The 138,895-nt window shown below is 45.1% G+C and overlaps 13 protein-coding genes across 22 annotated transcripts in view; 4 read left to right on the forward strand and 9 right to left on the reverse strand.

Annotated features, from left to right (window-relative positions):
- Positions 1-12,388: 12,388 nt before the first annotated feature.
- Positions 12,389-17,660, reverse strand: zgc:193726 (uncharacterized protein LOC561161 homolog). 7 transcript variants are annotated; one of them, XM_038977706.1, is made up of 8 exons: positions 17,447-17,645; positions 17,280-17,336; positions 17,132-17,188; positions 16,729-16,764; positions 16,523-16,543; positions 15,037-15,093; positions 14,878-14,928; positions 12,415-12,637 (listed from the first exon to the last, which is right to left on the reverse strand). In XM_038977706.1, the coding sequence occupies exons 1-8, from the start codon at positions 17,524-17,526 to the stop codon at positions 12,634-12,636; spliced, it is 363 nt and encodes a 120-aa protein (XP_038833634.1). In that variant the 5' UTR covers positions 17,527-17,645; the 3' UTR covers positions 12,415-12,633. The 7 variants fall into 7 exon arrangements, with proteins under 7 accessions (XP_038833627.1, XP_038833634.1, XP_038833630.1 ...); XM_038977702.1 differs by lacking the exon at positions 12,415-12,637 and adding an exon at positions 14,244-14,649 and having other exon boundaries at positions 17,447-17,647; XM_038977700.1 differs by lacking the exon at positions 12,415-12,637 and adding an exon at positions 14,244-14,728 and having other exon boundaries at positions 17,447-17,631.
- Positions 17,661-18,354: 694 nt separating this feature from the next.
- Positions 18,355-20,110, reverse strand: LOC120031976 (V-type proton ATPase subunit F-like). The gene is made up of 2 exons (XM_038977866.1): positions 19,865-20,110; positions 18,355-19,407 (listed from the first exon to the last, which is right to left on the reverse strand). Exons 1-2 carry the CDS (start codon positions 20,020-20,022, stop codon positions 19,206-19,208), a joined length of 360 nt encoding a protein of 119 aa, XP_038833794.1. The 5' UTR covers positions 20,023-20,110; the 3' UTR covers positions 18,355-19,205.
- A 199-nt stretch (positions 20,111-20,309) lies between these two features.
- LOC120032190 (ragulator complex protein LAMTOR4) lies at positions 20,310-21,555 on the forward strand. The gene is made up of 4 exons (XM_038978171.1): positions 20,310-20,430; positions 20,758-20,841; positions 20,973-21,090; positions 21,211-21,555. The coding sequence occupies exons 1-4, from the start codon at positions 20,359-20,361 to the stop codon at positions 21,306-21,308; spliced, it is 372 nt and encodes a 123-aa protein (XP_038834099.1). The 5' UTR covers positions 20,310-20,358; the 3' UTR covers positions 21,309-21,555.
- Positions 21,556-23,680: 2,125 nt separating this feature from the next.
- Positions 23,681-27,263, reverse strand: LOC120032230 (ADP-ribosylation factor 4). Its single transcript, XM_038978221.1, has 6 exons — positions 27,062-27,263; positions 26,224-26,304; positions 25,288-25,397; positions 25,004-25,075; positions 24,553-24,678; positions 23,681-24,364 (listed from the first exon to the last, which is right to left on the reverse strand). Exons 1-6 carry the CDS (start codon positions 27,126-27,128, stop codon positions 24,278-24,280), a joined length of 543 nt encoding a protein of 180 aa, XP_038834149.1. The 5' UTR covers positions 27,129-27,263; the 3' UTR covers positions 23,681-24,277.
- A 58-nt stretch (positions 27,264-27,321) lies between these two features.
- LOC120032229 (GRIP and coiled-coil domain-containing protein 1-like) lies at positions 27,322-35,756 on the forward strand. The gene is made up of 3 exons (XM_038978220.1): positions 27,322-27,580; positions 29,054-30,240; positions 32,881-35,756. Exons 2-3 carry the CDS (start codon positions 29,134-29,136, stop codon positions 34,252-34,254), a joined length of 2,481 nt encoding a protein of 826 aa, XP_038834148.1. The 5' UTR covers positions 27,322-27,580; positions 29,054-29,133; the 3' UTR covers positions 34,255-35,756.
- Positions 35,757-37,830: 2,074 nt separating this feature from the next.
- Positions 37,831-43,109, reverse strand: LOC120031910 (protein DENND6B-like). 4 transcript variants are annotated; one of them, XM_038977752.1, is made up of 17 exons: positions 42,684-43,109; positions 42,406-42,444; positions 42,252-42,294; positions 41,565-41,677; positions 41,083-41,163; positions 40,861-40,921; positions 40,570-40,712; positions 40,376-40,431; positions 40,082-40,204; positions 39,872-39,967; positions 39,623-39,783; positions 39,385-39,539; positions 39,227-39,280; positions 39,031-39,140; positions 38,812-38,914; positions 38,553-38,627; positions 37,831-38,412 (listed from the first exon to the last, which is right to left on the reverse strand). In XM_038977752.1, exons 1-17 carry the CDS (start codon positions 42,834-42,836, stop codon positions 38,290-38,292), a joined length of 1,689 nt encoding a protein of 562 aa, XP_038833680.1. In that variant the 5' UTR covers positions 42,837-43,109; the 3' UTR covers positions 37,831-38,289. The 4 variants fall into 4 exon arrangements, with proteins under 4 accessions (XP_038833680.1, XP_038833679.1, XP_038833682.1 ...); XM_038977751.1 differs by having other exon boundaries at positions 40,861-40,966; XM_038977754.1 differs by lacking the exon at positions 40,861-40,921 and having other exon boundaries at positions 42,684-42,718.
- A 214-nt stretch (positions 43,110-43,323) lies between these two features.
- LOC120031909 (leukotriene A-4 hydrolase-like) lies at positions 43,324-50,739 on the forward strand. The gene is made up of 18 exons (XM_038977750.1): positions 43,324-43,479; positions 44,097-44,227; positions 44,485-44,605; positions 45,412-45,585; positions 45,917-45,969; positions 46,118-46,190; positions 46,303-46,443; positions 46,534-46,557; positions 46,655-46,725; positions 46,914-47,025; positions 47,850-47,994; positions 48,133-48,236; positions 48,344-48,414; positions 48,594-48,648; positions 48,760-48,855; positions 48,967-49,049; positions 49,137-49,241; positions 49,427-50,739. Exons 1-18 carry the CDS (start codon positions 43,324-43,326, stop codon positions 49,557-49,559), a joined length of 1,848 nt encoding a protein of 615 aa, XP_038833678.1. The 3' UTR covers positions 49,560-50,739.
- Positions 50,740-52,459: 1,720 nt separating this feature from the next.
- Positions 52,460-76,831, reverse strand: LOC120031783 (protein-methionine sulfoxide oxidase mical3a-like). Its single transcript, XM_038977603.1, has 30 exons — positions 76,487-76,831; positions 75,852-76,059; positions 75,578-75,694; positions 75,361-75,462; positions 74,918-75,174; positions 74,063-74,320; positions 73,795-73,910; positions 73,408-73,534; positions 73,238-73,331; positions 72,979-73,126; positions 71,983-72,179; positions 71,615-71,715; positions 71,408-71,512; positions 71,095-71,229; positions 63,810-63,996; positions 62,329-62,459; positions 62,018-62,090; positions 61,479-61,722; positions 60,987-61,080; positions 60,735-60,825; positions 59,890-59,957; positions 58,977-59,700; positions 58,739-58,839; positions 58,396-58,500; positions 57,180-57,446; positions 56,610-56,703; positions 54,853-54,903; positions 53,322-53,421; positions 53,072-53,145; positions 52,460-52,976 (listed from the first exon to the last, which is right to left on the reverse strand). The coding sequence occupies exons 1-30, from the start codon at positions 76,829-76,831 to the stop codon at positions 52,789-52,791; spliced, it is 4,902 nt and encodes a 1,633-aa protein (XP_038833531.1). The 3' UTR covers positions 52,460-52,788.
- Positions 76,832-79,279: 2,448 nt separating this feature from the next.
- On the reverse strand, positions 79,280-87,578 carry svopl (SVOP-like). The gene is made up of 16 exons (XM_038977604.1): positions 87,495-87,578; positions 87,383-87,437; positions 87,181-87,272; positions 86,967-87,065; positions 86,790-86,861; positions 86,538-86,662; positions 86,327-86,390; positions 86,120-86,245; positions 85,786-85,914; positions 85,633-85,706; positions 85,190-85,389; positions 80,067-80,178; positions 79,850-79,931; positions 79,640-79,729; positions 79,399-79,512; positions 79,280-79,291 (listed from the first exon to the last, which is right to left on the reverse strand). The coding sequence occupies exons 1-16, from the start codon at positions 87,576-87,578 to the stop codon at positions 79,280-79,282; spliced, it is 1,530 nt and encodes a 509-aa protein (XP_038833532.1).
- Positions 87,579-91,970: 4,392 nt separating this feature from the next.
- Positions 91,971-102,911, reverse strand: si:dkeyp-27e10.3 (UPF0606 protein KIAA1549). Its single transcript, XM_038977606.1, has 21 exons — positions 102,812-102,911; positions 100,102-100,730; positions 99,426-99,765; positions 99,070-99,155; positions 98,677-98,845; positions 97,591-97,721; positions 97,262-97,448; positions 96,939-96,998; positions 96,619-96,773; positions 96,315-96,492; positions 95,916-96,100; positions 95,481-95,686; positions 95,275-95,405; positions 94,360-94,601; positions 94,008-94,252; positions 93,541-93,688; positions 93,086-93,382; positions 92,861-92,913; positions 92,645-92,772; positions 92,387-92,541; positions 91,971-92,198 (listed from the first exon to the last, which is right to left on the reverse strand). The coding sequence occupies exons 1-21, from the start codon at positions 102,909-102,911 to the stop codon at positions 91,971-91,973; spliced, it is 4,053 nt and encodes a 1,350-aa protein (XP_038833534.1).
- A 1,517-nt stretch (positions 102,912-104,428) lies between these two features.
- On the reverse strand, positions 104,429-114,633 carry LOC120032304 (protein mono-ADP-ribosyltransferase PARP12-like). The gene is made up of 8 exons (XM_038978335.1): positions 114,291-114,633; positions 113,744-113,879; positions 112,300-112,564; positions 112,111-112,206; positions 109,987-110,113; positions 105,777-105,945; positions 105,305-105,425; positions 104,429-105,078 (listed from the first exon to the last, which is right to left on the reverse strand). The coding sequence occupies exons 1-8, from the start codon at positions 114,617-114,619 to the stop codon at positions 104,978-104,980; spliced, it is 1,344 nt and encodes a 447-aa protein (XP_038834263.1). The 5' UTR covers positions 114,620-114,633; the 3' UTR covers positions 104,429-104,977.
- Positions 114,634-115,589: 956 nt separating this feature from the next.
- On the forward strand, positions 115,590-125,136 carry LOC120031767 (KICSTOR complex protein C12orf66 homolog). The gene is made up of 3 exons (XM_038977571.1): positions 115,590-116,111; positions 120,914-121,202; positions 121,861-125,136. Exons 1-3 carry the CDS (start codon positions 115,871-115,873, stop codon positions 122,678-122,680), a joined length of 1,350 nt encoding a protein of 449 aa, XP_038833499.1. The 5' UTR covers positions 115,590-115,870; the 3' UTR covers positions 122,681-125,136.
- Positions 125,137-125,240: 104 nt separating this feature from the next.
- Positions 125,241-138,895, reverse strand: part of LOC120031786 (SLIT-ROBO Rho GTPase-activating protein 1-like) — a 27,109-nt gene continuing 13,454 nt past the window's right edge. The window contains exons 11-23 of the mRNA XM_038977607.1: positions 138,852-138,895; positions 138,547-138,574; positions 138,391-138,424; positions 138,251-138,311; positions 138,013-138,090; positions 137,804-137,938; positions 137,029-137,134; positions 134,698-134,919; positions 134,410-134,483; positions 133,830-134,040; positions 133,355-133,450; positions 127,357-127,678; positions 125,241-125,663 (exon numbers count right to left, since the gene is read on the reverse strand). The exon at positions 138,852-138,895 is cut by the window's right edge and continues 41 nt beyond it. Coding sequence (XP_038833535.1) covers positions 125,241-125,663; positions 127,357-127,678; positions 133,355-133,450; positions 133,830-134,040; positions 134,410-134,483; positions 134,698-134,919; positions 137,029-137,134; positions 137,804-137,938; positions 138,013-138,090; positions 138,251-138,311; positions 138,391-138,424; positions 138,547-138,574; positions 138,852-138,895 — 1,834 coding nt within the window. The remainder of the gene's footprint in view (positions 125,664-127,356; positions 127,679-133,354; positions 133,451-133,829; positions 134,041-134,409; positions 134,484-134,697; positions 134,920-137,028; positions 137,135-137,803; positions 137,939-138,012; positions 138,091-138,250; positions 138,312-138,390; positions 138,425-138,546; positions 138,575-138,851) is intronic.

Here is a 138,895-nt window from a genome sequence, read left to right on the forward strand (position 1 = left end):
AATTAGGCACTGATTGCCTTATTACCCAGCATTATGGGAAATAGAGGAGCCAAGCGAGAGGCGAGAATGGCTGTCAGCCTATACTGAGAGAGAGAGAGAGAGAGAGAGAGAGAGAGAGAGAGAGAGAGAGAGAGAGAGAGAGAGAGAGAGAGAGAGAGAGAGAGAGAGAGAGAGAGAGAGAGAGAGAGAGAGAGAGAGAGAGAGAGAGAGAGAGAGAGAGAGAGAGAGAGAGAGAGAGAGAGAGAGAGAGAGAGAGAGAGAGAGAGAGAGAGAGAGAGAGAGAGATGCTACAGAGCAAGTCTTCTTTTTAAAAACATTTGAACCTTTATTTAATTAGGCAAGTCTTCTTTGCGCATATAGACTACATGACCAAAAGTATGTGGACAACTGCTCGTCGGACATCTCATTACAAAATCATCGCCATTAATTTGGAGTTAGTCCCCCCTTTGCTACTATAACAGCCTCCACTCTTCTGGGAAGGCTTTATACTAGATGTTGGAACATTGCTGCAGGGACTTGCTTCCATTCAGCCACAAGAGCATTAGTAAGATTGGGCACTGTTGGGCTATTAGGCCTGGTTTGATGGGGTTGAGGGGCCTTCCCCAAACTGTTGCCACAAAGTTGGAAGCACAGAATCGCCTATAATGCCATTGTATGCTGTAGCGTTAAGGTTTTCCCTTCACTGGAATTAAGGGGCCTAGCCCAAACCCTTAAAAACAGCACCAGACCATTATTCCTCCTCCACCAAACTTCACAGTTGGCGCAAGTAGCGTTCGTTCTCCTGGCATCCACTAAACCAGATTCATCCGTCGGACTGCCAGATGGTGAAGCGTGATTCATCACTCCAGAGAACACGTTTCCACTGCTCCTGAGTCCAAGGGCAGCGAGCTTTCCACCACTCCAGCCGACGATTGGCATTGCACATGGCCAAGCAGCCGCACACGAGCTGCCATGGAAACCCATTTGATGCCAGTGCCACGTTGAAAGTCACTGAGCTCTTCAGTAAGGCCATTCTACTGACAATGTTTGTCTATGGAGAGTGCATGGCTATGTGCTCGATTTTATACACCTGTCAGCAACTGGTGTGGCTGAAATAGTCGAATCCAATCATTTGAAGGGGTGTCCACATACTTTTGTATATATAGTGTATGTTTGTAAGTGGTTGGGTGTGCTTAACAGGAGGTTGGTGGCACCTTAATTGTGGAGGACAGGCTCGTGGTAATGGCTGCAGTGGAATAAGCGGAATGGTATCAAATATATCAAACATAAGGTTTCCATCTGTTTGATGACATTCTGTTCGCTCTATTCCAGCTATTATTATGAGCCGTCCTCCCCTCAGCAGCCACCACTGGTGTGCATGTATGTGCGCGTCTTCAGCACGTGTGTGTCTGTGGATGGGTGTGATTGTGCTGTGTCTCCTTGTTAATGTGATTACATGGACTGTTCTGTTCTAGACAATAGATCCTTCATGGATCAGTTGAAAATGAGTTTTATGAGGGCCATGACTGTGGCCACTTCCTTTAACTGCGTATTTTAGGAGGCTATTAGCCCCTCTCCCTCCCATTCCTGCTTCCTCTGAGTGGATGGCTGAGCCGGATGTCTCCCACTCTGACATTGTCTGCTCCAAAACACTTATGTGTGCTCTCTTTATATCCCCCGTAAAAGATACAGGGAACAAATATGCTCGAGACACCTTCCCTTTTCCTCTTACCATTAACCATCTCTTACCATCAAGTGTGTGTGTGTGTGTGTGTGTGTGTGTGTGTGTGTGTGTGTGTGTGTGTGTGTGTGTGTGTGTGTGTGTGTGTGTGTGTGTGTGTGTGTGTGTGTGTGTGTTTATGCATCAGAGTGTGACTGTTCATATTAAAAAGGTATGGGTGTCACGTACGTCGTAGTGAGGAGACCAAGGTATGGGTGTCACGTGATGTGAATACATTCTTTTTTAATTAACGAATGAACCACTAAACAAACTAACAAAACGAACGTGAAGCTATAAATAACAGAGTGCTGACATGCAACTACACATAGACAACTACCCACCCAGACAGGTGGGAAAAGGCTACCTAAGTATGGTTGTCAATCAGAGACAACGATAACCACACCCGGCCAAACACACAGAAATACAAATCATAGAAAAAAGAACATAGAATGCCCACCCAAATCACACCCTGACCAAACCAAAATAGAGACATAAAAAGCTCTCTACGGTCAGGGCGTGACAATGGGGGGATTGAGGACATAGATCCCCCCCTCCTTCTCTATCCTCCTTTCTCATAGCTTCCTTTAATTGCAACGTTCTTGCTTTTTTCTTCCCCATCCTTACATCTTCCTCTACCTTCACCCTTTCTCCAACCCTCATCTCTCCCTCCTCCTTTATCACCATTCCCTTGTCCTCTCCTTCTGTTCTCCCCACCATATTCCACTACAACATCGTCCTCTCTTTCCTACTCTTCTATTCTCTTTCACCTTCACCAACCATCTCTCCTTTCCTTCCCTCCTCACCCGCCTCCTCCTTTCCACAGGTGGTCAAATAGGGACTTCTCTCTCTGGTGGATCAGAGCCAGCTGAACCCACTAACGTGCCCCTGCCTCCCCCCAGACCCCATCTCCCCTGCTGGGCTGAGTGCTGGCTGGCCTGTCTTTAATCCCCTGACTGCCCCAAGTCTGCTCTCACCTGTCCCATGTGTGTTGTGCTGATGGCCTGCTTCCCCCTGATACCTGATAGGAACATCACTCATCAGCACCAGAAGGGATTTCAAACAGGCTACTCCTTCAAAGGCTTTAACACACCTTTAAGTAAACAGTAAAGGGCTCAGGTGTGGATATAAGGTTAAGACTAGAACAATCCGTTTTAGATGTAATTTAGTCATTCATTTTGCGCTCTACAAGTAAACACCTGCCACCAGCTCAAGCGTTCAAACGACACCTCAGTAGAAACAGTTGCAATACGGCTACAATATAAAAAAAACATTGTTTTTTTAAGGATGAGATATCACAGAAATCTTCCGTATTGTCATCCTGTGTGCCTTTCTTGTAGTCGTTTTACTGTCTCAGCATAAATGTCCGTCACCCGACTGAAAGGAAATCAGGCCTGTGTGTGCTCCATCATTCTCTGCCGAAGGGCCCCCTGAAGAACATCAAACCCGTTCAGAGAAACACTGTAGAAAAGATCCAGGAGGGATTCTTACCATAACATGACCATCATCATCCTAATTGCTGTTGTCTTTGTTGTAAAGCACTGGGAGATCTGTACGCACACTGAGAGTGCTCACCGTTTGAAAGCAAAGCAGTTTAGATAAGCAAGGAGCTTTTCCGAGTGAATGTCATGTCTAATGCTGTTATGCACTGAATGTCTGAATGTTTCTCAGATGTGGAAAAACAGCTCCAATTTAGAGAGAGGGTGGGTGCATGTAAAAGTTGTGTGTGTGTGTGTGTGTGTGTGTGTGTGTGTGTGTGTGCGTGCGTGCGTGCGTGCGTGCGTGCGTGCGTGCGTGCGTGCGTGCGTGCGTGCGTGTGACCTTTTATAAATCATCCCCTTTATAGGGTTATTTATTCTGTCTGAGATGATTGACTTGGTGAGAAGTGAGCTTGACAGGTTAAACGCAGTCTATCCACCTACTCCTCTCTCTCTCTCTCGCTCTCTTTCTCCTTCTTTATTTTCAGTCTGCTCTTAGTCGGCTCATATTAGGAGAGCCATTGTGTGAAGATCAAAACTCTCACCAAGGAGCTTTATATTTAATCAAAACTTTTACCAGACACTATTGGCAGGAACAATGACAAATGGCAGCCTATTGTAAACAGCATGATTCTCTCCATCTGAGCAGTGTGCGGTCCTCACTTGACTTCACTTTACAGTCTAGACTAAAGTAACTCCTTATTATACCACCACTGCACTTCACGTAAGTGATGTAACACTTCCTGACATGAGTGCGAGGAGATGTTTGTGAAGGGGGGAGAGAAATACAGGAACAGAGAGGGAGATAAAGAGTGGGGCAGAGGGAAGGATGAAAGAGGGGAAGAAATAGGGGAGAGAGGGGGACCAAAAGAGGGGTGACATAGAAATAGTTTGAGAGAGAGAGAGACAGCGAGAGAGAGACAGCAAGAGAGAGAGACAGCGAGAGAGAGACAGTGAGAAAGAGAGACAGCGAGGGAGGGAGTGTGATATAGGGAGGGGTATAGAGAGAGATGAGCAGGCAGGCTAACAGAGGGCTATGGTATCAGCAGAGTGCCTGACAGTCCTTAGCTTTAATTAAAGAGGAATTACATTAATAAGCCTGGCTCTGGCCTGTCACTGGAGGAATTCATTACATTTAGACTGTTTGCAAATACCACCTGATCTAACATCTGTTAAAAGAGGACAGGCTGTCCCCAACCAGCTCTAGGCCTATAAACACTCACTAAAGAGTTCGCTACCAATCACAAATGCTGCATAGCTGTGCTCCGGATAAATTAACAGTCAATCTACTGCAATAGCCCTCCTAGCTGGAGTCTACCAGCAGCATACCACCCTGCATCCCAATGCTGTCTTGTCTCTGAAGCTAAGCTAATCTTTATATATTTAGATATAAGGCTCTAGGGCAGTCGTTCTCTTACTAAGCCTTCATCGCCCATCAAGAAGTGTTGATGTTCCTCTTGTGTAACTTCCAGGTCAAGCCTGCATCCCACATGGCACCCTGTTCCCTATATAGTGCACTGCTTTTGGTCAAAAGTAGTGCACTACATAGGGAATAGGGGGCCATTTGGGAATCCGCCAAGGTCTAAGCCTCCATTGACCTCAGTGACCCATGACTTCATTACAACAACTAGATCACTTCTGTGCAGATGACCCTCTCCTTGAATGCAGTGTTTTTTTAGGTTTTTAAGTCAAGGTGAAAGGAGTTGATTTAACCGGTTTTGTAATTGCTTCTTGGTGGCTAGCCTAGAGGCCTGGCATGTGAGTCTAGGGTATGTACTGCAGGGGTACTCAAATCCGAGCCCCAAATACTTATGATTTTATTTTCTCTCTGGAAGTTAATAAGTGATTGATGGACATCACTGATTAGCCAGTGAGTAGTGCTGAGCGATTATTGCTTTTTTAGTTCGGTTCGGTTTCGGTTAGATTATTTAAAAAATTATCACTGAGCTTCTATAATTAAACAAATTATGACATTACAATGATTATAGAGCTTTTTAATGGAAATTCCAAAGCCCAAAATAGTAAACATTAAATTGCCAAAACCTTTTTTTTAAATGGTCTCTGTCCGGTCCACATTGGGTAGACATCAATAGGAAATTACTTTGAAATAATACAATATTTCAGTTGTATACATTACTTCGTTTTATTTGATGACTTTATTATGTTTCATTCCTTAAAGTCATCATCTCATCTCTGTTCAGGCAGTAGCAGTCAGCCAGCCAGTTGTCTATGTTCTACCCATACTGTACTGTCTGTAGTCATCCTATTTAGCTAGCCTGCCTAAGTATGCTGCAGAGCTGTCTGACAAAATCATTGTACTAGTTCTTCAAAATAGATAAGGTGTACTTTCACAAATTGTCTCTGTCTGTGTCGTTCACAAATTGTCTCTGTCCGTGTCGTCGTTGTGTGGTGTAGGCTACATTTTCTCTCTCTCCGGGTGTATGTAACCTAACGTACTGTATCAGGCGTAAAAGTGTATCCGTCCAGAGATCTGAATATAATGACGAGATGTTCATGTCTCCACCCTAACAATAGATGTCGTTTTCACAAAGGCTGGGAGGAAGATGACACACTTAGGTCCAACAATAAACCCGTAGAAAAGGGGGTTATTTTGGACAGATTTTGGGAGAGTGAAACCTCTTTCTTCGTCCTCATTCTGTCTGAGACAGAAAAAAACAGGTGCAATGGATTATGGACATTGTAGTTAATAAACATGTTTCTGAGCTGAACTAGGTTGAATATTTGCTTAATGAAAACTCCCTTCAGCCCAGCGTCCCACATAGTTCTTGACTTGATTTCTCTCCTGTCATGAATTATTTGATTTCTCTCGAGAGAAATTGCGTGTTGGGTTCCCAAAAAATCGAACTTAAATGGAACCGACTTCCGTCAATTAGTTGTTTAATAATTTTTTTTTTTTTAAATGTATGTCCCGCTTAGTACTACCAGACAGTCCACTCACCGGGTGTCACTTGACTGAATCAGCTTCTGATTAGAGAAGAAGAATGAAAATCAGAACTATTTCTCACCTCGAGGACCGGATTTCAGAAAAGGGGGTGTAATATACTGTATTTGTGCAATAGTGCAACTCCTTACCCTACCACAGAGGGTAGGGTATCGGCCGGGACAGTATAAGATACATCTCCTATATATGTAACTATGTACAGTCGTGGCCAAAAGTTTTGAGAATGACACAAATATGAATTTCCACAAAGTTTGCTGCTTCAGTGTCTTTAGATATTTTTGTCAGATGTTACTATGGAATACTGAAGTATAAATACAAGCATTTCATAAGTGTCAAAGGCTTTTATTGACAATTACATGAAGTTGATGCAAAGAGTCAATATTTGCAGTTTTGACCCTTCTTTTTTAAGACCTCTGCAATCTGCCCTGGCATGCTGTCAATTAACTTCTGTGCCACATGGCAGCCCATTCTTGCATAATCAATGCTTGGAGTTTGTCAGAATTTGTGGGTTTTTGAATTTGTGGGTTTTTGTTTGCCTCTTGAAGTGTGACCACAAGTTCTCAATGGGATTAAGGTCTGGGGAGTTTCCTGGCCATGGACCCAAAATATTGATGTTTTGTTCCCCGAGCCACTTAGTTATTACTTTTGCCTTATGGCAAGGTGCTCTATCATGCTGGAAAAGGCATTGTTCGTCACCAAACTGTTCCTGGATGGTTGAGTGAAGTTGCTCTCGGAGGATGTGTTGGTACCATTCTTTATTCATGGCTGTGTTCTTAGGCAAAATTGTGAGTGAGCCCACTCCCTTGGCTGAGAAGCAACCCCACGCATGAATGGTCTCAGGATGCTTTACTGTTGGCATGACACAGGACTGACGGTAGCGCTCACCTTGTCTTCTCCGGACAAGCTTTTTTTCCATGTGCCCCAAAAAATTGGAAAGGGGATTCATCAGAGAAAATGACTTTACCCCAGTCCTCAGCAGTCCAATCCCTGTACCTTTTGCAGAATATCAATCTGTCCCTGTTGTTTTTCCTGGAGAGAAGTGGCTTCTTTGCTGCCCTTCTTGACACCGGGCCATCCTCCAAAAGTCTTTGCCTCACTGTGCGTGCAGATGCACTCACACCTGCCTGCTGCCATTCCCGAGCAAGCCCTGTACTGGTGGTGCCCCGATCCCGCAGCTGAATCAACTTTAGGAGACGGTCCTGGCGCTTGCTGGACTTTCTTGCTGGACTTTCTTGGGCGCCCTGAAGCCTTCTTCACAACAATTGAACCGCTCTCCTTGAAGTTCTTGATGTTCCGATAAATGGTTGATTTAGGTGCAATCTTACTGGCAGCAATATCCTTGCCTGTGAAGCCCTTTTCGTGCAAAGCAATGATGACAGCACGTGTTTCCTTGCAGGTAACCATGGGTGACAGAGGAAGAACAATGATTCCAAGCACCACCCTCCTTTTGAAGCTTCCAGTCTGTTATTCAAACTCAATCAGCATGACAGAGGGATCTCCAGCCTTGTCCTTGTCAACACTCACACCTGTGTTAACGAGAGAAGCACTGACATGATGTCAGCTGGTCCTTTTGTGGCAGGGCTGGAATGCAGTGGAAATGTTTTTGGGGGATTCAGTTCATTTGCATGGCAAAGAGGGACTTTGCAATTACTTGCAATTCATCTAATCACTCTTCATAACATTCTGGCGTATTTGCAAATTGCCATCATACAAACTGAGGCAGCAGACTTTGTGAAAAATAATATTTGTGTCATTCTCAAAACTTTTGGCCACGACTGTATATATCATGGAGTAGTGATTTCCATGGTCCATTTAGGGCAGCCTGTAACCATCCCCCGCCCCGCCTGTTCTGTCCATTAGCCCTCTTCCAAACAGTTGTAATATTGACAAACACATAAAGAGGTGCTTGTGCTTGTCAATCGCTCTCCCAGGCCAATCCATTTAGCTGTGAGTGATGTGAACGTACAAGCAACCCCCCCCCATCGTGGCAGCCATTGAAACTGATCAGGTTCGACAGCACACTAACAAAATGGCCCGATGTTTGTGTGTTTGTGTGCGTGTGTGCCACAGCAGATCGGTGGCACAATAATTGGGGAGAATGGGCTCATGGTAGGGTGTTTGATGCCATTCCATTTGCTCCGTTTCGGCCATTATTATAATTCGTTCTCCCCTCAGCAGCCTCCGCTGGTGTGTGCACGTGCATGTGTCATGACTTGTGTGTGTGCTTAATGCTTACTGTGTGCTATTATGAGTGGGTGTGTGTTTGTGTTCGTGGCAGCCTACATGCTGGTATTATATGAAAAAGTTGAAGCGCTGTCCCCCGCGCACCACTGAGTCGCCAGTTGGACAGGATCCCCTGGAACAGAAGGCCACTCTCTCTCTGCCTCTCTCTCTCTCTGCCTCTCTCTCTCTGCATCTCTCTTTATGTCTCTCTGCGTCACTCTCTCCTCCCCGGGCTTTTGTTTCTGTATTCCATCCATGTGTTCACACTGCATCAGCCACACATGCCTAGACAAAGAGCTGTGACACACACCTGCTCCTGTGTCTCTCCCTGCCATGTTTGATTGCTCAAAGAGCAGCCCAGCCTACGATATAATCATCTAATCAGCTAGTAGCAGTGTGGTGTGATTGCGTTCCCAATCAGTTAACCCTCTCTCTCTCTGATGCACTGATAAGTATACGACCAACACGAGAAATGGAATGTGATGTCATGGATTGTGTTTTCTTGTCTCCGGGATTGGATTGGTATTTTTACTGATATAATTACTAAAGTAAACAGGGGATATAGGGGTTAAGAACACAGACAGAAAAACATGTTCTGTTATCTCTGCGAGACTTGGAATGGGATGGGATCATGTTTGGACCACTTGGTTTCACGCACCAAGTGGTACTGTTGGACGGTTATGACTTTGGGGAAATAAACTGTTGGCAGGATTGATATCTGCAGGTAAAATGGCAGGTGTTGTTTTTACTCCAAAATAGAAGTAAAAATATGCTCCCCCAACACTGGCACAGAGATCACAGTCATCCTCATACATCAGAGAGAGAGAGAGAGGAAACAAAAACCAAGAGGGACAGCTGGAAACGGTTCGAAGAGCGAGAGACAGAGAGAGAGAGAGATGAAGCACTGAAAACTAACCTTTTCAGCAAACTTGGTAGTGACAACCTCATCTCTTTGAGACTGAACCAGAATGAAGTATGGACAAAAAAAAGAAAGCGAGAGGGAATGAAGACTTAACCATGCGTGTCCTGTCTAGCCATGCAGCGTTCACGGCATGTAAGCATGAGTAATTCATCTGCCTATAGTTTAAACAGAGTCAGGTACTTAGCCAAAACTCAAGGACAGAAGGGTTGCTGGGGGAAAGGGTCATAAGCAACGTTTTCAGCAGACCGAGGTTAGCTAACCTTTGGCGTTTTATTCAGAATCACTCATACGTGTGAGAGATTATTCCTCGCCATTAAACACTGGCGGACGCTGAGTAGGTTGCAAGTGGTCTCTCATTAAAACCCACTTCATATGAAGAATGAAGGCTGGAGGTCCGATACGTAACCATTAACTAAACATCTTTACAGTCTACTCTGACTGATTAAACTCTGTTAGCCATGCCACTGATCTATGGGTCCGTGGCAAATCTTCCATCTTCGTTTTCTGCCCAATTGGAGACCAGTATAAAGCCTGTATGGACATAATCTGTCCAATGGTGAAAAGGCAGGTGATAACGGTCATAGATGGAGGTGTGAATTGTTTAACCGTGCCAGAGATCAGTTCTGCCTGGGTTAGGACGACAAGAACTTCCATCACTCAATTGACAAGTGTGCAGTTTGTCTCTATTGCAACACACTCATTAAAAACAAATGTGTGATGTGCCAGAGGTGGGTGGGAGAAGCGTAGCAGGGTTGACCCCCTGTTATAGATGAAGATGGCAGCAGTGAGTCACAGGATAGGATGAAAGAACTAGTCTGCAGATCAGCGCAACACACGAACAGACACACACACACACACCATGAGTCATGATAGAGAGGATTAACAGAGGCGCTGGTGTACAGGACATTGGCAATGTTTCAGGCTTCTTAGAAGCTGATTATTGTTCCAATCAGTGAGTGATGCAGCTTGTCGTTTTCGATGAATAGAGCTCCTTGCCAATCAACTTAAATAACCAATATCTTCCTGGTCGATGGCCTATTACTTGATTTTCAAAATTGGTCCTGGATTATTTTGGATTGTTTCATAGATAAGACATTCACATCTCTAGTTCCTCCTGGAACACTTCCACAGCACAACAGCACTAATGAAAAAATAAAACCATCGCTTTGAGACTCCAAAGGGATATTTACACAAGTTTCAACCACCCACTTCTATCAATAGGGATGCATATATGCCATTCAAAATAGTTAGTAGTTAGGCACTTTGACCATTCTAGTAATGATATACTAAACAAATTGCAACATGCAACAATTTCATTTTTTTTACTGAGTTACAGTTCATATAAGGAAATCAGTCAATTCACGACTGGGAAAGGGCGCAGCCATGGGTGGGCCTGGGAGGGCTATGGCCCACCCACTTGGGAGCTAGGCCCAGCCAATCAGAATGGATTTTTCTCCACAAAAGGGCTTTATTACAGACAGAAATACACCTCAGCACCCCCTCAGACGATCCCACAGGTGAAGAAGCTGGATGTGGAGTTCCTGGGCTGGCGTGGTTACACGTGGTCTGTGGTTGTGAGGCGTATTCTCACAATTCTCTAAAACGATTTTGGAGGCGGCAAAGAAACGGTAGAGAAACGAACATTCAAATTCTGGCAACAGCTCTGGTGGACATTCCTGCAGTCAGCATGCCAATTGAACGCTCCCTCAAAACATCTGTGGTATTGTGTTTTGTGACAAAACTGCACATTTTACAGTGGCCTTGTATTGTCCCCAACACAAGTTGCACCTGTGTAATGATCATGCTGTTTAATCAGCTTCTTGATATGCCACACCTGTCAGGTGGTTGGATTATCTTTTTGTTTAGTGTATTTCTATTCTCACTGCTCCCATCACAGTGCTTCAGAATCTGGCTGTGGTGACATTTGGCTGCCTGTGCTAATGCTGTCTCTATGGGAGTGTCTGGGTGGGTAATGAGAGCTATTTATCTGACAGAGCACAGCCTGCTGTCCTGATGGGGCCCTGTGATGAGAGAGCATCATCAGACTAGGAATAAGAGGAGCCTGTAATTTCCTATTTGTTTGATAGCTAAAGTGCCAATGCAGTGAATTGCCATCGCACGTCTCACTTTTTTTTTAAACAATATTTCCTCTAATGCTCTCTGTTACAATAGAGTATTGGCATTGATCTGTCTATGAAAAAACAGTGGCACTCTCTGGAGGTCATTCTCCCCTGTGTTGTCTGGTGGTCAACGCTGTGATTCAAGTAGAATCTTTGACTGACATAAGTAGGTAATAAATTGGCGTAGTTACATTTCACATAAATGCCAGCCTTTGTCCCTTGGGTTACAGTACATTGCTTTGAATGACCATTCATGTAATTTCAGAGAGCCTTTCGACCAAGCTGCCATATCACGGTGTCATGCTCACTGCTCTGTCTATTGTGAGGTGTGGGCTCCCCCTTGTGGTGACTGTACAAATAGACTCACAGCAGAGCTTTACTGGGTCTCTCTGCATTAGGGGTATTTGAACAGGCAGAAATAGAATTCTGTAAGGAAAAGATAAAACTAATTGTTATGTTGTATGTTAGACACATCAGAATAGTCTGTCTTTAATAGGCTACTACCTATAAAACTGTGGTGAGGGGATATACTTACCTCCCTCTAATTAGAGAGAGGGGAGGTAAGGGGGCTGGTTGGCATGCCTCTTTCCCTACACATTCAGGGCCTGTGTCTGGCCATCAATCCCTCTCCCTGTTACCAGAGTAGCCAACTGTAACAGAATCCACTCTATTCTCTGGGCTCAGCGTTGGTTCACTCATCCCTGACTGCAGACCAACTCTCCTTGCCCACCTGTGGCAGCCAGGTGAAAGTAAACTGATCTGCCCACTTGTGAAAAGTAGGACTTAATACGATATTAATCCAGCAGGTGAATGATTCATGACATTAGGCCATAGCCTCATAGCCAACAGGGACAAAGGTCTGAGTGTCTGGTGGATTACTTCACATTGATCATTTAGTTACTTATAATTTAGACAGTGTGTGTTGAAAGGGGGGAGGGGCACTTAGGCCAACATGGCAATATCCATCTCAAACTCCAGTGGTACAAGTTTCCAGAACCATGCTTTTATTTTACACATTCTATTTATCAGCTTAATGATGAACGATTTTCGTCTTCACAAAACCAGTGCAGGTGTTGGGTCTGTATTGTCAGTTGAGTCCTGTGCGATCCGGTAGGCACCATCACGCCACGGTGTCTGAGGTGGCGGTGTGAGGGAAGACGCCGTTCTTGCGGAAAAAGCTCTCTTTCACAATGGCGTTGAGTGCGTACATCGGGACGTAGGCCTTGTTCATGTCACCTGCATTCAGAAGGGGTGCAGCAGGGACAGTTACCATGACAACTGGAGATAAGACATGGAATTAGTAGAGCTAAAAGCTGGTCAGGACCATGATGTCACCCCCTGAATAGTTTTTCTACTGTATGCCCCCCCATTGCATGTGATGTTCTAGTTAATTTTGGCTATTTATACGTTTAAACATTTCAAATCCATGAGTGGTTTTACCATGTTGATAGAATGCCTGTTTAATTGGTTAATCAACAATTAAGCTTAATAATTTAAAAGAAAAAAAAGTGTTGTTTTTTACCCAGACCCCATCCATACTGCCAGTTGCTGGTTATAGGGTAGAGGTACTTGACCTCAGGATCCTTTCGCTTCCTGAGGAGGAGGTATTTGTAGCGTCCAGTCTCCTCTTCCGAAAAGCCATCATACAGCACATCCCGAGTCTCTCCCGAAACCGGCCGCATCACATCGATAATGACCTTCTCATCTCTACTTTTGACCTGCGCCCCTTCTCTGGTCAGCGTTTTCACCGGTTTAGCTTCACGTTGAGGTTCGTTGATTTGTGGCAGTTTCATCCCTCGTTTTTCACCCACCTTTTTGACGAGTTTAGGTTTGATCCAGTTATCTCGAAACCAATTTAGTCTGACAATTTTTTCTTTCAAAATAGCCTCCTTCCAAAACTCCTGTTTTTGAGAATCCATGTCCGCTGCTCTTCCCAAAAGTCAGCTAGTCTTCTTGCGGGTTGAGGTTATGCACAACTGTCACCCAAAGCAATTAAATATTTGGAAATATCCTTTTATTATCTGGATACGTTCAGCACCAATACAATCTACATCACATTAAATGTGCAAGAGAAATTGCACGAGATGTAGGGTTGAATGTTCCATCACCAAAATGTGTGCGGGTATCATGGCGCGCTCGTGAAACCTCTCCAAACATTTGCGTAACAATAGGTTTATGTCGTCACACCAGGGCCGGTTCCCCTTTTGGGGGCCCTAAGCGAGATTTGATTGGCCAAGCGGTCAATATTTTTTTGTTCCCCCCCTCTTGACATTGGAGACAAAAAATGTACGTTTTAAAGTGAAATTCCTGCAATTATACACATTTTGCCATAGGGTGTTGGGAAAATATTGCAGTTTTAAAGCAAGTTGTCTGCAGTTGTACACATTTTGCCATGGGGCGGAGAGAATATTTTGCAATTTTAGAATACATTTCATGCAATTCTACTCATTTTGTCATGGGCCAGAGAGAAATATGGTAAGCTATATGCTGTTTTAAAGCTACATTTCTGCAATTCTACACATTTTGCCCTGACTTATGCCATGCTAATGATATCTGAGTGAGAGTGACTAACAAAATCAATGGTGTCCCCCTGGAGTACAGGCCCCTGGCCACGTGCCCTGTGTGCAAGGTTGCTATTCGGACATGATTACTACAAGTTTAGATACCTGGCTAGACTAATTTACCAATCTAAAAATTGTTCGCTGACATGGCTAATTGAGTGACTGCACAATCACATTTCAAACTTGCATCTTGTGTATTCTAATATTCTAACTCTCAACAGTTGAGAACCCGGGCGGGGATAACCGCTTATGTCAAGCAGGCCCTGTGTCACACAATGACACAAATTTGATAATTTTCTTTATTAAAAGTGGATAATCTCAAATTAATTAAGAAGATAATTATTAATCTGTCTTTAATAAATAGCAACTTTTTAGGTTTACCACACACAAATTACACCCTCTGTACAACTCCTCTCCTATTGTCTCCTCTCCTCCATCACCAAGTGCTGCACATAAGCAATAGGCCGGTGGAGTGACTACAATATTTCCACATTTCTCTCAATCCTCTTATCTTTCCAGATCAGTGGTGACAAAAGTAATAGTTTAAGACAAATAGAGCACAGCCAGCAGCTCCTGTATGAGGCCCAACATCACACTTCTTCTCATCTTCCTCCACTGCTCTTCCGCTCATCTCTTGCCGTTGCCATGTGGGTCTCTGGTTGCCCCGCCTGCACTCTCGTCCCCGCCCTGGTTCAGTGCATGGCCCAGGTTAATCAGGGCACAGAGACTCACCACGCAGCCTGGAGAAGCTACTACATATTCTAGTCTAAAAAGAGTTGCCAAGAAGGACAGAGGAAACATTGATTTCACTTCAACGATGTACAGTTTTGTAATGCTTTTTGTCTTCCCTCCTTTAGAGTTAAAGCGCCACCTACTGATAAAATGTATGAAGACTGACTGAAAACACATACTTACACCAAAGGTTTTCTTTCCCATTTATTCATAAGGGAAGGAGGACCGTTGTACCTGTGTTTGTGTGCAGTAGAGGGGAAAGAAATGATTAATGGCATATTGGAACATGTGCACAACTAAAGGGTAGTTGCCTGTTTATAATAATAGAATAAGAGAACTCACGTAGTTAATGTTGAGTTGCTATCTGTCTCGTTCTGACTCTGCATCAACTCCTCAGGCCTGTTGGCAAAAGAGCAACAACAGAGTGCGAGTTGAATTGTAACAGTATATATTTTCTATAGCATACCCACAACCCTTTCCACCAATGATCCTCCTCACGTTGAGCCATACTCTGTTTCAGTGCTGTTCCAAGGAATACAGAGCCTGCGTGGATAGAGGGGATATCAGTAGTGAGTTAAACTACTCTGTCACTTGTTTTCGTTTGTTCTACTGTATTATTGACTATGTTTTGTTTATTCCATGTGTAACTCTGTGTTGTTGTATGTGTCGAATTGCTATGCTTTATCTTGGCCAGGTCGCAATTGCAAATGAGAACTTGTTCTCAACTAGCCTACCTGGTTAAATAAAGGTGAAATAAAATGTAAAAAAATAAAATAAATAAAACTTCAAGTTATAGAACATTTCTTGTTTACTCAGCTGGGTTTCATCGCCTACATACAGTAAACATATAAAAAAAACACACACAGGTCATGGACTAACATCAAGGCCTTTAGATTCAACAGAAGAGTATCACTTTATCAGTTACTCTGTCTGTACTTTGTATCCCTTTGTGTTATTCTGCTCAACTAGATATTCATGGTTGAGTAAGGCCTATAATTTTTTATGAACCAGAGTGAGTGTGGATTGAATCAAGAAAAGTGCAGACAGACATTTATGATTATATTTTTATGTGAAAAGCAGGCATTTATTGCATCACTCCTGGTTTGTAAAAAGCTTTTACTTGCATACAAAAGAAGTGAGGTATATTTGGTTTAGTCACTTTACACAAAACAAGTAAGTATTTGACATAAAGTACTCAACATATTGAATGTAAGTTATGAACTATTATAATAGTTCATCTACTTTAAAACGCACCCTAGCATTAGTTTCCTTTTCATGCTCCCAATTTACTTCAACTCTGGTGCAGTACATTTCAGAGATAGTTGTAGTGCTGTTTTTTTGTTAGAGAGCCACAAAACCTATTACCAAAGTCATGCTGCAACCAATGTGATAACACGTGTTATTAAAAAACTTTGTGCCAATTTAAGCTGTCCTGTGTCAGTGTCATTTTCTGCCTATCCCATGGGGGTCATTGGTGGAGGCGCCCGCTATCTCGTCCCCTTTCTGCAGGGCTGACCCCAGATTAGCGTTCATACAGGTGGGAAGGTAGCAGAGAGACACGCTGCCTCTGGATTGAAAGGAGGGGAGTATCAGGTTAGAGGTCTGGAGTGTGTCCTGCTGGGTGGTGAGACATGCAGCAATGACCGTGTCACTGCTGCTAAAGAAACAGTTAAGGTTATGTATTTGCACTATTACTTTAACAATAGTGCAGTTGGACACACACACAACAGTTGGACACATACACAACAGTTGGACACACACACAGGCTTGTGTGCTCAGTCAAAATGATTCAATCGCATTGTACTTGCGTACATTTAGGGAGACTTACGGTATTGCATGGTCGTAATCCCTGAAGGAGAAAGAAAAAAATACGAGATATTTTTGAAAAATGTGTGTGAATCCATAAAACTTGTTCTTTCACATCTGGCAAAACAAGATTGAAAAGAGTCAATCGTGAGTCAATAGTGTTTACACACGCTAAAGTACATGTGTTTGGCCCTCAGGGGCCGTGCTGAGTTTGAAGAGCTGACTTACAATAATGGACTCATATTCTCCATAGGAAGTATAATTCTGTAACGATAGAACAAGGTAGAACAACTTTGTTGGTCAATTGCACACAAGGTCCAACCGAAATTGTACTTCCACTTTAAACCCAACCCCTCCAAAAAGACACACATGATTTTGGAGAGGTACGAGGGGCTGCCACACTGTGCGTCCAGGGAGATGTTGTTGTGGGGGGTTAAGTCCCTTGCTCAAGGGCATACCGGTAGGCAATGGCATCTAGGATTTGAGACCCGGGATTCAAACTGGCTCGCCTCTCTAAGCGCTAGGCTACTTGCCGCCCAACATGAGATGCAATGTGCGTGTTCTTTCTTCTAAATGGCTTACAACATTTGGATTCAACAAAATACAAATATAAACCCATAAATATACTCACTGAAAGGGGAAGGGAATCTCTGTTTCATTGGACTCTGTGTCATTCGACATGAAGGGTCTGAAAGAGCAAAGCAGTATGTTGGTCTCACTATTCTCACATTTAGTCAAACTCATCCTTGTTTTTAGAAGTATTAGAACCCAAAACTCACTGTGTAGTGTTTCTCACTGTGTCGTTGAGTTGAGGAAGAGTCTCATATTCATATTGTCTACAGAGGAAATAAAATGCACATGCCTCACAGGTTACAACTCTATCCATCTTGTCCGCCATCCATACAACCTCTAATCTCCTATTTTCACAGGTAGATAGATGTCTTACCTCTGAGTGCTGTTGAAGGGGACTGGGAATCCAAAGACGTAGCCCAGGAGGAGGACACCGAGAGACCAGGCAGGGATCATCTGTTCTCCGGAAGGGCCGTCAGGTCCGTGAAAAAATCCCCAGTGTTCAGGTACAGGTTCATTCTGGGAGGACCTCTTATATAGCTTACTGAGCACCTATTGGCCAACCTTCCATATCTTTATAAGTAGAACAGAGCTGTGTTTGTGTATTGGTGTTTGTCCCTGGTTCACTGAAGAACATGAAAGAATTGAAGGACTCACACGTCCAGCAAGATAAATGATGAGGCCCGTCACAAGGTTGTTCAAATATTTGCCAGTTGGTTCACAGCATCCGTGTGTGCAGGCCCCCACATACTGTAATACATCAGGTTCAGTCTCAGGGTCGGGCTTTAATCATGGGAACCACTCTAAATCAGATTTATTGTCAGGGATAATATACTGGGCTTTAAGGTTTTTTGAAAAAGAATTCTGTGATTGAAGCTTGTCCTCCGCCACTGGCACAGAGATGCTGGGAAGTACTTCACTTCTGCCTAAACTATGCAGTGAGATGTTAAACAAACTTTGACTGCAAGTCACATCATTAGGAAAGCTTGTATCTCTTTTACAGACAGGGTTGGAGAGGCATAGTTGGTAGTGGGATTTCATTATGACTGACATGTAACATTCTTGTCCTACTTCAGGCTACTAGCGCTATAAGGCTTTAGAATCAGCATGGAGGATTGCTGGTTCTAATTTCAAGATTTTGTACAGTATGAAATAATGAAGTCTTCCAAACTAACATACAGGGAATTGTTTAAGGCTTTTGTGAGATTGTGGATAGTGTGATTGTCTTCTAATATCAAACATTTAAGACAGTTGTGCTGGTCTTGACATTATTATTAATAACTTACACAGCACAGGTTGGTATAGAATAATTATTATTTTTAAACATTTTTTTTATTTTTATACAGGTATAAGTTAAAACTGTCACAACTGCAATACATTACGACATTTTGCAGTGCTAAACACTGTTTTTTCAAGCTGTGCAATTCTTTTGTGTGGATTTTCTGTTGATGAGATGTACAGTATTATTCCCCAATCCACAGGGTACATGTCACCAGATGATGAAATGCTACTTTACAGTTTAAGATACATAGAGAATGTTTCCATAAATTACAAATGTGAAGTTAAAACAGACACAGTCATGGTCACATGCATGATCTGACAAATGTTACACTCCCTGAATTGCAGATGACTATCTACAATTCTTTGCTGAGATGTCTTATGCAAGCATACTCTCCCCAAGGTTATGACAAAATGAAGCAAGCATTTGAAAATCAGACTAGATGAGACCACAAGATACAGTACCTGCGTAAGATTTCATACAACAACATGAATAACCCGGAAAGGTATACTGCAAAACAATTCAACCATCAATGTGGTCAATGAACAGTAATACCATAATGTTCCAGGCAAAGGAATGAAAAACTAAACTATTACATCAAACAATTCAACATTGGGTCTGGCGAAAATGCATTGCCAGGTGGATGGAGCAGGACCATGGCAAGAGATAAGAGTGGGACTGTAGGTACCACATATGGCCTCAGTCAATATGGATAACACATGAAACTGCCATCAGGCCAATTCATACTTTACAGCTTTCATGGTATTACACAAGATAACTCATTTAGGATCACGACAGTCTCCAAAGTCCCCCTCTTCCACCTCTGTCCCTGCATCTTTGGGTACGTGTTGTGTGTTTATCGGAAGTCCTCAGCAGAGAACATGCCCTTGGCCCTGCGTAGGATGGAGTCCTTGGAGGCGTCATATGGGTGCTCCTTGGAGGGTATCTCCAGCACGGCAGGGATGGACTCCATGTGCTGGTCGATGGCGTGACGGATCATCTCTGCTATGAACTGGTTGATCAGGATGATGCCGATGTCATTGCGGGTCAGGAAACTCCTAGGGGGGAGCATAACAGAAGTAAGTAAATTAGAGAGACGATGACTGTGAACATTACAGTGCAGGTCTTTAAACACCAAAAAACAAGGTATGTTGTCCAGCAGTAACTTATATGGATTGAAAGAGATACTAGTAGTATTTCAAGGTGATATAATTAATCAAATCACACAACTAGGCCTAATGGAATACAGATATCATGATACCACCTAAGTACAGATTGTAGCACCAGATAATGTTATTTACCCCCCCCCCAGAAAAATTGTATCCATTATACTGGGAGTTACAGGATAGGTACTGTTAGGTGTAGCACAGATAATTTTCGATGTTACCAATGCAATTACAAACATAATATAGCATCAACTGTGTTCACCCTGTGTGCAAACAAGCTCACAGTTTGTCTGCTTTTAGCTATTTTTCTTCGATCTCAAAATTTGGTAGATAGCTAGCTATAACTTACTTGAAGGTCTCCTCTATCTCTGCGATGCTTGTCTCCTTCTCGACCACCAAGAAATTCGGGCTACGATTTTTATTCAGCTCGCCAATGCCACCGAGTAGGAACCCGGTACACGTGTCTTCATCACCAATAACGGCAATTAATTTACCTCGCCCAGCCATTATTCAATTCTACAAGATAAAACTGCAAAAACAAGCAATGACTGAACTGTTTCTCCTTCTCTGAATCACGAAACTGTCAGCTGACCAGTACTTCCGCTTTTGGTGAGCTCTTTGGAGATGTCAGCTGTCACAAAACGCAGATAACGCCATCTACTGGTCTATATAATTTTCCATATCATGAAATGGCGAGCAGGACAAAATGACTGTCTATCAATGACAATGCAATACATTGAATAGCTTTAAATTGTTTTGTAAACGAAGTAGTGGTTTTGGGTTTATGCCTCATCAAAGGATAAAATCCTTCTATATCGGAATAACGTGACGTCACATCAGCTGATGAAGTCACGTGAAAAAAAGAGAGGAAACGCATCAGATGGGCTTCCTCATCGGGCAAAACAAGTGAAAATGGTATAAACTCTTATATTCTGCTTTACTGGTAGTCTGTGACTTTGTATTGTGTAAAAGCAACGTAATTCAGTGGTTCATACTGTTGTATCAGCTACATTGTAGCCTATTTTGTGTGTACTGTAGTGCGCGTGATAGTTTTCTGGCTCCGATGTCTCGCTAACTAGCTGTAAACACTGATTCTTTGTGGCCACTTTTACTATTGACAAAGCAGATTTGATGCAAAGTTAATCTCCTTTGAGCTTTGAAAACAGTGTTTGGTGGCAGGTAATTGTACCTCTCCCACAGATCCTAACATGTGTCCATGTATGTCATTTGTTTGTGTTTTAGACTACTAGCGCTCTGACACAGGGTCTGGAGAGGATCCCTGATCAACTGGGGTATTTGGTGATCAGTGAGGATGGCGTATTGGCAGTATGTTCACACAAATATGCGTACATGTATGTCCTGCCCTGGTAACAGCTTAGATAAAGCCCAGGTTGCAGCACGCCTATCCTCCACTCCATCTCATTTCCAACTGACTCCCTGTTACCCCCCTCTCTCAGTCTGCGGGGGAGCTGGAGAATGATGAGCACACAGCTGGGGTCATAATGCAGATGGTGCGGACAGCATGTCGCTTCAGACTGCAGGGTGCTGCTGAGCCACCATTCAAACGCATGTCAGGTAAGTCTGACAACACACACCTGGGACCTAGGGTCACTCACTCGAACGCACATACACACAGTATTGCTGTTGCCAACATGCCGCTCTAACCAGACCTCCCTGTGTTCTATTTCTTCACAGTCATGCTAGAGGACTATGTGTACACAGTGACCGTGTCTGGTCAGAAGGTGTTTGTGGTGAAACGTCAGAACAACAAGAGGGAACCTGTAGTGGTGTAGAACCATGCAGTGAAGATGGGTTGGGAGGACGAAGGACATCACTCCAATCAACTCACACAGGACAGGGACTCTGTAATCCACTGAACTGTTTTGTTCCATTCCTCGTTATATAAGGTTTTAGAACAACAGAAGAAAGCACATATGAAGTTACACTGAACAAAAATATTAATACAACATGTAACAATTTCAAAGATTTTACTGAGTTGAAGTTCATAGAAGGAAATCAGTCAATTTAAATAAATTAATTAGGCCCTAATCTATGGATTTCACATGAGTGGGCAGTGGTGTGGCCTGGGAGGGCATAGGCCCACACACTGGGGAGCCAGGCCCAGCCAATCAGAATGAGTTTTCCCCCCAAAATGGCATTATTACAGACATAAATACTCCTCAGCACCCCCCATTCCCCTACTCAGATGATCCCGCAGTTTAAGAAGCTGGATGTGGAGGTCCTGGGCTGGCGTGGTTACACGTGTTCTGCAGTTGTGAGGCCGGTTGGATGTACTGCCAAAATCTCTAAAATGGTGTTTGAGGTGGCTTATTGTAGAGAAATGAACATTACATTATCTGGCAACAGCTCTGTTGGACATTCCTGCAGTCAGCATGCCAATTGCAGGCTCCCTCAACTTGAGACATCTGTGGCATCGTGTTGTGTGACAACTCCACATTTTAGAGAGGCCTTTTATTGTCCCCCAGCACAAGGTGCACCTGTGTAATCACGCTATTTAATACACTTCTTGATATGCCACACCTGTCAGGTGGATGGCTTATCTTGGCAAAGGAGAAATGCTCATTAACATGGATGTAAACAAATTTGTGCACAAAGTTTGAGAGAAATAAGCTTGTGTGTAAAGAATTTCTGGGATCTTTTATTTCAGCTCATGAAACATGAGACCAACACTTTACATGTTAAGTTTATATTTTTGTTCAGTATAGATATTGAAGAATTCACATTGAATGGGCCAAAATAGGCATGTCAAACTGCATGTAATCTTAATTGGTAACTTTGTAATGAGAAATGGAACAGAATAGTGCCGTGGTGTATTAGTCCCTACAGTATGTGATAATGAATTGTTGGTTTGTGTGTGGCAGGTAGACTGGAATTCAATCTATTCAGTTTATAGTATCTGTGCACTTGCTATTTAGTTTGAATGCTCCCTAATAACCCAGCAGGGTTTTGTTTAACATACTGAATGTTGCAGATAGAAATACCATGGATAGAGCTGACATCTTTTAAATACCTCTGAGGTATGTCTGTTATACTTAATACATTTCTATGTATTAATGTTGTGCCCTATGGAATGTGGCTTGATGGAAATTGATATTTTTAGGGTGACTTAGTTTTTTTCTAACCTGAACTGAGTATCACGTGTGCAATGTTTATATGTAATTGCTATCAGTACTAATGTGTGTATATACACATGCAATGACTGTTTTATCGTGAGCTATTGTCTTTGCATGTTAAATTGTCTGGAAGATTTAGGGTCCTTCTCTAAATGAAATATCTTGGTTTTACTATTTTGATTACCTCAAATAAAGCTTTGCTTATAAATATCCACATGCTTTGAACTTGTTTATAAATGCCTTTTTAAAGTTGCACTATGCTGAAATTGCTCCGCCATTTCCTGGTTGCTAAAATTCTAATAGTTTGCCTAATTTCAGTTTGTGACGAAAACCAGTAAGCATAGTGTGGAGAATCATTGTAGCATTTAAACTTTAAATATTTTCTCCATAACCAAAAATATATTTTCAGCTGTTTGAAGCTGTTGTACAAAAGTAAAAGATGCAAAAACTAAATGGAGGGTGAGGCATAGAAATTTTACAAATCTACTGCGTCCAAGCTGTATCACATCCGGCCGCGACTGAGTCCCAAAGGCAGGCGCACAATTGAACCAGCGTCGGCCGTGGTAGGCCGTCATTGTAAGTAATTTGTTCTTAACCTGCCTAGTTAAAAAGACTTGCTGTCAATGAATTACATATCTTTAACTTAAATTTGTGAATTTGGTCAGGTTGCCCAAAAAGTTCCATATTGCAGCTTTAAAGCTGCGTGCTTTAAAGCTGCATAATGAAAATATCTAAGTAGGATTTTAATCTGAAAATTAAGAGGGAAATGTAAATGGGCATGGAACTGTTTTTATAAGCACTTTAAAGCAGTTTACTTTCCCAACTACACAATTTACTTTTCAAAGTATCAGAGTTGTTGATAAACCTAGGAGAATCTGCTCTCTTTGCTTAAAACGTACAAACTAAAACTGAACAGGTTGTTTAGGCTAAAGTTAAGAAACATTCCAAACTATTTGAACCAGGGCCACATCTCACGATCCTCCATGACCAACTATGTCCGACCTCGCACTCAGAAGACAATGTTTCAACAGTTGAGAAAAGAAAACATTTTATTGCATCATAATGGCCTTTGAAATGACTGAAGGTCCTGCTCTCTTCACATTGTTTAGGAATGGAACTGGCCTTCAGGTTCAGCTCTCTGGAATGACTCAGTCAGGGAAGGCCAGAGGGGTTTTGCACCCAAAACCCCGCCGCTGCCCTCCCCCATATACTGTTTCCAACAAACTCCCGGTATCCAAATACCCCCCCCCCCCCCCCAACAAAACCTAGTGGCCCACCCTTCCATTCCTCAACATCAGCACACAACCATCATGTGAATCTGTTTTTTTAAAACATGCAACTTAAAACAATTTTACTGTTGAGGAAGTTGGGTGGCATAAAGGAAGAAACAGTCTATGAAACATCTGCAGGTTTGACAATAATGGGAATAAAAGGGAAGAATGATGAAAAAAGGTTTCAGAACAGGAACTGATTGCAAAGTCCATAACTGCAAGTTCTACCACAGACACACTGATCATTTAAAAAGTTGCAGTTTTTTTTCTTCCATTGATGAAATGCTCAGCCTGCGCCCCTTCTCTTGCTTGTGTGTTCAGATCTCTTTCGCGCCGGTCCTGCGATTTCTCCATTCTTTAGCGTTTCGACAGCTCGTTGGAAAGCCAGTCCAGTCCTTCGTATAGCCCAGTGCCCTGGGTAGCACAGGTAGCCTGGACATGCCACTGGAAGGAGAGAGACAATGAGTTGCTGTACATAAAATCCAGTAATGTCATACATATGAATAACTCTGCATAGCCACAGTGTATACTACATGGACCACATCTTTATCTGGTCAGAAATACATTTTACTGTACAACTCTTTGGAAGAACTGTTCAAGTGTGTGTGTGTGTATGAGAGAGATATGCTCACAACTCTGCTGCGCAAGCTCTGCAGGCCCAGTTTGTCTGTGAGGTCGCTCACTGCCATAGCGTTGGGCAGGTCCTGTTTGTTTGCAAACACCAGCAACACTGCCTCCCTCAACTCATCCTCCTGCAGCTGTAGAGAGAGAAATAAATTTGAAAATTGGTAGGGAGAACAAGGGGAGGGAAAACATTTATGGAGGCGGCCATTGTCAATGGGAAACCATTGGCCACAGAAGGCTGTGTGTGTCAACACGGATGATGAATGATCAGTCACAATGGCAACTATATAAATAACACCATTATTTACCACTGAATTACTGTTTATTTTCCCATGTCAACCATGAGCTCAGTTTTAGGTTCCTTTTCAAAGAAATATGGTAAATGCCAACACAAAATGCATACTGTTCCTTGACCAAAAACAACAGTAGCTTATAAATAGACATGTGTGCAACACGTACCATTTTAGACAGCTCCTCTGCCGACTCTGCTACTCTCTCTCTGTCGTTGCTGTCCACTACGAAGATAAGGCCCTGTGAAGTCAAGGTTCAAAAGTCAGGCTACTGTTATGTATTTTGTCTACTCTACATATTCACCTAGCTTTTGAGATAAACAAGGGTTATTTTGACAGGGTCCATTCTGACACATTGATTCTGGCACTATTTGTATAGTTGAATTAAGATATCAAATATATGCAATGATGACATCACTGATGTATGTCACTGCTGTCACAGGTGTGTCATACCTGTGTGTTCTGGAAGTAGTGCCTCCAGAGGGGGCGGATCTTGTCCTGACCGCCCACATCCCACACGGTGAAACAAATGTTCTTGTACTCAACAGTCTCCACGTTAAAACCTGCTCGGTCACCGAAGAGCGAGAGAGAGCATCAGCAACAGGAATTCACAGAGACTAGATGCAGAGTCACCAGTCTGACACTTTCAGCATAAACAGCTCCAATCTAGATCACTATGGTAGAAATACGTTTCTGTATAAAATAAGCTAATTAAAACCAATTTGCAATAGGAGTAAACTATTACTTGTAGCTCAAATTGAAAAACGATGGAATGGTGACCCAGTTCTGTCTATCTGATCTCAGGTGGGACAAACCATTATTTTCTTCCCTACTTATTTTGTCTAGGAGTTTAGACACTTATCGACCAATCTGCTCCATAAAAAGAGCCCCCTCACCCAGCAAGCCCCAACAGCTCTAGAGCATGGAGGCAGTATAGCCATCTACTGTTCTTTGTTCCAGAATGCAAGGCTTAAAACCATTCAGCTCCAGTTCTATACCTCACTGTCGTGTCCCAAATTTTTTTTTTGCTGAAATTTGACAGACTGAATTGTTGAGTGCACAGCTCTGTGTGGACCTTATTGACCATTTCCATGAACATTAAACAAGGTAGGCCTACATTCCTGAACAATTGGACTTGATTACCATGGCGACACATCAAAGATTTGGCTCAGTGTGTGTCATGCTACATCAGTCACCAGGACAAGACATCAAAAGAAATCTGCCCACAAGCTCCATGAGAAAGCAAGTCACCCATTTAAATCAGATTACTGAAGAGATGTTTTTAAAGACAGTCTGCCAGGAGCTGAGAGGGCCCATGTTTTGCATATGGTTGTGTATGCTAGAGATCTATCCATCTTTGGCTCTGGTCATAGCCAGAGATTTTCTTACCAATGGTTGGAATTGTGGTTACAATCTCCCCCAGCTTCAGTTTGTAGAGAATAGTGGTCTTTCCAGCAGCGTCCAAACCAACTACAGAAGAAAAGAGTGATGTCAAACTTCTCAATCATAATAAACCCATATCGATTTTTTTTGTATGGAAAATAAGTAACCTAACAACAAAAAAACAAGCAAGACAAACGTATTGTACTGCAACTTCATGAAATAGATAGGTATCCATTACAAAACAGGTCTGTCTCCGTGTCAAATGAAATCCCTCTGACAGCTGACAGAGGGGGTGCCTAGTTTCCCATCAGCTGTCAAACTGCAATGATTTGGACAACGTATATAAATATATATAGGTTAGCATCTGAGCCTTTAGCTCAAATTAGGAGCAGCATCCACAACCCCGAAATATAGGCTGTCCAACACATAGGTGTAGAAGTTATGGTAAGAGGGATGGACATGATTCTAGATGCGTCGTATTGAAAACTATAGACCCATTAAAAAAAGTTCACTATATCTACCAACTTGTATAGACATGAGATATGACGTAGCTAAGCCATTTGTTGCTATTAAGTGAACAAACTACAAGTAATTATTGTGCAATAGCTAGCAATTTTCCGTCTAAGCCTGAGTGTTATCCTAGCTAGTCTGTGTTTTTACCCCGATTGCTCTCAAACGAGTAATGTTTACGTTACAAGACATGTGAACAGGTAGTTTACTATAACTGTAATATTTCACAAAAATCAAAGTACATCCCTGATATGGCAACCCCCTCCCACTAGCTAGCTAACGTTAGCTAGCAGCCAGCTAGTTCCTTGGCCAGGTTGATAAGAGGATTGCTCACCCATAAGTATCCTCATCTGTTTTTTGCCAAAAAGCCTGGAAAATATCGACGAAATTGTTAGCCCCATGTTGTGAAAGAGCTCCACTTGACGATAATAAAATAGAAAACCAAAGCTGTTTATTGTAACCAGACAGAGAGTGGGTGCAGCTTCTCTTTCGCAGTCTTCTCAGATGCCACGTCCAGGCCAACGCGAAATATATGACGTCAGGGCTTTCACATAACTTTATTCACAGACTCTCTCCTTCATTTAGAACCATGTAGCTGTCGTTTATTGAGCTTTTCATTGTACAATGCATATAGTGTATAGTATCAAAATATGCACAGAAGTCGTTCATTGAGAATGTTGAATACAGAGAATATTCTCTGTATTTGACAGATAACGGATTATTTCGACCTTTGCAAAATGGCCGCTTTTACAGACTGCTTCTAGTACATTTATTTAACGTAAAAAAATCATACTGTGAAGAACAGGAAGTAGCTTGGATAACCGTACGTTGGTTGACACGTCGTATTCCGAATGTGAGTTTACTTTAAAGTTGTGATATTGCACATCCTGTTTATATTAGTGTAATTTTGATTATACATTGGGGTATCGAACTGTTTGTTGCTAATTGTATGCTGTCGAAGAGGGCGAGAGAGAGGTCTTTCGCGAAGACCATTCCAGATTGTTGTGTAGTTTAGCATAGCTAATGTTAGCTGTCGAATAATACATTATTTTTATTTGCAACTAGTCTGCCCATGTCGGTTGAAATATGTCTTGTAAAGTAAACAGACCAGTAGACAACACGAACACAGATACAGTGCTTCAGAAAGTATTCATACCCATTGACTTATTACACATTTGTTACAGCCTGAATTCAAAATGTATTAAATAAAAATAATTGTCACCCATGTTTTTAGAAAATTTGAGCACATTTATTGAAAATGAAATATAGAAATCTATCATTTACATAAGTCATTACACCCCTTTGCTAAGACACTCCAAATTGACATCAGGTGCATCCAATTACCTTTGAACATCCTTGAGATGTCGCTGCAACTTGATTGGAGACCACCTGTGGCCAATTCAATTGTTTGGATATGATTTAGAAAGAAACACACCTGCCTAATATAAGGCCCCACAGTTGACATTGCATGTCAGAGCAGAAACTATACCATGAAGTCCAAGGAACTGTCTGTAGATCTCAGAGAGAGAATTGTCATGAGGCATATATCTGGGGAAGGGTATAGAACAATTTCTAGAGTGTTGAAAGTTTCTAAGAGCACAGGGATCTCCATCATTGGGGAAATGGACAAGAATATGGAACAACCCAGACTGCCTAGAGCTGGCCGTGCAACAAAACTGAGCAACCGGGCAAGAAAGACCATGATCTAGGTCTAAGAGGTGACCAAGTACCCAATGACCACTCTGACAGAACTACATAGTTCCTTGGCTGAGATGGGAGAACCTGCCAGAAGGACAACAGTCTCTGCAGCACTTCACCAATTGGGCGTTGGGCCAGACGGAAGCCACTCCTGAGAAAAAGGCACATGACATAGTTAACTCTTTGGCCTGAATGCAAAGTGCTATGTCTGGAGAGAACCAGTCACAGCTCATCACCTGTCTAACACCATACCTACCTAACGTGTAGCATGGTGGTGGCAGCATCATGCTATGGGGATGCTTTTCAGCAGCAGGGACTGGGAGATTGATAAGGATAGAGGGAACAATTAATTGAGCCAAATACAGGCAAATCCTTGAAGAGAACCTGCTTCAGAATGCAAGTGACATTAGATTGGGGGAGAATTACGTTCCAACAGGAAAATGACGGCAAGTATACAATAATGTGAAAGTCCTCGATTAATCGATTTTAAATTCGTTACAACAAAATGTGGAATAAGTCAAGGGGTATGAATACTTTCTGAATCCAATGTATCTTTGGCACTAGCGTTAGCTTGCTACTGTTTTATGATGCTGTCCAACAATGGTTCCTCTTACTATGTTCCATGCAGGGTTTTTGTTTGAAGCCAGCAATCATGGATCCCAGCTGGAAGTCAAGCAACTGAAAATAAAACCAAAAACCCACTGAGCCATGGAGAAGTTTGGGATGAGCTTTGGGGGTGGCCCCAGCAAGAAGGAGCTTGTGGACACCATAGAGACTCAGAGAAAGCAGATGGTCCAGTATCAAACACGCTTCAAGGATGTGGTCAGGGCCTACAAGAGCCTGCTGAAGGAGAAGGAGGCTCTGGAGGCTAGTCTGAAGGTACTGACTGTCTCCCAGGAGGTCGACCTCAGCCAGCGTGGAGATGACGGCTCTGCCAGTGGCAGCCATTTGACCTCTGAATTACAAGATGATCACTGCTCCATGCACAGCGAGGACAGTCTGGACACAGCAGCCTCCGCCGACACTGCTACCAGCATTACCAGTGGGAGCACCAAGGGCGACCAGGCTGAAGAGGAGCAGGGTAGTAGCCCAGGAGAGATGGGAGCGACCGGGCCTGGAGGCCCCTCAGTGTCCCAGAGGTCTGAGGAGGCTAATGGGTCAGAGAGCGGTATCAGCTCCAGCAGTAGTGGAGGGTCTGAGGTTCAGCAGCACCTTACACCCCCACCCACCTCTTCTATGGAGGTTGACCGGAGGGTTCTCCAGCTGAAGACCCAGCTGACCACCCTGACCAACTCCCTGGCCACGGTCACGCAGGAAAAGTCCAGGATGGAGGCCAACTTCCAGGCCGACAAGCGGAAGATCAAGCAGGACATGGATGAGCTCCAGGGGAGGCTGGAGGAGTCCAGGAGGCAGCATGAAGCAGAGATCCATGCCCTGCATGAGCAGCTGGCGGAGAGCAAGGCTCGGGTTATCACCCAGCAACATGAGAGAGAGCAGGAGCAGGGTGACCACGCCCACATGCTCAGAGAGCTCCAGAAATTGCTGCAGGAGGAGAGAGGCCAGAGACAGGATGCCGAGCTTCGGCTGGAGGACGCCAGGGAGGTCCTGCTGGAAGTCACACAGGCCGCAGATCGGGGGCACGATTATGAGGCCCGGCTAAAAGAGGTGACCCAGCAGAGGGAGGAGATGAGGAGGAGCCTGCAGACTGCGGAGGCGGAGAGGAACAAGCCAGACCCCCGGGTGGAGGAGCTGCAGCGGGAGCTGTCGGCACTCAAGAACCACTTTCAGCAGCAGATGCATCATGAGATCAGAAGGGTATGGTAATGATTAGGAAAGACTGTACAGTAAATCCATTTGAATTCAATCACATTTTAACAGTATTTAAACAACACTTTCCATGTATGTTTCCTCATGGAGTAGTTAGTGGTCAAAGTGACTTTTTGGACCTAAATGCCAAAACATTCAGGAGATAAAGGTACTCAAAGTTGACCCATTTTTCATACAGGCATTTCCATGGTAACGGAATTACGCTATGACTCTGATTTTTCACTTTAAAATGTATACCAAACAAGACGTTAATTTCAAAGTTTAACATTCCATACAACTCGATGCACAAGGACTACTTTGAACAATTTACACAGAATTTCACAAAAACACATTGACTGGAAGAACTGTGCAAAGTTTGGTAACAGAATTACAGTAAAATCTCCCAGTTTTCATTTGTTTTATGCGACAACATTTTTCAAACACTTAAATATCTGCTCTGAATTAAGATTCAAAGATGTCTGCAGAAAGAATGGGGTGTCAGCTATGATATGACACCTTAGTTTAACAAAAAAAATACTTTGGTTATTGAACTACAGTAGGTGAAGTGGATTTACACCCGGTAATGGAATTACAACACAGGTCCCTGATCTGTACAATCCAGAAATGCATAATTATGGCTATGAATATCCTTATTTTCCTGGTGATGTATCCTGAATAGATACACAAAGGTGAACATGCATAATATCTTTCTTTTGCACATTTGGGTATTTTACACACTGGCTATTATTATAATGAGCTCTGCCCCCAAACAAGACCGCATTTGGTTGGTCTTTACCAGACCAAATCTGAACCATTCATAGTCTTATGTTTCATCAGTTTGGACATCACAATAGAGTACAGTACAATGAAGTACATAATACTGTTCTTTACTGTACTGTGTGCTCTGCTGTACTGTCCAAACTTGTGAAACATAATAAGTCTATGATTGGTTCAGATTTGGTCCGGCCAGGGCGGACTGACGAAATTTCAACAACTTTTCAACGTCCGTGGACATCTGGTGCTCAGTGGGCGAGGATGCTTTTTACAGTAAATGGAAAGGGGGTAGGTGTCGAGTTGGGAGATTGTAGTCAATTCAATTGCAGTAATTCTGATACAGATTTTTCAGTAATTCCATTACCGATTTGGTAAAAGGATAACGAGTTTGAATCACTTAATAATTCATTAACAAACTTGATATCAGTAAAAACACTAACTAATTGGTAGGTCTACCTTGTTAGTTCTGTAAACTTTCATTATCCTCCTTCATGAGGGAGAGACATTAGAAAATATCTTAAAATGTGGGGTTTTAGTGACAGAACTACAATGCACAAGGCAATGTTTATTAAATTTACAGAAGGCAATGTTTATTAAATTTACAGACGGCAAATTTATCCAAAATTAAATGTTTATATTAATTGGCAGCGGTCTTTACGTCAACATTATTGTGTTTTGATGTATTTATGATACCTTTTTTAAGGCTTTTTCTAGTAGATGTGGTCTAAGACTCCTTTTCCATTTGTTTGACCAGATATCAAAGCCTTTGCTTATTCCTAATTTGTAGGATGGAAAATGGTTGAAAAATGTAATTTCACAGAAATATAGACTCTTAACTCTCATTTGATATCCTCTTTTTATTTTCTTTACCCTTATTCTCTTTTACAGCAACGACCTGGGGAAGAGTTACAGGGGGGAGGAATGAGCCAGTTGGAAGCTGGGGATGATTAGGTGGCCATGATGGTATGAGGGCCAGATGGGGCATTTGGCCACGACACCGGGGTTAACACCCCTACTATTATGATAAGTGCCGATGTGTGGACCTCCAACCATCTTTGGGGTATCATTTGAAAGTTTACATTTCAATTTTATTACCATTTTAGTACATTTATCAGCCAAAACTTGACACCCACCCTGTATTAAGGAGCATGTTGTCTCAACCGATGGCGGGCAAAACACAAAAACCTTAGATTATGTAAATGTGGGTCTAAGCTACAGCATATGCAAATATGAAAAAATATCTGAGTTTATGCATATTTATATAATTAACGTTTCAGGTTAAAAAAAAATAAAAAAAAATTGTATTAAAATAAATAAAAATCCTCCCAAGAAATTATGAAATAGTTTGACAACCCTGTTTTTAAGCTTTTAAATGATATCAATCTCAACAGTTTATTTTCCAGTGATGAAAACATGGATGTCTCGCAAAATAGGTTAACTTTGAGCAACTATATCAACTATATCTCTTGAATGTTTTGGCATTCAGTATCAAAACTTCACTTTCTGGGCACTTTTATAATGGGTAAATATGTATGAAGTGTTTCGTTCAAATCAAAAGGGGTGCTGTCAGAAAGTGATTGAGTTCAAATGGATTCACCCTGCACTGATTTTACAAATGTATCCTGTATTAAGGTGAATGACTTGAACATATAAAATATTTGATGACCTGAATTTGACCAATGTATTCAACAACCCTTGACCTCTTGTATTAGAAATATCTTGATAAAAAATAAATTCCATGGCAGAGAATAACATGACATTATAAGGACACTTGCTTTTCAGGGAAAGGAAGAAGGAACACTACATGAACTGTTGTCTTCCATTGTCTATTTATGTCTCATGGCTGTCATGTGCCTGTCCTTTCTCTATCTGCAGGTGTCGCAGGCAGAGGAGCGTCTACAGGAGCAATCCCAGCTGGAGGAGGGCCGTGTGGCCAGCCTGGAGTTGCGGGTGTCTGAGCTGTCTGAGCTGCTTGGGGCCTGCGAGAAGGCCCGGCAGAGGGACCAGCAGAACGCCCACCGGCTGAGGGAGCGCATCCTGCAGCTGGACACGGAGAACAAGACCCTAGCCATCGCCGCTTCCACCCGGGGCTCCCCCCTGGACCTCAGCATGGACGAGGCCAGCCTGGATGTGAACGTGCTGAAGGAGCGCCTGGAGAAGGTGAAGAGGCTTCTTCTGCTAGCCACACAGAAGAACCATCCAGAGCAGACCATGGAGATAGAGAAGCTGGCTGAGATGGAAGGGCGGCTGGGTCAGGGGTCGGGCAGTGGGGGGGAGTCGTCAGACGGGGAGAAGGCCTCGGCGCTTTACTACCAGCAGGAACTGCGGCAGCTGAAGGAGGAGTTTGAGCGCTACAAGGTGCGGGCGCAGGTGGTGCTGAAGAACAAGAACGCTAAAGACTGTAGCCTGGCCAAAGAGCTGGAGGAGGCCCGTGACCAGCTGGCTGAGCTCAAGGAGAAGTACATCAACCTGCGTATCCATGACGATGAGGCAGAGGCCAAGCACCGCCGGGAGCTGGAGGAGTGTCAGCAGGGGATAGGGATGCTGCAGCAGGGTCATAAACAGGAGCTTGACCGGGCTGAGGCCCAATACAGAGAGAGCCTCCTCAGGCTGGAGGGGGAACTGCACCGGCAGAGGGACCGCACTATGGCCCTGCTGCAAGAGAAGGACCAGGAGCTGGAGAAGCTAAAGTCTATCGGCTACAGTCTTGCTGGTTACAGAAGCCACCACAGCGACGAAGGAGACACAGGGGCGGACTTCAGAGCGACCGCGGATGCCGGCAGGAGCAAAAACGGCAACAACATGGACGACCCGGCGCAGGAGGAGAGTGACATCATCACCCAGGCGTTGCGGCTGGCGGGGCCCAACGAGCCCACGCTCCTCCTGTACGCCGAGCAGCTGGCGAGAAAGGAGGTGGAGATCGGCTCACTGCGGCGGCAGAAGCATCGGCTGGAGGAGGATGTGCACCAGCTGCAGGGGAGGCTGATCGCCAACGGGGAGCGTTACGACGAGGAGGTGGCTGAGCTCCGCGGCCAGCTAGACAAACGGCACAGGGACCAGGGCAGGGAGGGGGCCAACCTGGAGTACCTCAAGAACGTAATCTACAAGTTCCTCACCCTTCAGGACACCAGGGGGCGTCAGCAGACCCTCACAGCCATACTGACCATCCTGCACTTCAGCCCCCAGGAGAAGCAGGCGGTGGTCAAACAGCACCAGAACCAGGCGTGGTGGACGGCAGGGATGAGGTGATGATGAGTGCAGCTCCTCACTCTGCAAATAATGAGAACTCATTTGAAACATTCCGACAGTCAACAAGTGTGTGTTTAGTTTTCCTGAATAAAGTCTATTTATTTTGGTGTTTTTTCCCAGGATTCTGGTGTGGTGACAAATGAAATGGCAACCAACATTTGAGCTTTGACACTGTTGATTACATTTTATTTTCCTCAAGACTTTATTCAAAATGATTGCTTTATGTGTTAAAGCACACATCGGATTGCGCAATCTAATGAGTGGCTCTAGAAGTGTGGGTTTGTATTTGTCACTGTCACTATGTGAAGCAGCATGTTTGGTTGTTTTGATTCTATCTATAAGATAGAATCAGCATGAGGCTCACATCTGTTTCTGTCAAAAGGTAACCAAGTATTGACTGTTCTTACACAGGGATAAGGACAGAATCTAACTTTTAGACAACCTCAGTCTTTATCACCTGTGTGAGAGTTGTTTTTCTCTTTACAACACTGATTATCTCCTGGGTTGTCCATCTCGGTCAAGGGACGTGCGCCACAGGTCAAATTTTGTTGTCTGAGGTTCCTCATTTGCCTTTGTTCACTAGTGATCTCCTGCTTCTATTTGAATATTTAAACTATACTTCTGCATATGTTGAAAAAAAATCATCGATTGATCTTGGTGAGATAGACTGCGTTTACACCGGCAGCCCAATTTTGATATCTTTCTACAAATAGTTTTTTTGACCAGTCAGATCAGATATTTTACTAATAGTTGGGATGTCTGTGTAAACACAGCCATAATGACGTTAAAGGAAAGATTCCATGTTCAAGCAGGCAGAAATACAGCCGGGTATGATGAGTTTTGCATCATATTGAAATAAAACCAATTAGTGGAAAAGATTATGCAAAACTCTTCATACCGACTGTATTTCTCTCTGTCTGCTTGAAGGGCGAATAGCTCTGATAAACATGAAATGATCATGGGAATCGATAGAACGTTGCTCAGAGATGCACAAATAAATGGGTAAATCTTTCTTTTTTAATACTGAGCTACTATCAGCTTTAAAGGGATTATTCAGCCTTTATCTACTTCCCTGAACTCATTTTATGTTTCTGTCTGCAGTTTGAAGGAAGTTGCTAACTAGCGTTAGTGCAATGCCTGTAAATCTATGGTAACCGCTATTACGCTAGTAGATACCTTAGACTTCCAGTCATCGCGCTAACACTAGTTAGCATTGGCTCACTAAGCTAACTTCCTAAATAAAGTCATAAAATGGTATCCTGGAGTTCATCTGACTCTGGGGAAGTAGATAAAGGGCTTCATTGCCAAACTCTCGAAGTATCCCTTTAATGCTAGATGTTTTGTACATCATTGTATGATAAAAAACGGAATACTTTGGTTGGTAATTACAGTATTTTCTAGTATACAGTTGTGTGTGGATAATACAATGTTTATTGATGAAATGCATATTTTTGATTCCCTCAACATGAAAATTAAACAATTTTTATCAGCGATTCTCTAAACGTGTGGGTGCATGGATGTATCACAGCCTTTGAGTTATCTTTTAGCACAGTTTCCAACTTTTATTTTTAACACTAACAGTATATTTGCATCAGAAACCATAAACTTTCTTTATATACAAAAAAACGATAGGTTATTACAAATAAGTAAACACCAGGATCCAAATAGTATATCAGTATTATCAATACTCATCTGCAAACTGCAGTTTACTGCTTCCCTAGTGACCAAATGCCTTTACAGTACTTCACAAAACAAACTGAAGAAAAAGTATTTAAGTACCACATATACTGTACCTATTTGAGAAATAATAGAGCTGTGTTTACGAAGGCAGCTCAATTCTGATTTTTCCACTAATTGGTCTTTTGACCAATCATAACAGATCTTTTTCAGAGCTGATCTGATTGATCAAAAGACCAATTAGTTCAACAATGATCATAATTGGACTGCCTATGTAAAACTCAGGCCTTGTAGACAGACAAAAGGGAGTGAGGTAGAAGCCCTGATCAGCTGCATTTGTTTTACATTCACTGTTAACCTGCAATGTAATGAGTGGTTGTAGTTTAGGAAAGATGTTAGCTGATGGATGAATATCTTAGCAGAATTAGCTTGGAGCTGGTGTGGCTTTGGCTAGGACTGGCACTGTCAACCTCGTAAAAAAAAAAAAAAAAATGCACATACCCACAACATAATGTACTACATGTGTTTTATGCACTCATTGACCACTATAACGTTAAATAAATAAGCTCAGTTCAGCCATATGTCTACTGTGCACCAATTACACTGCATGGCCAAAAGTATGTGGACACCTGCTCGTCGAACATCTCATTCCAAAATCACGGCCATTAATATGGAGTTGGTGCCCCCTTTGCTGCTATAACAGCCTCCACTCTTCTGTGAAGGCTTTCCACTAGATGTTGGAAAAGGGACATGCTTCCATTCAGCCACAAGAGCATTAGTGAGGTCGGGCACTGATGTTGGGCGATTAGGCCTGGCTCGCAGTCGGCGTTCAAATTCATCCCAAAGGTGTTCGATGGGGTTGAGGTCAGGGCTCTGTGCAGGCCAGTTAAGTTATTCCACACCGATTCTGACAAACCATTTCTGTATGGACCTCGCTTGTGCATGGGGACATTGTCATATCGAAACAGGAAAGGGCCTTCCCCAAACTGTTGCCACAAAGTTGGAAGCACAGAATCGTCAAGAATGTCATTGTATGCTGTAGCGTTAAGATTTCCTTTCACCGGAACTAATGTGCCAACCCAAACCATGAAAAACAGCCCCAGACCATTATTCCTCCTCCACCAAACTTTACAGTTGGCACTATCCATTGGAGCAGGTAGTGTTCTCCTGGCATCTGCTAAACCCATATTCATCCGCCTGACTGCCAGATGGTGTAGCGTGATTCATCACTCCAGAGAACATGTTTCCACTTCTCCTGAGTCCAATGGCGGTGATCTTATGCTTGTGTGTGGCTGTTCGGCCATGGAAACCCATTTCATGAAGTTCCCGATGAACAGTTCTTGTGCTGACGTTGCTTCCAGAGGCAGTTTGGAACTCGGTAGTGAGTGTTGCAACCAAGGACAGATGATTTCTACACGATTCAGCACTCGGGGGGGGGGGCGTTCTATGAGTTTGTGTGGCCTACTACTTTGCGGCTGAGCCGTTGTTGCTCCTAGACGTTTCCACTTCACAATAACAGCACAGTTGACCGAGGCAGCTCTAGCATGGCAGAAATTTGACAAACTGACTTGTTGGAAAGGTGGCATCCTATGACGGTGCCACGTTGAAAGTCACTGAGCTCTTCAGTACGGGCCATTTTACTGCCAATGTTTGTCTATGGAGATTGCACGGCGGTGTGCTCGGTTTTATATACCTATCAGCAATAAGTGTGGCTGAAACAGCCAAATCCACTAATTTGAAAGGGTGTCCACATACTTTTGTACATACACACAAATCTAAACTGAAATCTGCAATCTAAGCTTGTGTAACCTGGATATTTAGAGGTGTTTCAATGTAGTGTGATTTGTTTGTGCTTGATCAATAGAAAATACTGAGATTGATGAAAGCCTCAAAATGTAGTCACTTAAATGTAATTCACCCCTTTTATGGGTTTAATGACAAATAAAATAAATGTAAAAGGTGCATATGCTAGTTATATTTTATGCTAACAACTATGCATGTTACATCTAAATGTCTGGATTAGAGCAAAAGGCTATACCCACATGTCCCTCTTCCCAAGGTATATGCTTCAATCCCTCTAGTAACAACCACGATACTTAGTGAAGGCATAATCTCATAAAGCCTACATTTCAACTACTCTCGATTCCCCTTGACCTAATGTTACTGTCATGATGAAACAGCTATGTTTATTATATTACCTACACTTCTAGTTATAAATCTTCATTATCTTACTCAGAGGGGGTAGTGGTTTTGGTGATGGCAATACTTTTAGTTTCAGGTTGTTATTAAAAAGACGTCAAACAAAACACTACTCAGTGTCAGTTTCTGTATATATTCAGCAGTGCGTCAGTGTTAGCGTCAGTATCTGTGTAGCACAGTCTGCAGGTCCTCTGGTAGAGAGCTGATGACAGTCTGGAGGTATCCTTCTAGTTTCTCCAGCACCCCTTCTTTCACCGGGAGCTGCTGCTTGCCAGCCTTCATCTGGAGTGGGGGACACAGACAGAGACTATAGTACGCAATGGTTTGCGGCACAGAATTCATTTCCCAACACTAAATATAGAATGTTACAAATGGCACCCGTTGAGGTGAGTGTAATGGATATATCGATGGGTTTTACTGACCAGTTTCTCTCTCAGTTTCAGAACCAGGTCCACGATCTCCACCTCTGACTTGTCTTTGGTCCAACCCAGCAGGTCCTGGGCGAGCAGATCATTAACAAAACATTAAACTAATCAACTCTTATGGGTAGGGAAAGGACTCCTAACTGAAGTAAAGTCAGTGGAGTCGTGTGGTTGAGTTTTTTGGTCACATGAATCTCTGTAAGTAGAGTTAAACTAATGTCTTTAGGTGTGAGTGAACAAGGCTGTGGGGTCAACTCACAGCATCACAGACGACCTCTAGGTGGAGACATTCTAGTTTCTGGGTCATCTCCCTGTGTCGCAGGCGATACCAGCCATCGAAGTTGGGAGACCTGAAGAATTTCCTACAAGGCCATACATTGAAGTGCAATGCATTATGGATGATTTGTTTAGAAAAACATATGCCACAACAAGATACAACAGTTAGAAATGACATATGAGCTGGCAGGTGAACACTCACCTGTACAGGCCCACCCAATCCCCTTTAAGCACAGAGGTGAGCTGAGGTCCAGCGTGCTCCAGAGTCCCCATGAACTCCTCCTGACTGAAGGGACGGATCTGAGGAGGGGTCTGAAACACACACACACACACGTTATTACCATATTCAAACAGTATCAACATACTATAGAAACAGGTTTGTTATCAATATCACCCACCTTCCAAGGAGTCACAGACCTCTGCAGAGGCATCAGGCTGGCCAGATAGCGTTCCTGGGGGAAGACAGCCAGAGAGACAGGTGGGACACACAGCAGGACAGACAGACAGTCTATTTAGGGGTGGGATGTTAGTGTGATAGGGAAGGCAGTCCCCTCACCAGTGGGATGATGAAGCTCTGGGTGAGTTCTAACAGATGTCTCCTCAAGATGGCGCTCTGCACCTCAGACGGCCTCTTCCTCTGGATCCCTTTTAGGAGTCTTTTGATGAGGGACTTGTCTTTTTGAAGGAACATTTTATGTGCTGTGTAGATACCTACAGGTAGGGAGAACATGTTTTTACACACTAATAACTCACTCTCTCAAACCATGTTGGCTCCATACCTCCAGATGTTTTACCTGGTTTAGTGTCCAGTGTTTTCAGCTTGGCTAGTTTCTTCACCTTCACCTGCTTGGGCAGATCACCTGACATCTTGAGTTCTCCAAGGCGTATAATGTGGGGCCAGGACTGGAAGGTCTTTATGAAGAAGGGATTAGTGACCCCCAGAATTACATTGGGACTGGAGAGAGAAAGGGAGCAGGGTGAGTTGAGTTGCCCCCCGGGTATGATAGAATATAAACCCAGTGTTTAGAGTAAGCCCTACTCACGGTGCCTGTGTCCTAGTGGTATACTCTTTAAACTCAGTGTCGTGTATGGTGAAGTAGGGCCTGTAATCACAGCAATACCGCAGTGGCGCGATCGAGCTGTAGGATGGGAGAAATAAGAATTTCAATTTACAAATTCACCGAGTTACGTTACATACACGTGACGCTAAATGCCATACATCATATGGCATATTTCATGCATTTTCTGTTTACCTCACTAGGGCCAGCACGGTTTCCGAGGAGACAGTGGGAGAGGGTGCCATGATGACCACGGGCTCCCCGAGCAGCATGAGTTCCCAGAGCATCTGCAGGTGGATCAGGAAGGACTGGAAACACCTGGGCAGGTCAGAGGGCAAAGGTCAATTCATATACGATGGACGCTGCTTTTACTAATATAATGCATCCTCAAATTAAACTGAAAATACAGCTAAGTTCAAGCCATGTAATTTACATAAACAAACAGATACATTACTATTTACAGTATATGAAGTTTCGATTTTCACTTACTTGAACAGGTCAAGCTCATGTATGGTCGGTAGCATCATAGGGGCTGGTAGAAGATTCTGGTTATAACAGAAACATACTTTTTTAAATGAACGGTCCTCTAGCGATACCTATCAACTAACATCAACTTTACTAACATCATGGAGAAGTCGTATTTTTATGGGCATGTGGCCCATTACATAAAAAGCTACACCAACCTCCTTTTGTGCCTGTTTCTCCGGGCTTCCCCCTGGTTTGTCGTTTTTGGATGGGATCCTGACCTGCATGACCACGCCCATCACAGGCAGGTTGAGTGTCAGCCCTGGCACCGGAGATTGCCATTGGTCAATCTCGTTGCACACTGCAAGGTGGGAGAGTGAGAAAGAAAAGGTTAGGGAAGTAGAGTCCAGGCTGTACATTAGAGCCCTAGCTAACTATAAATGGGAGATTAATTATAAATAAGATAGACTGGGAAGAAAAAAAAGACAAGAAGTTATATATCTCCCCACCTGCTTCAAGGCAAGGCTCCAACTTCTCAAAATACTCTGGAGCTATGATCTGCAGCAGGGACTGAAAGAGGTGGACATACGGTAGTCTGGACACCAGTACAAGAGACTAGCGAGAGATAGAGAGTGAAAGAGAAAAGGCAGGAGAGAGAATGAAAGAGAAAACCAAATGTGATTACATTGTGGTTCTGATGACGAACCAGATCTGTAACATAAGCTTCTCACCTTCTGAAAGTAGCCTCTTTTGACGGCGGCGTCCTTGACTTGTCTGAAGTAGACATAGCCATAGAAATGGGCCAGCTCTCGCTGAGGGAGAAAGGGAAAGATGAGAATAATCAAGCTATTGCAATGACAGACAATTAGTGGTGGCTGACATTATATTCCACTCCAGTCACAGATTTAAGATTAGCTGTCCCTACCAAAGAACCAACCATAACCCTAAAAGGTAAGCAACCAAACTGTCCCTGGCCTGGACCACTTATTCAGTCAGACCGATGACAGACGCCCAATCCCAAATCAACCCCTAAGACTAAGCCCTACACACTTGTGGCAATGGGAGAGGATTTGGTTGATATAAGCAATATGGTGAAACTTTCACCTAGCCTATCAGAGGGTAAGGTGGAGCTATTACCCTATTGCTTACACCTGTCAAATCTAATCAAATCTCCAAAAGTGTGATTTGGGATTGGGCCAGACAGAGGGCTCACCTGTAGTGTGACAGGTGCGTCTCTGCTGTAGGTGTCCTCCTCTCCGAACCAGGAGCCCCTGCGGCCCACAGACTGGCGCAGTCTGAAACTGAACTGAGTGTCTCCAAGGCATCCTGGGAAACACATCACACAGGTCATGTGACTGATATAGATGTTTGGCCCAATCCCAAATCGACCTCTAGACCCTACACATGGAGATCTGAGTGGATTTGACAGTGCAAGCAATTTGGCAGGGATCATCAACTTGATTCAGCCGCAGGCTGATCTTTGCTTACATTTGTATACAATCACATGTATCTCTCTACTAGGTGTGGGAATACTTGGGAACAGATGTCCAAAATTTAAGTCACTTGGAGCTGATTTGCTAGTGTTTTTACAGTCTTTTGTGTCCAGCAATAAAAATAAAAACATTTTTAAACAATTGCTGTTTTTGCTCAGAAAACTTTGGGGGGCCAAATAAAATCACCTGTGGGCAAAATTCGGCTCGCAGGCCGCCAGTTGGGGAACCCTGCAATATGGTAATAGTTCCAACTTCTGATAGGATTGGTGGAAGTTTCACCATATTGCTAAAAGCCATCAAATCATGTCAGATCTCCACAAGTGCCTAGTGTCCTGGATCGATTTGGGGTTGGTCCTCTGACCGTAATGTATTTCGTGATGATAGTTTGTGTAATCTAATACACTAACCTGAGTAAGAGTCAGGGAAGGACAGGTAGCAAATGCTAGTTTTCTGGAGTTTAAAGGAGAGGAAGCACAATCAGGGACATACACAATTATTGACAGGCAACTAGCTTGTTATGTATGTGGGGCATCACAAAAAGAGCATAAGTTAATTTCCTACCTCCTTCTCAGTTAGTTTCACATCGTGTGGGTACACAAGCTGGAATAGAGGAGAAAGTGCCAAAATGTCATGTCACTATTCCACACATGCGCCGGCAGGCCAGATTATGAAACACATGAGAGGTTGATGTGGGCCAAGTTACGTGGATCATGTTGATTTCTTTCTGCAAGCAAACTAGACTTTGTACACAAGAACATTAGCATGCTAGCTAGCTAGATCAGATGTCAACAACACCTGCTAGGGATACTACAGTACAGTACATTGCAACCCCGCAATACCTCTATGGCTTGGCCGAGCTCGAGGTCGAAGGTAACAACGCAGACACACTCCAGCCACGACGAGAAACGGGCCCATGGCAAACTCGATTCTGTATTCTCTGCCGCATTTGCCGACTCAACAAGACGCGATTCGGAGCTGTCTAACGGGTCCATTACGACTCAGAGGTCAATTTCCTCATTGCCCTGAATTATTGTGCTGCCCTGTTGGCTATTTACTTCGTGACATGCAAGCAAGACGCGTCGCCCTCCAGTGAGAAGGGCTTGAAATGACAGCTGAATCCCCTTGTCCTGTAGTAACAGTAGATAGTTGTTCAGATAAAAGCTAAAAACAAGCGAAATACAAAGACTGCTTTGAAATCTACATAACTTTTCATATGATTAAAATGTTTTCCCCGACGTGTTTATTAACGCAAAGAAATAGATTGTTGAAAGGGAACGGAAATGTATCAGCTCATTCTGGTACATGTAGTGGTTTGATTATTAATTTAGAAGGAAACTCAACACATTCAGGTCCAGACTAAACTACAACTCCCACAATGCATGCAGCAGGGCGCTGTCACATGGACGTGCGGTGAACCGGGTTGTAGTTCACAGCTAATGCTAGTTTTTTGCTCTCACTCTTCATGATCCTGGACCGAACATGGCTTCAGCTACAGACCCCTGCTCATTTTCCTCCTTCTCCAAGTGCGTTACCAAGCACCTGAATCTCACCTACCATGTGGATTTTGACAGCCATGTCATCAAAGCTAAGGTCGCGCTCACTGTGGAGGTTTTAGTGGATAATTTCACGTCTTTGGTACAGTATTCATCTCATTTCTCAATCTGGTTAGCCAGCAAGCTATTAAACTAGCTAGCCAAGTTCATTCATTCTTGCTAGAAAATGCCTTTGTGTTGCTACTAAACTTGACGTGGGAAAAAGCCTTGTTTCAGTTCACCTGTTTCAGTACACTGCTACAAAGCATTTGGTTGAGCTTATCAGACACAACGTATCACACACTGCTTCAAGACAAGCTCTGAATATCACTCATTGTAAATCTGATCATTAGTGGGTCAATTCAGGAATGATATGTAGCTAGCCATATGTGCTTTATGGCACTGTTCTGCTCAGTGACAGTATGACTTTGACAGGTCGAGTTGGCATGTGATACCAGGCACGTGAACTTTAGAACTGAGTCCATACTGTGTTTCTCAGAGCAGGTGTAGGAAATGTAGTCAGCGACTTAGGACCAGGGAGAGACGGAATGATGTATTTCTTATGGTGACAGCTGTTTTACAGTCACAATCTGGGGGAAGATGGATGATGTGGTTCTTGTAGTTGCTGACACACTGTTGGTTACCCAAACTTATTGCCCCACTTCCTTTTTCTTTTTTCTTTCCTCTCTCTCTCTCTCTCTCCATCCTTCCTATGATCAGACCCTTGACACGAAGGACCTGAAGGTCTCTAAGGTAACAGCCAATGGACAGGCAGCAAAGTTCACTCTGGGACCCAAGCACAGCTTCATGGGAACCCCTCTGGAGATCACACTGCCCTTTGACCTCTCCAGGTAACCACACCTTAGGGGCCTGTTCAGGAGGATGTAATGTTACAGAACCTTAAGATAGAAATTAATTGTGTAGAACATATATGATTGTTTGTCATATAGAGTAGGGGAATAGTGTCTTCTCTATTCACTTCATTTCTATCTGTAACGTTCAGAAGACTGCACATCACTGATTGCACCCCAGGTAACTCAACCCTCAGACATTGAACTGATGGATGCTGGTTTAGGGGTACTATTTAGTGTGTGTGTTTGTTTGTCAGGGGTCAGCATGTGATCGTGGAGGTGACTTATGAGACTGCACCTAGTGCTTCTGCGCTGCAGTGGCTCACTCCTGAACAGACTGCTGGGAAGAAACACCCCTACCTCTTCAGCCAGTGCCAGGTAACACACACACTGTGTGAGTTTATGAACATGCACAAACCTGAAGTCTTTTTTATTTTATTTTTTATTTTTTTACAAAAACTGCACCATGAACAGTACTTTTATGGTAAAAGTAGTTGCTGTGGCATCAAAATTGAACAATTACACAACATCTGCCCAGTGTAACTGTAGTCCCGCACAGAAACCACTTCTGTAGCTAGAAGTTCTTATCAGAGGAAACGTGCTGTAGAATGGTCATAACCAGTGCCAGATGTGAGACGAATTATGCACTTCTACAAACATGAAACGTCTTAATTTTTGGTTGGATGCCAGTCTTGCTCAACGGTCATTTTAACTCTCAGAGTAGTTGTACGACTGCCTCAAAAGACATCACAAAAGAACACTTTCCCAACCCCGTCTTCTGCAACATCTGGCCAGTTGTATTGTAGTCATACACAGAAACCTGTGCTGCTCTTTGAAGTTCTTAGCAGAAGAAAGATGTCATAATTTGATCGTAACCTGTGCCAGTTGAGGTTGCTTTTGCCCCTGCTTTCTTTCTTCATTATATATCCTTCTTCTCCCTCTTTTTCCTGTATCACCTGTGTGTCCAAAGGTGCAGTGTTCAGCTGCAGCACAGATAAGCTTTATGAGAGGACCTTGATCATTGGCTCCTTTGTCGCTGATATTGATATTAACAGCCTTCTATATTATTGCACTCAATATGACTTTGTTTACTTCAATTAATTCTATTTGTCCCCTCTTGGAGATAAATCCCGATTAGGTGGCGGATGTAGCAATGTGCTAATAACCACCTCCAACCCCTCCAGGCCACCCATTGCAGGAGCATGGTACCCTGCCAGGATACCCCCGCTATGAAACACACCTATTATGCCCAGGTGTCTGTCCCCAAGGAGCTGGTGGCTGTGATGAGTGCTGTACGGGACGGACAGGAGCCTGATCCCCAGGACAGCAGCCGGGTCATCTACCGCTTCAGACAACCAGTCAGTGTCTCTATTCTCTATCACTTTCTATCCATCTCTCCATCCAACCATCCATTGTCATCGATAGCGTAATACTGTCAGTCTTGCTTTTTGGCTTGACTGTTCAAGGTACAGCGCTGCCAAAGTAGCTGCTGATCAAGCAATAAGGAGTTAATTACAAGGAAAGTTTAGCCAGATAACAGCCAGATAACAAAAGGAACCCGTCGTAGCATGCCTGCAGTCTGAATGAAGTACATTCTCAGAGACTGGTGTTGGAGCAGGTACATGGCTGTGTGAGTCTGACCGCTGTGTTTGATTGATTTCCCCATTGTTGACCTTTGACACCTCCCAGGTGCCCATGCCCTCTTACCTCATTGCCATCGTGGTGGGAGCTCTGGAAAGCAGGTACACACACACACACACACACACACACACACACACACACACACACACCCATACATGTAACTATTGCCCTGTTTTCCTCCTAATTATTTTAAATTAATAAATGATCAGTGAACTATTAGTAATAAATGTTTGCTTGTTGTTTTACAAGAGAGATTGGGCCCAGGTCTCGTGTTTGGTCAGAGAAGGAGTTTGTGGACAAGGCAGCTTTTGAGTTCTCAGAGGTGAGTTTCTCAGTATTTAGTGTATCTGTGAGGTACGTAGGTGATATGTCCATGTCCCACTCATTCTACATCAGCAGAGTTTAATATTGAAATGTGTGTGTGACCCTCTCAGACAGAGACCATGTTGAAGACAGCTGAGGACCTTGCGGGGCCCTATGTGTGGGGCCAGTATGACATCCTGGTCCTGCCCCCCTCCTTCCCGTATGGAGGCATGGAGAACCCCTGCCTTACCTTTGCCACCCCCACACTGCTGGTGAGACACCGTACCAACATCACAATACCAAATCCACCTGCCTGTGTATTTTTTTTTTAACCTTCCTTTGTTCCTATGTTTATCTTCTAGGCTGGAGACAGATCCTTGTCCAATGTAAGTAATCACAGTTCACAGGTGTCCGTGTCTTCTCAAGTATGTGTTTATATCTGTGTATCGGTGTGTTAACCTGTGTCCTCCTGTTTCTCTCCAGGTCATAGCCCATGAGATCTCTCACAGCTGGACTGGCAACCTGGTGACCAACAAGACCTGGGAGCACTTCTGGTACGGCACAGAGAAAACATTCTATCAATGTTCTTCTCTCGCTTGAATGAATGGGAATGATATCATGTCAATTGGTAAAATTAGCCATAACTAAGTATCAGACAAATGGGATGGAGAGATAGAAAAGGAAGATCGCTTTCCGGAGTTAATGAGTTCATAATTAGTGTCTGTGACCCTTCCTTCTTCAGGCTGAACGAGGGTCACACGGTGTACCTTGAGAGAATGATTGGCAGGTCGATGGAGAGTGAACAGTTCAGACAGTTCAAGGCCATGGGCGGCTGGAAGGACCTGCAGGAATCGGTGAGAGAACACACACACACGCACATGCATGAGTACAATGTAACACTGTTACACACACTGGTACACAAAGCCTTGTTCACATTTGGCAGTTTGAAGTGACTCATCCAATTTTTTATATAATCTGTTATTTTTCCTGAAGTTTGAACAGCCAAAAAGAACATGGAATCGGATATTTCAAGTCACATTTCAAACCACCTTTCGTAGGTGGTTTGAAGTCAGACATACATCTGATTCCTGGCCATGCGACTCGTCTAAACGGTCCAATCGGATTAATTTGCTCTCAAGTGGTTTTTGTTTGGCATATCTTGTTGCTTGCTAGCTACTCTATTGACAGTTTGACAAGAACATGTGGTAGCCAACCAGCTTGTTAATTGTTCACCAACAAATGAGTGAGTGATCGATAGAGAGCTAAACAGCTACCTAGCTAGCTAGTTGACTGCTGTGGCTAGCCAAAAAGGACTTGTTTTTGAGTGATAGGAAGCACGAGCACCGCCACCAATCAGCCTACACCACTGTGCACAAACCCCTTCGTTACTATGACAATTAGCGTAGACATGTCAGCTAATGACTGCTGTCTGAACACACAGAAATCCGATTCTGTCACTTGTAACTTGCTGTCTAGACAGTCAGTGTTCCAAAACGGATTTGAGCATTGAGGCCTGCAGTGTGAACAAGGCTTAAGTAATGTCTGACTTCACTGATAGACAAGCCACTTACATGTTCATTTCTACCTGTGTGTGTGTTTGCGTTTGTGTGTGCGTGCGTGCGTGCGTGTGCAACTGTGTATGCCCGGCCTTATCTGATCTGTTACCTCTGTCTCCCAGGTGAACACGTTTGGGGCCAACAACCCTCTAACCAACCTGGTTCCCAACCTGAATGAGGTGGACCCTGACGATGCCTTCTCCTCTGTCCCCTACGAGAAGGGTTTCGCTCTTCTATACCACCTGGAGGAGCTCATGGGAGGACCTGGTGAGAGATAGAGACACACACACACACACACACACACACACACACACACACACACACACACACACAGTTGCATTTCATTCAGTAAATTTTTTTAATTGAAGTCACTTGCTTCGTGTTAATTGGCTGTGTCTCTTACAGAGGTGTTTATGGGTTTTGTGAAGTCGTACATCCAGATGTTTGCTTACAGCAGCGTCACTACTGAGGAGTGGAAGAAGTACCTCTTCACCTACTTTAAGAACAAGGTACAGTAACCACCACTCTTCACCTAACCAAGCTGCTATCAAAGCCCCTTGCTGTGGCTCTTGAACGTTTCTCTGTTTCACCTTTACTGCTCCCTGTCCGATCTCAGGTGGACATCCTGAATAAGGTGGACTGGAACGCCTGGATGCACACCCCTGGGATGCCCCCCGTCAAACCACAGTGGGTTTACCTTACCTAACCATTTCACTCGAGAATCACTCACCTGGCTGCCTGTTACACCTTTTGAGCCACACTTCTGTTAGTTTGTGGGTCTGTTTTTAGCTGTGTCACTGTTTACCTGTCCACTCAATCTGAGGTGTGTGTGTGTGTGTTAAATCAATGCCACCCTCCTCCTCCAGATATGACACCACCATGGCAGACGCCTGCATCGCACTGTGTAAGAGATGGGTGAAGGTGAGGGTACATGCTCCACATTGATAATGCGTTTGTTCTAGAACCTCATGATGGTAGAACACAGCATTTTTACAAGTTTTTCTGTATGTTAATTTCTCTCTCTCTCTCTAGACCAAAGAGGGGGATCTGGGGAATTTCAGTGAGGTGGATGTGAAGACTCTCTCCACCCACCAGCTTATAGAGTTCCTGTCTCTGCTCCTGCAAGAGGTAGACACGCCTCACTGTCACTCACCTGGTCATCATAGCAACCTTCCATAAGCCATGTGATCGTTCTATTGGAATCCAAAGCAGACCAATGACCGTATCTTCTCCCCTTAGGAGCCCCTCCCCCTCAGCCATGTGAAGAAGATGCAGGAAGTGTACCGACTTAACGCCTTCAACAACGCAGAGATCCGCTTCAGGTGAGTTCCTGTTCTGGGGTCCCATCGTGCAGTATGTACAGGCAAAGTGTGTGTCACTGTCTCTCACGGTTGGCTCCCTTCTTCCAGGTGGCTGCGGCTGTGTGTCAAGTCCAAGTGGGAGGATGCCGTTCCCATGGCGCTGAAGATGGCGACAGAGCAGGGGAGGATGAAGTTCACACGGCCACTATTCAAGTAACCAGCGGCGCGACTATCTGAGAGACAATCTCTGTTATTAGATGCCATGTGTTGTTGTGCTTTCTGGATCAAATTATTTCTAGGCAGCGTCTTGTTAAAAACACGAGTCCTATTCTCTTACTTAGGGACCCTTTGTGCTTGTGTTCTACCTAATCCCTCTCTTTCTCCCTCCCTTCTTTTAGAGAGGTGTACAACTTTGATAAGTATCGGGAGGAGGCGGTGCGTGTGTTCATAGCCCACCGGGCAGCCATGCACCCAGTAACGTCTAATCTGGTGGCCAAGGACCTGAAGGTGGACACTGGCAAGAGCACCTGATTCTAATTGGAATCCCACCGGAAGCACTCCGAGGCCTGCATTTTTATCGGAACACACCCCACCCCATTGCCCAAAACGACCGGAGAAAGCTAGAGAGAAGCTTCCTGTCACACCCCCACCTTTAATAACTGTCTACTTTGCTCGGCAGCTATTCAGAATTGTCTTGTTTCTGTTTGTTTTACATTGAGGTTTATGATACGTCGAGCAGAGTTGGGGTCAATTCTGAATTTAATTCAATTCAAACTAATTTGCCACAGCCCACAGGAAGCAGAATTTGAATTGAAAGAAGTAGAATTTAATTCAAACCAATTAAACTAAGACATGGAAGCCTATTAATTTGACAAATATTTTATAAAAAGCATGTGTCACTTATTAATGCAAAGAATACACATACCATTTTAAATATTATGGCTCTATTCAATCAGATCCGCTTTAGCAGACAACTGCATAGCGGTTGTTTTGACAACGGAGGTGGAACTCTTAGATCTGTCAAATCTACAAGTGACTCCCCAGCTTTATACCTAAAGCGGACATTGCCATTGGCTGCATGGCGTTGCATTAACAGAAATCCCATGAAGCCTTTTTTACAAGTTTGAACACAGATGTAATCTACACCTCGATTAGGATGATAGAAGTCGTCATTATTTTTTTTTAATGATTTTTCAATTTGGGCATGATTATTTTTATGTAGCCTACACTTTCTTGTCCTGAATTTCTAATGCAAATGAGACTATTGCCGGTTAACGCTTGATCTGATTGATTATAGGCGTTTAGTTTGATTGTAACTCAAACCAGTATTTTTCTTTGTCATGAGATGATAGCTTATTCCCTTTCATACTAGTGTTTGATCTAATGCGTTCTGGGAAATGTATTCGGGTATTTAAAGACATGAAGGAAATTATTATAGACAACCCACAACATGATCTTAGAGTATTTCACACCACTGTAATTATTTAAAATAGTTTGAAGAGAATTGACCCAACTCTGACATCAAGGTATTCATCTCAGGGCAGAAAAGTAGAGAAAAAATTCAGTTATAAGATACATTTTTTTAATTTTGGGAGGGAAACTCATTTTAGAATGGTTAAATTTTGTCCAGATTCAAATACAGAACCTGTGAGGATTAGTTACAATATCTCATCCTTTATTTGATGCCATTAAACACCATGATCGTAGAGTAGTGAATGTCTTGTGTTTTTTCATGATCAGTTGACAGTATTAGGCAGTTTCACGTCCCAGCATTTGCCCTCTAGCAGTAATCCTGAGAATTGAAGAATCTGAGAGATGGTTACCAGTCATCACTGGACTACAGACTTCTATCCCATTCTGTTGCTTCAGACAGAGAGAAGGGCTGGTAGGTAGATGTGCTGGATCTGGTATATGTGCTGTGTAGGATATAGGGCACCCAGATTGATGCCAGGATTCAATCCGATTGCGGGTTATAGGAATACAACTTGCGATTGAGCCAGCATGCAGCTTTTACTGGGAATGGGATCTCTGGGAACACGGGAACATTGCCTTTAAAAGCTGCAATGCCTATAACACGTGATCTGATTGAATCCCTGCCCGAGTTTGTTGCTCTGGGGTTGTGGGTTCAAATCTCCACTCTGTGTTTTGAATGTCGCCTCAGAAATCCAAGACCTAAGGCAACAGCACTAGTATGCTGGAACATTAATGTGGGAGGCAACCCATCTGACTATTTTGAATGCATTTTCATAGTCTATGTTAAATATACATATAGGAAGAGACATGTTTATAGTGTAAACGAGCTGGTGCCTCAGGTGTTAGGAGCTTACCCTCCAATGACAGGTCATGGGTTCAAGACCTGCGTGCAGCACTGGAACGCTTTAATTCAGAACGAGGGGATGCTACTCAGTCAATGAGCAGCGGTTATTGAGACAATCTCCCAGACAAAGTGGGCACTTATTTGTTTTCAATAGAGACTTCTCTATATTTAAAAACGAAGGGCCCTATTCAATCTGTATCGCTGATGTGTTACAGATTGCGCAATATACATTTCAAGGTAGTTTCCAATTAATGCTGACATATGCAGTCTCCGCAACGCGGAAACATTGCCATTAAATTACAATTGGGCTTTAGAGTTGAACTTCCGCGATACGCATTGATCTCGATTAAAAAAATAAGCGGACACTTTTTCCAGGCGATTTTCTCCATAACAGTTGCTGTCCACGTTTTCGGACCCGTGGAATTGACCCCCTCCGCCTCCCATCCAATCAGCCATCATAGTGTGGCAGCCACTCCCTCAGGTGGCCTTGACTTACCGACCAGTGAAGTCCTCAGTATCCAACCATGCTCCAGAGCAGGCACCTGGATTCATGCCTACAACCATGTGCTTTGGGGGCCAGAGCCACAGACTCCCTTACACTTTAACACTTCCCTCTGTATTTTTGACAGAGAATTACAGAAATCCACACAAAACAGGTGTTTTGAACCTACAACTCTGTCTACAAGGCAGGGGATTTAACCCCAGAGCCACAAACTCCTTCACATACTATATCTAGCCACTCCCCTTTATACAAGTGGCAGGTTTAGACAGGAATGAACAAGCTGAGAGTAATCCCAGCAGCTATTTCTCACTGAACACAATATCCACACCTGTGCAGGAGGCAGACTGCATAAGAAGTTTCCCTCCCTATCTCACTGGAATCCCCAGCCCCAGGTCTTCCTCCCTTCCTCTCCCCTACAGGAGTCCCCCTCAAATGTTCAAACATGACAACATGATGTCACAATGTCTGTCTTTATTATCCAATGTGTGAAGTAAAACATCATTCATGTCATTTTAAAAAGGTTTTAAAAAATTTGTACCGTTTCTTTTTACATAATATACATTTTTCTAAATGGTTAATAAATAACAATACAAATCATTCACACATGCCACATATCGCCATAACAACAGCCTGGGTGAGTATAGTGAGCATAGAGCCATCAGTCTCAGAGGCCCGTCAGTCAGTCAGGGGTATAGCAGGATGTGTGTAGCAGTGGGGATTGGGGATACATCTTCAATCCTAAAAACTGATCATCCATACACAGTCCCGCCTTGATCCTGGTCATAACGTTGTATCAGAGGGGAAGTGACCTCACAACCGTGACCCTGATCGCAGCTTTAGAGGGGAAGTGACGTGTCTGTGCTTAGGCTCAGTTGTTCAGGTTCAGGCCCAGTTTTGCAGGATAGAGCTCATGCCCAGTTGTGCAGGCCCTGGGATAGAGCTCATGCCCAGTTGTGCAGGCCCAGGCCCCGGGACAGCATGATGGCCTCCAGGTCTCTGTCCTCCTGGCTCTCCTGCAGACGCTGCTCCTCCAGCAGAGACACCAGAGCATCTCTCTGCTCCACCACCTCCAACATCTCCCCCAGGATTAGCTTCTCCTCAGCCAGCTCTGCCTCACCCTTCAGGTGGTCTGAAAGAGAGGGAGAGAGGGAATGAGAGAAGGCTGAAAACAGAATTTATGGTACTGTATGACGTGTGTGTGTTTGCATATGTATGTGTACTTACCATCCACGGCCATCCTCTCTCTGAGCTCCTGTTGAAGACGGCTCTGTCTGTCCTCCAACTCCAGCTCCCGAGCACTGAGGGAGAGACAGTTGCCATGGAGACCACATCAGTCCACAGGGTCGAGCACAAAGACACTGATGACTCAGATAATTGCATACTACATACTGCCATTTCCTCATGAGCGCTCATACTAATCATACATTTGAGTCCAGTGGTGACATAGGGGGTCAAAGGTCATATAGATACTCACAATATCATGAGTTCTGACTCATAGCGCATCAGACAGTTCTTCTGCTGGACCAGCTTGAACCACTGCTGCATCAGAGCTGGATCATCCTGCCTGCCCATGACTAAAGGAGAGAGAGGAAGATGAAAAGAGAGGGAGGGGTAGGGGGGAAAGAGAGGGAGGAAGGGGTAGGGGGGAAAGAGAGGGAGGGAGTGGTAGGGGGGAAAGAGAGGGAGGGAGGGGTAGGGGGGAAAGAGAGGGAGGGAGTGGTAGGAGGAAAGAGAGGGAGGGAGTGGTAGGGGGAAAGAGAGGGAGGGAGTGGTAGGGGGAAAGAGAGGGAGGGAGTGGTAGGGGGGAAAGAGAGGGAGGGAGTGGTAGGGGGGAAAGAGAGGGAGGGAGTGGTAGGGGGGAAAGAGAGGGAGTTAGAGGTAGGGGGGAAAGAGAGGGAGTTAGAGGTAGGGGGGAAAGAGAGGGAGTTAGAGGTAGGGGGGAAAGAGAAGGGGGTGGGGTAGGGGGGAAAGAGAGGGAGGGTGGGGTAGGGGGGAAAGAGAGGGAGGGAGTGGTAGGGGGGAAAGCGAGGGAGGGAGGGGTAGGGGGGAAAGCGAGGGAGGGAGGGGTAGGGGGGAAAGAGAGGGAGGGAGGGGTAGGGGGGAAAGAGAGGGAGGGAGGGGTAGGGGGGAAAGAGAGGGAGGGAGTGGTAGGGGGGAGAGGGAGGGAGGGGTAGGGGGGAAAGAGAGGGAGGGAGGGGTAGGGGGGAAAGAGAGGGAGTTAGAGGTAGGGGGAAAGAGAGGGGGGTGGGGTAGGGGGGAAAGAGAGGGAGGGTGGGGTAGGGGGGAAAGAGAGGGAGGGTGGGGTAGGGGGGAAAGAGATGGAGGGAGGGGTAGGGGGGAAAGAGAGGGAGGGAGGGGTAGGGGGGAAAGAGAGGGAGGGAGGGGTAGGGGGGAAAGAGAGGGAGGGAGGGATAGGGGGAAAGAGGGGGAGGGGGAAAGAGAGGGAGGGAGGGGTAGGGGGGAAAGAGAGGGAGGGAGGGGTAGGGGGGAAAGAGAGGGAGTTAGAGGTAGGGGGGAAAGAGAGGGGGGGTGGGGTAGGGGGGAAAGAGAGGGGGGGTGGGGTAGGGGGGAAAGAGAGGGAGTTAGAGGTAGGGGGGAAAGAGAGGGAGGGAGTGGTAGGGGGGAAAGCGAGGGAGGGAGGGGTAGGGGGGAAAGAGAGGGAGGGAGGGAGGGGTAGGGGGGAAAGAGAGGGAGGGAGGGATAGGGGGAAAGAGAGGGAGGGAGGGGTACGGGGGAGAGAGAAAGAGAGAAGAAGTGTAAGGAACCATGGGTAAGATTGGAGGAAAATTCATAGTTGGAGGGAATCACAGGAGGTGGGTGGCACCTTAATTGAGGAGGACGGGTTTGTGGTAATTACTGGAGCCGGATCAGTGGATTGGTATCAAATACATGGTTTCCAAGTGTTTGATGCCATTCCATCTGCTCCGTTCCTGCCATTATTATGAGCCGTTCTCCCATCAGCAGATCCACTGGATGGAATGCAGCATCGTATGTGAGGTACATACCTCCCAGGTGCAAGTCCAGCTCTTCACTGTCATTCGACTCTCCCCAGTAGTCTAAAATAAGAACATACTAGGGAGTTGACCACATGACCACACGTACACTGATCATATGCTTAGTCAAACTAACTAAGAGTAATATACACTGCTCAAAAAAATAAAGGGAACACTTAAACAACACAATGTAACGCCAAGTCAATCACACTTCTGTGAAATCAAACTGTCCACTTAGGAAGCAACACTGATTGACAATAAATTTCACATGCTGTTGTGCAAATGGAATAGACAAAAGGTGGAAATTATAGGCAATTAGCAAGACACCCCCAATAAAGGAATGGTTCTGCAGGTGGTGACCACAGACCACTTCTCAGTTCCTATGCTTCCTGGCTGATGTTTTGGTCACTTTTGAATGCTGGCGGTGCTTTCACTCTAGTGGTAGCATGAGACGGAGTCTACAACCCACACAAGTGGCTCAGGTAGTGCAGTTCATCCAGGATGGCACATCAATGCGAGCTGTGGCAAAAAGGTTTGCTGTGTCTGTCAGCGTAGTGTCCAGAGCATGGAGGCGCTACCAGGAGACAGGCCAGTACATCAGGAGACGTGGAGGAGGCCGTAGGAGGGCAACAACCCAGCAGCAGGACCGCTACCTCCGCCTTTGTGCAAGGAGGTGCACTGCCAGAGCCCTGCAAAATGACCTCCAGCAGGCCACAAATGTGCATGTGTCAGCATATGGTCTCACAAGGGGTCTGAGGATCTCATCTCGGTACCTAATGGCAGTCAGGCTACCTCTGGCGAGCACATGGAGGGCTGTGCGGCCCCACAAAGAAATGCCACCCCACACCATGACTGACCCACCGCCAAACCGGTCATGCTGGAGGATGTTGCAGGCAGCAGAACGTTCTCCACGGCGTCTCCAGACTCTGTCACGTCTGTCACATGTGCTCATGTGCTCAGTGTGAACCTGCTTTCATCTGTGAAGAGCACAGGGCACCAGTGGCGAATTTGCCAATCTTGGTGTTCTCTGGCAAATGCCAAACGTCCTGCACGGTGTTGGGCTGTAAGCACAACCCCCACCTGTGGACGTCGGGCCCTCATACCACCCTCATGGAGTCTGTTTCTTACCGTTTGAGCAGACACATGCACATTTGTGGCCTGCTGGAGGTCATTTTGCAGGGCTCTGGCAGTGCACCTCCTTGCACAAAGGCGGAGGTAGCGGTCCTGCTGCTGGGTTGTTGCCCTCCTACGGCCTCCTCCACGTCTCCTGATGTACTGGCCTGTCTCCTGGTAGCGCCTCCATGCTCTGGACACTACGCTGACAGACACAGCAAACCTTTTTGCCACAGCTCGCATTGATGTGCCATCCTGGATGAACTGCACTACCTGAGCCACTTGTGTGGGTTGTAGACTCCGTCTCATGCTACCACTAGAGTGAAAGCACCGCCAGAATTCAAAAGTGACCAAAACATCAGCCAGGAAGCATAGAAACTGAGAAGTGGTCTGTGGTCACCACCTGCAGAACCATTCCTTTATTGGGGGTGTCTTGCTAATTGCCTATAATTTCCACCTTTTGTCTATTCCATTTGCACAACAGCATGTGCAATTTATTGTCAATCAGTGTTGCTTCCTAAGTGGACAGTTTGATTTCACAGAATTGTGATTGACTTGGAGTTACATTGTGTTGTTTAAGTGTTCCCTTTATTTTTTTGAGCAGTGTATGTAAAACAAACCATGATGTCAAACAGGTTTGTAAATAGTGTGTTTACCTGCTTCCCCTCTCAAGGCCTTCTCCACAGCCACACCCCTCTCCTCCAGCTGCCTCTGCTTCTCCTCCACCTGCTCCAACTGCCTTTGGATCATCTGACAAGGCCCATTTTATACACTCAAGCCCTGTTTATACCCGATTCTAACACGCAATATTTGTCCTGATCTTGTCCACATTCTGATTGGTGTAGAGGTGCTGACTAACGGGGAATAAACTGGAAGCTATAAAAACAAAGAGAGTCGCACACTCGATGTATAAACTCCCAGTAAACCGACTCTCTTTGTTTTTATAGCTTACAATCAACATGTGTCTTAAAATCAATCAATAATGAATAGCTGTCAAATCATTTGCATACAGGGAGGGACCAGGACATCTGGTCAGAATGTGGACACAGTGGACGGATATGAGATATTTTAATACCACGACTAGACATATTTCTGAAAATGTGGGCACAATCAGAATGTGGACAAGATCAGGACAAAAGATACATGTTAGCGCCATCTATAATATCAATGCGCCTTCAAACAAATCACACGCCCAGTCACACACACATGAGAAACCTACGTCCTACCTGGGCTCTGTGCAGTCTCTTGAGTTGCTCCTGTTTGGCCTGTTTGCGCGCTGCCCTCTGCACTCTGCGTGTTAACCTGGCATCTAGCTGCTCCTCCTCTGGGTCTCTGTCTCTGTGGAACATGGCCTCTGACACATTCAGGCTGGATGGGTCCTTCAGGTCCTTCATGTGCACCAGTACCCCCACCACTTCCGTAGGGCACGATGACTTCCGCTGTGTATCCATATGGGGGGAGCTGTCCAGCTCCCTCTCTTTCCCCACGTGCCTCTTTAGGAGAGAGAGAGAGAGAGTCAGCAGCCTACACACTGACACACACATAGCATGCGCGTACACAGACACACACACACACCATTAAGATTCGACCACAGCAGCAAATTCTGAGTATAGACACTACTGAGGTTTAGGGGCGATAAGGACGCAGCACAGAGCACAGAACAGCTTGATGCAACCAATGGGAATGTTCACACTGCCTTAATGGGAATGTTCACACTGCCTTAATGGGAATGTTTACACTGCCTTAACGGGAATGTTCACACTACCTTAACGGGAATGTTCACACTACCTTAACGGGAATGTTCACACTAACTTAACGGGAATGTTCACACTACCTTAACGGGAATGTTCACACTACCTTAACGGGAATGTTCACACTACCTTAACGGGAATGTTCACACTACCTCAACGGGAATGTTCACACTACCTCAACGGGAATGTTCACACTACCTTAACGGGAATGTTCACACTACCTTAACGGGAATGTTCACACTGCCTTAATGGGAATGTTCACACTACCTTAATGGGAATGTTCACACTACCTTAATGGGGATGTTCACACTACCTTAACGGGAATGTTCACACTGCCTTAACGGGAATGTTCACACTGCCTTAATGGGAATGTTCACACTACCTTAATGGGAATGTTCACACTACCTTAATGGGAATGTTCACACTACCTTAATGGCATACGCCCTCTTAAAGGCCAGGGCATGAGGCACATATGCAGACTTGGAAAGATGAAGACCAAAAAACAATCAGAATAGGGCACACAATATATAGTATGTCTAGTTCACACAAAACGTACTCTAAATCGGAACTTACAAACTATTTATTACAGCTATAAACGACCCATCTACACAATGGGAGAAGTGTAACCTCGCTCAGTAAATCTGCTGTAACTATCTCTAACTAGACTAGGACACAACAGCCTGCATCGTACTGCCACAAAGTGGTATACCTCCCCTTCCTCATTCTCCTCTTCCTCCTCCTCCTCAATGGTTTCCTTCTGGAGGTCTGACGCTAGGTCAAACAGCTCCAGACGAAGCTGAAAACATTCATCCATTAAGAGATTTACCTGAGCCTCTGAAGACAGGAGATTATATGGTAGCCAATAAAGACCAGATATCCTCCAAACAATCACTGTAAAGATCGCTGGCATCCACAGAGCTGTAGAGGTGATCAGAGGTCTGTAGTGACATCACTGACTCCCACAGTCAGAGCTGTAGTGTAATGTCAGCCTGCTGCTCTGAGATCAGTGGTAGTGTTAGTAGTGATGTTCTTACGTTGGCCTTGGGGTTCATGGAGCATCTCTCCATCACAACAGAGCAGGTGATGTCTGACTCCTCCGGCTCTGACCAGCTCTGGCGCTCCCTGAACTTCACACCTGCACAAACACAGAGGTTCACCTTAGAAATTCACTATACCACATCACCAGTGTGTGTGTGTGTGTGTGTGTGTGTGTGTGTGTGTGTGTGTGTGTGTGTGTGTGTGTGTGTGTGTGTGTGTGTGTGTGTGTGTTACCTCTTCTCTCTGCAGAGGTTTTCCTCTTGCTCTGCTCTTTGGGGGCTGGGGCTGTTGTCGTATTGGGAAGGGAAGTCCTGCCCTTCTTCTTCCTGTCCCTCTTATAGCCAGAGATGACAGCTCTCCACAGGCCCAGGGGTCCACCCTCTCCTATGCCCGCTTCAGACACACTCTGGCTGGGGGGCTGGTTGTCCCTGCGGCACTTACGTGAAGAGAAGAGGGAGCCCCCCTGGAGTTGTGTGAGGAGGAGGGGAGGCAGGCTCTCTGTGAGTCTGCGGGGGTCCAGACCTCCAATGCTCTTCCCTGGGAGAGGCTCCCTTCCTAGGGTGATTTTCATGTCCTCCCAGCCCACCCCCATGGCTGCTCTCTCTATCTCCCTCCTCCTCTCCATCTCCCTCTTCCTCCCGATTTCTCTCTCGTCTCTGGGCACTGCCTTAAGGGGCTTCAGGAGGGACAAGGGGGGGCTGATGTCCTCTAAGGGGTCTATTACTTCACCCTTACACAGCTGCTCCCCAAGAGACCCCGCCCCAACAGACCCCCCCGCGGCAGGCCCCCTTCCCCCATCCACGTCCCACGGATTCAGTTTCTTGCCCCCGACCCCCCGCACAACAGCCGAAACCATGATAGGTGCGGGGGCAAATCGAGGTGCAGGGCGAGGGGCGGGGCTTTGCAGTGACTCCGCCTCCACAGCAGGGTGGGGCAGGCTATCCCAGCATGCCCTGTGCTGGGCGGGGGGAGGGATGCAGGGAGGGGTGAGAGGGTCCGAGGTAGAGGTGGTGGAGCTCCCGCCCACACCGATCCCGGAACTACTGCTGGGGTCACGCACCCTCTCCCTCTCCTTACCCCCTCTCTCCCTCTCCTCTCGCTCTTTTCTCTCCTTCCTCTCTTTCTCTTCCCCATCCTCCTCTCCCACTTCCGGACCGGGGGAGCAGCCCGAGGTGGTGGAGGAGTTAGGGGAGGAGTAGGTAAAGACAGAGGAGTCTGGAATTGAGACAGAGGACATTGGTGTGGGTGCATGTGACGTTAAGGGGGTGAATGGTGTTGAGGCAGTGGCTGGAGTGGAGAAGGTGATATTGGGTACACTGGTGGGGCTGTGTGGACGGTGTGTGTCGGGTGTTGTCGAGTCAGGCAGTTGTATGCGAGGCGTGTTTGTGTCAGGCGTGAGTGTGTCTGGAGAGTGTGTGTCTGGAAAGTGTGTGCTCTGCTGCCACTCGTCCAACGAGGCTACCTCCTCAGCGGTGAGGGGAGATGATCCTTCCTCTGAGAGAGAGAGAGAGAGAGAGAAAGGGAGGGGGAAAAAGCGAGGGATGAGGAGAGAGTAAGGGAGACGGAAGGGAGAGAGAGAGTAAGGGAGAGGGAGGGGAAGTAAAGAGAAAGTCAGAATCTCTACAGAGATTCTAGATAGCAACCTCCTGTGTTTTACAGGAAATGTTGCTTGTGAGCCACTGTTGGCATTGCTAGAGTAGGTATTAGGTTTTTTTGCCGTTGTTTGGCAACACTGTAGACTTGATGAGGCAAATTATATTATTAATAAGGTTTGGGCAACCACAGCCACCAAAACCATTGGACAGTGGTGCAAGAATCACTTGTGTAAGTCCATGGGGTGCAAAAGGTGAGGAAGTTACTGTCATTTCTGCCTACTCGTGTGTCATTATTCTCAATGACACAGCAAAACATGCTAAATGGTTAGTAACAAAACAATTACCATAATAATAAGGATAAACATGTTGTTAGCTTTCTCTCCTGTGGCGGTGCTACCTGTCTCCTCCACCTCTTCTAGAGGGAGGAGCCACAGACCTGAATGACGCTCCCTCTCCCACAGAGAGTACTCCCCTTCCACCAGCAGTGACTGACAGCACATGGAGACACACACAGGAAAACAGAGAAAAAGGCACAATTACCATCACTAGATAACGCCTCCTCCTCCTCATCATCTTCATCAACCTCTCCTTCCTCCTCTCCTTCTTCTGTCTCTTCTTCGTCGTCTCCTCTCTCTCCTCTGAGACGTGCGTGTAGTTCCATGGCCTTCCTCCAGGAGTCTCTAGCCAGGTCATTGGTTAGAGCCCGCTGCCTCTCCCCCTCCCCCTCCGTCTCTGATTCCGAACTATGAGGAGAGAGGAAGGCAATTAGTGTGTGTGTGTTCGTGTGTGTAAGTGTGTGTGCAAGAGAAAAGGGGGAAGAGAGAAAGAGGCGGAGAGAAAGAGGGAGAGAGACAGAGGGAGAGGCCATGGGAGATAGATGGCGAGAGAGGATAGCGAGAGAGAAGGATAGCGAGAGAGAAGGATAGCGAGAGAGAAAGAGGGGGAGAGAAAGAGAGGGAGATAGATAGCGAGAGGGAAAGAGACGGAGAGACAGAGGGAGTAAGGGAGATAGATAGCGAGAGAGAAAGAGGGGGAGGGAGAGAGAGAGTGAGGGAGATAGATAGCGAGAGAGAAAGAGGGGGAGAGAAAGAGGACACGCTAGATAGAAATAAAGATGAATGTTTGTTTTTGTAATGCTGACCTGGAGCCCTCGTTGCTCTTGTCCCGCAACGGGCTGCGCTTGTGATTGGCCTTCTTCTCCTCTGTCACCAGCAGACTGAGGTTGTAATTGGCCAGCGTCTCCTCTGGCACCTCCTCCGGCTCATCTGTTAGCTGCTCAGTCTCCAGGCTCCCCAGGCTCACACGGTAGTTCTCCAGCTCTATACGTTCTGGCGTGCCGCGCACGCGCTTAGCCAAGCCACACTCCCTCTCAATCAGAGATGCCACTGAGCGCACACACACATATACACACACACACACACACACATAGAAGCTTTACCAAGCCGGACCCACTCCCAATCAGAGACGCCACTGAGACACACACACCAGACACACACACACACACAGACATACACTTAGCCAAAGTCAATGTCACATTCTTTGGGCACTCATAACATTCTTTACACACTCAGCGGCGTCACTAAGAAACACATTCTGTGCACAAACACACACACACACACACGTCACAAGCATTACGTCTGAAAACACACACGACACAGATACATGAACCTCTTGGCTTACCTGAGGACCTGCGATCTGCTGTCACCACAGTCACTGAGGAGCGAGGGTTAGTGGACAGAGCAGCTGGGTACTCCTGGAAGGAAGGAAGCAAAGAAAAAAATATTATTTTACCAAACATTTTTCCAAGGATCAGTGTACTGATCTACAGAGAACCTCATGCATACGTGATGTGTTCTCCTCAAAACAATATAATATACAGAGATAGCTGGTCATTAAATGAAACCTCTATACAAATATCAGGAGTTAAAACCCCAGGTCAGCCAAGAGCTTCCATTTAGCCAGAGTACGAGGGGAAAGGCAGAAGTCCTTACCAGGAGGGTCCGCTGAGAGGGGGTCCGTTCGTACGGAGTTGGGGGCTGATCGGAGGTCGGAGGGGTTGCTCTCTTCCTCTGGACCGGCCCAACCAGACGGACGTCATAGTGCGGCTTACAGTAGAACTTCCCTACACACAGAACCAATGTGTTAGAACAGTATACATAGAACCGCCCTACACACAGCAGTTTAAGAACCTCGCTACACTAAAAATTGCAGATTTAGAACCGCACAACAGAGAGATCTGCAGCTCCCATGCATCTTACAGAAGAACTTTAAACAAAAACAAAGTGTTATCTAACTACAGTAGAAGTACAGAGAAAACAGTGTTACATATCTTACAAGTCTCATCCTCAGCTAAATCTTATTCACATTTCCACACAAAGAAAACAGTGTCCCTTGACCTTGAGGAAAAGATACATCTCTCAGCCTCCCGGAAAGGAACGGCGAGAATGAAATAGAGTTGTGTCTTACAGTGTGACTCCTCCATAGAAAACAGCGCCGGTCTACAGACTGACAGGAAGACACACTCAATCTGGTCCCTACACTGACAGACCACTTCATATATATAGTCTACCCTACACACACTCCTCTCCCGCCTCACAATCAAACGGCTATCATGTGACACCTCATCCCTGATTGGTTGAAGGGTTTGATTTAAACTTAGAAATCAGCTCCTGACATGACATCACAGAGATTTGGTTGGGGGGCCACCCCCACCTTGTGGGCAAAACATTTTGGTAGCCCTCCTATTCACGGCGGAAATAAACATTTAAGTTTTACATTTAATTTCCTGCAGTTCTACACATTTTGCCATGGGGCCAAAAGAAAATTGTGCAATTTTACAGCAAATTTCCTGCAATTTTACCCAATTATTTTGCCCCGTAATTGGGGCCCCCCAATCTAAAAAACTGTTAGCTGACATGGCTAATTGAGTGACTGTCAGTGACCACATTTGTTTCTTGCACCTTGTGTGTTCTACAGTAATCAAAGATAAACAACCACGCAGTCGGTCCAGGGAGCCCCAGGCCCCAACGGTGCAGTAAGCAATACACTGAGTTTGTGTTCATCATGTGTTAACTGAGTTGGTCTCTGGTCTGCTGATAACCTGGAAGCCTTACAAAGTGATCACGCGGTGTAACATCAACCCAGAGTGCAGATTGGAGAAATCTGTGTCAAATCAGCATGATTTATAGTGTCACTAACCCTCATAAACTGCAGGTCAGAGCTGCATTCAAGATAACACAAGTTGTGGTAGAGCATATAAAAAGTTGAAGCTGTGTTTCGGGGAGCCAAGACCATGCTGGGCTGGTAGTGGTATTTTCAGTGAGTCGGAGTTACCCACTTTTACCAATACTCTCTAACTCTATGGAGCTCAGTGACACCGTCTCCCTGCCATCACCCACTCACCCCTCCCAGGTCTCTCCCCTTTCTCCATCCTTAGACCTGGTCTCACTCTCCTCCCTCCCCAGGGGCTCACCGTTAGGCCGGTCGTAGGCGTAGGAGGCCAGGCGGATGGTGGAGCTGCAGTGGTCACACTGGAAGCAGCTCCGGTGGAAGAACAGTCCCTCAACACTGAGTCTCTCCATCACGTACACACTCTTGCTGCAGAAGAAACATACGTCACTGGCCCCTCCCGGCCCTGCCAACACAGAGCGAACAGCAGCCTGAGAGAGAGAGAGAGAGCGCGAGAGAGAGAGAGAGGAGAGAGAGAGAGATGGGGAGGAGAATAAGCTGTAATAGATAAATCACCTCACTTCAGAGTTAGCTTACTACCAAAGAGGTTACGGAATTGCGCTGAGATTCAGATTTTTCCATTAAAATATATGCCAAACATTGATTTCAAAGTTGAACAAACCATACTATGCACAATGACTACTTTTAACAATTTACACTGATGTAACAAAAACACATTTTACTAGAAGAACTGTTGCAGATGCAAAGTTTGATAACAGAATTATGGTAAAATGTCCCCCCAAAATTTGCTTCCACGTTTTCCAAAAACGGTTCAATTTCTGATAAACTAAGAATCAACGATGTCTGCAGAAAGAATCAGGTGTCAACTATGACATGACACATTGACTTTGAAAAAACGATCTTTTGGTTATAGAACCACCGGTAACAGAATTGCGGAAACGGAATTTCATTATGGGTCCCTGATCTGTACCACACATAAATGTATAATTATGGATATGAATGTCATTCTCTTCATGGTGATGTTTCCTAAATAGGTACACAAAAGGTATTAACATGGTGCGGATTACGGGGAGCCGGGGGGGCTCAGCTTCCCTGAATGAGACATTTGTTTGCCATCCTATGCCTTTATTCCAATGCATTAGACTTCTCCGTTGATTTATAATTGTTTGATTTCGTCAGTCAGCTGTTTAGAGTGCTCATTGCTTTGTTTTTCAGGTGGGTTAACGTGATCATTGACAGCTGCCTTGAAGGACACAAATAAAATGTGTATAAACCTTGCTGTCTGTCTCTCTGACATTTGCAACATTGTTTCAATACTCAAATTAGATCTTCAGCAGTCGGGACGAGAGAGAGAGGCAGGCAGCGTTTCTCAGCCAGTCGAAATCATGAATCAGCTGGCATAATTTTTATGGATATATACAAAGAAATGGCAATTGAAAAAAGGTCAAACGAAACGAAGTGCAGCTAGTTTTCAGTCTTTCCAGCGTCAGTTTGAAGTTATTGTGTTGGCTGTGTTGTTGGCTAGCTCCTCTGAACCGTGTCCTAACGAGAGAGCACATTTTCTATGCCAGGCGAAATCCAAATAAATGTCACTAGAAAACAGCTTAAACAAATGCAGGTACTGTTATTCTGTCTGGCTGTACTGTTTGACGTGACTGTAAGTTAGCCGTAGTTGGCTAGCTAGCAAGCAAGGGATAAGAACGTTGCCAGCCAGTATGGCAATGGAACATTTAGAACGAATGACTGGGTCGCGTCCGTAGATACAGAACAAAAAGACTGGCAACCGAACCAATAGAACGAACGACCAGCCGGTTTGGGTAGCATCCTTAGATTTGTTTCGGGACTCTATCTTGTGGAATGATGACATAGTATGAATAAATTCATCAAAATAACGTTTTTTAATGAAAATATGTCAATCATTATATGAATACGTAACCCGTTGTATAAAAGTGATAATGCCCTCGAAGCCGGTGTTTGGAGGATATATTCGCACGGTTTGTGGTAACAACACACGTGCCAATATATCCTCCAAACACCGGTTTTTCTCGGGCATTATCATTTAATCATCAAATGGCGCGAGTAGGCCTATACATGCAGTTTGGATGCTGGAATTATTTTGGAGTGGAGGAACATGCACAGGTAGACTACTTTTTGAAGTGATTTGTTTGACAATCAGATGAAAATACCATAACTGTTTCTGTTAATGCCACATTAAAAGCCAATACATTTTTACTGTTTAAATTGGCTTTATTATTAGGCCCATAAAAAACGCTCAAGCGTGTGCACTCAATACAGAGTACACCCGAATGTCATGGAGTAATAAATATGCAATATCCTTCTTGAGATATTTGGGTATTATTATATTATTTTAATGAGCGCTGCCCCCAAACAAGACCAAATTTGGTGGGTCTGAACCCGACCAAATTTGAACCAATCATCAATGTCTGTTTGGATATCAAAGCACAGCCCAGTAGAGCACAGTAGAGTTCAGTACAGTACAACAGAGTACATTATAGTACAGTACAATACAGTACATTATAGTGTACTCAACTCTAGTGTGCTCTTCGAGATGGGGAAAGGTCTGTCCATAATAAAGATATGCTCTGCTTTTTTGACACCACACTCCACAAAGCAAGTCCTGCCAGGTCTAGTTTTGTCTTATCTTGATTATTGTACAGTCCTGTGGTCGAGTGCTGCAAAGAAAGACATAGTTAAGCTGCAGCTGGCCCAGAACAGAGATGCAAGTCTTGCTCTTCATTGTAATCAGAGCGCTAATATAAATACTATGCATGCCAGTCTCTCTTAGCTAAACGTTGAGGAGACTGACTGCATCACTTCTTCTTTTTATAAGAAACAATGTGTTGAGAAAATTCCAAATTGTTTGCATAGTCAACTTACACACAGCTCTGACACACACACACTTACCCCACCAGACATGCCACCAGGGGTCTTTTCACAGTCCCCAAATCCAGAACAAATTCAAGAAAGCGTACACTATTATATAGAGCCATTATTGCATGGAACGCCCTTCCATCTCATATTGCTCAAATGAACGGCAAACCTGGTTTTTAAAAAACAGATAAAGCAACACCTCACAACACCTCTCCCCTATTTGACCTAGATAGTTTGTGTATATGTATTGATATGTAGGCTACGTGTGCCATTTTTAAATTGATGTAGTTCTGTCCTTGAGCTGTTCTTGTCTATTAATGTTCTGTATTATGTAATGTTTCATGTTTTGTGTGGACCCCAGGAAGAGTAGCTGCTTCTTTCGGAAAAGCTCATGGGGATCCTAATAAAATACCAAATACATACTGTGTACTGTACTGAACTCTACCGTACAGAACTATACACTACTTTTATTTACTGTACCATACTTTACTTTCCTGTACTCTACTGTGCTGTATTGTACTTTACTGTGCAAACTTGTGGGGCTGTAGGTAGCACAGTTATTAAGAGAGCCGGACCAGTAACCAAAAGGTCGTTGGTTCGAATTCCCGAGACTGCTAGGCGAACATCTGCCAATGTGCCCTTGAGCAAGGCACTTAACCCTAATTGCTCCTTTAAGTCGCTCTGGATAAGAGTGTCTGGCTAAATGACTCAAATGTAAATGTGAACTCAACTGTGGTTTGTGACCACTATGGGTTCCCATTGTAGCCAACTCAATTGCAGAAAATCCGTTACCGATTTTTCGGAAATTCCGTTACCGATTGATTTACTGATACCGAATTGATATCAGTAAAAACCAGTGGTGGAAAAAGTAACCAATTATCATACTTGAGTAAAACTAAAGATACTTAAGTGAAAGTCACCCAGTAAAATTCTACTTGAGTAAAAGTCTAAAAGTATTTGTTTTTAAATATACTTAAGTTTCAAAAGTAAAAGTAAAAGTATAAATCATTTCAAATTCCTTATATTAAGCAAACCAGATCACACCATTTTTTTAGCCAGGGGCAAACTCCAACACTCAGTCATAATTTACAAATGAAGCATTTGTGTTTAGCCCACCAGATCAGAGGGCGTAGGGGTGACAAGAGATGTTCTATTGATAAGTGTGTGAATTGGACCATTGTACTGTCCTGCTAAGTATTCAAAATGTAACAAGTACTTTTGGGTTTCAGGAAAAATGTATGAAGTAAAAGTACATATTTTTCTTTAGGAATGTAGTGAAGTAAAAGTTTTCAAAAATATAAATAGTAAAGTAACGTACAGATACCTTCCAAAATGACTTAAGTAGTACTTTAAAGTATTTCTACTTAAATATTTGACACCACTGGTAAAAACACTATAACTAATTGATAGGTATACCTTTACTTGTTACTTCTGTGAACTTTCATTATCCTCCCTCCTCATGAGGGAGAGAAATTAGAAAAAATCTTCAAGATATGTGGGTTTTTGGTACAGAATTTCACAGTACAAGGTCATGTTTCTTAAACATTAAACATTAAACATTAAATGTCTACAGACATTTCTCCAAAACTAAATTTAAGTGTTGATATTAGTTGGCAGCGGTCTTTACTTCAACATTATTGTGTTTTGATACATTTATAATACATTTAAGACTTTTTCTGGTAGATGTTTTCTAAAGGCCCCTTTTCGCATCTGTTTGTCCAGAAATCAAAGCCTTTATTTATTCAAATTTTTGGGGATGGAAAATGTTTGAAAAATTGATATATGCCTAAAGAAAAAAAAAAAAATGTACTCCTAGCTTTAATTTGGCATCCAATTTGACATGCTTCTATGAACGTCACATGTTGGTGCTCATGGGTACTTGTACATGGAAATGACCTACTTCAGAACAAGCCTAGATAGGGTATAATCCAATGCTGGATGAGTTTCGGCCTATCGACAGTATTAGTATGGGTGAGTCGACTCATTCAAATCAATTCTTACCGTTTCCTTCCTATCAGGAGTGTGCTGGGGTGAAGGTGACTCCTGACTTTGAAGCTGATTGGATATCTGTTCAGCCAATGAGCTCACTCCCCCTGTGTACATCTGAACGTATTTCTAAAAGACAACAGGAGAAAAGACAGACAGGATGAGGACGAAGGACAGAACAAACAGTAAACACACACAGACACACTCACTAGGGATGACACAATCGGAGCCATAAACAGAGCGTTTTGATGTGGTGTTATGGATGTGGAAATGGACTACAAAGCTAGAAGTATCAAACCCCTATTGGATTCAATCATTATACTCATTTAACCCTCTTTCTGTTGCAGTGTAATCATTGTCCAAAATAATAAATATACATGTTATCACTAGGCCCTTATCTCACACCAATCAAACTGAATTTGTAGCAAAAAATAGGAGAGGAGTCCGAGAAAAGAAGCCTGTGCAAACATGAACAAAAACCCTTCACAGGCCTCTGATTTTTTTAATCTTAAAAAGGAACATTTCAGTTGCAGTGTTGTCACATGCCACATGCCCTGTGGTAAATTATACAAATATACTTTCTTAAAGACCAAACAAGATGTACTCTGACTCCAGTTCAGTCCAGTTTAATCCTCTTTCTCTGAAACAACAGATGTTAATATGATTTACAGTATCATTTAGCCCTCTGACACTGCCCTGAGGCCCATAGATTGAACTCAATGACTAGAGCTCAAGTTGTAGCCCACTTATGATCCACACTAGCCCAGTAATGGACTAATGGAGCCTAACGTTACTCCTTATAGCCCAAGGATGTTCTGCTTAAAGGTTGAATTGGTTCTGGAAGCCAAAACAGCCAAATAATCCATCTAAATGTGAATCAATTCCCAATTACGGTATGGTTCTAGAAAAACAAATCCCTTTCATATCACATCAAAATAATTTCAAAAATACAAAATCCAGTTGCAGCCGACTGCATTTTTCAGTGACAACACATTTGTGGCGTCTGTCTTCAGTTTACACAGAGGTGTACGGAGACACGGATAGTTAATTATCACAGGTGGTCCACTCCGTTTTCCACAAACAACCACTGCAACATGGAAATGGCTGTGTGAGAACACTAACCCTAAAAGGTGTGTTAGTAATTTAACATGGTGATTTTTGAAAATTATTTATTGCTTATATGAAAGACGGGTTTCATATGTTTCCAAAACCGTACCGCAAGCGATGCGCGTTAATGTTAAGCGCAAGCTATGCTATCGTCAATTGGCGCTAAAGGTAGTTAGTGTCTATGAATGGGGTAAGTCCACACTAGGGGTATGATTAAAGCTTAGACCGTTGTCAACGCTTACTGCCAACGTTCACCATGTCTCTGTCGAGATCTAAACGTGGATTTGATATGTTCTCTCAGTGTATTGTTTTCACTACACTGCTAGAACAATTCATTGTCTTAAGCCAGATAGCGCAACATTTGTCTGTTGGTTGACGGACTGCGAGTCGCATAGGATTGACGCCACCTGTCGAAAGACAATTCTGACATTTGGTCTCTTCTGTCCTGAAGATATATCAGGGAACCACTGATGTAGCCAAGAAGAGACCTCAAAAGTCATCACACCAATGACACACATTAGTCTACAGATGGCTACTGGGAACTTGGGGAGTCTATGAACATTTATGGGTGGCATGGGACATCATTACTAGTCTACATGCCACCTGGTCTACACACAACTACATCACCCAGAATCCTCTGGGGTGGCCTACCTGCTCCCCCCTGCTGGGCAGAGTGTGACACTTGACCTTTTCCTTGTACTTGAAACTCATCTGTTCCTGCTGCTGCGTGCGCTTCTTCTGGGGTTAGATGGGTTTAGACGGCATCATGTGAGTGGGTGGTTGACGTAGCGAAATAGTGAAATACTGTGATATCTAGGGAACTCTAAGGCTAAGAAAGGGCTATGACAAAATGCCACGCGACTGAACTACACAGCACACATCATGCACCCCCATGTGGTGACACAGAGAGATACAGCTATATAACTACAGTCCTCTAAGAACCACAAATGAAACAGGTAGGGGACTTACTATTTTTATCTGTTTCCAGGTGGCAGCGGAGGCCACAAGGGCTGGCTGGGCCTGGGGGTCAGGGGATGCTGGAGGATGTGGAAGCGTGGGCATGGAGTCCCCCTGGTGGTCAGTTAGTAGAGGGAGTGAGGGCTGTGGAGCCGGGACGGCCACGGCTACCTTTATACCATACTACAACCACAGCCTTAAGAGTCTAGGGCCTAGGCCAAGAGCTACCACTGCTAACCCTAACTATCGGTTCATCTTAACCCATATTGCTGCAACCGCAGCTGCTCCCTTCAACCAAATTAACCCTTACTGAGCCGTGGAGCAGTCAGTGAGTCCCATTGGCCCTTACCCAAAGTGCCCATCACAGTGCAGCTAATCTGTCTTATCCTCTGAAACCTCAAGAGGAAGTCAGTCAGTTGGCTCACACCTGGAGGATCTAAACTAGCAACAGCTATTGATGACAGACCGTGCTGTAGAAGTTCCTTTTATTCAGATTAAAAGCACAGATTTTCAATAAGAGTTTTTTTTTTTATTTTTTACTTTGACGCTTTGAGCGAGGGAAACCACTCGTAGAAACACCTGAAAACTCTTAGCAGCTAGGAGTTCTGAATTCCATCCCCTCTGACCTGTCTGCGTAGAGCTGCAGCTGGCGTGGAGGAGGGGCAAGGGGCATTCTCCTCAAACTTGGCCAGCAGCTGATTGGCCATCGAGCGCACTCTGCTCTGGCTTGCTCCACCCACAGAGCACAGGACAGCCTGTTCCTGTGGAAGGCAGAATGGTGGAGAGTTTGACCAGTGTCACTTTAAGGCCAAAGGTGTTGTATTGCTGTTCTAACTTCTAAAATACTTTACATTATTGCATCTCTTTCATTTAGTCACAGAACTACCGGCAGTTACAATTTCTGTAGCCTAACCCAGGGCTACAGGTTACACCTCTCACCTCATAACTGTCCTGAGACGTTAATCTGAGATCTTGTTTCACGTCCTCCAGACATGGCCGACTGGTTTTTCTTCTCTTCCCCACTGCATCCTTTTCCTTCTGCTCCTGATGGGAGGGACACAGACAAATACATGTAAAACACACATGCACCTATACACCTACACAAAGACAAACAGAGGCCCTGCATAAACAAATAGGGGTGTGTACCTTGGGGTTGCGCTTGCGGGATGGGCTGTGGCCCAGGCGGCTGAGGAGAGAGGCAGGACCGATCACAGCAGCCCTCCCATCTGGGCTCTCAGTCTGGGATTCTACAGAAAAGATAAGAGGAGAAGAACAGTCACGCACAGCCATTCCTCACCTCCTTTCCTTCACAACCACTGACAGGTAATAGGAATAGAAACAGTTTCACCACTTTGCTTTTGCTTAGTAAGGCATTGTAGATAACTGGTTATGAAGGAGAGGGCTGGAGATGAGGGAGAGTATTGAACATTCTGGAAAGAGAGGGTAGGATAAGAATAGAGGGTGATGAGGAGAATTGAGCATTAACAGCTGACTACTGTGGTTGAGAAACTCACCACTTGGGGGCAGTGCCCCCTTGAAGAGCTGGTGAAACTGGCTGAGGTACATGACCATACAGAGAGTGTCCGTTTCACTGACAGACGCCATCTCCTCGACAGTCATCACAGGAGAGATGCCAAACTCCTTCTCTGCCACCTCCAACCCCAACCTCATATTCACCTCCCCCTCATCCTCCCCCAGAGAGGCAAAGTCACTGCAGAGAGATGGGACAAGAGAGTCAAAGTCACCGCAGAGAGATGGGACGAGAGAGTCAAAGTCACCGCAGAGAGATGGGACGAGAGAGTCAAAGTCACCGCAGAGAGATGGGACGAGAGAGTCAAAGTCACCGCAGAGAGATGGGACGAGAGAGTCAAAGTCACCGCAGGGAGATGGGACGAGAGAGTCAAAGTCACCGCAGAGAGATGGGACGAGAGAGTCAAAGTCACCGCAGAGAGATGGGACGAGAGAGTCAAAGTCACCGCAGGGAGATGGGACGAGAGAGTCAAAGTCACCGCAGGGAGATGGGACGAGAGAGTCAAAGTCACCGCAGGGAGATGGGACGAGAGAGTCAAAGTCACCGCAGGGAGATGGGACGAGAGAGTCAAAGTCACTGCAGAGAGATGGGACGAGAGAGTCAAAGTAAGAGAGTCACACCACACACGCGTGTGCAAATAGACACACTTTACAAACGCACACACCAGAGCAAGTGGACAAAGAGAGGCACTGATCCAATCAGGTAATTAAAAGGGCACTAATCAGGACCATGGTCTTCTGACTCATCAGCCTCACCTCTCTCACACACAAACATACACACACACACACGCACCTGAGCTTGCGTGAAAAGGAAGTGAGACTAAGGTTCGAAAGGTGAGAGGTGGGCTGAGAAGTGAGGCATTGGTAACGTTCCAGTCCAACTACATTGCGCCTGAATGCTACCTTTGGGATGAGCTGTATGAGGTGAGAGGCGAGGTGATTTGTGAGGAGCAGGAGGCTAGAGGTCAGAGGTGACTCACATGAGGTCAGGTTGGTAGCGGTGGATGAGGGCGCACAAAGCTAGGCCACTCTTCCAGGAAGTAGTGAGGTCGCTCACAGCAACGCCACGGTAACCCTGCGTCTGCTGCTGGCACCACGACAAAAGCTTACTGGAGCGAGAGAAGGACTCTGGGGAACCAGATAGGAAGAAAACAAATATGAGTGAAGATGCTGATCAAGCCAATGGTTAGAGTTATGTTAGTGTACCGTTCAGTACTCAGAGTCAGTACTCAGACTCACCCTGTCGTAGTAGCTTCGGCAAGGGGGATCGGGGTTGCGGTTCCTGGACCACACCTGAACCTCCATTCTCTCCTGTGTATATTAGATGGCCCACCTACAGAGATCATCATCATCATCATCATCATCATCATCATACCTGTGTGTGTGTATGCATGTGTGCCTGTGCATACCTGTGCGGGGGTGATGAGTTGAGGGTTGATGTTAGGGTAACGGGTAGCTGGGTCGACGGTGTATTGACCAAAGTTTTTGTTGACATTTTCTGGAGTGGTCTGAGGAAGGAGGCGATACAGACTCTCTCTGAAAAAAAGAAAGAGAGTAGAGAGAATGAGAGGAGAGAGAGAGAGGATTGTTTAGTTATGGAATCAGGTGAATGATAATTTGGTTACATAGCTGAGGTGCCTGTGTGTGTTCATCAATGATTTTGGCATGTCATGTATGTTTGTGTGGGTTTGGCAGTGTGTGTTTGTCTATAGGTTTTACAATGTGTAATTTGACAGTGTGCCTATTCCCTGATTGCTGGTGCGCGTGCTCTCCTAACTGCAGACCTGCCATCTCACCTTTCAGCAAGTAAGTCCAGGGGGGCGAGGCCTTGAGCCCAGCTCCGTACCATCCAGGCAGAATCCAGTGCTGCCAGGAACCCCCGTGCTATACCTGTCCCCATGGGCCAGAATGGCTAACACACACACACGCAAGCAGACACATACACATTACAACAATATGCTACTTACAACAGAATTACTTTCAGAGTACATCAGGATTGCTGACGTTAACATTCTTCTACTCTCCCTCAACTCTGCTCCTCTCTTCCTCTCCCTCGCTCCTCACCTCCAGAAGGCTGTCTCCCACCAGCGTGACCAGTAGATGGTGTCCATGTCTCTGTCTGACCAGTGCAGCGTTCTCTGACGCGTACATACAGGTGAAGTCAAACAACGCAACATCAGGCTGCCCGTAGTGGTTCATGGCAAAGTCCAGGGACGGCAGCTGGTGATTGGTGGAGAAGTCCGCCGCCTCGCGGGCATAGGCCAGCAGTGCATTCTGGTCCACGTTTCCCCGTGAGAGAAGTGTTTCTGTGTCTGCATAGTCCTGATAGGTATGACACAGTAAACATCAGTACAATAGTATGCAATCAATGTTTGAACAATAACACAGTTATCCAGTCAAAATCAGGGCAGTAACACAGCAGTGAGACCAACATGAGCAAAATAATGATACAGTCAATGCAGCTGTATCAGTGTGTCATACACTATGTGTGTGTGTATGTGTCTGTGTGCGTTGTTTTATATATATTTTGTGATATCCAATTGGTAGTTACAGTCTTGTCCCATCGCTGCAACTCCCGTATGGACTCGGGAGAGGCTAAGGTCGAGAGCCGCGCGTCCTCCGAAACACAACCCTGCCAAGCCGCACTGCTTCTTGACACACTGCGCGTTTAACCCAGAAGCCAGCCGCACCAATGTGTCGGAGGAAACACCATACAACTGGGGACCGAAGTCAGCATGCATTCGCCCGGGCCCGCCACAAGGAGTCGCTAGCGCGCGATGGGACAAGGACATCCCGGTCGGCCAAACCCTCCCCTAACCCGGACGGCGCTGGGCCAATTGTGCGCCACCTCATGGGTCTCCCGATGCAGTGCCTTAGACCGCTGCGCCACTCGGGAGGCCCGTCTGTGTGCGCTGTTACCCGCAGAATGACTCCTTTCTCCAGCAGACTCTGCTTCTTAGCCGTCATCACAAAGTAGTGCGTGTCGTCCTTGTAGTACACTATATTCTCCAGGTCCACTCCCGTGGCATCCCGTAGCTCCTGAAAGAACCTCTGGTTGAAGATGAAGGCCACTCCACTGATCTCCTCCACCTTGGCCTCAGCCGTGGTGTTACGGTTCATGAAGTTAGCTGTGATGGCAATGGCCAGCTTGCCCCGGAACTCCTTACGCCTGAACCCTGATTGCACACATGGGAGACAGGATGTGATGGCAAACAGGAAGTCTGGGATCAGAGGGCTAGAAAAATTCACTTCTTATAAAGGCATTTACTAAGAAATCTGTTCTTTCAGTGATGGGAGGTCTGACTGATGCTGCATGAGATCTGTTGCTGTTTCAGTTCAGTAGGTGCTACTAGATGATTTACCTGGCAGTGTGTTCCGTCGTCCATCAGCTCCGATCACCACGTCACACTGCAGTGTGTTAATAGGGTGAGACTTGGGTTTCACCTCCACCCTCCAGCCTACCTCTGAGGCACACACACACAAAGGCATTAAATACACACACAAAGGCATTAAATACACACACACACACACACACACACACACACACACACACACACACACACACACGGCAGGTCTTACTCTGTTGCTCCTGGTCCGCAGGTGGCTCCACCAGTCCCTTGAACTCTACGTTGACATGGACTTCCACCCCCAACAACAGAGCTACCTTTAATAACACCAACTGTAGCTGCCGTATACCTACAGAGAGAAGGAGGGAGAGCGAGAGAGAGGAGGGAGTCAGGGAGGGCGAGAGAAATAGGGTATTAGAGAGAGGATTCTCTAATGAACATTGAAGCCCCATAGCTGTAACCATGGAGACTCAGGGGTCAAGGGTCAGGGATCATTCCATACTCACTGATGTGGTCAATGGCTCCAGCACAGAACTTTCCGTAGAACTTCTTGGCCCCGAGGCCCCTGAGGTCATGGATGGTGAAAGGCCAGAGGTGGAGGACGTTGTTCCTGGAGAAGGCATCTCTCTTCTCCAACAGCACCACTCTGGCCCCCAGGAACCCCAGCTCTACTGCTGTACGCAGACCACACGGCCCCGCCCCAATGATCACACACTGGGAGAGAGGATAGCTGGGATGAGAAGCTAGAAACGTACACACTTAAACATACACACGCTGTGCAGCCACACACGCTTGCCATCCATATACTATACATATCAGACCTGGGTTCAAATACTATTTCTATTATCTCAATTACTTTCACGTACTTTGAATGTAAGTATTCAGATATCTTTTAATCGAAAAGACAAGCAGTTTAATATTTTAATGTATTTGGAAATACAGTTGGAAAGTATTTGAAAATACTGACTCAAATAAACTCCCATGCATTTAACACAGGCATTACAAAATAATATTTGAAAATTATATTTGGTAGACTATTTAGTTTTGACAAATAACCATTCAAACACTCAAATAAATGTACTTGTTTTGGGCTATGTATTTGAACATTTTAAATACCAGATAGTAAATTACTAATAAGTACCGTGGTGTTGGCACAGACACGGCCCTTCCCGTACTCGTGGTGGGCTGCCCGTTTGTCCAGTTTGGCCCACAGTGCGTTGGCCTTCCAGTAGCTGAGGCGTTCTTTGAGGGTGTGGTAGAAAGGCCGCTGCGGCTGCGTCGGGGAGTATTTTTGTGGCTGTGTGTGTGTGTGTGTGAGCTGAAGGTGCTCACACAGCAGGTTGAAGGCACGGAGTGTCGTTCTGCAGGTGGACGCCTGGACAAACTCATCAAATAGAACCTGGGCGTGGCCCTCCTTCTCCGCCTGCTCCGCCTCCTGGGCCTGGTCGGCAACACCGGCAGCAGCAGGGCACCCTGAGAACTCCATCTCAGCTTCCTGTTCCGGGCTCTTTCATTGGCTGCCTGGAGAGAGAGAAAAGACAGAGACCACGTTCCAGTGTTCCACACTGACTTCCCATGTAGAATCCATGCCTAATAGCCAGTCTGTTTGTGTTATCGTTCCAACTCCTTGTCACGCCAATGACAGCAATGAAGTTGGCATTTGCAAAAACAGATGTGACCAGGCTACATGCGTAATAAATTGCTTATAAAACATCTAAGTACATTTCTACGTTTGCAAGTAGCCGTGTGTGTGTGTGTGTGTGTGTGTGTATATATTAAGGTGTTCTCGGTCTGAGCTGGCTGCATATCAGATGTTAGGTCCCCTGCTAGGAGGTAGGGCCAGAGATGTTCTTATACCGTTAGATCCCAGATAAACCAGCTCTCCATGCTGTGCACTGGGCTTATGGGTAATGAAGTATATCTGCTGCTGAGACTCTGGTTGTCACACAATCAAAGCCCTCAGAAAAGTGTACTATATCCTGCTATCGCATTATATTCATTGCACGTAGGTGTGTGAACATAAAGCGCATTATACAGTATATTCTGTATAGTATAATCAGCCAACATTATCTCATATAATTTGAATACATTATCAACATATTCCCTTTTTACACAATAAAAACATAGGGTGCATAAGGACTTGGGGGGAGGAGATAGAATATGTGCCCACATCCCAAGACTGGGGCAATAACCAAAGTAGACAATACAAAGAGAAAGAGGGAGGGAATGTGTGGGGTGAGGGACACAATGCACCTCATACATAGTGGATCCATCCGTACCATGCACCAAGAGAAACCCACACACATACTCCAGCACCCACACACACTGCAATGTCAGCATAGCAGGGGGAGATGTACAGTATAGTAGTTTATTAGATTGAATTAGAACATTTGATAGACTACTAATCCCCCAAAGGGAAATAAACAGCAGCAAATGACCACACAAGACTAACAACCTTACATAAGTAATAGACTCATCTAAAATGGATAGTATAAGTGTCTAAGACATGCTACATAATTACCTTGGACGTCAACACACTTTCATTCTTTCAGTATTGTCCGTCCATTATGTCCACACAATACGTTCTAGATAACACATTGAAGTACACACACACAAACACACATTGACAGAAGAACACACACAAACTGCTGTGTAGGACTTACTGTATCCTGTGTTGTCGTCTGGCCTGTACAGACATCGTCACTCCTCAGCTCAGCCACGGGTTGCCAGGTGTCCCTCAGAATCCTAATGCAAATCTCTCTTCAGCCACAGATACAACACCCCACAAACCTGCACTGCAGTAGCCTATACTGCAGCCCCCATTGCGTCGGTCTGTCCCCCTCCCTTCCTTATAGTTTGATGTGCATTATGTTGATGCCCAACTCTCCAAGTCTGTCTTTCTCACACCCAGACACTTTTCTCATCCAAGGTCAGGGAACAGCCAAGTACAGACTCCTCCCACACAGCATGTTCACATAGGCTACACACACACACCTAATCTCACGGTGTGCCTGGGAAACAGACTGGGATCTAACAAGCTTAAAGAGGAGAGGGATCAGAAGAGAGAGATCATTCTGTAAGAACGTGGCGCTGAGGGAGAGAGATCCCGCTCATAGCCACAGAAAAACAGAGTGGGTATGTGGGAACAGAACACACAGACAGAGGCCTATTTGTGCATATGGCCAAGACCAAAACCTTCCAGTGCTGTCAGAGAGAAAGGTTGGGTTATACATTCTGTCTGTGTAGAGGTACCTATGACAGAGCAAATACACGTTTATAGGCCTACCCACAATTTTCAATTTATGGTCATCTCTTTGCTAACCCAAAATGATCCATGTTTTCCATAGCTGAAGACCCAAGCCTAATGAGAGGGTGGGTGAAAAAGTCACACAGGGCTGAATCTATGGCTGAACACTGTGGCTAACCCCTGACCCCATGGCTTACGCTGCAGCTAATACCTGATCACCTTCACTGATCCATACTATATTCCCAGTAACTACTTCAGTATAATGCCCGCTCCCCACCACACACACACACACCCCATGAAGCTGCGGGTGGTGTGTGGGTGGTGTTAAAGTCTAATTTTAACATTAACCTCTCCATGACTGGGCTTCTCAACCTTTCCAATGAAACCCAACCAAGTCTCCCACTGTTTGCTTAAGATTTCACATAACCCCATTGGATTGGAGCGTTGTCTTATAATTTATATAGATGACAGCGACATCTCCCTACGGGGTAATGTCACCATCTAGTGATGGGAAGTGAGACTGAATTCCCCTGCCTGACAAGTTATTTTCACTCAAGTGTACATACACACTTTCTGAAATATCAATATCTAGATCATTTAAAACACAAAAGACAGTTGTCAAAGCATACAACTTTTAATGCGTAAATATACAATGACATGAACGTGTTGAGAATCACATGCACACAGTCAGGAACTTTGCTGTGAAGAGAAAAAATCGAATCGAATGAAAAAAAGTAACACATGACTTGTATATCACATACAGAGTATTGTCTTAATGTCACACAATAACACAGAGAGTGTCGTACCAGTAGTGCTCGTCCCTTTGTCTCGATAGGCAGTAGAAAGGATCCAACAGCGCAAAGCACACAGGTCACAGTAAATGGCAGCAGAGCTAAAATCACTGAGTGTGACATCAACACCTACAACACACACAGTCAAACATTAATAGACACCCACATTGAAGGATAAACACTTGTAACACACATTCACATATGAATACAAACACACACACTCATCAGCCAACATGAACAACACACAGTCACAAACCTGTGCTATGAAGGGGGCGATCATGCCTCCGATGCGGCTAAAAGAAGTGCAGAAACCCATCCCGAGAGAACGCACTGCAGTCGGGTACACCTGAGAGACCGAAGCAGTCATCAGACACACACGGTATACACCCGAGAGAGGTCTGTACAATACATTGTTATACACTAACAGTAAATCTACGGATGAAATGTAAAAGTTGTGTCCACATACCTCCGCAGTATAAATATAAACCACATTGAAATTCATGGAGACCAGAGACCTGATCAAGAACAACAAAATGGTAAAACCAAACCTGGAAAGAGAGAGAGCGAGAGAGTGACAGAGAGAGAATCTGATGAACAAAAGTATTGATACTGTATTTGAAATTGATGACAAAATAGAACAGTCAAATAACTACGCCCCCACCCCGAGTGTTTACAGTGCATACATAGTAGAGCAGATGTTGACCAGCATGAAGAACAGAGCTGCCATGAGCTCCAGCAGAACCATGCTCCACTTCCTCCCAAACACGTTCAACAGGAATATATTCAGAGGGATGACTGGAGACAGGGACAAAGAGACAGAGAGCGAGCACAAAAACAAATCAGACGTACACACGAACAGTACGATTATTCAGCAAAACAAAACAAGAGAGTGAATCTGACCACAACTGTACACACACTCACACATGCATGTGTAACAGGGTTTCCACTTGACACTGCAGAAATATGTATTTCTACTGGTTGGTTGAATTTACATATCAATAAGGTGTTATGCCATTGGTTACGCTTGCAGAGACAGCGAACGTAAATTCCTTCCAGTCTAATATTGACATGCAAGCTGTAGGTCATGTTTTGAAATACTATATTCTATTTTCATATTTACAATGCGTACGATTTCACTATGTCCTGGTGTGTGTGTGATATATACAGTAGGGAGAACAAGTATTTGATTCACTGCCGATTTTGCAGCTTTTCCTACTTACAAAGCATGTAGAGGTCTGTAATTTTTATCATAGGTACACTTCAACTGTGAGAGACGGAATCTATAACAAAAATCCAGAAAATCACATTGTATGATTTTTAAGTAATTAATTTGCATTTTATTGCATGACATAAGTATTTGATACATCAGAAAAGCAGAACTTAATATTTGGTACAGAAACCTTTGTTTGCAATTACAGAGATCATACGTTTCCTGTAGTTCTTGACCAGGTTTGCACACACTGCAGCAGGGATTTTGGCCCACTCCTCCATACAGACCTTCTCCAGATCCTTCAGGTTTCGGGGCTGTCGCTGGGCAATACGGACTTTCAGCTCCCTCCAAAGATTTTCTATTGGGTTCAGGTCTGGAGACTGGCTAGGCCACTCCAGGACCTTGAGATGCTTCTTACAGAGCCACTCCTTAGTTGCCCTGGCTGTGTGTTTCGGGTCGTTGTCATGCTGGAAGACCCAGCCACGACCCATCTTCAATGCTCTTACTGAGGGAAGGAGGTTGTTGGCCAAGATCTCGCGATACATGGCCCCATCCATCCTCCCCTTAATACGGTGCAGTTGTCCTGTCCCCTTTGCAGAAAAGCAACCCCAAAGAATGATGTTTCCACCTCCATGCTTCACGGTTGGGATGGTGTTCTTGGGGTTGTACTCATCATTCTTCTTCCTCCAAATACGGCGAGTGGAGTTTAGACCAAAAAGCTCTATTTTTGTCTCATCAGACTACATGACCTTCTCCCATTCCTCCTCTGGATCATCCAGATGGTCATTGGCAAACTTCAGACGGGCCTGGACATGCGCTGGCTTGAGCAGGGGGACCTTGCGTGCGCTGCAGGATTTTAATCCATGACGGCGTAGTGTGTTACTAATGGTTTTCTTTGAGACTGTGGTCCCAGCTCTCTTCAGGTCATTGACCAGGTCCTGCTGTGTAGTTCTGGGCTGATCCCTCACCTTCCTCATGATCATTGATGCCCCACGAGGTGAGATCTTGCATGGAGCCCCAGACCGAGGGTGATTGACCGTCATCTTGAACTTCTTCCATTTTCGAATAATTGCGCCAACAGTTGTTTCCTTCTCACCAAGCTGCTTGCCCATCCCAGCCCTGTGCAAGTCTACAATTTTATCCCTGATGTCCTTACACAGCTCTCTGGTCTTGGCCATTGTGGAGAGGTTGGAGTCTGTTTGATTGAGTGTGTGGACAGGTGTCTTTTATACAGGTAACAAGTTCAAACAGGTGCAGTTAATACAGGTAATGAGTGGAAAACAGGAGGGCTTCTTAAAGAAAAACTAACAGGTCTGTGAGAGCCGGAATTCTGGTTGGTAGGTGGTAGGTGTTAAATACTTATGTCATGCAATAAAATGCAAATCAATTACTTAAAAATCATACAATGTGATTTTCTGGATTTTTGTTTTAGATTCCGTCTCTCACAGTTGAAGTGTACCTATGATATAAATGACAGACCTCTACATGCTTTGTAAGTAGGAAAAGCTGCAAAATCGTCAGTGTATCAAATACTTGTTCTCCCCACTGTATATACAGTTGAAGTCGGAAGTTTACATACACCTTAGCCAAATACATTTAAACTCTGTTTTTCAAAATTCCTGACATTTAATCCTAGTAAAAATTCCCTGTCTTAGGTTAGTTAGGATCACCACTTTATTTTAAGAATGTCAAATGTCAGAATAATAGGAGAATGATTTATTTCAGCTTTTATTTCTTTCATCACATTCCCAGTGGGTCAGAAGTTTACATACACTCAATTAGTATTTGGTAGCATTGCCTTTAAATTGTTTCATTTGGGTCAAACGTTTCGGCTAGCCTTCCACAAGCTTCCCACAATAAGTTGGGTGAATTTTGGCCCATTCCTCCTGACAGAGCTGGTGTAACTGAGTCAGGTTTGTAGGCCTCCTTGAACGCACACACTTTTTTAGTTCTACCCACAAATGTTCTATAGGATTGAGGTCAGGGATTTGTGATGGCCAATCCAATACCTTAACTTAGTTGTCCTTAAGCCATTTTGCCACAACTTTGGAAGTATGCTTGGGGTCATTGTCCATTTGGAAGACCCATTTGCGACCAAGCTTTAACTTCCTGACTTATGTCTTGAGATGTTGCTTCAATATATCCACATAATTTTCCATCCTCATGATGCCTTCTATTTTGTGAAGTGCACCAGTCCCTCCTGCAGCAAAGCACCCCCACAACATGATGCTGCCACCCCCGTGCTTCACGGTTGGAATGGTGTTCTTCGGCTTGCAAGCATTTTTCCCATTTTTCCTCAAAACATGACAATGGTCATTATGGCCAAACAGTTATATTTTTGTTTCATCAGACCAGAGGACATTTCTCCAAAAAGTACAATCTTTGTCCCCATGTGCAGTTGAAAACCGTAGTCTGGCTTTTTATGACAGTTTTGGAGCAGTGGCTTCTTCCTTGCTGAGCGGCCTTTCAGGTTATGTCGATATAAGACTCATTTTACTGTGGATATAGATACTTTTGTACCTGTTTCCTCCAGCATCAAGGTCCTTTGCTGTTGTTATGGGATTGATTTGCACTTTTCGCACAAAAGTATGTTCATCTCTACGAGACAGAACGCGTTTCCTTCCTGAGCGGTATGACGGCTGCGTGGTCCCACTGTGTTTATACTTGCATACTATTGTTTGTACAGATGAACGTGGTACCTTCTGGCGTTTGGAAATTGCACCCAAGGATGAACCAGACTTGTGGAGGTCTATGATTTTTTTTTCTGAAGTCTTGGCTGATTTCCTTTGATTTTCCCATGATGTCAAGCAAAGAGGCACTGAGTTTGAAGGTAGGCCTTGAAATACATCCACAGGTACACCTTCAATTGACTCAAATTATGTCAATTAGCATATCAGAAGCTTCTAAAGCCATGACATCATTTTCTGGAATTTTCCAAGCTGTTTAAAGGCACAGTCAACTTAGTGTATGTAAACGTATGAGCCACTAGAATTGTGATACAGTGAATTATAAGTTAAATAATCTGTCTGTAAACAATTGTTGGAAAAATTACTTGTGTCTTGCACAAAGTATATGTCCTAACCGACTTGCCAAAACTAGAAATGTGTGGAGTGGTTGAAAAACGAGTTTTAATGACTCCAACCTGTTTGTAAACTTCCGACTTCAACTGTATATATAGTGCCTGTTAGATATTTGGGGCATCCTGGGATGTGCTTTTGTATTTTATTGCTGTTTCAAGAGCGAGTTAGCTAGCATGCTCTAATTGTATGTTATTGCTGTAAGAGCGAGTTAGCTAGCATGCTCTAATAGTATGTTATTGCTGTAAGAGCGAGTTAGCTAGCATGCTCTAATAGTATGTTATTGCTGTGAGAGCGAGTTAGCTAGCATGCTCTAATAGTATGTTATTGCTGTGAGAGCGAGTTAGCTAGCATGCTCTAATAGTATGTTATTGCTGTAAGAGCAAGTTAGCTAGCATGCTCTAATTGTATGTTATTGCTGTAAGAGCGAGTTAGCTAGCATGCTCTAATTGTATGTTATTGCTGTAAGAGCGAGTTAGCTAGCATGCTCTAATAGTATGTTATTTCTGTAAGAGCGAGTTAGCTAGCATGCTCTAATAGTATGTTATTGCTTTAAGAGCGAGTTAGCTAGCATGCTCTAATAGTATGTTATTGCTGTAAGAGTGAGTTAGCTAGCATGCTCTAATTATATGTTATTGCTGTAAGAGCGAGTTAGCTAGCATGCTCTAATAGTATGTTATTGCTGTAAGAGCGAGTTAGCTAGCATGCTCTAATTATATGTTATTGCTGTAAGCGTGAGTTAGCTAGCATGCTCTAATAGTATGTTATTGCTGTAAGAGCGAGTTAGCTAGCATGCTCTAATAGTATGTTATTGCTGTAAGAGCGAGTTAGCTAGCATGCTCTAATAGTATGTTATTGCTGTAAGAGCGAGTTAGCTAGCATGCTCTAATTGTATGTTATTGCTGTAAGAGCGAGTTAGCTAGCATGCTCTAATAGTATGTTATTGCTGTAAGAGCGAGTTAGCTAGCATGCTCTAATTATATGTTATTGCTGTAAGCGCGAGTTAGCTAGCATGCTCTAATAGTATGTTACTGCTGTAAGAGCGAGTTAGCTAGCATGCTCTAATAGTATGTTATTGCTGTAAGAGCGAGTTAGCTAGCATGCTCTAATAGTATGTTACTGCTGTAAGAGCGAGTTAGCTAGCATGCTCTAATAGTATGTTATTGCTGTAAGAGCGAGTTAGCTAGCATGCTCTAATAGTATGTTATTGCTGTAAGCGCGAGTTAGCTAGCATGATCTAATAGTATGTTATTGCTTTAAGAGAGAGTTAGCTAGCATGCTCTAATAGTATGTTATTGCTGTAAGAGCGAGTTAGCTAGCATGCTCTAATAGTATGTTATTGCTGTAAGAGCAACTGGGACCGCTGGCTGGGTATTACATTTTTTTTTAAACAACGCAAGAGAGTTACTAAGAACGATCTGTTACACTGGTACCGAGACCATTCTTCTTGTCTTCACTGGACATGTGTTACACATGCACGCGCACACCCATAGTTCTCCACCTCCAACCCCTCACTCACGGGCAACCTCCCCTAGACAGCTGATGAGGAGGGTCTGGTAGTCGCTAAAGCCGAAGGGGATGCAATAGCACAGCCCGTCCTCTGGGTGGCTGTGTTTCTGCTGGTGCTCTGCGTCAGCGTCCGTCACACACAGCAGGTTCTTCTCCAGCAGCTCAGAGCTGCTCAACACAGAGCCATAGTAGGAGAAGGACGCCACAAACCTAGACACACATAAATAAATAAACAACCACACACACACACACACACACACACACACAGTTAGAGCTTCACAGCGCAGAGCTGTAGTAAGAAAAGGACAAACCTAGAGCACACATATAGATGTTGAAAAATAGAATGTCATACACCCTTCCACACCACGCCGTCCTCACACACTCAAATACAAACAGGGAAGTACTCTTAGGTTGGAAGAGTAGGAGGAGAAGGAAAAGTGTATGGGGCATTACCATGAGTACCACAGTAGTAGGGAGGTCCTCCTGAATGCTGGACTGACCAGGAGGCGCCAACTGCCCCTGTCTTTCTGAAACACATACACCACAGAGACATCAATAAACACACACACACACACATACACACACACACACGCACACACAACTCACCACCACAGGTTCCACGAGCCTCCCTGGTGGCATGGAGGCCCTGTTCATCCTGGCGATACGCTGGAGTGTTTCCACGGCAGCCTGCACATTCCCTGCTGACACGTTGTAGCGAGCCGACTCCGGGATAAGCTACAGACATATGGGAACGCCAGGAAAGTTAACCAGGAAGAGAGTGTCAGAGAGGCTAGTCTCAACACTATTCTGAAGTTGGGGAGTCATGGGGAGAGAAGGGGGGTGGAGGGGATAGAGAAGGAGTAGGGAAAGAGAGGGTCAGAGAGTGAGGGGCGTGTCAAAGAGAGATGCTGCTGAGACTCAGAGGAGGCGGGACTCCTACCTGAAAGAGAAGGAGGAGGATGACACTGGGGATGACGGACAGGCGGATCATCCAACGCCAGCCCAGCGTTGGAACCACAGTCATACCCAGCAGGATGATGAGCATGGAGCCTACCATCCAGAAGATCTAAAGGGGAAGACAAAACTAAAGCTGAAACAACTGTGATGATGATGATGATGATGGCTAAGTGAGGCTATGGTGACTTACTGAGGCGAGAGGTAGCAGGTAGGATCTGTAGCTAGCAGGGATAAACTCGGTCTTTAGGACAAACCTAGGAGAAAGGAGAGTGACATCAGTAACAATGTGTCACAGAACAGGGAACTAGGTGTGTCTGTGTGTGTGCCTCTCTGTGTGTGTGTGTGTGTGTGTGTGTGTGTGTGTGTGTGTGTGTGTGTGTGTGTGTGTGTGTCAGTCTTACCCCTGGGAGCACCCGGCCACGCCACAGCCCACCATTAGGCGAAGGAAGATGAACCATCCGTAGGATGGAGAGAAGGAGGTGAGCAGGGAGAAATACGCTGCCCACAAAGAACCCCCAAACACCACCTAGATAGATTGATAGACTGTCAGACACATCTACACATTCATTCTGACACAGCCTGTTAAAACCGATAAAAACAATTCCGGAAGATTTCATCTTTAGTTCATCACATAAACCTGTAAGGGGACATACTTTCCAGCGTCCATATCTATCGGCCACGTATCCACTCAGCACTCCACACACCATGAACCCTGCAAACACCATCTGAGACAGAGACAGACAGACAGACAGGAAGTTATATCATATACGTTTAATAGGTACTACCACATATTTAAACGTAGCTGCATGCTCATTGGTGTATTTCCTCACCGTGGAGACCAGAGCCACCTCCCAGTCGTCCAGATGCCATTCACAGCGGATCTCAGGAGACACCACGGCCAGCAACATGATCTCCATGGCCTCCGCTATCTACAATAAATACATGCACGCTTATATGCTTGTGCACATCCTTTATCAAGAGTCTTTTCACTTACATACTGACAGACAAATAGACAGACAGCTAGACACACACACGGACACTCACGCTGGCACTGCCCATGATGATGAACAACAGAACATGGAAGCGACCAAAGCCGATGGTCTCCACCGCTTCCTCCACACTGTACGTCTGCGGCTCTGAAACACAACGTCAAAGTTCAAATCCCACACACTTCACCCCCACATTATCCCTTCCCAGCACATGACCAAACACTCTACCCACTGGGTGGTTTATGAGCCACGCTCACCTTTGACCTCTTGGTGTGGGTTGTTGACCTCTTGGTAAGGGCTGTTGACCTCTTGGTAAGGGCTGTTGACCTCTTGGTAAGGGCTGTTGACCTCTTGGTGATGGTTATTGATCTCCATCTCCACTTCCTCTAGCTGGATGGCACTAACCAGCTGAGTCTTCATGGAGGACCTCCTCGGTCTCCCTACAGTGCCCATAGACACTGCAGTCTACACCATTACCATACTATTAATATAATATCTTATGCACAGACAGAGCTATGGATGCAAGGACCCAAGAGATCAAAATTATAGCTTTAATAATGTTGAGGCTATACAGTTTGTTTACAATTACATTGTTTACAAACAACGGAGTAAAAGAAACGTATTTTGAGTTTTGAGGGGGTCAGTTGAATTTAGCTCATGAAGCATGTCAAAGTTATATTCTTTAAGAATCAATTCGTTTTAAAGTACAAAAATAGAAGTAGAAATCGCAAATTGTCCCTTTAATATTATTACAGATAAGATGTCCTGCCAAAAACCTACCACAACATATAATATCGTCACCTGGCCATAATTTAACATAACCAACAACATTAAGTCTACCTGTCAACTAGCTCTCAAGAACACAAGGGGGCCCAAGCGGGTTTACAGCTACCCTCTCTTGGATTCTCAGTTGAACATAATGGACCACAGCTGACTCCATGTTAACTACAATCCCGACACTCTGTAATAACGTTTAGAAAGGCTAAAATAAACCCACAACTACAAATATTCCGCAAAGTTTTCAATTAAAAAAATAAATCTACTGAACGTTATCATACACGTTATCATACATTGAGCAGCGCATAGACTTATTATGCGAAGTTAACCGCACATCAAATAATAATGCACAAAGTAAACTATGCGGTAAATCACACCACTGCGGGGAATCACTGTTACCTGCTCTTTGTGATGAATTCGCAACTTTATTGAAGAAGGCTATCTTTGTCCTGATGAATAACTTTTCATATATTGGCCATCTTGAGAATCAATTTCAACGCAGAAACTCGGCCAGTTCTGCCCACCTTGGGACAGGTAAATCAGGAAGTTGATGACAACACCCCAAAAAAAATCAGGCGACACGTTTTCAGGTTCCGCCTAACAACGTCTGTAACCTCATATGCTAATTAGTATTCAAATATTGTAAAAGTTAATAAACAACCCTATTCAAACCAATCTCGGTTTCCCATAAGTAAAATGATCGCGAAAGTCTGCCACTTCCATTTCTGTCCACGATAAATTATATTCAAACAGGACTACCCAATGAGAATTACTACTTGCCTGGACATTAATATATCTTAGCCTACCTGGTATTGTTGAGGAGATAGATATCTGCCGGTGTGTGTTGGTGAGATCAAAGCTACAGGGGAGAGGTTGGGTTGCAGATTATGGGTTGACAATAGTTTTGAGGCATTATTCAGTCAGGTTTATCCTGTTGTTTCTCTCCGTCTGTGTGTGTGTGTGTGTGTGTGTGTGTTGGAAGGGTCAGAAGAGTTAGGTATCAGTTATCAGAATTGGGAAGGAGGTGCAAAACTAAACAGAAGGACTTCTGTTCCACAGCTGCACTTACCTGTAAGCCTTAGCCAATCTTTACAACAAAAAAAGGTACCAGCAACTAAAATACTACATTTTTACACTTTTGTAGAGAAAAAAAATGAAGACGGCAAAGGCTGAGTTTAAACACATTTCTTTAATGTTTGATTTACATATCATTCAGATTCAATACATCACAGGGATGCAGCTCAGAAGGAGAGAGGTATGAAGAGTGTGAAGGTGAGAGAGCTGTAAAACAGGTATTGGTGGTCCTGCCCGACAACATTGCAGACACATGCCAGACCTCACAACAGCTGGATAGGTGTTTAACATACCAGTTAACCACAACATGTGATTTTGACTGAGCAGTCGATGATGTGGCATGCGACCATTGGTTGACGCAATGCAATGTCTGTGGATCTAGTCGGGCAGGAACCCTACCCTTGTCTGACATTTAATACCCCTGAGCGTCTACTACGCTGTCAAAGATACGCCCCCATGGTGTGGCCTATAGATGAGCCCGCCCCAGTCTCAAAAGTAAACAAAACACATACCCTCTGGGGACAGAGTATAGGGGTATGATATCAGGGCCAACAACACACCTGCTCCAACACTCTGGAGACACACACAGAGAATCACAGATCTAGAAAACACAGAACTATGAAACACAGATCTATAAAACACAGATCTATGAAACATTCATGAGACGCCGCAGCTACTCAAAGTCCAGAGCTTGAAGTGACAAGAGAATCCTATCTTTTTAGATAGGAATATCAATCAACATCAGTGTGTGTCTGTGCTCCCCATGTCTGTATAGGCTATGTGTGAGATGCTGTTAGACTGAGGAGACATCAACACACTCCAACCCCCTGTACAGAGGGAGGGAGGGGTCTGTTACTGTAAGTTACTTAGTAGCACCAGGTGAATCGGTTTGTCGTCCACGCACACACATCTCTGTGACTCCACTCTCTGTATAATCCCACAGCCTTATTGACATGTACTAGGTCCAATCAGGAAGGTTATAAGTCCCAGCAGATGAAGAGTTCTGAATCAGGATTGGTCCACAGGGAAGATGATGTGTTAGTCCTTCTGTTGGACGGTTGTCCATATAATTGAGCAATCACAGATAAAATAGTTTGACATATTTTACGCTTATATTTATTTTCTTTTATATACTATATCTATTGTTATCAATTTTCATTTTGGTTCAAAAATATTATTAGAAAAGGCAAAACAAGAGAATAACAGAATAACACCAACATAGTGTATATTTTCTACTGCTTGATTATCATGATGTATTATGTGCTTGGATGGATCATGTTTGGATGGCACTTCTCACTCTTTACTTGTGTTACAACTCTTCAGTTTAACTTTTGTTTAAAAAAAAATTGTTCTTATTTTAGCAGCATGCCTGAGAGAAGACAACAATTAACTGTCACATCACTAATAGCTAGCTAGCCGAAGCCTCAAACGTAGTCAACATGCTGTAGATAGCTAGAGCACAGAGCTGTATGGGCAAAACTTCTCTCGCCTGCACAAACCCACACATTACTGACCATTGACCAAACCCAATACAATAAGACCACAGAGAAAACAGCCTGAAGCGGATATGGAAGCCAGCCATGCAGCCATACTACCAGCAGATGGAGACAAAGAGCACTTCATAACCACCACCAAACCCACCAACTACTACAGTATAGTATGTCCATTTGTCCTAAATAGCTTTGTTTCCTAGATCCACCTCCTTCGAGAGGTTCCCCTTTACATCCATTTGGATAAGAGCTGACCAAGGAAAGGAGATGAAGAAAGGAATCTATTTGGAGGAAATTGGACATGGTGTTTTTCACTCGCTATAAACCACTCCATCAAAATTCCCAAATTCAAATCACCTTTGCAACACGTTTGTCGATGTTCATACCATTGTATAAAATCATTCCTATTTCAATCTTGAATTTCACAAGAGAAACACTATCACAATTTGACAGAGTCAATCGTCATCCCAGATAAATGCCTTTGTTCTGCCGCAGAAGGTCACATTGGTGGTGGATGGGATAGGTTAGCCCCATGTCAATTATTTTGACACCTACTGAAAAGAGCTATATATACATTATATCTGCAAATCCATGTTTTTTCTTCTTCATTTTTGTACCGTCAACACATGAACACACGAGCAGGGAGCGACTATGCTAAGCGACGTCTCCACTGCGATAAACAACGTTATGATCAGCTCCACGGCAACAGTGAGCGCAAACACAGGGAGAATACAGCTATAGAACATCCAAACAGTTTTGGTATTTTTTCGTCTTCTTTTGAACTAAATAAAGGATTTAAAGTATACTTTCAGAGCAATAAAAAATAAATAAAATGTTAATACTCCATTGGTCACCCTTATTAATTCATATTGTGCTCATTTAGGATTTTTATATCTACTATTTTCATTATATCTACTTTTTTCATCTGTATATTCAAGTCCCCCGTGCCCAAAGTATACTATACTCCAACTCTCTCTACAGTGCAAGACCTCACCAATATGGCTGATGAATGGAGAAGACCTCACCAATCTGGCTGATGATGAACGTGTGTTGAAGGCAATGCGTGGTTAACTTAATGACAGGAGACATTAGGCTGAGGATTAGCACCACATACATTAGGTCAGAAAGGGCAGAGACGGCCCCTCTCACGGAAGCATTTCTATGGAACTCTGAAGAAAACAAACTCGATCCTCCTGTCCAGTGGAAACACTGTGCTGTAGAACGAGGAACTTTTACAGAGAGAAGAACCCTGTAAAGAACCGTAATGTTATTGTTGTAAGGAAATCGTGTTGCAGACTGGCTCAGTCTTGTTCAGACCAGCTTATGAATAGTAGTATGAGCCTCTTTAAACCAGTTTAGGGAAAGTGGTTCTGACTGTTTCAAACTAGTTTGGGGTAGTGGTTCCGGTCGGTCCATACTTGCTTAGGATGAGTAGTTCAAACTGGTTCGGACCAGTTTAGAGCCAGTAGTTTTGACCAGTTATGGGGTAGGGGCTCACACTGGTCTAGGAGTAACTGCTGGCCACAGCAACCTGTTTCTGGGCGAGCCGTCGTAGCTCCTCCCTGATGGCCTTGATGAGGGAGGCGGAGCTTTGGGCTGAGGGGGAGGACTCATCTAGGGGGAACTCTGGAGTGGGAGGGGCCAGGAGCATTGGGGGGACAGAATGGTCTCCCAGAGAGGAGCTGGGCATCTGAAACACACCGGAGGAGGAGAACTCAGGGAACGACAGCACCTAAAGAGAGGGAGATAGATCCGAGACAGAGTAAGAGCGAAAGAGATAGGATGAGAGAGAGATCAAATTACTTCTCTGTAAACGAGATTACTCCTCTGGAAAACAAATGTTTCTCTTCATCTCTGACATGTGGTCCGCCCAATACAGTCTCATGCTGTCCCTGTTGGTCATCATGTAGTCTGACTCACAGTCTCCCTGCTGGCTCCGGGTCTGGAGAGGTCCTGGTCTAAAGGCTGCTGGTTCCAGCTGGAGCCTGTTGGCCCAGAGACGCTGCGGCCCACCCCAGGGTACGCACTGATCCGGCTCGACAAGCCCACCTGCGTCAGGTGATGCAGCTGAGCACCTGAGAACACAAACAACACACCATATGTAAGTAATTAGCTACACACATTGTACACTTAGCATACACACATTAATCCCAATTAACACGCACACGTTGCCTTTACCTGTGCTTCCCCCAACAGGCCGAGGTCTGGAGGAGGAGGGAGGCTCTTCATACTGCCCCCTGTTGGCGTAGACAGAATCCTGCAACTGCTCCTCTGCAGCAACATAGGCCCCTGAACCCAGGCCCTGCCTGAAACACACACATACACCCGATTTTAGAAATGCTGACATTCACTGAATGTACTTCAGCTTGAGTAGTATAGTAACATCTGTCTCACCTATGCAACAGGCCTTGTATTGACGAGGGAGACATCCCCAACTCTGCATACCTCTGGACAGGAAGAGGGGAGAGAACATATATATATATAGAGAGAGAGAGGAGAAACATGTAGATGCAAAATAGTAAAGAGGGAGAGAGAGAAGCTGAGAGGTTGAGAGAGACAGTATGATTCATACTTCACAGAAGAGACCCTGGGAGTACACACACAAACACACACTCTTACCGCAGAGAAGGGGCTGTGTGTGGGGGCTGCGGGGTAGGAACCCCACTGGCGTGATGGGTGTGTCTGTGGGGAGGGAGAGGGGCTTGGCAGTGCGGGGCTGACCTGCGTGACCCCGACACTGCCCTGGGAGGAGGGCGACACCAGGGCGAAGGCATCGTCCAATAGGGAGTGCATCTGTTGCCGCGCCTCCTCGATGGACGGCTGGGGAGGCACGTAGGGGGGCGGGGGAGGGGCGTGGTCAAACACCTCGTCGTTAGGGGAGGGGCTGCCGTGGTCTGGAGGTAGGTCCGGGTCGGACTGGAGGAGAGAGAGAAGAGGAGGAAGAAGTGTGAGTGAGCATGTATATGGTGTGTGTGTGGCCTACATGGTGAGACACACATACTATGCGCACCTACACACACACACTATGCGCACCTGCACACACACACAGTATGCGCATAGTATGTGTGTCTCACCATGTAGGCCACGTTGTTGAGTCCAGGGTATTTCCTGTAGGTGGCGCTGTGGTCTGTGAGCAGGCGGTCTCTGTCCGTCAGTCTGTCTGTGTCTGGCAGACTGCCGTTCCCCTGCTGCCTCCGCCGGCCCCGAGGAGAGCGCCTCCCCCTGGCAGGGCAGGGAAAGACATCGGCATAGATTAGTCACAGACACATTCATACAACGGAGTCTCACAGAACCATCTAATTCAGTCACAGACACTAATACAGATCGGTCACACATATTCAGCGTGACTATTCATTGGGCTCTACAGCGAAACCGTGTACAAGGGACGCAAATATCTTCTATCTAGAGGTCTATGCAGAAGAACGAAAAGGAGAATCTTGATACAAAGAATGAAAACCACCTGATGCTAGTGGGAGGTATTTATGAAACAAGTTGACCATGGAGGAAAGACTAAGAGTTTTAGTATGTTTGACCATCTCACCTCTTCCTGGATTCCCCTGGGGTGGGGGGCGAGGGGGGGTCGGTGTGCAAGATGCTGTCCATGTGGTCATGGGCTGAGCTGTAGAGGCGCTGGGGACACCCTCCCTGCCCCGCCTCCTCCTGCGCCTGCCCGAAGGCATCCAGGATGTCATCCATAGAGGGGAACTCACACTGGCCCCGCCTCTTAGCCCGTTGACGCAGCTTGTTCCTGTGGTGCTCGATCTCCGACTTATGTCTCAGAGCCACCTAGATAAACACACACACCAAGATGTTAAGGAGTTTTAAGGTGTGTGTGTGTCTGAGTGTATTCGCCTGTGTGAGCTAGCTGTGTGTGTAAGAGTGTATATTCTCACCTCTGCGCTGACCCTCTCTGTGATGGTGGGGCTGTGTGAGTGTTGTGGTGGGCTGGGCCGGGGCTGCATGGCAATCAGCTGGACCTTGTTGGCCTGGCGAGCCCTGCCGTCAGACGAGCCTCGGGACAGACGGTCCACGTGGTCAAAGATGGAGGAAGAGGAGAGCAGCTCATCTGGACCACTGCCTGTGGGAGGGACTGGGGAGCGGGAGACAGGGAGAGGGAGAAAGAGAGTAAGGTAAACTGTAGTAATACTGCAACACTAAACTGGGTTCTTCCTGGCAAGCTGCAGCTTTACTGAACCACTCAAAATGAAGCGAGGACTTTCCCATCTTACTCCTCCCTATGATCCAGGTCAGAACAAAAAGAGAGGAGGCGAGAGAGAGGGAGACAGAGAGGGGGAGGGGGCAAGAAGCATTATCACTTGGTGATCAGAGAGAGCGATTCAGGACATGTTCACATTGCAAGCTTTTTCTCCCCTCCGCTTCTGCTCCCTCCCCCTCCTCCACTCTCTCTCCGTCCTGCATTCTTTCCTGCACTCCTCTTTCCCTGCTCCCTCTCACTACCTCGTTCTCTCCTTTTCTCGCTCTCCCTCTGTTTTTCTCTTTGATGCAACTCCTTTAATCAGTTGTTCTCCTGCTGATTCAGCGCATAGCTCTCTCTAGGACACACGCACGCACACACACAAATATATACACACTCGCACTCTTTAAGTCACACAATCTCTCCCTCTACCACTTATTCTCCTCTATGTTTCAGCATGGGCATTGTAGATAGAATAGTATACATGTAGAGATGACCTGATTCCTCATTATAATCTACATGACTAAGAATCCAGTTTGTTCTATTATGGTACATTTCTATCAGAATGTTATGAATAAGGCTTTAGGTAAAGAGAAATGGCCGTGTCTCTTGCCATTCTTGGGCGTTTTGTTTCGGTGCGGTTTCCCCTCGTGGGGCGTGCCCACATATCTGGTGGTCTCCTCTGCAGACTCCCTGCCACTCGATTGGTCGCTACCTAACGAGTCACCATCTGACGGGGACAGTCTGGCCAATCAGAGAAAAACAGCGGTTAGTGTGGATTTGTGTGGATGTATCCCTGCGTGTGGATGTGTTACCAACCTCCCCCTACGGCGGTTAGCGCGGGAGGCCTTGGTGGAGGAGCCCTTGGATTTGGGAGTGTTGAGATCCCCTCCCTCAGAGGGGGTGGCCTCTTTGATGGGCACAGGGAGGGAACCAGGCTCCTGGATCACCATGATGTCATCCTTACTGTGCTGCCCCAGGTGGAGCTTGGCAAAGTCAAACCCTTTCACACTGGGAGCCTGGAGCTGGAGAGAGGGGGGGGATATAGAAAGGGAGAGAGAAAGAGGGGAGAAAGAGAGATGAGGAGAGAGAAAAGGGTGGAACAAGTAGAGATCCAAGCACATCAAGACCTGTATGTATGCATGACTACAGCCTTATGCCCTTCTTATTTTGATGAAATTCCAGTCAGATAACAAATCCAGTCCCTCATCTAGGTCGACCCTCTACCCCTAACCCTTCACCCCTGCCCCCGACCTTCTGTCTCTGCTGGATGGTGTTGATGGCATCAGGCTGGAACTCCAGCTTCTCCGAGCCGCACAGTTTCCAGTAGAGGATGATGATGATGAAGATAGCCAGCAGGACAGGCACCACCACCCCCACAATCAGCCAGACACTGCTGCTCTGAGTCTCAGACGGTGGCACTGTCAGGGTCTCCACAGCTACAGAAGACAAGTACAGTATGTACATATACAATCAGCTTACACTTTTATTTAAGCAATATGCTACTGTACATTAGGAAATGAGTGCAACCTGCATGGGCTTACATTGCGAATCACTGGATACTACTTATCGAAATCCCACATACACAAGTGCACATGCGGCCACCCGCTGGTGCACGAACACACACACGCACGGTCGCATGCATAGACTCACGTTGGGCAAGGGGTCTCTGGACGCGGTGCCCCAGTACGATGGCAGCCCGTTGCAGCTCCAGGCGGTTGAGGGTGGCAGCGGTGGCATCAGCAGGGACTCTCTCCCCCTCTGGTCCCTCCACGAAATACACCACTTCCAGAGTACGCCCTGAACCTGCCAGCCTCGACACACGCACCACCTGGAGATAACACCATGGAGTCAGAGTGTGTGTGTAGTGTGTGGGTGAGTACAGCATGTGCATGTGGTAAGGATGCTACAAACAGCACCCATAGTGGGTGTGAGAGTGTATAAGTGTGTTGAGTACCTGTAAGCTGTTGTTACCCACGGCCGTGGATCTCTTCCAGCGGGGTCGTTTACTCCCCTCCCCTAGCCCCTCCTCCAGCAGCAGGGCCAGACGGCGCTCCAGACGAGCCTTGAAGCTCCGCTCAGTCACCGTCTGCTCCTGGACACCCAGTAACACTGCAATACACACACACACACACACACACACACACACACACACACACACACACACACACACACACACACACACAACACTAATGCACTTCTCAAAAACGGCCATCATGACTGCAACACAAACACATGCATGCAGCTCTAGCACGGTAATTATCTCAATATTCGTACCTGTGCGGACCCAGGAGGAGCGTAGATGGTGAGAAACGTTCAGCTCGGGGTAGTGGAAGGCTGGGGAGACAAACACAGGATGGATAAGATACAATCAGGTTACTCACTGACGTCCGTGGGGCAAGTAACTCATTTAGAATGGGTATGTGTGGGAGTACAGTACATGCATATGGTCAGGATGCTATAAACGGCACCCTGGTGTGAGAGTGTATAAGTGTGTGTGTGCACATGCATGTGTGGGATAGTAACTGGTGTATAGATGGGGTGTGTGTGTAGTGTCAGTGAGGGGTAGATGAGATGTGTGTGGTGTGTGTGAGACTTACGTTCAGCGATCTGCAGCGCGGGGAAGCCCAGGTAGAAGCTGAACTCCACCGTGCTTAGGCGTCTCAGGTGACCGCTGACCTCTGACCCCAACAGGTAGCCCCGCCCATCACGCAACGCAAACGTGATGTCCACCGGAACCTTCTGGTCACCCTGTGGCTTGGCCTGACCCATGGTGATGTTCAGCAGCTGGAGGTAAACAAACACACACACACACACACACGTTACAGGTTGACAAACTTTTTGATTGATCTGAATCTCTTTCCTCAGCTCCGCTGAACCTGCCCAAGTGAATGGCTAGTACACACACTTTCACGGCTACGACTCTCACCTGTACAGTAACGTTGCCAAATTCATGTGCGCGTCTGCGTGTCTCCGTGTAGGCCATCAGCAGTCCTCTCTCCACTCGCTCACTGAAGTTACACACACGCACATCCACGTGACCGGGCACAAACTGCAGCACTAGAAAACACACACATTATAGATTATCACACTGACAGTACACACACATTGTCCAATGCAGCACTAAAACGCGCGCGCACACACACACACACACACACACACACACACACACACACACACACACACACACACACACACACACACACACACACACACACACTAGTGATGGGAAGTTTGGCTCAGAACTTTGACTCGTTCAGTCAAAAGAACAAATCTTTCGACTAATTCAGTTCATTTGAGTTAGTAATGCCCAGAGCATGCAGGACCGCCTACCAGCCAACGATGAACTGAAAACTCAAGTCATGATTCTACAAGCCTCTAGTTCACCATAGGGGGGGGGGGGGGCTTATTGGAGCTGCATTTTGTGACAGACTTGTAAAAGTTTGATTTAAACTATGTCTATTTGTAGATTGCGAGGGCATACGACTCCTGGCGGAATACATTGCTTGACTGCCATGAGGGTGATGAGCACAATATCGTTCAAGCTGCGGCCCCCTAAACAATTCAAAACCGCAGAGGCGGTGTATGTTTTGGTTCTACAAAGCTGTGTCATCACAACATTCAGTTCATTCAGGAGATCAATGATCAGTTCTGAACATGTATTTCTCTTCTCTACGCTGCCTGCATCATGAGCTACTTCCATGTGCCAATATATGACAGACACGTGGTCTGACCATCATCTCTCTGGAGCTTCTGAGCCAGAGGAGCGTGTATCAATCCTGCTATAGGACTCATTGCGACCAGCAGGTCAAACGAACGATTAAAATGAACGAGTCACTCAGAAAAAACGAACCATATGTGAATCATATGAGATTCGTTTTTCTGAGAGACTTGTTCGTTTTAGCCGTTCGTTTGACCTGCTGGTCGCAATGAGTCCTATAGCAGGATTAATTCATATATGCCAGAGAGAGCGAGAGAGAGAGAGAGCGAGAGAGAGAGAGAGAGAGGTTCCTACCAGAGCGTATCTGGTACTTGCGATCAGGTATGCCGTAGAGGGGTGAGACAGTTGGGAACAAGGAGGAGCTTTGTGTTGATTGGCGCAGAGCGTTGACGACAGACATGGCGGTGAAGATCAGAGGTCCCGCCACAACACGGAACGCAAAGCTAGACGGAGTTCTCAGGAACTGGCGGAAGGAGAGAGAGAGAGAGGGGAGGGTTGGGAGAGAGAACAGAGCAGAGGGAGAGAGTGGAGAGGAGGTTGGGAGGGAGAAGAGAGCAGAGGAGAAGGAAGCCAGGCATGATTGGCTTTCAAGACATTTGTGAAGGGCAAATTTGCACATTCCTGCAATGCATTACAATCATGCTCTTTCCCCAAAGCTTCCCCAGTGAGTATTGATAGTAGGCCTACCTGCAACTCCACTGAGCGGTTGAACTCCCTCTTCAAGATGTCCCTGACCTGGCCAAAGCCCACAGTGGAGCCAGACTTCGGCAGGACTAGGAAGAGACAGGTTTAACCTCAAGCAACCTGCATTCAACTATTGCCAACGCATTCCCTGAAAACACACTCCTAAGCTATACATTAACCAAGGGATGTGCTCCCTTTTAAACAGGTGACCATGAGTTTCCACCACAACACATTTACAGGCCAGAACAGTAGAGCACAGTGCAATGCATCCCCATCTACAATATTGGAATACAATTGCCTCTCATACAGTATGTACCTCCATCTCTAGTCTACTATGAGTTCTACTGGTGTTGTCTTACCCACTCTGACCAGGTACATGTCAGGCTTGGTGACGTTACACAGGTACTGGCGTCCTGGAGGGGCTGGGGGAGTCGCCAGGGTGCCAGGGGTTGTCGTGGTAACAGTGGTTGCCTTGGTAGTGGTCGTCGGTCGGTTGCTGGGGACCTCGGTCACAGGTGGTGGTGGTTTTATGGGGTCCCTCCCTGGAGGTCGCAGCATGGGGGGGCGAGCCAGGCTGGTGGTGTTAGATGGGGGCAGTGGAGGGTGTCTGCCAGGGGTAGCTGGGGGGACTCTGGGCCGCAGAACAGGAGGCTGAGGGGGTACTCTGGAGGTGGGTCTGACTCCAGGGGTGGGGGTACCCTGACCATCCCAGAGAGTGGGTGAGAGGGTCAGGGGAGGGGTGGGACCTGCTGAGGGGACAAGAGGGTGCTTGTGGTCCCGGGCAGGAGGGGGCCCTGTGCTAGGGGAGGGGGTTGGGGGCTGAGTGTGTGTGTGTGTTTTTGTGGTAGTGGTGGGTGTGATGCCAAGTTTGGGGGTAGTCTTTGGGGGTGGGATGACAATTTCTCTATCTCTGTCTCTTTCTCCATCTCTATCCCTCTCCCCATCACTCTCCCTTTCCCTGTCTCTCTCCCGTTCTCGCTCCCTTTCCCTCTCCCGTTCTCGCTCCCTTTCCCTCTCCTCGTCTCTCTCTCTGGCCAGCAGATTGGTGTAGTACTCCAGACTGTTCATGTCTGGCAGCAGCAGCTCCGTGGGCACCAGAGGAAAAATGTCCCCCAGGTCATAGTCTTCTTCATCCCAGTGAGGGTATCCCTCAGGCTGGGCAGGGTGGGTGAAGGGGAGACCCTCCCGGAGGGGGGAGGTGGGGGACGTATAGGGTCGGAGGAGGCTGGAGGACAGGGGGAGGGTTGGGCGGGAGGGGAAGGAGGTGTCATAGGAGGCCCCGTCGTCAGGGTCGTAGGTGTGACTGGGTAAGCTTGTGGCCAGGGCCAGTTCCTCCCCCTCTGGGACCATGAAGGAAAGCGTTTCCAGGTAGTCTCCGGAGCCCCAGGCCTCCTCTAGGGAGGGGGCGTGCTCCCAGGGTGGGGGAGGGGTGAGGGTGGGCTGGCTGTGGGGGGGCAGAGGAGGGGGGTGGCTGGGGGACAGCAGGTCTGGGGGTCTCAGGAGGAGATGTATGCCCTGAGCTTCATCGTCCACTGAGGCAGCGTCAGTGTTACCATGGTGACTAGTGTCTTTGGGTGGGGTGGCGCCTGGCCATCTGGAAGAGGGTGACGGTGATGACCGCGATGAGGACCGTGTTGCTGTCGTTCCGTTGGAGTCCACACCGCCTGTGGAGAGATAAACTACAGTCACAACACGCGTGACTGTCCAGGCCAGAATGGCCCATAGTGCAGGAGCCTCTCCTGTTTCTGTAGCGCGAGGCAGCTTGATGTACAAGTACGCTCCCTGGACAGGACACTAGTCTTTCGCAGGGTCGTGTACATGTGTGCGTGGTTAAAATTAATGTATGAACACAGCAGGCTGAGCAGAATCCCTGCTGGTGGCTGAGAGACCTAGTTAAAGCTGAGCTCCATCTAGAGAATACAATGAGCAGAGGATAGAGGCCAGCACTGAGCTCTCACACACACACAGAGAGAGAGCCGACCCTAGCCTTTTAGGGGCCCTAAGCGAGATTTGCTTGTGTGACCTCTATCTCATGGGCAAAACATTTGTGTCTCCCCTTCTTGGCTCAAAACAAATAAAAAAAGTCCTGCAATTTTAAACATTTTGACATGAATAGAGACAGTTTTAAATACATCTTTCTGCAATTTTACACATTTTGTCATGGGGCAGAGAGAAATTTTGCAGTTTTAAAATCCAATTTCCTGCAATTTATACACATTTTGCTAAAAGGTGATTTCTTTCTGTTTTAAGCCAATTTCCAGCAATTCCACACATTTTGCCATATGACTTATTAAGCCATGTTGATACAATATCTGGGTGAGTGACTAACAAATCAATGGGGGCCCCCTGGAGGTCAGGGCCCCTGGGCACGTGCCCTGCATGATTACTTCATACAATTTTTAGATAGCTGGCTAAAATGTTAGCCGACATGGGCTAATTGAGTGACTGACATGAGAGGAAAACTGCTGATGCAAAACCAAATTTCAAAATGGCACCTTGTGTATTCTACTATTCTAACTCTCAGCAGTAAGTTGAGACCCTGACTGTCGCTTATTTGGAGGGTCGGCCCTGCACACACAATCGTCACTCAACAGGACACTGAAGAGTCTTACACGCACACATAGGCATTGAAAAACACCCAGTGCCACTGTTCATTTATCATGATTTTATGCACAACATACTGTATCACAAAGCGCCATAGTACAGATGTATGATAACCACTCTGGGATGGTTACCTTGACTCAAACAGAATAAATGAACAATCTCCTTGCTCTCCCTGCTCCTCATCCATCCCCTCCCTCCCACACCCACACGGCAGTATAGTAAGTTACATTATGGCGAGCACCCTGCCTCCTCCTCCTAGCCTTGACTAGGCACTGCCGTGCATTGCGGCAGCGTCACGTGCTGTGTGGCAGCGAGCTCATTGGTATGCTGCAGACACGGCACACAGCTCAGAGGCGTCCAAGCCAACAGCAGGATCAAATCACATGCACGCACGCGCACACACGCATTACATTGATACAGAGAGGGAGTTAGTGATGGAGAGAGCAGAAAAAAATACAGAGAAATATAATTAGAGAGGGGAAGAGTAATCGAGAGAGGAGAAAGACAGAGAACGAGACTGCAGGAATGAAGATAGGTGAGAGAAAAGACTTGTGTTTCTAAGAATAGCATGAAGCACCCTTCGGTCGATCCACATGGCTTTGATGACAATGATCCACTCAGCAGTGCTAAACATCCTTCATCACCAGGCAGCAGTCCGTCTGCCCCTGTCACACAGCCGCCCACAGATTTCTTTATTTTAAGTCATGATATATTTGACTTTGAGGGGGTGCTTGTATGTGCCGTATGTGTGTGTGTGTGTGTGTGATTCCTCAAGGCCAGTGAGTGGGACTGACTGAGGGATGACTGTGTGTGTAGGCATCCACTGTCCATCTGTCCCTGACAACATAACCGAGTCACAGAGATGGAGGATGAATGGACAGAGTTAAACGGATGGAAAGACACTAGGTGACGAGATGGGAGTGAATATGGAAGTTGGTGCATTCAGCACCAAGGCCAGCTCCAAAAGTCAACGGCAAGTCAAATACTGGGAAAGTCAAATAAAAGTCGAGGAAAAGTCAAATACTGGCCCTGTCTCAGTGTACCTTGATGAAACCAGGTGTGAACAGTAATTCTTATCATTCTGACTCAAAGCTATCAGCCATCCATGCCTATGAGGGTAAGACAATTAAATGTCACGTACCTGCAACAGGTGAGCTTGACATCGTCATGGACACCAGCAAGGACGCTACCAGCAGGTGCGCGCAATTAGTGCGCAGGCCCTGAGAGATTCCGGGGCACATCCTCGAACACGCGCTCATCAAAATCAGTCTCTCCATGGCACGCGAGTTGTCACATCACACACGTGCGATGCCATCTCTCCTCAATAGCATCATCACTGCATGCTTTCTGGCGACCAGGAGGCCCTATATGCAAATATCTAATAATACAAATCTACTGAGATAAAGGCCTAATAATAAAAAATATCTTCATTGTATAGAAACCTTGAATGGGTTAATGGCTATTTTTAACTAGGCTACTAAAGCAACAGACGCCTTACCAGTGTCCTGACACATTTGATAGCTGGCTGACCCCATTATTGGGAGGCTTATATTAGGCCACGTCTGCCAACAAACATCATGCATCTCACACATCCGACGGCCACCGTGCGGTTCCTTTATTTATTAGGCCTATTTGAAATAGCCAACGGATTTAGTTGTATCATAATTAACCTATAATACTGTCGGTCATGACAATTCCCAGCGTATTATCCTATCTTTATCATTAGGCTACCTCGTCTAGCGGACATTCTTACAGTTTCCCACAGTATGCCTACACTTTCGCAGCAATAGACAAATTGATACATTTCAGCGATAAAAAGGGCATCAAGGGCGAGATGTTAATAGCTCAAATTTGGAAGCCTTTTTTAGACTGAATGCTGACAATCGGCTGATAATATTAAACTAACCTATGTGTAACTGAAATAAAAGAAAAAAGCCTAATCAAAATATCTCAAACACACATGTAGCCTACAACATTCGGCGCATTTCTTTCTTTCCATAGCCTATTTTTTCACAGCGATGTGATGGAGCCTACCTGCCATCCAGGAGATGCGGTACAGGCGCGTCACGCATCTCCCAGGCCCATGCAGCCACGCGCTCCCCGGCACGGAGAGAACGAACACAATTACTATGTTGCAAAATGCAGAACCTGAAACCCCGTTTTTCCGTTAGATAAATAACTCCCAATGTCGCCAGTAATGACTGAATCTGTTCGCGGCCGACCACTTGAACGTAAGCCGCGCCGTGTTCATCTCGCGGTGAAACGTCATACGCTCATCATTGGAAAACCTGAGATTCTGGACATGTCTCAGTATCACACTGTCCGCCTCAAATAGGAATCTATCATAACGCCTCCAATTTTGTCCATAATACCCGAAAATGACATTCGATTCCACACGCAAATCATGAGCACGCTATAATTGGGTTTATTATTGGGAGGCGCGCATCGCTTAGATGGTTTTGCAGCAAAGCGTTCTCTGCAACACCCTAGTATTCCTCAACTGCGTGTGCCAACATACCTGGTCATTGGCTGGGAGAATAGCACTCAAAATACCGGTTAACTTGTCCTGCTTGATGCAAGGCATAGGCCCTTGTGAATCATGGATCTATATGGCTTTCATGTAGAATATTAGGGCCAAATGATCTTCAAAATAAGGTTTCTGTGTAATTAATTAATTATGATAAACATGGGGGTACATGCAAATGATAGTTTGAGTATGGTCTTGAACAACATTAAATAGACAAAACTATTCCACAAATAAACATGGCAGACCAGTCTATAGTTTATTATCACATCTTCATCCTTACACAAATATAGAGATGCATGCTAGGAAATAGAGTTATATACTACAGACCGCGATTAACTCATAACTTGATCGATATTCTAAATGTTAAAATATACAGAAAATAAAAAAAACATACTTCCTCATGTGTCTACAGTCAGACAGTTTGTACATAAAAGACGAGTTGTACCTTGATATTGACTACATGCTTACAGGAAACGTAAAAACAGACTTCAGTTGAGGGCACCAGGTTTTCCATTGAACCCCCCAAAAATGATTGCAGACAAAATGCAGACAAAATCACTAACATTATTTGAAATGATCAACACACTGATTTCCTGTTGCTGGCTCTACATGGCTGTACCTGGTAGTCATCCCTGTGGTATTGAGTGATTTACATACTGTGTTGTATTGGGGTGACTGTCAGCCAGTCCAATTTCACCAGATCCAGAGTAAAGGTACTCCATTCATTCAGAGAGGAACAGATCTGCCCATTTATTCCTCCCAATTATTTTCTCTCTCTCCCTACGATGCAGTCTTGTTCTCCACTTCCACGATGGAGATGAAGCGTGGTCGGCGACGCACCCTCCTCTTGGTGTTGTGTTTGGGGTTCCGCTGGTACATGTCTGCAGGAAAGTTTGAACGTGGAGGACAAGTTGATGAGGAGATGGGCAGAGGAGATGAGGGTAGGGTAGAGAAAGGAAGGGTACAATAAAGAGAAGGGAGAGGTCAAAGATGAATGACTTCTCGTCCTGGTCACTGTATGTTTTGATATAAACATATTGATCAGGTTAATTTCTTACACAGCTATTTCAGTGCAGGTGCATGTTGGGTATGTAATAAGGGCTTTACCTTGAAAACTGAGGTAGTAGTTGCGGTGACCTTTCATAATGGTGACCTCAGCAGATCTGTCTGCCAGGTACGCTTCTTCCAGCTCCCGGGACGAGAGGGATGTCGTACGCTGTTTATCGTCCTGACCGCAACACCAACACATATTTTAGCCGGGATTCAATCCAAGGCGTTTTATAGAACAGCACACTGGACTGCCGACAATGCGCCTTTTAATGGTAATTTCCCCGACATTCGCGGAGATAGCATTCACGGTAAACGCTGTGCATTTCGGCTCATGCTAAATTAAAACTCGAGAGTAATGTGCTGCTCTATAGAGCGCCTTGCATTGAATCTTGGCCCTTATCAATACTGAATGCTCTTAAACCATACCTCAACCACAACAGCACCACTACAACTTAACATCACTGAATCCTCACAACCATATCTCAACCCCCACAAAGCTCAATGCCTCCCCTTCTCCCTCCAGACTCACGGGTCTTCCAAATTCAATCCAGTTCTCGTGGTCGCCCTTGTAGTACCACAGCCACTCAGTGGTCAGGATGTAGTGAGCCGGCTTTGTTACCGAGGAAACCGTGGACAGGCGGCGCACGGGGTCTGACTCCTGTGTCATCGTTAGGAAGTCTACTGGCCGAGAGCCCGGACTGAGAGAGAGAGAGAGAGACATTCATGGATTGTTTTAATTTTACAGTCAGATTTTACGGTATATTGCCTATAAAAAAAATCAGCTAATGTTTATTAGAACCCAGTTCATACAGTTCTATTTTTACCACATTCTTACTTGGATAAGCCGTTTATATCTCGCGTGCACATGCCGGCAAGTTACCGAGAGAGAGTGCATGTGGGCCGATATGGGGGGACGTCAGTGGTGGTCGATGCCGTTTAAGATGAGGGAGGACGTTTTTTTACTTCATGAGCAGGGCTTTATTTCTATTACACCACATTGGATGACTGTCATTCATATTCCATTCACCCAGCTAAATGTAACATCGATAGGTTTAGGATACTACTAGTGCTGAGCGATTAGTGCTTTTTGAGGTAAGTTCGGTTTCGGTTCAATAATTAAAAACATAATCACAGTTTTCGATTTCGCATGCTTATGTCTATAACGTGAGCTGCTCAGTATGTGTAAATGATCCTTGTTACTGCAGCTTTTTTGAAAGACATAACGTTATCAATGGAGAACTGCAAAAGTGTTGCTACTGCTCTCGAAAACATTGGTGCCTTGAATTTATTTAATTTTTATTTCACCGTTATTTAACCAGGTAGGCTAGTTGAGAAATAGTTCTCATTTACAACTGCGACCTGGCCAAGATAAAGCAAAGCAGTGCGAAACAAACAACAACACAGAGTTACACATGGAATAAAAAAACATACAATCAATAACACAATAGAGAAAAAGTCTATATACAGTGTGTGCAAATGAGGTAAGATAAGGGAGGTAGGCAATAAATAGGCCATAGTGGCGAATTAATTACAATTTAGCAATTAAACACTGGAGTGATAGATGTGCAAAAGATGAATGTGCAAGTAGAGATACTGGGGTGCAAAGGAGCAAAACATATATATTTTTTTAAACAGTATGGGGATGAGGTAGTTGGATGGGCTATTTACAGATGGGCTATGTACAGGTGCAGTGATCTGTGAGCTGCTCTGACAGCTGGTGCTTAAAGTTATTGAGGGAGATATGGGTCTCCAGCTTCAGTGATTTTTGCAATTCGTTCCAGTCATTGGCAGCAGAGAACTGGAAGGAAAGACGGCCAAAGTAGGAATTGGCTTTGGGGGTGACCAGTGAAATATACCTGCTGGAGCGTGTGCTATGGGTGGGTACTGCTATGGTGACCAGTGAGCTGAGATAAGGTGGGGCTTTACCTAGCAAAGACTTATAGATGACCTGGAGCCAGTGGGTTTGGCGACGAATATGAAGCGAGGGCCAGTCAACGAGAGCATACATGTTAACTAATTTAGCAGGCGCTATCGACAAAGATCAGAGGGAAAAGTTGTGACGGACTACTTTCTGCACACGGTCATTGTGAACTGGAATGACTTGACACAACGGGGGCCAAACAAGTTGTAACGGAGTAAAAAGGGGTTCCAGTGTGCCGTGACGCGTTCATCCATGTATACGGGTAAGAATCTAGCTTCATTTTTAGATATTATACTGTACATTTCAAATTTAGTCAGAAAGTCGTTTTCATTGCATGTTAAAGCGTACTGTTAGCTAGCTAGGGAACAGTAGCTTGCGGGTTCGCTAGCTAATGTTACATGTATGATCTGTGTAGTAATATTATTAGTATCTCAGAAAGCCATTTGCATTGCTAGTTATAGCCTAATGTTAGCTAGCTAACATTGAACCTAGTTGGTAAGCTTTATACTACAGCATTTCATGCATGGTGGCTAGCTATGATAATCAGTTTGTATTGCTAGTGTATGGGTTGGGATTATGGTTCATTTTTTGCTACATGTCTAAAACAAAAGACTCCACTTCGCCAGATTACATGACCCATCAAGTTAGCCAGGTGTGTCTGGGAGTGATTACGACATTCTATTTATTATATTTCATGAACATGTCTAGACAATAGTGACCAATCCAATTAGGTAGATGTGGCTGGCAGGTGGTTATAGCATTTGTTTCACATGACCCATCAATTTAGACAAGTGTGTCTGTCTAATAATTATAAAATATTTATACATTCTTTTTTATCTGGACACATTATTTTTGATAACCATTTCACTGTACCGTTTACACCTTCTGTATCCTGTGCATGTGACAAATATACTTTGATGTTAATTAATATAGTGTATTTGCCAGAGACGGTAATGTGAATAACAACATGACTGCACCAAAGTCAGATTAGGATAAAGGCCAAGGACTAGATAAAGTGTATTTTTACCTGGAGTTTTTCCTTATTGTAGGCCACTCCTTTCATCACTTTTAGTCTTAAACGTTGGTTGTTTACTACACTGCTTACTCACCCTGTTCAGCACATGGCCTCACATGTGAATCATTAAAAAGAGATGGGTGGGGCCCATAGGGCTTAAGAGGGTGTGAACAGTAGACAAAGAGAAGGTGTACCAAAACATTCAAGGGACATTTTTTCAAAAGTGAGGTTACAAGTTAATCAATTTTCGAAACAGAAGTACTTTCCCATTGTTCCTCCACTGCAGTGTATGATATACCATTTTGTGGCTCTGAGTCTCTACTTTTATCCAATGTAAAAAAATGTAAAAAATTTGCTACATAAGACCAAATCGAGGTGGTCGGTCACATTTTTGTTCAGTGTATTTTATAGTAGGAGACGAACGTAAAAAACACAAAGAATATTTTTCCCACACAACTTGCGTCATGGCAAAGTGTGGAACCGCTGTCATTATTTATTTTGAAACAGAGCCCAAGGTAAGCCCATGCTTTTTTTTCTTCCCACGTTTCATCACTTTCCTACCCTCACTCCGCTTTGTTAGGGAGCAGGCGTAGGGTCTTACATTGAGAGTATCTTCATCATGAAACCGAAAAAAAGTAGCAATCTATATTTTAAAAAGCATGTCTCGTGTTCATATTTCACAACTTCTGCAGGCTTTTGGAGTTAGGCCTATATTTGATTTAGGCTACATTATTGCATGCTAAATGTTTCTATCAGTGATAGATGAGCGAACAAACAGATGCGCTATACCACCTCTACTTATTTTCCCAGCCAGAGAATTAACCAAATAGAGCCTACAGACAGAGATTCAGTGAAAGAAAATCACATTGATTAAGACAAGTCCCAATCTTTTGGTCAGGTAGGACTAGGCTACTAAACGAATGCAAGTGAAGAGCAAAATAATTCACATAACATACTGCCAAAATGTTCTGATCAGTGTCAATACATGAGCCAACTAGACAAGACGATCATGAGCAGCACTCACCTCAACTTAGCTAACATTTCCACAGCCTAATTGTAGCCTAACCAACACCCAAATGGAGATTCAGTTAAAATACAAATCGGACATTGATTGAATTATCAAGAGGCCCCACGCTTGTCTCAAAGCAGCACAAAACGGTGCTGAAATAGTTGACCACACACGGGTAGGCTACGCTTCAAATGTATTATAACAATGATGACTTTCGGAGTTTCGGTAAGCAACAATTTGATGCCTTCAATTGCGTTAGCCTACTTTATTCCATTATGTTCATCATTCAGTGATATTTATTCCCAAAGTAATTATTTATGAATATTTCCAGGTGTGGTTAAGAAAACAGTTAATGTGCTGGGCTTGATGAAGAGATGGATGAAGTGACATGCCTCGCAAAGTTTGGAACGGCTAGGAGGACAGTAGTAAGGGTGTTGCCTCGCTACCATCAAGAGCTTAAAGAAAAACTCCCAAAAACGATATTTTGGTATTTGTTTCAATAGTGCATTGTTGATATAGTCCCAAATTGTTTTGCATGTCAGCAATCAAGTTAAGATATATAACTTCCAAAATACAAAAATAAAGGTGTTTTGGGTGGAATTTGCCTTTAAGAGCATAGTGCATTACGGCGACATTTCATACAAAGCCGTAGGCAGAATTTTACCGCAATCATGACTAGGTTGGTTCGTGGAAATAAAAGTTAGCAGGATGCTAAAGTTGGAGGAAAAATGTCTTGGTTTGAAAGGTGCGTAAGAGTCCACTTTCAACTTTAGTGGGCAGTGGTGAACTCTGACCTGTGTGTGTTCCGGGGGTCACAGAAGGCTCTCTCGATGTCCTCAGTGTGATGCAGGCGTATCCAGCCGTTCCCATCAAACACCTCCCACTTATAGGGCAAGTTAAAATGCACACGGATACACTGGTCTGGGCACACAAACGCATAACACAAACAAGCATGAAAGAACCACAACCAAACATACCAAAAACATAGAAAATACACCAAAAAGGGAGCGCCAAGTCTAGGTCCAAAAGGCTCCTTAACAGCTTCTACACCGAAGCTATAAGACTGAAGAATTAATCAAAAGGCCACCCAGACTATTTACATTGATCCCCCTCTTCCCTTTGTTTTTACACTGCTGTTACTCACTGTTAATTATCTATGCAGTTACTTTATCCCTACCTACAGTACAAGTCAAAAGTTTGGACACACCTACTCATTCAAGGGTTCTTCTTTATTTTTCCTATTTTCTACATTGTAGAATAATAATGAAGACATCAAAACGATGAAATAACACATATGGAATCATGTAGTAGCCAAGTGTTAAACAAAACAAAATATATTTTAGATTCTTCAAAGTAGCCACCCTTTAAGACGGCTTTGCACACTCTTGGCATTCTCTCAACCAGCTTCATGATGAATGCTTTTCCAACAGTCTTGAAGGAGTTCTCACATATGCTGAGCACTTGTTGGCTGCTTTTCCTTCACTCACTTCACTCTACCATCTCAATTGGGTTGAGGTCGGGTGATTGTGGAGGCCAGGTCATCTGATGCAGCACTCCATCACTCTCCTCCTTGGTCAAATAGCCCTTACACAGTCTGGAGGTGTTATTGAGTCATTGTCCTGTTGAAAAACAAATGATAGTCCCCCTAAGCACGAACCAGATGGGATGGCGTATCGCTGCAGAACGATGTGGTAGCCATGCTGTTCAAGTGTGTAAATAATTCACCAACAGTGTCACCAGCAAAGCACCCCCATACCGTCACACCACCTCCTCTATGCTTCACGGTGGGAACCACACATGTGGAGATCATCCGTTCACCTACTCTGTCTCTCACAAAGACAAGGCGGCTGGAACTAAAAATCTCAAATTTGGACTCATCAGACCAAAGGATAGATTTCCACTGGTCTAATGTCCATTGCTCACATTTCATGTCTCTTCTTATTAGTGTCCTTTAGTAGTGGTTTCTTTGTAGCAATTCGACCATGAAGGCCTGATTCACGCAGTCTCCTCTGAACAGTTGATGTTGAGTTATGACTGTTACTTGAACTCAGTGAAGCATTTATTTGGGCTGCAATCTGAGGTGCAGTTAAATCTACTGAACTTATCCTCTGCAGCAGAGTTAACTCTGGGTATTCATTTCCTGTGGCAGTCCTCATGAGAGCCAGTTTCCTCATAGCGCTTCATGGCATTTTCTGTTTCTCTTTGCTTTTTTGAGCTGTTCTTGTCATAATATGGACTTGGTCTTTTACAAAATAGGGCCATCTTCTGTATACCACCCCTATCTTGTCACAACACATCTGATTGGCTCAAACACATTAAGAAGAAAATAAATTCCACAAATGAACAAGGCACACCTGCATTCCAGGTGACTACCTCACCTGGTTGAGAGAATGCCAAGACTGTGCAATGCTGTCATCAAGGCAAAAGGTGGCTACTTTGAAGAATCTCAAATATAAAAAATATATTTTGATTCCTTAAACACTTTTTTGGTTACTACATGATCCCATGTGTTATTTCATAGTTTTTATGTCTTCACTAATATTCTACAACGTAGAAAATAGTAAAAAATAAAGAAAAACCCTCGAATGAGTTGGTGTGTCCAAACTTTTGACTGGTACTGTACATGTACAAATTACCTCGACTAACCTGTACCCACACATATTGACTCAGTACCAGTACCCCCTGTATATAGCCTCCTTTTTGTTATAAAATTTGGTTGTGTTACTTTTAATTTTATTTTTAACTTCAGTTTATTTAGTAAATATTTTCTTAACTCTATTTCACAAACTGCATTGTTGGTTAAGGCTTTGTAAGTAAGCATTTCACGGTAATACCGGTTGTATTCGGCGCATGTGACAAATACAATTTGAACAGGCAAATATAAATAAATATATAACATCAAGGAGAAGAGAGCTCACCCTGGAATCTACAGTTCCTGCGTATGAAATGCAGACAAATCTCCTTCCTGTCCTCTTTCTTGATCACAGGACTGGAGACCAGCTCACCTACACGCTCTGATACACACATATACAGAGGGATTATGCACATATACTGCAGATCAAGCCAAAACAACACACACACACACTCCAGGTGAGGGATTTACATACCTTTAGCAGTGTAGGGTGTAGTGGGTGTGTTGAGGCGGTGGAGGTTCTGGTAGACAAAGGGAAGGTCGTTGATGATGTCACCGCTAAGGCCCCTCTCCTCCAGCATGCGGCGGCCATGCTGGTCGATGACGTGCTGCCTCTTGCACTTAGGCCCGAACATGCAGTCGTCATGCACAAAGTGCATGCACATGTGCACCTTGGTGCAGCCGTCCCTGAAGGTGCATGCGCCGTGGGGCCCGGAGCCCTTGTTGTAGTGAGAGCACACCTGACGTCAGGAACACACGGCAACAATGTCAGAGACAATCATCGTGGAAATGCAGTCACACATAGCCAACCAGAGGGGCTGGAACAAGCAGTTGCCTTTAGAAGGCTTACATAGTCATCGGCCAAAAAATTATCTAACCTCACACACCAAGAAGTTCTACTTTACCTCTCTGGGTAACGAATACTTCCTGGGGACAAACCCACATCAACAGCGTAAGTTTTTATATTTCCTTTTTTTTTCTTTAAAAAAATAACATTCTTTGTTTGCTCTTTTTTTCGTTCATTTTTTTTTTTTTTTTTTTACACACAAGAAGTCCCACAGGTCCAAGGTGGCTTGTCTTCATCTCAGATCACTCTTCACCCACACTGGGCTTTAGGCTGAACGTGGTGGTATTCGTAGTGTTTTTTCTTTTGTCTTTTCAACCTTTTCATCGATTTACTGTGATATTTGTTTAGACTGGATGAGCCAACATTACTCTCGGAAAACTGAACACACGTTTTTTTCCTTTTTCTTTTTGAGAAACTTGTTTGTCCCTCCAAGGCCTCCGTATAGTTGTCCAATCAGATTACGGGTGCATCTGGTTCGGAGCGGTATCGTCCAATCAGTGTGCAGGATTCACTTCTCACTGGCACTGAACCTGCCTATAAACTTGTCCAGAATTCCCTTCTCTGGAATGCCAGGATGTAAGCTACTCCTGTCCTTCCCTCTTTGGGGAGATAGAATGAGAGAGAGATAAAAAGAGTGAGAGAGAAAGATAGAGGTCTACGCCTTCTACCCATGAGCTCGTACACAAAGAGCACTCAGAACACTGCTACACTCCCTGAGGGCAGAAACCTGTAATGCAGAAACGTCCCACATTTTACTTAAAGGAGCAAGACTTTATGGAGCAAGACAGACAAATTCACACACAAAGAGAGCATGAGACACAGCATTGCGTTTCTACTGTATTCATCTAAGGGAGAAAGGGAATATGAAAGTCTACAAGGGCTTAGGGAGAGGTGCTAGGGATTGGAACTGGGCTCATTTCTTAATGGAGACCGCCAGGCCCTGGTAAGGCTCCATCCAGGTGTGTAGTGGGGCTCTAGTCTGTAGTGGAGCAGCCTGTGCTGTATTTTCTGTGTGTGTGTTTCTGTGAAGCATTTATTTGGGCTGCAATCTGTTGGTGTGTGTATGTGTTACCTCCGGCAGCAGGGTGGGATCATTCTGCAGCAGTAACAGGAACAGGTCATCCTCGTGCAGCTCATGCAGAGTGCACTCCCTCAGGAGCGTGTAGTTATGCTCTGAACGCACGTCATGGGAGAACTTACACTGCTTCCTACAGAGAGAGAACAGCACACACATACAGACCGGAGTAGAGTAGGTAAACAGACAGGAGTGTACCATAAAGACATCAAGCATCATTTTGTTTTTGTGTAGGCTACTGAAACGTCATGATCATGATATGCTTTCCAAATCAAGGAATTTAAGCAAATAGGCAATTCTGCATCATATGGCAATATATTGTATTTACATTTATAATATACCTGATGATAATAAATGTGCTAACACAAGTTTTACATACATTAGTGGACTAGACTAGAGGATGCAGGTGTTATTTGTCCAGATTGATCAATACAGAATAAAAGGGGGCGTGATAGCTATCTCATATATGCTATGCTGCTGCTAGCTAGGCACTCCCCTCTTCAACCTAGCAAAAACGACTCACCACGGTCGAGGTTTCTCTTACCTGCCTTTCCCAAATCTACAGTTTCCATAAACAAAATATTTGCAAAGGTGAAGCTCCTGGCAATCTCTGCAATCTTGTTTTGTGTAATTTTTACATAGTCGCAACGACGTTTTGGCGACAATCACACAGTCAGCTCCCCATTCGTCCGTCCTCTCTCGGTTCCGCACCGCAACAAACCGAGAACACTTCTTTACGATGTACCAAAAATCGTCCTCAGTTATTTCAACACGCTGGAATACTTTCCTGTGCAATTGCTGGAGGGCCAGGGAACCTTTGTTGCTGCATAATATACTGGTGGCATGATGAATTACTCTGGAGTAGCTGGACATTGTTGGTGCCTCTCTCATTTGCGGATGAGAAGGCGGAAGCAGCAAACCAGCAACAGATTGTCAGTGCTAGTAGTTCTACTTTTCTCCACGCAGTGGCGATCGTGTTCAATTCAGAGCATCACAGAAATGCAATGGCGATTGTCGCCCCGTTGTGGATAAAAGTTGAAAGTGTTCTGATTCTAAATATCAAGCATTCTATTTTCAATAATATGTTACCAATATGGCACACAATCAGTTTTGGCCTCCATATTATACTATTGATAAACATTATTGGTCGTTGTGGTGTAATTTTCCCCTCTCTCTCTGGGTCTGTGGTCACTGATTATTTCATCCATCTGTGACTGATTAACAGCGAGAGATGAAAAAGTGCTCAGTGCTATCCAGTACCCTTGGGACGTCCCTACCCTAACCTTGACAATAACCCTTACCTTCTTCTTCTTGCCTGTGTGGCAAAAACGTGCTGTGTAAGGTTTTAGCAGATTACATTTTTTCTAGAGTATTGAAATCAGTCAATAATAGTTCATGTCAAATGCTGCTAACACTCACCCCAGCAAATCTGAAGGGTGTTCAAGGATACTTTAACAGCCAAATTGTGTTACATTAAGTGTTTGTTTGCATGTTTTGTACGGTAAATCCAGGTGTTAAAAAAATATAAAAAAATACATTCTTACATCATACAAAACAGAACGCAGGTATTAACGAGAAAATAAATGGTAAATCCAGGTGGTGTTTCGTTCCCATGGCATAGGGATGACATGACACTCCCTTCAACTTGGTAAGTACTTAAATATTAACACAGCTCTATCCAACGAAAATTATGGAATGAAACTATTTATTTTCATATTTCCATTCAAGTGTGTTTTTGTATCTACTTGTAGTTTTGAACCACTCCAAGCCAGAAGAGGGCGCTAGAGGTTCAGATTGCAACTCTTCCCACGGTCCCGCCAGTCACTTCTGATTTGCCGTAGTATTGTGATGTGAAACCAAGATGGCGTCTACGGAAAGCTAGTTACATTTGTATACACATTTTTATTTAACGCATAATGTTTTTTAATTTTAGTTTGTTCTATGCCAGTACTAAATGAACAATACATTCTGACAGAAATTCAGTTTGGGCCGAGAGTGGTGTTGCTAAAAATGGATGGCTAGCTAGCATGATAGCAGTAGTATCTAGCTAGTATGCGACCCGTTTAGGACGGCAATAACTATTATATTCACAAGTTAACTCGCTGTATTAGCTATCCTAAAAGCATGACGGAGGCTCCGCGTGAGGACGAACTGCGGCCGTTGCCACGTGAGCGGGCGATTCTGGAGAGTTTCTTCACGCAGCTCGGAATGTTCTCGTTCGACCGAGCGAAGGACTATGTGGAGAAAGAGAAGGACAGCAGCAAGAGCGCAGCGGCCATCTGGGCCGCTCTCCTCGCCGCCTTCGCACACCTTTCCGCAGCGGAGAAGGCCTATCACAACATGACGTTCCTGGGACAAAAGCTGGGTAAAAAGTACCCCATGTAAACACGCACGGACAGAAAATTACCTTTTTGTTTCACTACAAAACTCATTGGTGTGGCAAAATGACACCCCTCGGTGCAATTACTGTAACCTATTACAAGGGTGGAATAATTTGTGGGACGTTCCAACAGGAATCTGTTCCAAAAACTTCGTAAATAACAAGGTTGTCAACAAACAACGCATTCAAAGTTGTATAGCGGCAGAATAAGATACCAGGTAGGGAGTGGGCTATTTAAGTTTTTCACTCACCACGTTTATTCCGTAAAATGTCTGTCCTCACTCTGGTAGCCTATGGACAAACATTAAGAATACGCTACGTGGTGAGCTGATGCCTATTCGTCAACTAGATGAATTGACGATTTACATTTTACATTTAAGTCATTTAGCAGACGCTCTTATCCAGAGCGACTTACAAATTGGTGCATTCACCTTATGATATCCAGTGGAACAACCACTTTACAATAGTGCATCTAACTCTTTAAGGGGGGGGGGGGGGGGGGGGGGGGGGGTGGTTAGAAGGATTACTTTATCCTATCCTAGGTATTCCTTGAAGAGGTGGGGTTTCAGGTGTCTCCGGAAGGTGGTGATTGACTCCGCTGACCTGGCGTCGTGAGGGAGTTTGTTCCACCATTGGGGTGCCAGAGCAGCGAACAGTTTTGACTGGGCTGAGCGGGAACTGTACTTCCTCAGAGGTAGGGAGGCGAGCAGGCCAGAGGTGGATGAACGCAGTGCCCTTGTTTGGGTGTAGGGCCTGATCAGAGCCTGAAGGTACGGAGGTGCCGTTCCCCTCACAGCTCCGTAGGCAAGCACCATGGTCTTGTAGCGGATGCGAGCTTCAACTGGAAGCCAGTGGAGAGAGCGGAGGAGCGGGGTGACGTGAGAGAACTTGGGAAGGTTGAACACCAGACGGGCTGGGGCGTTCTGGATGAGTTGTAGGGGTTTAATGGCACAGGCAGGGAGCCCAGCCAACAGCGAGTTGCAGTAATCCAGACGGGAGATGACAAGTGCCTGGATTAGGACCTGCGCCGCTTCCTGTGTGAGGCAGGGTCGTACTCTGCGAATGTTGTAGAGCATGAACCTACAGGAACGGGTCACCGCCTTGATGTTGGTTGAGAACGACAGGGTGTTGTCAAGGATCACGCCAAGGTTCTTAGCACTCTGGGAGGAGGACACAATGGAGTTGTCAACCGTGATGGCGAGATCATGGAACGGGCAGTCCTTCCCCGGGAGGAAGAGCAGCTCCGTCTTGCCGAGGTTCAGCTTGAGGTGGTGATCCGTCATCCACACTGATATGTCTGCCAGACATGCAGAGATGCGATTCGCCACCTGGTTATCAGAGGGGGGAAAGGAGAAGATTAATTGTGTGTCGTCTGCATAGCAATGATAGGAGAGACCATGTGAGGATATGACAGAGCCAAGTGACTTGGTGTATAGCGAGAATAGGAGAGGGCCTAGAACAGAGCCCTGGGGGACACCAGTGGTGAGAGCACGTGGTGCGGAGACAGATTCTCGCCACGCCACCTGGTAGGAGCGACCTGTCAGGTAGGACGCAATCCAAGCGTGAGCCGCGCCGGAGATGCCCAGCTCGGAGAGGGTGGAGAGGAGGATCTGATGGTTCACAGTATCAAAGGCAGCCGATAGGTCTAGAAGGATGAGAGCAGAGGAGAGAGAGTTAGCTTTAGCAGTGCGGAGCGCCTCCGTGACACAGAGAAGAGCAGTCTCAGTTGAATGACTAGTCTTGAAACCTGACTGATTTGGATCAAGAAGGTCATTCTGAGAGAGATAGCAGGAGAGCTGGCCAAGGACGGCACGTTCAAGAGTTTTGGAGAGAAAAGAAAGAAGGGATACTGGTCTGTAGTTGTTGACATCGGAGGGATCGAGTGTAGGTTTTTTCAGAAGGGGTGCAACTCTCGCTCTCTTGAAGACGGAAGGGACGTAGCCAGCGGTCAATGATGAGTTGATGAGCGAGGTGAGGTAGGGGAGAAGGTCTCCGGAAATGGTCTGGAGAAGAGAGGAGGGGATAGGGTCAAGCGGGCAGGTTGTTGGGCGGCCGGCCGTCACAAGACGCGAGATTTCATCTGGAGAGAGAGGGGAGAAAGAGGTCAAGGCACAGGGTAGGGCAGTGTGAGCAGAACCAGCGGTGTCGTTTGACTTAGCAAACGAGGATCGGATGTCGTCGACCTTCTTTTCAAAATGGTTGACGAAGTCATCCGCAGAGAGGGAGGAGGGGGGAGGAGGGGGAGGAGGATTCAGGAGGGAGGAGAAGGTGGCAAAGAGCTTCCTAGGGTTAGAGGCAGACGCTTGGAATTTAGAGTGGTAGAAAGTGGCTTTAGCAGCAGAGACAGAAGAGGAGAATGTAGAGAGGAGGGTGTGAAAGGATGCCAGGTCCGCAGGGAGGCGAGTTTTCCTCCATTTCCGCTCGGCTGCCCGGAGCCCTGACGATGCTACTTTGTATGCGTTGTTTGTTGGCAACCTTGTACTTTACTTAGTTTTTGGAACATATTCCTGTTGGAACGTTCCACAAATTATACCCACCCTATCACAAGTGGGACTAGTCTCATCATGGTGTTATTATCCAGGCGAGAAAGTCACGTTCCATAATAGAACGTTGAAGTGTAGGTTTCTAACAGCAGGTGGCGATACAAGCCCACATTTTTATGACTTGTGTATTCAGCAGCTAATATCAGGTCGATATTATGGGGTTAGGAGGAAAAAGTACAACTGGATAAAGGATTTCCTGTTTGGAAGGTCTATCCAGGTGAGGGTGTGAAAGTCTCTATCAAGCAGCTACCTGGTGGATAACGGTATACCGCAGGGGAGCGTGATTAGACCTCTGTTCTCAATTATGGTCAATGATGTTTACTCTCAGGTATGGCTGGATATTGGGAGGTCGTTATTTTCAGATGATGGGGCCTTATGGAAGAGGGGAAGAAATGTGCCATACATAGCTAACAAGGTACAGGAAGCAATTGATAAGGTAGCACAGTGGGTATTAATGTGGAGATTAAGGTTCTCTGTAGAGAACTCACTTTACCAGGAGGAAGGTGGGAGATGTGGTATGCTAGAGGTCATATGGAAAAAAAACTTGTAGAGGATGGGGTCCTTCCGGTTACTTGGGGTATATTTTGACACTAGACTGACCTGGGCAGAACACATTGACAGCGTGGTGGGAAAGTGTAAGAAGGTGCTAAATGTGATGCGCTGTCTGACGGGGAAGGAGTGGGAGGCTGGGCGTTTCTCATTGAGGACCATGTATGTTGCATTGATCCGATCTGTAATAGACTATGGCAGTATAGCTTATAGTTCGGCAGCTCGGACCTCATTGGAAAGGCTAGATGTCAAACAGGGACAAGGACTCAGAATATGTAGTGGGGTGTTTCGCACGTCCCCAGTGGCTGCACTACAGGTGGAGATGGGGGATATGCCATTGCAGATTAGGAGACAGCAGCTGGCAATGAATTATTGGGTCAACCTACAGGGACATGGGGTGTCTCATCCTGCAAAAGGGATTTTACAGGCATGCTGGGAACATGAGCGAGGACAGAATATGAGCTTTGGGTGGGTAATACCCAGGCGAGGGGGAGATGGGACTGTATGGAAGGGAGTTTAGTCCAGTGGTAGCTATTCCTGTAAAACCACCACCCGGCTCCAGTAGTTGATCTAGAAGTGTTGGAGAGACTACAGAAAGATAGGGAGCGTGTTGATCCATCTGATTTGTTTAAGAGATGTCTGGATACTGTGTGTCAGGATTTTGTGGCCATTTACACAGATGGTTCGAAAGATCCAAGAACAGGATGCACTGGGTCAGCATTTGTAGTGCAGGAATGGGGTGGGATGCCAGTCAGGAAACGTATGTACAGATCATTTGGCTGTATATACGGAGGAGCTGATGGCCATACCGTTGGCCTTGAAGTGTGTGGAGGAAGTCAATTATTTAGCTCAGGTAGCAGACAAGACCTGCTTTATGAGGTACTACAAACCCATGGCAGGATAAAACAGATGGTTATACAGGTAAGATTTACTTGTGTCCCAGCCCATGTGGGGTTGGAGGGGAACGAGGCAGTTGATGTACTGGCTAAACAAGCACTTAGTAGTAGAGATGTTTGATGTTGTAGTTTCAATGAGCACGGCAGAGGTAAAATGCCTGATATGAACAGTGATGGTGCAGAGATGGCAGGAATAGTGGAATAGATACTAACGGCAGGCATTTATTTCAAGTACAGAGGAATGTCAGGGGAGGGGAGGACAGCAGGAAGGGGGACTATTTTTACAAGATTTAAGGTGGGACACAGCCGGTTGAATAGGTCCTTAAATGTGATAGGAAAGCATCCAACAGGAAAGTGTGATTTATTGCCAGGAAACAGAGACAGTTGAGCGTGTATTGCTCCAGTCTGGGCAGAATCGGAGGGTAAGAGAGGATGAGATCTAGTATGAGGGAGTAGGGGATACAGGAAATTAGTTTAAACGCTCCAGTACAGTAGGTGGCGGCAATGCACCATAACGTTGGATGCCAACCGCAGATAAACTCACCGAACAAAAAGACAGCACATCATGTCTTCCCCACTCTCTGAGGGGTCGGCTGAAAACGGATGTTTCCGGTTTTCACAGATACAGTATTTAACCTAACTTCCATTTCCACTAAAAAACGGTTGTTGGGACTCCGCTCTGGTGTGTTTTTACGTCAGCTACGTTAGGCTATAACTCCCCAAACAACAATTTCCAACATGGACTGTTTTCTCTATGTTGCTCCAATATGTTAATCAGGATCATAACCCACTCTTGCAGGCGGCCAGTCGTTCTTCAGCCGCAAGGACTCCATCCGCACCATCTACACCTCCCTGTTCAATGCGCTGAGGAAGGTGGTTATCATGGGGCGCCACGCCCAGCCAGGCTCCGCACCCTCCCTGGAGGACCTGCTGTCTCATCTGTCGGAGCAGCTGTGCCACTTCACCCAGGCCCGCATGGAGATGGCTGACCTGTACGAGAAGATGCACGCGCTGGGCAGCCAGAAGAACATCAACTCTGAGGAGCTGGTCGCCACCCTCGAGGCGGTGGTGCAGAAATACAGCTCCAGGTGTGTGGGACGTGTCATGTGTGTAAGCTCAGCTGTGCGTGCAGGCTGTAATAGTGTGTGTGGCTGAGATATTGCAGGAAAAAAGAGACGGCAAGAGTATGCGGGGGAGCATGACGGGAGGGAGGGGTGGGGAGCTTTCTGCTGAAATCAGCAGATATCAAATTTAGCTCAGCCGGAACCAAAGCAAGCCCAACACAGAAAAGCCCACTGTGCGGCTGAGTTGTAGTTCACACTGCAGCGAGTCACAATCTGGCACACACGGGTGGTTGTGCAGTCAGGGGTGAAGGTGACTCTCTTCGCACAGCAGTCGACACAGCCATGGAACGTAATCAGCATTGAGACTACACAGGATATTAACTGCTAATCAGGGCCAGCACCTCCACACCCAGTCGCCACACCCTTAGAATCACAGAACACCAGAAACATCCAATACTGTTCCACGGCCACAGTCCATCTCTTACAGTATATTAATCAGCATTAGTACTAATAAGGCTATTTATCATTAGGATAATTGGTCTGACTGAATAGTGAACACAATTGATTCGTAGTGGAGTGTGATCAGTTTTTAGACTGCCATCTGACACCACCAGCATTTCTCCCTTATATTAGAAATAGCTTGCTCTCCAATGACCCCCTCCATCTCCTCCCCCCTCCCCAGATTCCACCACCCCATCCTGGGCCGCTTGGAGGGGGGCTTCCAGACAGAGGTGGATGTGGTGACACAGCTCCTGCGCTGCCAGGCCCAGGTGTCAGAGTGGCACTTTCTGCCCGCCCTGCTCAGCCTGCATGGGGCTAGCTCTAAGCTGACCGCCTGGGGACAGCTCTTCCAGCGCCAGAGGGAGACCCGCAAGCACCTGTTCGGAGGCCAGTCCCAGAAAGCCGTGCAGCCGCCCCACCTGTACGTGTGGCTGCAGCGCTTCCAGGGGGCGCTCCTTGCTAAATTCAGCTTCTACTTCCATGAGGCGCTGAGCCGCCAGACGGCGTCCGCAGACATGAAGGCCCTGACGGCACGCACGGCCCCCGATTACCACGGCAAGATCTGTTCGTTTATCCGCAAACACGATGCCAACAATGTCTCGCTGGTGTTCGACAACCGCGGCTTGGACAGCTTCCAGGGCCACGGCTACCACCACCCGCACTCGTACCGCGAGGTGCCCAAGGGGGTGGAGCAGTTCCCCGCCGTGGTGTCCCTTCCCGGGGGCGAGCGGCCGCTCACGCACTGGCCCAACGTCATCATGATGATGGGCGACTTCGAGGCGGAGCTCAACACGCCGGACAAGGTGGTACACTTCTATGACGACAAAGTCCAGAGCACTTACTACCTGACCAGACCGGAATCACACTTCACCCTGGTGGTCATCTTCGACGGTAGGAAGTCCGAGAAGGACTCGCACATCACCGCCTTCCTGCAGGAGATCTCTGGCTCGCTGAGGAACTCCAAACCATTCAGCACCCTCAAACCTGGCTCCAAGGGCTGAGAGAGAGATGCCCTGCTTCATATACATCATAAACTGACTGTGTCCCCATAAGGGGTAGAGGGGTGTGTGCGTGTAACGTTATAACAGAGAGACGAGGCATTGTTCCAGTTCCATAGACCGGATGAACAAGTTGTCTAATCATTAGGAAAGCTTCCAGTGACATTTTTGCAATGTTCTGATTGGTTTTAGCTTCTTAAAATGGGCGTCCAGGACCTTTTGCTTCACTACTTGAAATATAATTAGAACCTCAACATTAGCTTGTTTTAATTCAGAGAATGGCTTCAACCCGTGATCCAACTGCTTGTTCTGTTGAGCATCATGATTTGAATCCTTTAGTTTGTTTTGTAAAATCAGTTCCAGACCAAAGGAGATGCGTCGCTGACGCAGTGTGGCCTTCTCACAGTGAACTGACTGAGACATTTGACCTGATTCTATTCCATCACAGGTTAGACAACTTCCTACCCGTCAGGGATATAATGGTGCTATGTACTGAAAAAGCCTTTGCTTAATTTGTATACTTTTGTTAACATTGATGTTTGTTTACCGTCAACAGAAGTGCTTAATTATTTTTTTTCCGGAGGTCATCCTCTATTTAGTTGTACTTATTTATCCGTTTAATTCCCAAATGACTGTAGAAAAAAGCTTAACGTGTAGAAAAGCATGACGTGTGTGTAAGAGGTGATGTCACACGTTTCGGAAGCTTCTTAAAACTGAGACATTGCTGAGTGTTCAGACGGCCAACTGTAGCACATCTCCATCCCAGCCCCACACCCAGCAGGTGATAAACAAGGCAATAATGAAGGCTCGACTATGCAAAACGCACTTGTTAGTTTCTTCACTTTTTTTTTATTTATAATATAAATACAACATCGATACTATGCATTTGGCTATAAGAGCTCGTCTTTAGGAAGCTCAGGAGTTTCAGATACAGCAACACTAACAGACAAAACCATTTCCTTTAATTATCAGACACATTCAGAGAGAAGCCAACACCCCTTAAAATGCACCTGTTCACATGTTATAATGCTACATGCCAAGTACACTATTTTTCCTATACATCAAAGTGCAATGTCACAATAGATTAACTCTAGGATTCATAATTCATTCTTCTACTAAAACATTTGGATTATTTCATTCTAAGTGCTGCTGCTCTTTGTTCAGGACATGCGTGAGTGGATTACAACTCCCCACAAAGACAAGGGTAAAAAAAAAGGCACTTTCACATTGACACACACAAACCGATGCACACCCATAGCCCATTCTCGGAGACACACATCCCCAGGACTCCTCAAACACACACGCACACACAACAGTTCCCGACCCAGTAAAGAGGACACATTCAGTGTGCTGCTGTTCAAGTGTATTTTGGGCATTTACACCCAAGAGCCCCACCCGGTTTGCTTACTGTGAACTTAAGGTTATTTAGTGACTTCAGTGTAACACAAACAGACACACTATATTCCCACACACAAACTAAGTGCCAGCACACACGCACCCCTGTCCTGCACATGTTCTGGTACTAAAGGCAGACATGAATAATCCATTTTATCCACCATCGCACGTACAAAGGAACAGAACGAGGGCAGGCAGAGGAAACACACACAGACAAACAGGGCAATGGGGAAAGAAAGCACACATACCCAGGCTGAGGGAAACGTACTCTACAAACTCCTAACCCACTGTACCTCCAAACGATTTCCCCTGGCCTGAGTGTGTTGAACACAAGAGAATGCTGTTTTCTAGTAGAGGTTTAACGCCACCGCCGGCCCTGTGACATTAGTGCCCACTGAACATTCAATAGAGAGTTGAACAGTCGTAATTAAATACTGGAACATTCATTAAAATAGCTGAACATTGGTTAAATAGAATGTGAGTTTTGTCACCAATGCCTCGAGAGGCTTCGGTTGAGGCATTAGTGAGCTTAGCAGCGGAACCAAGTGAAATAGAAAATAATAAAAAAGATCAGACATCCGCCCTTGTTTCCACACTGTGTGAGCCTCCCTTTACCCATCAGGCACCTCATCACTCCGCATCGTCCCTTTCTTTTGCTTCGCCAATGAAAATCGCTTGTAGATACAGCAGCCAATTGAACTACACTAAGAATACAGCAGCCTTTTGGTGATAGACCTTCATTAGCTGAAGAGCCTATTGTCATTACATAATCAACGTTCACATCACTGAAACTACATTTCACTGGAGAACTACACTTCCCACACATCTGTGACTACATCTCTTTTACAGGATAGGGTTCTGCTTTCTTTAGCTGATACTTTTTTTCTTGTACTTCTCCCATTCAGCAGTCCCATTTTACATAGCTACCCTTTGATAAATGCTTCGATACATGGAGAAAGTTAACTCCTATACACCAACAAGAGTACACACCAATCTGACAACACACATAAATATGGTATATCATGTATTATATTGTATTACTACATAAAAACCTTTTAGTTTCAGATCTGTCCTACCGCTTTCTACCCTTGTTCAGGTTTCTAAACAGTAAGCAGGTACCCTGTTCTCCTATTCTTTATTTTGGCCCGGGTTGGCCTGGTTTGGCTCATCACATGGTGCAGGACTTGTCCAGCAGCGGGGGCAGAGGGGGGGTGTTGCTCTTGGGGGGCACCAGGGGTTTGGGCCTCAGGGCTGGGGGGCGAAGTGGAGCCCCCATACGGAGTGGAGTCCCCACTACGGGCTTGAAGGAGCCCAGGGTGTCGGGGGAGGGGTTGGTGGATCGAAGGGGTGCGGGAGGGGGGCCAGGGAGGGGAATGAGGGGGCTCAGAGGGCTAAGGGGACTCGGGGTACCAGGAGTCCCTGGGGTGGAGGGGGTGCTGTGGGGGCTGGGCGACTCGGAGGAGCAGGCTGTGATTGGGCTGTTCTTAACCTGCTCCAGAGTGTCCAGGACCACGTCAGGAGCCGGTCTGCAGCCCCCACGCTCCATCTGCTTCAGCTGCCCCAGAGCCACACTCACACTCTCCTCTATGTCCTATGGAGAGAGGGGAACGAGGCAGGGTGGAGGAAATAGAGAAAATATAAGATGAAGTGTAGTTTGATGTGTGCAGCAGGTGTCTGTCTGCAAGTACAGTTGATGTCGGAAGTTTACATACACCTTAGCCAAATACATTTAAACTCACATTTTCACAATTCCTGACATTTAATCCTAGTAAAAATTCCCTGTCTTAGGTCAGTTTGGATCACCACTTTATTTTAAGAATGTGAAATGTCAGAATAATAGTAGAGAGAAGGATTTATTTCATCACATTCCCAGTGGGTCAGAAGTTTACATACACTCAATTAGTATTTGGTAGCATTGCCTTTAAATTGTTTAACTTGGGTCAAATGTTTTGAGTAGCCTTCCACAAGCTTCCCACAATACGTTGGGTGAATTTTGGCCCGTTCCTCCTGACAGAGCTGGTATAACTGAGTCAGGTTTGTAGGCCTCCTTGCTCACGCACGCTTTTTCAGTTCTGCCCACACATTTTCTATGGGATTGAGGTCAGGGCTTTGTGATGGCCACTCGAATACCTTGACTTTGTTGTCCTTAAGCCATTTTTGCCACAACTTTGGGGTCATTGTCCATTTGGAAGACCCATTTGCGACCAAGCTTTAACTTCCTGATGTCTTAAGATGTTGCTTCAATATATCCACAATTTTCAATCCACATGATGCCATCTATTTTGTGAAGTGCACCAGTCCCTCCTGCAGCAAAGCACCCCCACAACATGATGCTGCTACCCCCATGCTTCACGGTTGGGATGGTGTCCTTCGGCTTGCAAGCTTCCCCCTTTTTCCTCCAAACATAACGATGGTCATTATGGCCAAAAAGTTCTATTTTTGTTTCATCAGACCAGAGGACATTTCTCCAAAAAGTACGATCTTTGTCCCCATGTGCAGTTGCAAACCGTAGTCTGGCTTTTTTATGGCGGTTTTGGAGCAGTGGCTTCTTCCTTGCTGAGCGGCCTTTTAGGTTATGTCGATATAGGACTCGTTTTACTGTGGATATAGATACTTTTGTACCCGTTTCCTCCAGCATCTTCGCAAGGTCCTTGGCTGTTGTTCTGGGATTGATTTGCACTTTTCACACAAAAGTATGTTCATCTCTAGGAGACAGAACGTGTCTCCTTCCTGAGCGGTATGACAGCTGCGTGGTCCCATGATATTTATACTTGCGTACTATTGTTTGTACAGATGAACATGGTACCTTCAGGCGTTTGGAAATTGCTCCCAAGGATGAACCAGACTTGTGGAGGTCTACAATTCTTTTTCTGAGGCCGATTTCTTTTGATTTTCCCATGATGTCAAGCAAAGAGGCACTGGGTTTGAAGGTAGGCCTTGAAAAACATCAACAAATACACCTCCAATTGACAAAAATTATGTCAATTAGCCTATCAGAAGCTTCTAAAGCCATGACGGAATTTTCCAAGCTGTTTAAAGGCAGAATCAATTTACTGTATGTAAACTTCTGACCCACTGGAATTATGATACAGTGAAATAATCTGTCTGTAAACAATTGTTTGAAAAATTACTTGTGTCATGCACGACGTAGATGTCCTAACTGACTTTCCAAAACTATAGTTTGTGGAGTGGTTGAAAAACGAGGTTTAGTGACTCCAACCTAAGTGTATGTAAACTTCTGACTTCAACTGTATGTGTGTGTACCTGTGTGTGTGAGAGAGTACCTGTGCCAGTGTGTCTGGGTCCAGGGTTCTGGAACTGAAGCCGTGTTGCCCGCTGCTGGAGCGCCGGATGGGCGTGTCTTCAGGCCGACGCAGCGAATCGTGGCGGCTCACGGTAACCGTTACCGCGGCAGTGGAACGGCGACGACGCTCGGGGCTGTCGAGAGGCGGGGTTAAGCCAGTGCCCCGCCCCAGAAGGAGCTCCCGCGGGCTGAAGTGACCAGTGACCGGCGGCGAGTTCCTCTCCAACACACCCACGTTACCATGGTCTTTAGAGCGACCGAGGGGGCGGCGGAAAATGTCAGTCCGCTTCCTGCGGTGGCTGCTGTCGAGAGACGTACAGTATAGACCGTTAACTAAGATTAGCACTTGACTAAATCAATACACTCCACAAACCGCTAGCTTAGCTTTGTGCTAAGGTCTGTGGTGTGTTCTTAACTACTGACCTGTTTTTTTTATTGGGTGGATCAGCTTAATATTGCAGATAGATTGTCGCTTCCATCAATGTAATTGTCTGCATCATTTCCAATCCCCCATACTTTTTGGGTAAATATATATATTGATATACATACCATACATAAACATATACCTTTTTAGAATTTACCTTTATTATTTATTCCCCACAAACCCTACCACCCCTTCCCCAATTGAAGTAAACTATTAAACAATAACACTTAGGCTTCTACTTCCAGCTTATACATACTATACACATTTTACAGACACAATAGTTATATTTTGATTGTTTTTAGTCCTGGCCTTCCTCTATTTCTGATTTCCATCCAGTTTGATTTCTATTTGCAACTGTTATTTGAAAAGTTCTGAACCTATATACATTTTATAGACCCTGTATGTTTTACATTTGTTATCTTGTTATTAGTCCCACCCTTCAGCTCCATTCAACCCCTCCCATCCATCTCTTAACACCATCCAATATTCGGTTTCTATATGCCATATATTTTTCAACTGTGCCGTGATGCTTCACAAATGTACTAAACCTTTCTATTCTCATAGTTTCTACAGATTGTAAATTAAAGATTTAAATTTTTTCTAAAATAATTATATTATTTATCAATTGACTGACTTTTAAAATCACCCAGTATTTGCAGTGTTAGCTCAAGGTAAATTTTGCAATTCTTCAGCCATTCCTGGACCTGTGACCAAAAACGAGCTACATATGGACAGTCGCAAAATAAATAATCAAATGACTGCCTCCTCCCAGCAAAATCTGCAGAGCTGGGAAGATTGTATCCCATATATACAGTGGGGAGAACAAGTATTTGATACACTGCTGATTTTGCAGGTTTTCCTACTTACAAAGCATGTAGAGATCTGTCATTTTTATCATAGGTACACTTCAACTGTGAGAGATGGAATCTAAAACAAAAATCCAGAAAATCACATTGTATGATTTTTAAGTAATTAATTTGCATTTTATTGCATGACACATCAGAAAAGCAGAACTTAATATTTGGTACAGAAACCTTTGTTTGCAATTACAGAGATCATACGTTTCCTGTAGTTCTTGACCAGGTTTGCACACACTGCAGCAGGGATTTTGGCCCACTCCTCCATACAGACCTTCTCCAGATCCTTCAGGTTTCAGGGCTGTCGCTGGGCAATACGGACTTTTAGCTCCCTCCAAAGATTTTCTATTGGGTTCAGGTCTGGAGACTGGCTAGGCCACTCCAGGACCTTGAGATGCTTCTTACAGAGCCACTCCTTAGTTGCCCTGGCTGTGTGTTTCGGGTCGTTGTCATGCTGGAAGACCCAGCCACGACCCATCTTCAATGCTCTTACTGAGGGAAGGAGGTTGTTGGCCAAGATCTCGCGATACATGGCCCCATCCATCCTCCCCTCAATACGAAGCAGTCATCCTGTCCCCTTTGCAGAAAGGCATCCCCAAAGAATGATGTTTCCACCTCCATGCTTCACGGTTGGGATGGTGTTCTTGGGGTTGTACTCATCCTTCTTCTTCCTCCAAACACGGCGAGTGGAGTTTAGACCAAAAAGCTCTATTTTTGTCTCATCAGACCACATGACCTTCTCCCATTCCTCCTCTGGATCATCCAGATGGTCATTGGCAAACTTCAGACGGGCCTGGACATGCGCTGGCTTGAGCAGGGGGACCTTGCGTGCGCTGCAGGATTTTAATCCATGACGGCGTAGTGTGTTACTAATGGTTTTCTTTGAGACTGTGGTCCCAGCTCTCTTCAGGTCATTGACCAGGTCCTGCCGTGTAGTTCTGGGCTGATCCCTCACCTTCCTCATGATCATTGACGCCCCACAAGGTGAGATCTTGCATGGAGCCCCAGACTGAGGGTGATTGACCGTCATCTTGAACTTATTCCATTTTCTAATAATTGCGCCAACAGTTGTTGCCTTCTCACCAAGCTGCTTGCCTATTGTCCTGTAGCCCATCCCAGCCTTGTGCAGGTCTACAATTTTATCTATGATGTCCTTACACAGCTCTCTGGTCTTGGCCATTGTGGAGAGGTTGGAGTCTGTAGACAGGTGTCTTTTATACAGGTAACGAGTTCAAACAGGTGCAGTTAATACAGGTAATGAGTGGAGAACAGGAGGGCTTCTTAAAGAAAAACTAACAGGTCTGTGAGAGCCGGAATTCTTACTGGTTGGTAGGTGATCAAATACTTATGTCATGCAAATGAATTACTTAAAAATCATACAATGTGATTTTCTGGATTTGTCTCTCACAGTTGAAGTGTACCTATGATAAAAATTAGACCTCTACATGCTTTGTAAGTAGGAAACACTGCCGATTTTGCAGGTTATCAAATACTTGTTCTCCCCACTGTATATAAACTCAGCAAAAAAAAGAAACGTCCCTTTTTCAGGACCCTGTTTTTCAAAGATATTTTGTAAAAATCCAAGTAACTTCACAGATCTTCATTGTGTTTTTCAGAGTCAGTAGAAAGGCCTCTTTAGTGTCCTAAGTTTTCATAACTGTGACCTTAATTGCCTACCGTCTGTAAGCTCTTAGTGTCTTAACGACCGTTCCACAGGTGCATGTTCATTAGTTGTTTATTGTTCATTGAACAAGCATGTGAAACAGTGTTTAAACCCTTCACAATGAAGATCTGTGAAGTCATTTGGATTTTTACGAATTATCTTTGAAAGACAGGGTCCTGAAAAAGGGCTGTTTCTTTTTTTTGTTGAGTTTATAATTTAAAAAGCAGGTTGCTAGGTGTAGGCAAAACCAGAATAATAGGTAAGCTAGGATATGACTAAAGAGTTAATCAGAGTGATTTTTCCACAGTATTTTTGCTAACTTTCAGTAAAAATGTATTGTAGTCAGATCATTTATTTATTTCGGGATATGTATACTGAGTATGTCCACAACCCCATCAGACCATTTTATTGGTAAACTACACGGTAATGTAAAAGTTGCATTTTTTTGGTGATCCAATACGTAATCATATCATAATTTGGTTTTAATCCAGAGAGGTTAGGAAAAGTATCTTGATCCTCTGAGGCTGTGGAGGGATTCTAATTGTGGATTTAAAAGAAAATATGAATCATCAGCGTATAATGACACTTGTTTTTAAGCCATGGATTTCTAATCCCTTAATATTATTGTTGGATCTAATTTTAACCGCTAACATTTCGATGGCAATAATAAATAGATATGCTGATAGTGGACAACCTTGTTTTACTCCTCTTGACAGTTTAAAACTTTCTGAGATGTAGCAATTATTTACTTTTTTACACCTAGGGTTACTATACATAACTTTAACCCATTTTATAAGAGATTCTCCAAAATTGAAATATTCCAGGCATTTATACACTGCTCACTAAAATAACACATCCTAGATCTGAATGAATGAAATATTCTTATTAAATACTTTTTTCTTTACATAGTTGAATGTGCTGACAACAAAATCACACAAAAGTTATCAATGGAAATCAAATTTATCAACCCATGGAGGTCTGGATTTGGAGTCACACTCAAAATTAAAGTGGAAAAGCACACTACAGGCTGATCCAACTTTGATGTAATCAAATCAAGTTTATTTTATATAGCCCTTCGTACATCAGCTAATATCTCGAAGTGCTGTACAGAAACCCAGCCTAAAACCCCAAACAGCAAGCAATGCAGGTGTAGAAGCATGTAATGTCCTTAAAACATGTCAAAATGAGGCTCAGTAGTGTGTGTGGCCTCCACGTGCCTGTATGACCTCCCTACAACGCCTGGGCATGCTCCTGATGTGGTGGCGGATGGTCTCCTGAGGGATCTCCTCCCAGACCTGGACTAAAGCATCCGCCAACTCCTGGACAGTCTGTGGTGCAACGTGGCGTTGGTGGATGGAGCGAGACATGATGTCCCAGATGTGCTCAATTGGATTCAGGTCTGGGGAACGGGCGGGCCAGTCCATAGCATCAATGCCTTCCTCTTGCAGGAACTGCTGACACACTCCAGCCACATGAGGTCTAGCATTGTCTTGCATTAGGAGGAACCCAGGGCCAACCGCACCAGCATATGGTCTCACAAGGGGTCTGAGGATCTCATCTCGGTACCTAATGGCAGTCAGGCTACCTCTGGCAAGCACATGGAGGGCTGTGCGGCCCCCCAAAGAAATGCCACCCCACACCATGACTGACCCACCGCCAAACCGCTCATGCTGGAGGATGTTGCAGGCATCAGAACGTTCTCCACGGCGTCTCCAGACTCTGTCACGTCTGTCACGTGCTCAGTGTGAACCTGCTTTCATCTGTGAAGAGCACAGGGCGCCAGTGGCGAATTTGCCAATCTTGGTGTTCTCTGGCAAATGCCAAACGTCCTGCACGGTGTTGGGCTGTAAGCACAACCCCCACCTGTGGACGCCGGGCCCTCATTACCACCCTCATGGAGTCTGTTTCTGAACGTTTGAGCAGACACATGCACATTTGTGGCCTGCTGGAGGTCATTTTGCAGGGCTCTGGCAGTGCTCCTCCTGCTCCTCTTTGCACAAAGGCGGAGGTAGCGGTCCTGCTGCTGGGTTGTTGCCCTCCTACGGCCTCCTCCACTTCTCCTGATGTACTGGCCTGTCTCCTGGTAGCGCCTCCATGCTCTGGACACTACGCTGACAGACACAGCAAACCTTCTTGCCACAGCTCGCATTGATGTGCCATCCTGGATGAGCTGCACTACCTGAGCCACTTGTGTGGGTTGTTGACTCCGTCTCATGCTACCACTAGAGTGAAAGCACCGCCAGCATTCAAAAGTGACCAAAACATCAGCCAGGAAGCATAGGAACTGAGAAGTGGTCTGTGGTCACCACCTGCAGAACCACTCCTTTATTGGGGGTGTCTTGCTAATTGCCTATAATTTCCACCTGTTGTCTATTCCATTTGCACAACAGCATGTGACATTTATTGTCAATCAGTGTTGCTTCCTAAGTGGACAGTTTGATTTCACAGAAGTGTGATTGACTTGGAGTTACATTGTGTTGTTTAAGTGTTCCCTTTATTTTTTTGAGCAGTGTATATAAACTCCAGTCGTACTTTATCAAAAGCCTTTTCAAAGTCAGCTATGAAAACCAAGTCTGGTTTTGCAGATATTTCATTGTGTTCTATTGTTTCTAGTACTTGTCTTATTATCTCCAATGTATCGTCCATGTAAAAAACCTGATTAGGATTAATAATAACTGACAAAACCTTTTTAATTCTATGATCTAAGCATTTAGCTAGAATGTTTGCATCACAACATTGAAGTGTAAGATCCCTCCGATTTTTTAAAAATGGACTGGATCTTTATATATACAACTTGGATCCTGTTTCAGTAATAATGAAATCAGACCTGGTTGAGTGTCCGATAATCTACTATTTATATAGGAATGGTTAAAACATGCTAATAATGGTCCTCTGAGTATATAAAAAAAAGTTTGGTATACCTCCCCTGGTATGCCATCCAGCCCTGGAGTTTTCCCAGACTTAAATGCTTTAATTGCATCAAGAAGTTCCTCCTCTGTAATTTGGCCTCCTCTCAGGCGATCTAACTACTGACCTGTTGTAGGTTTCTGGCTGTCTGTCAGTAGGAGAGCTCAGCTCACTTCTGGCTTTCTTGTCGTCATTGCTAGTGCTGCCACTGTCGCTGTCCACTGTCGATGCAGAGTCAGGCCTGAAACACCACACAGCACCTCTTATCAACCAATCAGCACTAAACAGAACCTGCTCCCTAACCAAATCAGTTGTAAACAGAACCTGTTACCCAACCAATCAGGGCACTGTAACTAATCAGACAAATTAGTCAATCAATACCAGTGCCCAGTAATTGTTCACTGCAATTTAATTAACTTAGGTCGTCAATCCATAAATCCCCAAAAACAAGTTTAAATAATCAAAAAATGGGCAGTTCCTTTGATACTTCAATTCCTCATTCTACAGTTAATTTGATAACAGTCCACAACGGGATGCCGCTGTAGGCATATTTTACAGACATCTTCTCTTAGCATGGTTGTGTTACTTAGCGTGTATGCTATGTGCTAGCTATGCTGTAGCCATGTACTTGCCTGTCCTTCAGTGTTATGTACTGGTGAGGCACCAGGCCATGGGTGCCGTTGAGTCGCCCCTCCCACCAGTCATGTGACGCACGCTGGAACAGCTGCAGGGTCACTCCCTTCTTAAAGGAGAGCTCCCGCCCCGACCGGCCTGTATAGTCAAACCTGGCCACCGCTTCTACTGCTTCCCCCTCTGAGAGACCGAGAGAGAAAGAAAGATGGGGAGGGAGAAAGAGAGAAACAGAGAGAGGGGGCAGGAAGCGGGAGGCAGAAGGACAGAGAGAAAGGAGCGATAAGAGCCAGATAGTATGATCGGGACCTGTCAATAACTCATCTCCCCGGCTCGACCTTGCCCGAGCTCAGCCAATGAGGAACGAGGCGGACGCGAAAGAGAAATCAGCATAAGAGTCTTAGCTAACCATCACCCCACCGCACCCCTTCCCCCCCCTACAATGGGAGAGAGGGGGGTCTCTATGCTAGCTGTTGCCATGGAGACAGCTCTCTATCCATTGGTGGATGAGAGAGAAGCCCACTGGGTGATTGTGTAGAGGTCAAAGCATACCCTCCTCACTGGTCTGAGTCTCTGTGCCGCCGTCAGGCTCCGCCTCCCCACCCGGCTCGCTGAACGGACTCTCGCTAGAAAGGGAGAGGGGGCGAGAGAAAGAGTTTGGGTGTGGGGGAGGAGAAGGAAGAAAAAGGCAGTGTAAGTACCATAACTGCAGCAGTCAGCAATACTAGACAAACTTGCTAGAACCGGGCCCTCTTGATATTTCACAAAATGGATGAACAGAAGGATAAAAGCACAGATGGTTGCAAGGCTTGAGTATACAGTATAGTCCATCTGTCTCACCAGTACTGGTCTCCAGTCATGCACTTCTCATAGACGGGCCCAGGCAGCTCCGGGGGGTCGGGGAAGATGTCGTGGTGCAGGATGACCGTCTTGATGACCTCATTAACATGCGCCTGGCAGGCCACCTGGTCCAGGGCGTCGGGCGTGGGCAGCAGGGTGGGGCCGAAGACGATGGCCAGGTTCCCAGCATCCATCATGTTCTCATCGCTGTACTGGGATAAGCTGTGCAGGGGGCACAGGGCAAATGTTAGTACTTAAACACCACATCACTTAATTTTTTCCCCCTTATTTTTTCTTTAAACTTTATTTAAAAACGGAATCACATTGAGATTCAAAATCTATTTTACAACAGAGCCCTGTATACATATACATTGTGTATAAAATAATATAATTCAGCACACAATAACAAAATAAACATATTTAATAAAAGCAATCACATTAAACTACATAGAGGTCCTCAATCATTAATGTAAACTGCCTGAGTGGCACCAGCACATGTAACTGCAGTGAACTCTGCAGGCTGTTCCACAGGTTAGAGGCAAAAAAAACTAAAACGCAGATTTTCCCAAATCCGTGGAGACCTATTGTTATCCATTCCTGAGAAGGAATGATTCTTAACTTCATGAAGTTACATATGGAGGCAGTTTCTGTCAGATTGCTTTGGAAATAAATAAGAGAATGCAGCTCTCTTCTTACAGAGAGAGGTCCATCCCACATTTTTATACAGACTACAATGAGTCCTAAAATTGTTCCCTGTGATAGAACGTATTGCGGCATGGTAGACTGCATCCAAAGGTCTCAAAATAGAGGTTGCTGCATGCATGTAAACAATATCACCAAAATCCAACACGGGGAGAAGCGTCGAGCCGGGGAGAAGCGTTGTTTGAACAATCTTTCTCCCATTTTCAATACTGAGGCATGATTTATTTCGATATAAAAAAAACAATCTAGGATCTTAGCTTCTTAGTCAGATTTTCTATATGCGTTACGAAGGACAACTTGTCATCAATCCAGACACCCAGGTACTTATATTGAGAAACAAGCTCCATTTGTCACGCAATTATGCAGGTCCTCAGGGTCAACATTTCGTGACCTAGAGAACAGTATGAGCTTGGTTTTACTTGTATTTAACACCAATTTATGATATGTAAGTGATTTCTGAATTGAAACAAAGTTATGCTGAAGTTCACGAATGGCCTGCTGCACCGAGGTGGCACAGGAATAGAAAACTGTGTCATCTGCATAGAGATGAATGTTACAAGTATTAACAGTGTTTCCTATGTCATTAATATAGGTGAACAATATTGGACCCCCCAAAAAAACCTGAGGAACACCTTTTTGATTCTCAAGGAATTCAGATTCAAACCAATCTGTCAAGATGGCCTGAGTTCTGTCGCTAAGATAATTCTGAAACCATAAAACTGGCTGTATATCCCAGGCGTAATTTTTTTAATAACTTCTTCAGCCAAACAGAATGATCAACCGTGTCGAACACCTTTGACAGGGTCAATAAACAAGGCAGCACAGCTCATTTTAGCATCCAATGCATTGACAATATCATTAACAACTAGCATGGTTGCTGTGGTAGTACTACACCCAGGCCTAAACCCTGATTGGTTTATATTAAAAATGCAATTGTCAGATAAAAAGGAACAAAGTTGTACATTAACCAAGGATTCAAGAATCTTATCTAAAGAAGGTAGTATTGAAATGGGGTGACAGTTGTCAAGATCATTTGTATCCCCACTCTTATGGAGTGGCAGCACATATGTAGATTTCCATGCTTTTGGAATACTTCCTGATAACACTGTTAAATAAAACATGTGGGCTACTGAGCCAGCAATAAAAGCAGGAAGTAAAACACTCCAGGATACAAATAGAAGTATACTGAATGTCCATCATACTCATACCGAATACTGTAATCTAACATTCTGCAATCTAACATTCTCTGCTGTGGTAGATCACACCTGCACCTCACACTTCTCCCTCTCCTCCCGTTCACACTTCCTCCATCTCTATTTGGAGCTGCAGAGAGGAGACATCGTGTTCAGCCAAATACAGACAGACCGTGTTGTGTGTGATCTAGACTATTGCAGACCTATATGTTCTAGACTAACCCGGTACTGGTTCTCTGTGTTCTCAACTAACCCAGTACTTGTTCTGTTTGTTCTCAACTAACCCAGTACTGGTTCTGTGTGTTCAACACTAGTCCAGTACTGGTTCTATACTAGTCCAGACCTGGTTCTGCTTGGTTCTAGACTAACCCACAACTGGTTCTGTGGGTTCTATATTAACCCAGACGTGGTTCTGTGTTAGCGTACAGACACTCACTGGTTCAGGAAAGCGAACAGGTATCTCATCACGACCAGAGTCACCCGTGGAACACCCAGTAGAATCTTACGAATACACTGAGCTCTGTCATACAGGCTCTCTATACCTGTGGGAACACACACACACACACACACACACACACACACACACCAGCTGTCAGTAATATTCCCAGAAACTCATGAGGTGTAATCCTGACACATCCTGAAATATAAGCAGCCCACAGAGAGGCAGCTAGCTCTGTGTGTGTTTCAGAAAGACAGAAAGCAACTGAGTTGAAGACAAAGAAATGGGACTGGGAGATTGTGTGTGGGAGGAAGAGAGAGAGCGATATATAGAGAGAGAGAGATAGAGGGACCCATTTTGACAGTGCCAAAATGGAATGTATTACTCATAAGACTTTTTATTACTGCATTTCAAAACTGCTCTTTTTGTCAATGAATGTCAATGAACAGCCGCTGATCATTTATGGAGACCTTAAACAAACAGTGCATTTAAGTGAAGCATGCAAAGCAATTGGAATCTGTTGCATTTTAAATACGTTTTGAAGGGCCGTATCGACTGCTGATAAGGTCGTTTTTGCAACACATTGCATGTTAGAGCTGTTCAAATGTCACGGTGAATCACAAAACCTTCACAGCTGATCATTTTTTTCGAACACACACACTAATTGCATACACACAAAAAAATAAACATTCCCCCCCCCCATTAAAACAGTGACCTCTGTCCTCCTGTCCCGCCACCTCCCCACAGCATAAAGAAAGGAAATGCCACTCACGGACACAGGAAATTAGGTCATTGAACCTTTCCTTGGGAAAGAGGGGGTTCTCCAGCCCCCGGAAGTAGAGCTTCAGTACACCGGCCACCGAGTTGATGTCATGGTTATTCTCCTCGTCAATCAGGGGGTCATTACCTTGACAACAGAGAGACGGACATGGTCAGTTTCCTCTCACCTGACCTGGAAGCACACGTATGATGACCTCTCACCTCTCTCAAATGAGTTCTTGATGTCATTGACCTCCACCTGTGACCCCGACACACGGAATATGCCCTGGTGCTGAAGACCTGAAGGAGATGGGAGGCGGTTATGAGAGTAGTCAGTACACATCAGAGGAACTTGAAAGGACCTGATAGGTGTAAGCGGTATGGATTTGGCTCCTAACCCCTAGCCCCCAAATAGGCTAAGTGGAGGATCCACCATGTTGTTTTCAACAGTCGGACTCACCATGGAGGTTGATGTAACGGATGCAGCTCTCCACCAGCAGAGGAATGGCTTTAGTCGAGTCCTAAAAAACACATCCAGGCAATTAAGCAACCAGCAGAGGCCTACCACACAACCAGCAGGAGGAAGAGTGGAAACATTACCTGGTGTTTGCTATGGGAGTTCTTTCGTCCACGGCTAGGAGAGAAACAGAGACCAGAGTGACTCAGTTTTGTTTTGCAGAGCTCAAAAGACAAGAGGTGAGACAATCTAAAAGATAGAAACAGTGCTTCAGTCAATAACATGTTGAAGAGCTATACCTGGTAGTCAGCGTGTCTGCTATATACCCTGGAGAGACATCAAAGACAGGCAGACAGAGAGAGGAGTTTTATTGTCAGACAGGGAGGGCATTAGCACACAAGGCATATTTCTAAGCCGTAAAAGAGGCAGTGAGAGAGAGAGCCTCGTTCAACCATCCTGATATCGCGAGCTTACATTCTGTTTCACTACATGGATTCTTGTGAAACAAAACGAGAGCGCAGTGTTCAAGATGGTGGACCAGGCTAACAGAGAGAAAGAGGGTCAACAGCGAGAAAGAATGAGAAAGCAAGAGAGTGTCTCTTACCCTCGGCCATGGCTTTCTTCAGTAGGTCGTGTTTGGCCTGTAGT

Source organism: Salvelinus namaycush, chromosome 38, assembly GCF_016432855.1.
Source record: "Salvelinus namaycush isolate Seneca chromosome 38, SaNama_1.0, whole genome shotgun sequence".
NCBI classification, from domain to species: Eukaryota; Metazoa; Chordata; class Actinopteri; order Salmoniformes; family Salmonidae; genus Salvelinus; species Salvelinus namaycush.

Excerpts from the sequence above, each read along its gene's own strand:
- si:dkeyp-27e10.3 (XM_038977606.1), bottom strand. The coding sequence starts at position 102,911 with ATGTGCCCCGGAATCTCTCAGGGCCTGCGCACTAATTGCGCGCACCTG. Across the intron at positions 96,101-96,314 it reads CCAGAGACCCCTTGCCCAAC|CTGTGGAGACCCTGACAGTG; the intron begins GTGAGTCTATGC and ends TGTCTTCTGTAG. Across the intron at positions 92,773-92,860 it reads ATACAAGGCCTGTTGCATAG|GCAGGGCCTGGGTTCAGGGG; the intron begins GTGAGACAGATG and ends TGTGTGTTTCAG.
- LOC120031976 (XM_038977866.1), bottom strand. The coding sequence starts at position 20,022 with ATGGCTGGGCGAGGTAAATTAATTGCCGTTATTGGTGATGAAGACACG. Across the intron at positions 19,408-19,864 it reads GAGATAGAGGAGACCTTCAA|GAGTTTCCTGACCCGCAATG; the intron begins GTAAGTTATAGC and ends GCTCCCCCCTAG.
- LOC120032304 (XM_038978335.1), bottom strand. The coding sequence starts at position 114,619 with ATGTCCAGCTACTCCAGAGTAATTCATCATGCCACCAGTATATTATGC. Across the intron at positions 113,880-114,290 it reads TGTAGATTTGGGAAAGGCAG|GAAGCAGTGTAAGTTCTCCC; the intron begins GTAAGAGAAACC and ends CTCTCTCTGTAG. Across the intron at positions 112,565-113,743 it reads ATCCCACCCTGCTGCCGGAG|GTGTGCTCTCACTACAACAA; the intron begins GTAACACATACA and ends TCCTGACGTCAG.
- LOC120031783 (XM_038977603.1), bottom strand. The coding sequence starts at position 76,831 with ATGGAGTTCTCAGGGTGCCCTGCTGCTGCCGGTGTTGCCGACCAGGCC. Across the intron at positions 63,997-71,094 it reads CTGCAGCTCTACGCAGACAG|GCTGCTGTTCGCTCTGTGTT; the intron begins GTCAGAGGGGAT and ends TCTCTCTCTCAG. Across the intron at positions 59,701-59,889 it reads GCTGCTCCCCCGGTCCGGAA|CACAGGGCATGCTGGGATAG; the intron begins GTGGGAGAGGAG and ends CCCCCCGCCCAG.
- zgc:193726 (XM_038977699.1), bottom strand. The coding sequence starts at position 13,320 with ATGGATTCTCAAAAACAGGAGTTTTGGAAGGAGGCTATTTTGAAAGAA. Across the intron at positions 12,638-12,923 it reads GCAGTATGGATGGGGTCTGG|GTGACATGAACAAGGCCTAC; the intron begins GTAAAAAACAAC and ends TTCTGAATGCAG.
- LOC120031910 (XM_038977751.1), bottom strand. The coding sequence starts at position 42,836 with ATGGACCCGTTAGACAGCTCCGAATCGCGTCTTGTTGAGTCGGCAAAT. Across the intron at positions 39,784-39,871 it reads ACCACTAGGACACAGGCACC|TCCCAATGTAATTCTGGGGG; the intron begins GTGAGTAGGGCT and ends TTCTCTCTCCAG. Across the intron at positions 38,628-38,811 it reads TAGAGGTCGTCTGTGATGCT|GACCTGCTGGGTTGGACCAA; the intron begins GTGAGTTGACCC and ends CTGCTCGCCCAG.
- LOC120031909 (XM_038977750.1), top strand. The coding sequence starts at position 43,324 with ATGGCTTCAGCTACAGACCCCTGCTCATTTTCCTCCTTCTCCAAGTGC. Across the intron at positions 46,191-46,302 it reads CAGCTTTTGAGTTCTCAGAG|ACAGAGACCATGTTGAAGAC; the intron begins GTGAGTTTCTCA and ends TGACCCTCTCAG. Across the intron at positions 46,726-46,913 it reads AAGACCTGGGAGCACTTCTG|GCTGAACGAGGGTCACACGG; the intron begins GTACGGCACAGA and ends TTCCTTCTTCAG.
- LOC120032190 (XM_038978171.1), top strand. The coding sequence starts at position 20,359 with ATGAAGTCACGTGAAAAAAAGAGAGGAAACGCATCAGATGGGCTTCCT. Across the intron at positions 20,431-20,757 it reads GGGCAAAACAAGTGAAAATG|ACTACTAGCGCTCTGACACA; the intron begins GTATAAACTCTT and ends TTTGTGTTTTAG. Across the intron at positions 21,091-21,210 it reads ACCATTCAAACGCATGTCAG|TCATGCTAGAGGACTATGTG; the intron begins GTAAGTCTGACA and ends ATTTCTTCACAG.
- LOC120032229 (XM_038978220.1), top strand. The coding sequence starts at position 29,134 with ATGGAGAAGTTTGGGATGAGCTTTGGGGGTGGCCCCAGCAAGAAGGAG. Across the intron at positions 30,241-32,880 it reads TGCATCATGAGATCAGAAGG|GTGTCGCAGGCAGAGGAGCG; the intron begins GTATGGTAATGA and ends CTCTATCTGCAG.
- LOC120032230 (XM_038978221.1), bottom strand. The coding sequence starts at position 27,128 with ATGGGGCTAACAATTTCGTCGATATTTTCCAGGCTTTTTGGCAAAAAA. Across the intron at positions 25,076-25,287 it reads ACTACTTCCAGAACACACAG|GGCCTTATCTTCGTAGTGGA; the intron begins GTATGACACACC and ends TTGACTTCACAG. Across the intron at positions 24,679-25,003 it reads CAGAGGAGCTGTCTAAAATG|CTGCAGGAGGATGAGTTGAG; the intron begins GTACGTGTTGCA and ends CTCTCTCTACAG.
- LOC120031767 (XM_038977571.1), top strand. The coding sequence starts at position 115,871 with ATGACGGAGGCTCCGCGTGAGGACGAACTGCGGCCGTTGCCACGTGAG. Across the intron at positions 116,112-120,913 it reads GTTCCTGGGACAAAAGCTGG|GCGGCCAGTCGTTCTTCAGC; the intron begins GTAAAAAGTACC and ends CCACTCTTGCAG. Across the intron at positions 121,203-121,860 it reads GTGCAGAAATACAGCTCCAG|ATTCCACCACCCCATCCTGG; the intron begins GTGTGTGGGACG and ends CCCCCTCCCCAG.
- svopl (XM_038977604.1), bottom strand. The coding sequence starts at position 87,578 with ATGGGCACTGTAGGGAGACCGAGGAGGTCCTCCATGAAGACTCAGCTG. Across the intron at positions 87,438-87,494 it reads TAGAGGAAGTGGAGATGGAG|CAAGAGGTCAACAGCCCTTA; the intron begins ATCAATAACCAT and ends AACAGCCCTTAC. Across the intron at positions 79,513-79,639 it reads TCGCCCCCTTCATAGCACAG|GTGTTGATGTCACACTCAGT; the intron begins GTTTGTGACTGT and ends TGTGTGTTGTAG.